The sequence below is a fragment of the Geotrypetes seraphini genome, chromosome 15 (genome assembly GCF_902459505.1).
Source record: "Geotrypetes seraphini chromosome 15, aGeoSer1.1, whole genome shotgun sequence".
Classification (NCBI taxonomy): domain Eukaryota; kingdom Metazoa; phylum Chordata; class Amphibia; order Gymnophiona; family Dermophiidae; genus Geotrypetes; species Geotrypetes seraphini.
In genome coordinates this window covers 32,535,795-32,662,007 of record NC_047098.1, presented here as the reverse complement: position 1 = coordinate 32,662,007, position 126,213 = coordinate 32,535,795, and the positions used below count along the sequence as shown (strand labels likewise).

Genomic DNA, 126,213 nt, shown 5'->3' with positions numbered 1-126,213 from the left:
GAATCTGGAACAGACTACCCCTATATTTTCATCAGGTCCCCTCCTATTACAGCTTTAGAAGAATATTAAATATATCTTCTCCTTATAATGACTAATTTCTATTCAATACACAGCATCAGGCTATATGCTGGAAATGAAGACAAAAAGCTGACAGGATTGACGGTCAGTCTAGAGGAAGTGTGTAAGCAGATTGATAGGCTTAAGAGCGATAAATCCCTAGGACCGGATGGCATTCATCTGAGGGTCATCAAGGAACTGAAAGGGACCATAGCTGAATTGCTTCAACTAATAGCCAATCTGTCGATCAAATCGGGAAAGATTTTGGAAGACTGGCAGGTGGCAAATGTTACGCCGATCTTCAAGAAAGGTTTGAGGGGAGATCCAGGAAATTACAGACCGGTGAGTCAGACCTCGGTACCGGGAAAGATGGTAGAGTTGCTGATAAAGGACCGCATCATTGATCACCTTGAAGAACACGGGCTGATGAGGACCAGTCAGCATGGTTTTAGCAAAGGCAAATTGTGTTTGACGAACTTGCTGCACTTCTTTGAGGGAGTACACAGACAGATAGACAAGGGCGACCCGGTCGACATTGTATGTCTGAATTTTCAGAAGGCGTTTGACAAGGTTCCACATGAACCACTACTTTTGAAAATTGTGAGCCATGGAATCGAGGGTGAAATACTCACGTGGATTAAAAACTGGCTGGATCATAGGAAACAGAGAGTGGGGTTAAATGGACTGAAAGAGCATCACCAGTGGGGTGCCGCAAGGCTCGGTGCTTGGACCCGTGCTCTTCAACATCTTTATAAATGATCTAGACATTGGTACGACAAGTGTGGTGATTAAATTTGCGGACGATACAAAGTTCTTCAGAGTAGTGAAGACACAGGGGGATTGCGAAGATCTGCAACGTGACATCATAAGGCTCGAGGAATGGGCATCAATATGGCAGATGAGGTTCAAAGTGGATAAGTGTAAAGTGATGCATGTAGGTAACAAAAATCTCATGCACGAATACAAGATGTCCGGGGCGGTACTTGGAGAGACCTCCCAGGAAAGAGACTTGGGGGTTATGATCGACAAGTCGATGAAGCTGTCCACGCAATGTGCGGCGGGGATGAAAAGGGCGAACAAAATGCTAGGAATGATAAAGAAGGGGATCACAAACAGATCGGATAGGGTTATCATGCCTCTGTACCGGGCCATGGTGCGCCCTCACCTGGAGTACTGCCTCCAGCACTGGTCGCCGTACATGAAGAAGGACATGGTACTACTCGAAAGGGTTCAGAGAAGATCGACTAAGATGGTTAAGGGGCTGGAGGTTGCCGTACAGTGAAAGATTAGAGAAACTGGGCCTTTTCTCCCTCAAACTAAACTAAAACTAAACTACACCTTAGGTTTATATATCGCACCATCTCCATAGAAGCAGAGCTCGGCACAGTTTACAGGATTTAGGATGAGAAAGGAACTCCAGTGGAGATTGAGAGGGGACATGATCGAAACATTCAAGGTACTGAAGGGAATAGACTTAGTAGTTAAGGACAGGTTGTTCACCCTCTCCAAGGCAGGAAGAACGAGAGGGCACTCTCTAAAATTGAAAGGGGATAGGTTCCATATGAATGTAAGGAAGTTCTTCACTCAGAGAGTGGTAGAAAACTTGAACTTTCTTCCAGAGTCTGTCGTAGGGGAAAACACCCTCCAGGGATTCAAGACAAAGTTAGACAAGTTCCTGCTGAACCAGAATGTACGCAGGTAGGGTTAGTCTCAGTAGGGTGCTGGTTTTTGACCAAGGGCCGCCGCGTGAGTGGACTGCTGGGCATGATGAACCACTGGTCTGACCCAACAGCGGCAATTCTTATGTTCTTATGTTCTCTCTAGAATCTAGCTGCTAAGTGTAATAATTGATCCCAATCTTCTCCTTACAATTGACTGATTTCTATCTAATATGCACAATAAAACCTAATTGCTAATGTAATAACTGATCCCAGTCTTATTGTAAAATGCAATGATTCCTTGCTGAAAATTGCAGGATATAAGAAAGCACAGGTGTCAGAATGGGGGGGGCACAGGGGCATTGGCCTCCCCAAAAATTGACCATTCTGTGGGTGATCCAGTGTGGGTGGGGGAACCACTTCTTGCGAAGCTGGGAGCTTGGTACTGGCTAGCGTGCCTGCTTGTTGGCACTCTCTAACGTGCCCCTTCGCCTGCATCTACTACTCCCACCCACCTGCTCAGCCACCCGCTTGCTCACCCACCCGCCGTGTTTAACTTATTAGAAAAGCGCTCCCTGCCACTAGCGTCTTCTCTCCATTGCGGCCCGCCCTAGCAGAAACAGGAAATTGTCAGAGAGGGTGGGCCACAGTGGAGAGAAGATGCCAGGTTAGTGGCAGGGAGCATTTTTCTAAGAAGTTAATCATGGCAGGCTGGAGAGGGGAGGAGTAGATGCAGGTGAACTGAGGTTGGCGCCTATGCAAAGTGTGGAAGAAGGAACGAAATGATGGGAAAGCGACAATAGCAACAACTGACCTGGAAAGTGAGGAAGAAGGGAAAACAGGAAGAAACTGTGGATTTCTTGTTGTTTATTAGAGAGGAAGCGATAAAAGAGCAGGTTTCAGCGGCATGGAAAGAGAAGCGGCCATTTACACACGGTAAAGATAGAATGCTGGAGATCTAAAAGCTTTTTCCTAGAAATAATTGTTTGAACTTACTAATTATCAGTAAAACAAGCTGGAAATTACTGCTTCTAGTGTTTGGGAATGTTAGTGATTAACAACTTCCTTTATCAAATTTCTGTTCTGAATTATTGAGATGGACATTTTAAAAACTTTATATTTGCTTTTTCCTTATTCGGTCAAGGAAATGTGGCTCAGATAAGGAAAGACTTATCTATCCCCTGTGAAAAAGTAACTACAAAGTTAAATTATCTTGGGATTTTTTAAATTGAGATAGTACCTGCCATAAATCAACGTTATTTGAAAAGTGACTAAAACTTACAATAGCACAGCCATTCTGCAGCTCATGACTGAACAAACAGCAGAGGCCCCACTGGCATAAATAAAAGCAATGCAAGAGTATCTCTCCCTCCCTCCATGAGTCCAACTTTTGACTCTTTGGCCTCTTCCCTTTCCCCAGTGTAACATTTCTCCTTCCCTCCTTTCTGCCCTCCTCATCCATCTCACCCTCTCCACATCCAACACTTTCTGCCTACTGTACACTTTCTCTCTCTGTCATTGCCTCCTCGCTCAGTGGAATCCCTTTTTGCCACCCCCCAACCCTGCATGTTTGTAAAGGCACACGGCTGGGACCAGCGGACCTCTTCCGCTATAGATGATATTCCGTTATAAGCAAGTCCGTTATAAAGCGATTATACTGTAGTATGGTAATAATTAAATTGTAATTGCATCACATCACCACTAGGGGATTTTACATCAGGCTTCCAAAGCCCCCATGGGTTTTTAACTCTAATTTTGATGAGCAGAAAATGGTGAGATGTTTCTGAAAACAACTTAATTATTTTTGGCAGCTATTTAGATTATTACAGAACTTGGTGGTAACACATAGGTGTTTTGGCCTACAAGATAATGGAAATTGTAAGTACCAAAGACAAGGTCTTAACAGGCACCACCAGTATAAGATCCAGATGCCAGGCTGGTCAGGGTGGACCCCTCAAACTTTTCTTCCGTTATTTTGCTTTCAGCTGATGCATTGGGACTCTCGAGGGAAAGCAAGTGCTGTTGTACAATGCTTAAATATGCTTCATATGGGCACTTAATTAATGGAGAAAAAGTTTGTTGTATGCCCAAAAGTAGATAAGAAGCGTAAAGGAAAACTGAACATACTGGAAGGGCCAATTGATCCTTATCTGCCTACTGTCATTTATTGGATCCTCAAAGAAAACTACTGAGAAAAATCTCAAAAAGAACAGATGAGCCAAAAGTAAAATAACCAAAGTATTCAAACAACAAAAGGCACCCCTGTGAAACATTGCAGGCAGACCTTAGGAAATTGGAAGACTGGGCGTCCAAGTTGCAGATGAAATTTAATGTGGACAAATGAAAAGTGATGCACATTGGAAAGAATAACCCAGATCACAATTACCGGATGCTAGGGTCAGTGGCGTACCTAACATATGTGACACATGGGATCCAGCATTTTTTTAAACATCCCCCCCATCTGTATGAAAAACATGGTTTTTAGTAACAATCCACATGTCACACAAGAGTGTACCTAGGAAAAGGCAGCATCTTACATACTGCAGTGAGCAGTACATCAATACACCCATTGTAAAACTAAACAAGCCAGACTAGTACAGATCAATCCTACACAGTCAATCCTAACAGAAAACCATGTCTTTTTGAACACACAGAACACACCTTCGCCTAGTATGAAATCACAAACTAACCCTTCCCCTTTTTACAAAACTGTAGTGTGGTTTTTAGCCACGGTGGTGACAGCTCAGATGCCAACGCTAAAAAAATGCTCTATAGTTTTGTAAATGGGGAGATAGAAAAAAATATGTAGACAAAGGTTAAACTGAAGCACCAAGAAGCTGGACTCTGCATACAATGCAACACCACAGAAACAGCGATGCATCTCCCCTAAAGCAAAAAAATAAATAAATAAATATAATTTTTTCTACCTTGTCTTCTCTGGTTTCTGCTTTCCTCATCTTCTTGTCACTCTCTTCCTTTCATCCACTGTCTACCCTCTCTCTGCCCCTTCTATATGGCATCTTCTCTCCTTCTATTCCCCTTCCAAAACTTTATGCCTCCCCCTTCCATCTCTCCCTTCACCCCCATTGGTCTGGCATCCATCTTTTCCCCTTCCCTCCTCCAATGGTCTGGCATCTCTCTCCTCTCCTTCCTTCTCCAACACCCCACGGTCTAGCATTTCACTCTCTCCTCTCCCTTCCCCTCACTTCCATCAGCATCTGCCCCCTTTATTTCCCTCCAACCCAATTACATGCAGTAACCTTCCCCCTTTCCCTGCACACCAATTCCATCAGCATCTGCCCCCTTTCTCTCCCTCCACCACGCTTCCATACCATCCTGACCCCCATTCTCTCCCCTCACCACTCTTCCATACCACCCTGGCCCCCTTTTTCTCCTTCCACCACCTTGCTATGCTCCTTTCTCTTTCCATCCAAATCAGCAAGGTCCCGCGATGACTACTTCTGCTGCCTCTGCTCTGGAAGAGGTAAGTGATGTCAGAGGGGGGGTGAGCCGGCAGTTACAGGGAGTTGCGGCAAGGTCCCGCGATGACTACGGCTTCCGGTCCACCTCCCTCTGACGTCATTTACCTCTTCTGGAGCAGAGGCAGTAGACGCAGTCATTGCGGGACCTTCCTGCACTTCAGTGTGGTTGCCTTACTTATTCCAGAGCAGAGTCGGCAGCCGCGCTGAGGTGCCCTTTGGAGCGTGCACCTGGGGTGGACCTCCCCCTTGGTACGCCACTGGCTAGGGTCCACCTTGGGGGTTAGCGCCCAAGAAAGGGATCTGGGTGTCATTGTAGACAATACGATAAAACCTTCCGCCCAATGTGCGGCAGCGGCCAAAAAAGCAAACAAGGTGTTAGGAATTATTAAAAAGGGAATTTAAGAAAGTTTATAGTTTTCAAAGAAACAAATTTATTGGCATGGTATTTGTAAAGACTGTTTGCTGTGCAATGATAGACTAAAGAAGTTGCATTTAGGGGCTTGATCCCGTTTGTGGTTTTTCTACCTGACAACGGTTCTGAGCACATCTCAGTCATCAAGCGATTAGTGAAAGTACAGGGGTGCCTTTTGTTTTGTTTGAATACTGTAATTTACTGTCATGTTTGATTGATTTTCTTATACTTGGTAGTTAATTTTGAAAATGGAAAATCACAGTCGAATCCTATTGGATTTCCTTTGGTTATCCCCATAAAAGGTCTCCCACATGCCTTCGAACTTCAGCATTTAATAAAGCCCCTCACGGTATGCTGGAAAAGGTTAATTTACGGACACACGCCTGCCGCTCTCTCCACCACGGAGGCGAGAGTAGGGTGCGCGTAATCGCGAGGGGTATTGTGGGTGGGGGCGCGCGCGTGCGTATGCGCGCGCGCGCTGCGATTTTACCGTGTTGACGGACGGAGGGAGACGCAGGTTGCGGGGATGGGGAATTGTCATACGGTGGGGCCCAACGAGGCGCTGGTCGTGTCCGGTGAGTGGGGCTGGGGAATGAAGGGGAACTTGTTCTGGGAGGCGGCCCTACGGGGCACGAGGAAGGGTAAGAAGAGCGTTCACCCCCGGGTGTGAACAGAGGAGGAAACTTGAGGCTGACCCGCCCAGCGATGATAACAGGGCGGCATGTTGGGGAGCCTTAGGGCACGGCGATTCCGCTGTGTGGGTGTGACGGGGGGAGGACGCTTCCGCGTGCCGAAGAAGACGGGGGGTCCCCCCTCTGTTCTTAGTAAAATGGGATGAGCCGGGTTTGGGTTTCCTTACTGTAGTCGGGACGGTTGGGAAGAGGATTGATTTTCCTTTCGGAAGATCCTAGTGTTTGGTGTCCAGGCCCTGAATCTGTTATCTGGGAAAGCTGCAGGTTGCTCTAGGGAGGTGCCATTCCGCTGGATTGGATTGTTTGTTATGTGGCTGTGCAGTGGGAGATAATTTTGGGTAACGTGTTAATCACGAAGGAGTATTGAATTAGTTATTTTGGGTTGCAGTGACGTGAAACTCGGTTGGCGAAGGGTTACTATCCATAGGCTTGTTGTGTTGCGTTTTTTTTCTTCCTGTTAGTAGGGCGTGTCTGTTTTTTGAGCACTCTTCCTCTCTCTTGACTGTGAGAAACGATAGAGGTTAGGGCAGTTCTTTAAAAGTGTCTATTCAGGTTACACATATTAGTAATTATTTTCCTGCTTGTATACAATGTTAAGATGCATTTTATATGAAGCAGATTAAAAAAAAAAATATATTCTGGGAATTGTTTAGTTTATTTTTAGTCTCCCTTTATCCAAAGCGGATCACAAAACAAACATCTGTCATTTTCAATGGGATAAATTAACTTTGTTACTGTAGCAGGATTTGGGACTTTTCTGTAGTGTAGATGAATTTTAAATATGCACCGCACCATAGTGTAGAGTACTATCCTGGAGAAAACTGAATTGTTTGCTGATTGATACGTTGGATGGATCAGTGTGTGAAATATTAAAAAAAAAACTGCATGAATTTTTGGGACCACATGATTTCCCGACAGGCAGTAGTCACAGTTGAACCAGAGATGAATGAATACAGTGCTATTACTGTAGAATGTACTTTCTGGATGTTTTTAGGAAGAGGCTGATTTATTTGTTTTCCAGCTTAGAATTGTTGCTGAGGGGAACCAGGGGGTATGGCATATCAGCTATTTCATAATCGATAATAACCTAACTTGACTAAGGATTGCAGTTAAATGTCTAGCTTAGATAGAAAGGAAGACGGGTTTGTGATTGAGGATGGAAGAGAAAAGCAAGCCTTTCTAAATGAAGGATTGCTGTGCTAACTTGGAGCTAGACACCCTAAGGAACTGGAGGTTTGTCCATCCTCTTTCTTTCAGGGGGGTCACATTTGTATTTTGCAACATTCAGAGGGCTAAAATATGTACCATCATATTTTGCCACATCTTTCATCAAATAGAGGCAAAATACAATAGTGCAGTGGTTGTTAAGTCGGTCCTGGGGGACCCTCAGCTTATTGGGTTTTCAAGGTATCCCTAATGAATATGCATGAGACAGATTGCATATAATAGGTAATAGGCATGCAAATCTGCCTCATGCATATTCATTAGGGCTACCTTGAAAACCCAACTGGCAAGCTTTCATCCAGTTTTGCCTTTTCTCATGTGCGGGCCCCCCTTTCACCTAGCTTCAGATGCAGAAGAAACAGCAAGATTCTCGCCTCCCCACCATAACACAGTTCTGTAAATTTGAGCTGCATAGGGCCGAAGGTCAGGGTTGGTCTTGTGGTTTCAAATCTCACAAGACTTGACAACCACAATACCAATCTGAACTTCCAGCCTTCATAACTCAAGCTTACAAAGAGCCTGAATTGTGGTGGGAAACTGGAATCCTGCTTTTAACACCATAAGAATTGTCAAGCTTCTGAGGGCCAGACAAAACACTTAGTGGGCAAGATTCTGGTCTGCGCGCTGTAGGTTGGCCAAGTCTGGACTAAGAACATAAGAACAGACTGGATGATAAAACCCCCCAAAAACTAGAGGATTGCTTATAAGGGTAGATTTAAGGTTTTTTTGTGACTGTTTATTGTAGGTTATATTGTAGGGTATATTTCAGAAGTGATATGTTTTCTTGGTATTCATATAATTCAAAAAGAACTTTCAGGTATGTTAAAAACTAGAAATGTATGAGAATGAATTGACAAACTCTTAGATGTAGAAAAATATCTAAGGAGAGTTTATTAAGAATTTATTTAAAAAAGGTATCCCACACTATGGGGTCCTTTTACTAAGGCACGCTAAATGCTAATGCGTTCATAGACTATAATGGATGCATTAGCATTTAGCGCGCGCTAAAACAAGCTAGCACGCCTTAGTAAAAAGACCCCTTGGTGGGTTACAATCTAAGGGCTCTTTTTAGAAAGGTGCGCTAGCGGTTTTAGCACGTGCTAGCCACCACCGCCTCCTTTTAAGCAGGCGGTAATTTTTTGGCTAGTGCGCGCTAATCGTGTGCGTGCCCTAAAAACGCTAGCGCACCTTAGTAAAAGGAGCCCTAAACGTACATAATCTAATCTATTTCTGCGTCGCTTATACCTAGGTAGGCTTAAGGCGACTTAAAGAAGGAGGCAGGGAAAGAGAAGAGGGAGGAGGGGTGGGAGAAGAGGAGGGGAGGAAGGGGTAGGGAGAGAGTTGGGGGGGAGAGAGGATACAGGTGATTAAATGTCAGATAGATGAGTTTTCAGTTTCTTCCGGAATATGGTGTAGTTAGGTTCCATCCTGGTCATTTCAGTAAGGTCATTCCAAGTTTGGAAAGGTGAGCATGGAGTGGAAAACACGTTTGTATTGCAGATTTTTTGTGGAAAGGAGATTTAGAAGTATTCAGTTGAGGGTTCTGCGGGAAGTAGACCATGCCTTGGAGAAGAGTTGGATGAGAGGAGCCGTGGAGTTTCCGTAAAGTATACGGTGAATGATGCATGCAGTTTTGAAGGTTATTCGTGATGGGATAGGTAGCCAGTGCAGTTGCCTGATAAAGTCTGTAATCGAGTCATATTTTCTCTGGTTGAAGATTAGTTTGACAGCGGTGTTTTGGATGAGTTGCATTTTGTGAATCAGTGGTGTTTATTTCCATGTAGATGGAGTTGTAGTAGTCCAATTGTGGTAGTATCATCAGTTGTACAACTAAGGCAAAGTGGTGTTGGTGAAAGTATGGTCTGATTAGCCTTAGTTGTCTCAAGGTATAGAGGAATTTCTTTCCGAGACATAAGTCTCAAATAACCAAATAAGTTGTATGTAAACCTACACAATATTAATGTTAAAACAAATTAAAAAATGTGTGCCTTCACATATCTCATTAGTTATACAGCAACAACAGCTTGTCTTAATTTAGCAGTAAAGCATAAACTCCATAAGAGGTCAGAAAACCACAACACAAAATTTTTCAAATGTTTCTTAAACTGAACAACAGACATGATTTGTCTAATTTCCACTGGAAGTGAATTCAATAATATTGCTTTTTTTATTTTCTATATAGCTAGTGCAATAAATATTCAAACTGATAGTTCTAAAAGAAAGAATATCTAGTAACAATTTAACAGCTGAGCACAAAGCACATCATGATAGTCATTAGATCCTTAAATAGGTTGCCATGTTGATAGGTGCTTCATTATTCAAAGCTTTATGAATTAGAGTAAGAAATTTAAATTTCACCCACCATGAGATTGGAAGACAGTGCAATTCCTTCAGTAGGAGAGAAATGTGTGACCATTTTGGCAACCCAACCAGCATGTGGGCTGCTGTGTTTAGAGTCATTTGAAGAGCATTGAGGCATAATAAAACCTGTATGACCAGTCTAAAATTAGTAAAAAAAAACAACCAAAAACAAACTTTCAGGCTTCTCCATCTAAGTTTGACGAAGATATGCTGAATCGCAACCTTAATCTGTGCTTTTAATTACAAAGTAGAATCAACAATGACTTCCAAGTATTTTAATTCAGAACGATAGGAATCATGATGTCACGTACAGTTCTGATGGACCAGCAGTATTAAAAGAGTTATCTGATAGCCACAAAATTTAGTTTTTTGTCTCATTTATCTTAAATCTGTTTGCATCTAAGCCTGAATTAATTTTAAACATATCGATAAATTTGATACACTACCTATCGTAGCTGTTTGAATTGCAGTAGAGAAGCCTAAAAACAATTATTATTAAATACCGTTAACATTTTTTAGGGTCTGCACCCATAAACAAATCTATTAGAAAATATCTTTGGGGATAGGCATGCCAGATAGACTACTCATACTGTATATACTGGAATATAAACCAAGATTTTGGGGAGTTTGTTTATATTTGATTCTTCCCCTTCTGCTGCCATCAGTGTACCCCCAAACCAAGACTTCAGCCCATACCCATGTCCGTGCCCCTACCCCCACCAGCTGGCAGCTAGCATTCCCTCCTTCCTAAGCAAGAGTAAATCCCCCCTCCCCAGGCCTACTGTGACTTCCTGGTGATCTTGCAGTGCATTGGGGCAGGAACGATTCCCACTTGCTCTTGCCCATTTTTCTCTGCAGCAAAAATGGCTGCTGAGACTGCCACAGGTCTTGGCAGCCATTTTTGCTGCAGAGAAAGAATAGGCAGGAGTGAGTGAGAATCGCTCCTGCCCCAATGTGCTGCTAGACCTCTAGGAAATCATGATAGGCCTGGGGAGTATACTTTTGCAAGGGAGGGAGGATGAGAATACTAGTTGCTGGCCAGTTGGGATAGGGGTGCGAATGCAGGAATATACTGAAGTCTTCTGGTTTTGGGAGGGTTGGCAGTGGTAGGGGGGAAGATTACCGGGAGAGAGAGTGGTAGGGCACCATAGGGAAGGCAATGGTAGAATATAAATCTAGTTTATATTTGAGTTTCCATTTTTCCTCTAAAAAGGAGGGCAAAAAATGTTATCTCGGTTTATATTTGGTATATGGCCAAATGTGGTTATGGATCAGTGCTTGACATTACTCATAGCAATAAGGGATGGGTGAAAGGGGTTGTTTAGGAATCTTAAGCTTTTGTTGTTTTGGTTTTTGTATTTTGTTTACAATCAAATATTAAATTTTTTAAAATAACTTTGGAGATAGTGGAAGCAAGCTGTGCATGTTAGCTTGCCAATTTGTGTGGTGCCTAGTTTTGCAATGTTGAAAGCCTTCTAGAATTTAATATTTTTTTATTCAAACCTTGTGCTTTGTGAATTTATTGGACAACCACACCTTCTTGAAGTCAGAAACTGGTGCTCTTTCTGTCATAGCAGAGAGCACATATATACATATTGATCGATCTGTGTATGTATGTTCCAGCATAACTCTGAAACGCATGGAGAGATTTCAACCAAACTTGGTATACATATGACTTACTATCTGGGCAAAAATATTGTGGGGGTGGGAAGGGTGTGACGTGTTTTATAGAGATGAAACTGCTTTGACCAGTTGTTTGAAGCTTCGGGAATGATGTCACACAGTCATTCAACAGTAGTATATAAGGAAGTGCAGCTGTGCTTTGGTGTGGTAAAAACTGAAAATTTATGTGATGTTAATCTTCAAGTGAATGTAAACCAAAACCCAAGGGAATTTGAAAGTAAACGTAATTGTCAAATACTTCCCATTTTACCAGGCGTAATCATTGAATACAAGTCTATTGATACTGGGATAAATAAATATCTGGGCAACACTGGGTGATCAGCTAGTAAGATATAATGGTATACTGTCTTCACAATTCCATATCTGTAAATGTGATGCTGCAAGCTTGAATATTTTGTACACATAGGACAAATCGGACACACAGGTGTTGTCATCCAATGGTGCTAATAAGGAATAGCTCAATGAATTCAGGAAACTTGCAAGATGGGAATTCCCATGCACTTCAAAAACATAAAAGGATTATAACCAGTTTTAGAGGTACTATGTTTTACTTTTCCTATGCACCTGCCACCCCTCTTAGTTCCATCATTCTATTTTTATTCATGCTGTCACCCAGCTGAGTGCATTCAGCACTCAGTTATTACTACTGTTCTCAGTTGCTATATATTTTCTTTCCCCATCCTAATCCCCGCCCCCCAAAAAAACATTTTCTCTTTCTTACGTTTTTAACAGTTGAGTTCAATTTAGTGAGCTAGGTCTTCATGTTAGTGAGCTTCTGTAGACAGAAGATGGCAGCTTTAGACACTCATATTTGTTAATGTTGCTACCCTCACTTTCCCAGGGCAAGATTTAAAATTAAGGGTTTATAGTCATACATCCCCATGGAAGTAAAGTTAAAAATCTAATTTGGAGGTCAGGGCAAGGGCATACTACTTAAATAATAGTTCTTTGTCAACATAAGGAAAAGGCTAATTGACTTCTTTACAGGATTTTTTTTTTTTCTTCCCCCTTGTTAAATTCCTGACTGGGTTTTCCAGGAATCCTTGTGCACACTCCCATGTGTATACAGCAGGGACATTCTTAGAAGGTTTAATAAAAAGCTTTTATTTATTCACAGACCTGAGCTTGTTGCTTCACTCAAACCAGTGCAGCAGCCTGTATTCCGTAGGCAATTAACCTTCTAGCACAATATGGATGGTATGCTGAACCTTTGGGTTGTTCTTGTGTGCTCGTGAGCATACTGCAAAAGATGTCAATCACAGGTTTTCAACTTCTCCTCTTCCACAGTCTCTGCTGCCCCTCCAGCTCTTTCTTTAGGAGGTGAGCATGAAGGTGTCATTCTAATCTGCTTTGTTTATTTCTTTATTATTTTGCGGTTGTTTGGTTTGCTCACGGTTTATATGCGGCTTGAGGAATTGCTGTGCCTGCTTGGAGAGGAGCAACTTTAGTTTGCAGCTGGCAGATATATTCTTTGGGGACCTATTCAGTCAGCCTGCTGAAGATTTGTAGAGCTCAGGGTTCTGGGCCCTCAGCACTTGCTCGCTCACTTCCTTGTCTTGGTCAGGCGCGTTTTTGCCTTTCTCCTCTTTTCTGCATCCATCTTGGCCTGGGGAGAGAACATAGAGAATCAGTCAAACTACAGTCTGACTGACAGCCCAAAGATCTTGGTGTGGCAGCTGACCGGTGTCTTGAGGCACAGAATCCCTCCAGATCCAGTTACACATTAAAGGAGCTAAAACACCATTTCCCCAGCACATGATCTATGAGTACAGGCTGTGATAGCCTATAGGGAAAATTGGGGGGAGGAGGGTCTTGAAAACTGTGTTTTGACTGTTTCTGCAGTCCCCCACATCTAAGATCCTATTTTTTTGAAGTTTTGGTCAGCCATTGAGCGTTTTTAAGCCTTTTTTTGTGCTAAAATGCTGCCGCCATCTTGGATTTCCCTATTTTTTCCTCAAGTTCTCAAACCTCTTCAAAACACCTCATTTTGCATCAAAACTGATTGGGATGGACCCTAATACCCAGCTATATCATGCTTTATTTGTGCTGGATGGGTGACTGAAGATTGCCCTTGTGCCACATGCCACGCGGCATAGGATGGAGGGGTGAGAGCTTCAGGATTATCCCCGCCACAGGCCTCCAGGGCTGGAGAAAGGCAAATGAACCCGTTGGGTGGAATGAAACGCCTTCTGGAGTCCTAGGGACGGCAGCCCTGCACACCGTAATGATGTAGATGTTTTGTAGCCCAATAAAAGGTATTTGCTCCACCCTAAGGGACAATAAGAGTTGCTCTCTCAGGCCTTTACCCCAGAGTTCATTAATCTCCTCTGGCAGGCTTATGCACAAAGCAGAAATCCGCTGGTTAGGTCCGTGGGCAAGCAGACCAACGCACAGGCCTCACTGGATACACAGAGCGTTTCTTCCCCGAGAGTGGAAGCTATTCTGGACTATGATGGTCCATTGGACTGGGACTCTGAATACGAGGGTTTGGATTTGATCTCTTTACTGTCCCAAAGTGAGGCAGCCTCCCTTCCAGAGGACATGGAGGCAGTATCGGCCATAGACCAGGGAGATGATCCCTTTGCTCGCCGAGTTTTTAAGTCCTCTGCTTTGTGGGAGATCATTAGGGATGTTCATGCGTGCTTGTGAGCATACTGTAGAAGATGTCAATCACAGGTTTTCAACTTCTCCTCCTCCTCCACGGTCTCTGCTGCTCCCTCTGGCTCTTCCTTTTGCAGGTGAGCATGAAGGTGCCATTCTGATCTGCTTCGTTTATTTCTTTATTATTTTGCGGGCGTTTGGTTTGTTCACCATTTATAGAGTTGAAGATAGACCCTCTGCAAACCCCTTCCTCCCAGTGTCCATCTGATTTTGTGCTTGTGTTGGTGCTCCATTGTGGGATGGGGAGCTCAGCTCTGGCTGATTTTGTTGTGCCACAACTCTATCGCTTGATGTGGAACATATCTGTCTGCTTGTGGTTGTGAGCCCATGCTTCATCTCTGGATGCATAGATCTTCATCTACTGGGTTGACATTGGGTCCCGGTCTTGGCTCTGCTTTATAGTGCAAGCAATAGAAGAATTTGGCTCTGCTTTATCTCTGGATATACAGAATAGCTTCGGCTGCCTGTTGGGCATGGCTCCATCTCTGAAACTGCTTCATTCCTGGAGGTACAAAGTGGCTTCGATGCTACTATGGCACTGCTCCATCTCTGGATGTACAGATTGGCTTTGGCTGCCGGTCTAGCACTGCTCCATCTCTGGATGTACAGATTGGCTTTGGCTGCCGGTCTAGCACTGCTCCATCTCTGGATGTACAGATTGGCTTTGGCTGCCGGTCTAGCACTGCTCCATCTCTGGATGTACAGATTGGCTTCAGTTGCCTGTCTGGCACTGCAGAGCGGCTTCAGCTGCCGGTCTGGCGCTGCTCCATCTTTGGACGTACAGAGCGGCTGCCTGTCTGGCGCTGTAGTATCTCTGGATGTTTAGCGTGGCTTTGTCTGCCTGTTTAGCGTGCCTTTATCTGTCTGCCATCTCTGGACGTACAGAGTGACTTCAGCTGCTTTACAGAGCAAGTTCAGCTGCCTGTTTCACATTGCTCCATCTCTGGATGTACAGAGCACAGCTTTGGTTGCCAGTCTAGTGCTGCTCCATCTTTGGCTGCACAGAGCACCTTCAGCTGCTCCCGTCTCTAAATCTAAAGAGCGGCTTTCAGCTGCCTGTCTGGAGAGTGACTTTGGCTTCCTGTTTGTCACTGTGGATTTGAGAGACTGCTGTGAGGGTCTCCTTCCAAGATTGTTGAGCAGCTTCACCTCCAGAGAAGTGTCCTCATTTTGTCGGGGCTTTTGGCTATGAGGTGTCTCCGCTTTCGATTGGGGCTTTTGGCTATGAGGCGTCTCTGCTTTCGATCGGGGCTTTTAGCTATGAGGTGTCCTCGTTTTCGAACGGGCCTTTCGGCTATGTTGCCCTTTGAAGCTGGGAGCCGCCACTTGCTTGACACCGTGGGTTTGATTGCTTGACACATCTTTGGGATACATTTCCTCCCTTGCAGGTAGCAAGTTTTGCTATTTATGGGCTTTTCTGAGTCAGCCATTATCCCTCATTCATCCTTTTCAGGCATGGGGCTCCACAGGACTTGGTATCCATCTTCTGGTTTCTGGCCTGCCTTACTTATTAGGACTGCTTTGCTACATCCCGTTCGTCTGGATTCATCTGCTGCTAATGACAAGGAAAGTAACATTATATTATCCCCAGGACAAGCAGGCAGCATATTCTCTACATGTGGGTTACGTCATCTACGGAGCCACAAGGGGACAGTCTCGCAAGCAAACTTGCTTGAAGATCTTCAAACTTGCGCGTGTGCTTTCCCACCAGGGCATGCGAATCCTCAACGTGGCCTCATTTCTTCATTTTCTGCAGAGCCAGAAGCCCTGTTCCTCTGCTCTGCGCAATTGGAGTGCCTCTTGCACCGCGGCTTGCTTTTTTGTTTCAAATCGAGTGAGTCGCTGTGCAGCGCGTTTCCTAAAAAATAAACCCCAAAAACCCCTTAGTTTCATTTGCCGTTGACCAGGGGGCCCAGGTCCGGCTAGGCCAACTGACCTCGCGCATCTGCGGCGGTGGGTTGGACTTATGTCCCGGCCTATTACTGGATTTAAAAAGTGCACTCATTGCGGTTGGGTTATCTCTATCACTGACCCCCACCGTTGGTGCATTGAGTGCCTCGGGGCCGATCATCGGGTTGAGTCCTGCCTGTACTGTGCTACCCTTCAACCGCGAGCACTTCGTAGGAGGCAGGCTAAGATCCTCGCAGTTTTTGGGGCCATGGATCCCTCAGGCAGTGCAGCCTCGGCTCCGACCTCGACTTTGGCCTCGGCCTCGTCGAAGTTGCTCTCCTCTGCTACGACAGGTCAGGATGTCAGAAGGAGGTGTTTGCAGAAATTGTTTTCCCATGAGGCTGGTTTCACTGTCCCTTTGAAGATCAAGGAGGTTAGGATGTTCACTGTTCCTTTGAGGCTGTTTGGGCAATTCCTAATTCCTAGGTCAAAAAGGTCAGGATCTATTGTCTCTTTGATGCTATCAAGAAGGTGTTACAGAGGCCATCTGTCTTTACTATTCTTTTGGTGTGGTCAAGGTAACACTAAGGTCAGGAGTTCAGGTAAGCAGACTTTAGGATACATATCATTAATATTCTGAACATGTCAGTAAGTAATATGCTGAACATGTCAGTAATATGCTGAGGTCACGTATTATACTGAGTCCATTTACCCCCTGGGCATAAGGGCATAACGCTCGGGTTTCTGTTTCCTACATGCAAGACTTTACATTTCTCTACATTAAGCTTCATCTGCCATCTAGTCACCCACTCCCCTAGTTTGTTCAAGTCCCTTTGTAGATCTTCGCACTGGTCCTCTTTAGTCTGAGCTCCACTAAATAGTTTGGTGTCATCTGAGAATTTTATTACTTCGCACTTCGTCCCTGTTTCTAGATCATTTATAAATACATTGAATAGCAGCGGTCCAAGCACCGACCCTCCTTCAGTCCGAGTAGTGGCCCTTCACTTCTACCCTCTGCTTCCTACCCGCCAATCAATTCCGGATCCATCTGTGTACGTCTCCTTTACCCCATGGTTCTTCAGTTTCTGAAGTAGGCGTTCATGGGGTACCTTGTCAAAGGCTTTTTGGAAGTCTAGTATACGATGTCTATTGGGTCCCCTTTGTCCAACCATTTGTTAATTCCTTCAAAGAAGTGCAATAAGTTTGTCAGGCACGATCTTCCCTTGCAAAAGCCATGTTGGCTTGTTATCATAAGTTTATTCCTTTCTAGATGCTCCTCGATGCTATCTTTTATCAGCGCTTCCGCCATTTTCCCCGGAACCGAGGTCAGACTTACCGGTCTGTAATTCATCGGGTCACCTCTTGATCTGTTTTTAAAGATGGGCGTAACATTGGCTATCTTCCAATCGTCCGGGATCACACCTGTTTTCAGGAATAGATTACAGACTTGCTGTAGTAGTTCCGCTATTTCCTCCTTAAGTTCTTTCAGTACCCTAGGGTGGATTCCGTCTGGGCCCGATGATTTGTCAGATTTTAATTTTTCTATCCGCCTCTGTACATCTTTGAGGCTTACTTCCATGGATGTTAATTTTTCTGCTTGGTCTCCTTTGAAGATTTGTTCAGGTTCTGGTATGTTGGATGTGTCCTCTTTTGTAAATACTGACGAAAAGAACATGTTTAGTCTTTCCGCCATTTTTTTCTCCTTCTTTACCGCTCCCTTCCTATCTCCGTCATCCAGCGGTCCCACCTCCTCCCTAGCCGGCTGCTTCCCTTTAACATATCTGAAGAACGGTTTGGAATTTCGTGCTTCCCTGGCTAGCCTCTCTTCATATTCTCTTTTTGCTTTTCTAACCATGAGGTGACAATTTTTTTGATACTTCCTGTGTTCTTTCCAGTTCTCCTCGGTTTTGCCCTTTATCCATTTTTTGAATGAATTCTTCTTATCACCTATCGCTTTCTTCACTTCTTTAGTTATCCATGCTGGGTCTTTTGTTCGGCTCATTTTTCACCCTTTTCTGAATCTGGGGATATACAGATTTTGTGCCTCGCTCACCGTGTCCTTGAATAAAGACCAGGCTTGCTCTACAGTCTGCCATTTCTTTGAGCTGTTCCTAAGTTTCTTCCTTACCATTACCCTCATCGCTTTGTAGTTTCCTTTTTTGAAGTTAAAAGTTGTCGCTGTGGTTCTCTTTCCCTTCGGTATTCCTACTTCAACTTTGAATTTGATCATATTGTGATCGCTGTTTCCCAACGGTCCCACTACTTCCACTTCCTTTGCAGGTTCTCTTAGCCCATTAAGGATTAGATCCAGAGTGGCATTCACTCTCGTTGGTTCTCTGACAAGCTGATCCATGAAGCAGTCCTGTTTAGCCTCCAAGAATCCGGTCTCCCTAGCGCATTTTGAATTTCTAAGACTCCAGTCTATCCCGGGATAGTTGAAGTCTCCCATAATAATCGTGTTACCGCTTTTGCATTCTCGTTTCATCTCGGCTTCCATTTCTTCATCGGTAGCTTCAGTTTGCCCAGGTGGGCGATAGTACAGGCCCATCTTTATCTCGGGCCCTTTCCTTCCCGGTATTTTAACCCATAGTGATTCCAATTTGTTGGTCATCGCTGCTGTGTCCACTCTGGTCGAGTGTATGCTTTCTTTTAAGTATAGGGCTATTCCTCTTCCTTTCTGACCTGACCTGTCCTTGCGATAGAGTTTGTACTCCGGCAGTGTAATGTAATGTAATGTAATGTAATTTATTTTATTTCTTATATACCGCTACATCCGTTAGGTTCTAAGCGGTTTACAGAAAATATACATTAAGATTAGAAATAAGAAAGGTACTTGAAAAATTCCCTTACTGTCCCGAAGGCTCACAATCTAACTAATGCTATGTCCCGGGGTACAAACTCTATTGCGAGGACAGATAAGCCACATCTGAGTTAGATTCTATTTCTAAGTGAAGATTAATATCACCCAGCAACAAGCAATTAGGGGCTAAAAGAGAATTATTAAAAATAAATTCATAGAAAGCCGTTTAACCTGGGCCCAAGATCCAGGAAGTCGGTAAAATAGTAGACAATTTAAGGAATCTAGTAAGTCTGATCGATTAAGGGTACAAGAAATTATCTCTAAACTGTTATTTATCAATGAATCCTGTACTACAAAATTTAAATTCTCATGTAATATGATAGCAATTCCACCCCCTCTCCTAATTTTATAGTGGGGAGGAAGCAAATCATTAATTATAGGATCTTCGTTAGAAAGAAGCCAGGTTTCAGACAAGAATACACATGTTAAATTCTGATCAATTATCCAGTCCTTAACGATTTGAACTTTATCTCTAATGGATCGAGCATTTACATAGGCACAGTTGATTTCAATTAATTCAGCAGGTGAGGAAGAATTTAAATTCTTAGTAGATATTAATTTCAGTAATCGTTTTCTATTGGGAAAGATTCTAGGAAGTCTATAAGAAGTGGTACGAATCCTAATAGGATAAGTGTTTAGGGGGGTGTCTGCCAAGTTGAAAGATTTTAAGGTCTTCTGTTGGTTAAAACCAATCTTATCTGTCTGTATCTCTTCTAATGGTGATGAATTAGTAGCTTTTAGTCTTCCCAGAAGTAGTGATAATAAAATAAGATTTAAAAAATGCATGTTAGTTTTAAAAGATCATGAAAATTATGAATTTAAAATTAAAATCTTGTTCTAAAGGAGATAAAAACTATAGTATCAATGCAGTGTTGTATAACATGAAACAATCACTACAGAACGCTAAACATACAAGGCCTAGATCATAGTTAAGGTCATATATAAACTAATACCAAGTGTTTGGGTTAGAAAAATCTCCTGAGTACTAATATTTAGGCTAAGAGTAAACTTCTTAGTTTTAAAAAGGAATAAACATTTAATCTACGTACATTTGCATGGATAGTTCTCATTAGGTTTGTCTAGAGTATGCAGTATATGCCCTGTAGTCTTATCTCATCATATGCCTTCTGCATATTTAACACTGTTTTGATTGGCTTTCTCTGGCTCCCCTCTAGCTTTATCTCTGTCATTCTGAAATGCAGTTCTCCGAGTGAGTTCTTGCCAAATACTTGTTTTTTCTTTGTTTTATACAGCCTTCTGATAAGTATCCATTGCCTTGTTGCACTGTTTTCGTACCTTCAGGTAATCAGTTAATGTCAAGCCAAGATTTCTCTCCTGGTTTGTACACAACAACCTTTTTTCCTGCTTGATCTCCTCAGTTATGTACTCAAAATACATAATTTCACTTTTTTAATTGAATTTTGACTGCCAAGCTTTCTGAAGGTCTTCTATGTTCTCTAAGTTGTCCTCTCTTTTATGTCATCTTAAAAAAAACAACAGGTTTCTCATTCTAACCCCTCCACAGTATCAATCAAAGGAGTGCTTTGAGATTTCTTGGTATTTTATGTATTCTCTTAGTATGTTTTGTTTTGTTAAGGGTTTCAAGAGAGCTTCCAGAATTCTTGATATCTACCGTATTTTCACTCATATAACGCGCGCGTTATACACGATTTTTACAAACCGTGCGCGTTATACGTGTGAGTGCGTTTTACAACTTTTTTTTTTCAATCCGATCCGGCATCCCCCCTGCGAACCGGCATCCTCCCCCCCCCGCTCACGTCACCCCCCCTCCCCCGCGATCCTACATCCCCCCCCAGCACCGCAAAACATCTCTTACCTGATTGGGCACCAGCACCAATGCACAGGATGTGCCAGTGCCAGTGCCCGAAGATCCTCCCTCGCTGGGCTGGGCAGTGCGGTGCGAGAGAGATCCTCCTTCTTCCTGCGCCGGGCTGGACTAGGCTTTGAGCATTTGCGAATGCTCAAAGCCTTCTGGTCTCGCTCTCTATCTCGGAAGGCTATCATGCGCTATCTCTATCATGCGCAAATGCTCAAAGCCTAGTCCAGCCCAGCGCAGGAAGAAGGAGGATCTCTCTCGCACCGCCCAGCCCAGCCCAACCCAACGAGGGAGGATCTTCGGGCACTGGCACATCCTATGCATTGGTGCTGGTGCCGGTGCCCAATCGGGTAAGAGATGTTTTGCGGTGCTGGGGGGGATGTAGGATCGCGGGGGAGGGGGAGGGGGGGTGACGCGAGTGGGGGGGGAGGATGCCGGTGCGCAGGAGGAATGCCGGATTCGAATGAAAAAAAAAATGCTCTCGGGTAAGCGAGCGGGGGGGAGGATGCCGGTTCGGAGTAGGCGGGAGGAGGTTTTAGCATGCAAGGTATACGCGTGTGCACGCTATATTAAATTTTTTTTACATAAATTTGTGTTCCCCGTGAGCTATACCCGTATGCGTGTTTTACACGGGTGCGCGGTATATGGGTGAAAATACGGTAAGTGCCTTGTTGATCAACATTTTAGTTCTTTTGTGTGCTGCTATGAGCATTTTGTGACCTCCTGCTTCAGTAGTTAGTTGATAACCTCATTTGACATATGATTTTCTTGAGATGCCCATTTGTGCTTTGGTGACCTTGGGTTCTATGTAATAATAAACCACATTTAAACCAGCATTTTAACATGGTACATTGAGCTTTGATAGAAGGCCCATTACTACATAGAATACCTTTTTTGAATGCTTATTACTGTAGCTCTGTGCTTTTGGGCTCAGCTGACTAGTGTATCCTAGTTACCTTTTTGCTCTCTTTGCTCTTCCACTTTGAGACCTTGTATATTTGAAGCAGGGCCATCCTGAAGGTGGTGCAGCTGCTCAGGGCACAAGGAAAACTGGGATGGGACGGGGGAAGGAAGGGGGCACAAGGGAGACTGAGGTAGGGTGGGGAAAGAAGGGGACACACATTGTTTTCCGTTCATTGTCTCCCCTGCAATGTGCATGGCTCGGTGAATGGAGTGGGTGCATTAGGGAGCATGTCGCATGTGCAATTATGAAGCAAATAATTGGTGGTCAATTTTGATGTAAGACCTTGTGAAACTTTGGGGCACCTTGTGTCCGTTAGTGTGAGTTTATGAAAAATGCTTTTAGAGAATTGCTGTAGGTAATAGCTTGTTCTTGTACTGATTCTTTAGAGGCAAAGAGGTTGAACTTTCTTCTGTTGTCTACGGTAAGCCTTATTGAGCCAAATGGAACCATTACTTTTGGTAAAAGCTCTGCTGACCTCTCAAAATAAATCTGGTTACCTATTCCAACTTACCATTCCATTGTGAGGGTGAGGATTGCAGATCACCTCTAAAATTCATCTTTATAAATTCAGAAGTCTTGTTTAAGTTCATGCTTTTATTAAAATAACATTGTTAAAATTGTTTTTGAAAACATAATTTATGCTTGTGCCCATGTGACATCTGATTTTGCCCATCTACTGCAGGTGGCTGCTGTGGATCGGATGAAAAACAGTATGTGTATGGAGGATGGGCCTGGGCCTGGTGGTGCATTTCTGACACGAAAAGGTAAGGAAACCTTGGAGCCTAATTTTTCGTTTATGCTGCAAATGTCTACCTATGTATTTCTTGGGGAATTCTATGCAGTTTTTAGAAATTCATACACAATATAATTATCACAAATGCCTAAATACAATTTTTAATTTTTTGGTTGGACTATCAGATAGCTCAGTTGCCTGTAGTTTCAAATGATACTGGCTCAGCTCCCAGTCATCATGGGTCCATTTTATTTTTTTGTTTATAATTTTTATTACTGATGATCCCAAAAGAATACAAATGTACAACAGCAACAGTATACCAAAAGTATACAAAGTTTACATTTGTAGGTATCAACATTGTTTTACAAGAAAACTCCTCCTATTCAGTCTAACCCTCCCCCTACCTATCTCCCTCACACCTCTCTCAGGAACCGTCCTAACCCGCAACCTCCCATTCCTTTTTATTTATTTTAAACTTGTTTAGTTTTCATTTATAAAACAAAGCACTTAGCTTTAGTTATCCCAGGACAAGCAGGCAGCATATTCTTGACTGATGGGTGACGGCACCGACGGAGCCCCGGTACGGACACTTTTAGAGTGATTGCACTCTAAGAACTTGGAAAGTTCTAGATGCCGCACCGCACATGCGCGAGTGCCTTCCTGCCCGACACAGGCGCGCGGTCCCCAGTTTCCGCGGAGCTAAGAAGACGCGTTTTTCAACGGCTGTTGAAATTTTTTTCTACTTGCCTTCCCGCTCGCGTAAACCTTTTTGACTTAATTTGCCTTTTTTCTTTGTTTCATTTTTGTAAAAAAAAAAAAAAAAACTTTCATTTTTTTCTTCAGTTTTGGTTTTTCCCCAGCGGGGCCTTCTGCCACCATCGAGGCCTCGGCCTTCGATTTGGCTGAAGCCGTTTTCACGTTCATGCCCCCTCAGCAAGGGTTTAAAAAGTGCCAGCGGTGTGTTCGGCCTATATCTCTCACGGACCCACACAACTGGTGCCTACAGTGTTTGGGTCCTGAGCATCAGGCTTCCACCTGCACCCGCTGTGCCACCTTAAAAAAACGAACTCTAAAAAATCGCCAGATACAACAGCGATTACTGTTCGGTGCCGAGATGTCCGACCCCGTTCCATCGACACCGGCCTCGGCACCTACTCAATCGGCACCTTCATCTTCGACGCCGCGTGACACCGCATCGGCATACCAGCACTCAGGTAAGCCGGCTAAGAAGCCTTCCCCGCTGGAGCGTCCTCCGGTCTCGAGTGCAGCGAGCCCAATCCTGCCGACCGTGAGGCGCCAGCGGAAGTGCTCCGCCCCTATAGAGGTGAGTCCCTCGACATCGGGCTCCTCATCTCCGGGGTGTAGAGCGGCACCGCAGGTACCGCAGAAGAAAAAGGCGGTACCGGTGCCCTCCCTTGATGATCGCATTGCGGCCATCTTACAGGTACAGCTGAAGGAGCAGCTCCAACAACTCCTTCCAGCTATCCTGACACCGATCCTTCCGGTGCCGGTCTCGTCTGAGCCGTCGGTACCGAGAGTGGAACGACCTATTCTGTCTACTTCCTCTCTTTCGGTACCGTTACACTCGACCTCATCGGTGTCGATGCCAATTCTTGCACCGGAGCTGACAACTCAACACCAGTCGGTACAGACTTCGGCTCCGATGCAACCGGTAACATCTCCCGGTACCGCTTCGATGAGGTCGGGTAAGTCGGTACGCAAGTCCCGACACCTGGAACCATCCACCCCTGAGTCTCGGGATCGTACTTCCCATATTCGAGACCCTGATCTGTGGGGTGATTCCGAAGAGCCCTTTCTTTCAGAAGGTGAGTGTTCTTCGGGGGAGGATGAGCCTGATATTCCTGATCCATCCTCCAAACATGATTCCACGTCTTTTTCAGCATTTTTAAAAGATATGTGTGAATCTCTCTCTATTCCTTTGGAGGCTGAGTCTAAAAAGTCTAAGGCATTTTTGGATGCTCTTGATTTTGACCAGCCTCCAAAGGAATTTCTGAAACTCCCTCTTCATGACATCTTGAGGGAGACATTTTACAAAAATTTAGAGACTCCTCTCACTGTCCCTGGAGCTCCCCGTAAATTGGATTCCCTATATAAAGTTATCCCCATTCCAGGTTTCGATAAACCCCAGCTTCCACATGAGTCTCTCCTCGTGGAATCCACATTGAAAAAGTCCTCAGGGGCTAGTGTGTATGCTTCTGTCCCTCCTGGTAGAGAAGGCAAAGCCATGGACAAATTTGGTAAGCGTCTCTATCAGAATGCGATGTTAGCCAATCGATCTGGCAACTATGCTTTTCATTTTTCTTTTTATTTAAAGCATCTCCTTACCACCATGGCTTCCTTTGAGCAGTACCTTCCTGAGAGGAAACGGTCGGCTTTTCACCAATGCTCTTCTTCTCTTTTTCAGCTCAGAAAATTTATGGTAAGATCTATATATGACACCTTTGAACTTACCTCTAGAGCAACGGCCATGTCTGTGGCCATGCGCCGCTTAGCCTGGTTAAGGGTGTCCAAACTGGATGTTAACCATCAAGACCGGTTAGCAAATGCACCTTGCTTAGGGGATGAGCTGTTTGGAGATTCCATGGACTCAATGACCCAAAAGCTCTCTGCTCATGAAACACGCTGGGATACCCTTCTTAAAACCAAGAAGAAGGCTCCGCCAGCACGTCCTTTCAGACAACAATCCACTTACCAATGCCGTTATGTGGCTCGTCCCTTACAGTCTGCTCCTCAACAACCTAGGAGGCAGCGTCAACAACAGAGGCAAACTCCTAGACAGCAACAACAGCAACCTGTCAAGCAGCCTCCACAACAAAAACCGACTCAGCCCTTTTGACTTCATTCTCCAGGGCATAGCCAGCATCCAACCTTCACATCTCCTGCCTCAACCTATAGGAGGGCGTCTATCTCTTTTTCTCAGCCGGTGGGAAGTAATCACTTCGGACCAATGGGTCCTCAACATCATCCACCACGGCTACTCTCTCAACTTTCAAACCCTCCCGGGCACAAGTCTACCAAAAGAGTCTGCTTTGCATACTCCCCAATCTTCCCTCCTCCTTCAGGAGGTTCAATCCCTCCTCCTTCTGAACGCCATAGAGGAAGTTCCTCCGGAGCAAAAGGGGCAGGGAGTCTACTCCCGTTATTTCCTAGTTCCCAAAAAAACAGGAGATCTCAGACCTATCCTAGATCTTCGCGATCTCAACAAATGCTTAGTCAAAGAGAAGTTCAAGATGCTCTCCTTAGCAACTCTTTACCCTCTTCTCAATCAAGACGACTGGCTATGTTCCCTCGATCTCAAAGAAGCATACACTCACATACCGATCAATCTGGCCTCCAGACAGTACCTACGTTTCATGATCAATCATTGTCATTACCAGTACAAGGTACTACCTTTCGGCCTAGCCTCCTCTCCAAGAGTGTTCACCAAATGTCTGATTGTGGTAGCAGCTTTTCTACGTTCCCACCACCTTCAGGTGTTTCCTTACCTAGACGATTGGTTGATAAAGGCAAATTCATCTCAGACAGTTCTTCAGGCCACCAACCAGACCATCTTATTTCTGCGTTTGCTGGGATTCGAGATCAATCTACCCAAATCTCATCTTATCCCCACGCAGAGACTTCAATTCATTGGAGCAGTCTTAGACACAATCCTCATGAGAGCGTTTCTGCCATCCAACCGTCTTCAAACGCTTCAATCTCTATGTCAGCAGGTGCTTCCACAACGTTCCATCTCTGCAAAGCAAATGATGATACTCTTGGGTCACATGGCCTCCACAGTTCATGTCACACCACTTGCCCGTCTGCATCTGCGCACTCCTCAATGGACCCTGGCTACTCAGTGGTCCCAAGTGATGGATCCTTGCTCACGTCACATATCTGTGACATCATCTCTTCGTCAGTCTCTACAATGGTGGTTGACATCCTCAAATCTATCCAGAGGTCTTCTGTTCCATCTACCTCCTCATCAACTTGTCATCACCACCGACGCTTCCCCTTATGCTTGGGGAGCTCACTTGAACGAGTTCCAAACTCAAGGTCTTTGGACAGCCCAGGAAAAGAAGCATCACATCAATTTACTGGAACTCAGAGCGATGTTTTATGCCCTCAAGGCCTTCCAACATCTTCTATTTCCTCAAGTTCTCCTATTGTGCACAGACAATCAAGTTGCGATGTACTACATCAACAAGCAGGGTGGGATGGGCTCTCGCCTCTTGTGCCAGGAAGCCCAGAAGATCTGGACTTGGGCCATGAATCACCATCTATTCCTGAAAGCTATCTACATTCAGGGAGCACAGAATTCCTTAGCGGACAAGCTCAGCAGAGTTCTCCAGCCTCACGAGTGGACACTCGGTCCTCTCACTCTGCAGTCCATCTTCACTCAGTGGGGCACTCCTCAGATAGACCTCTTTGCAGCTCCTCACAATCACCAGCTGCCCCTATTCTGCTCCAGACTCTACTCTCCTCACCGTCTGGCAGCGGATGCATTTCTCCTCGACTGGTCCAATCTGTTTCTGTATGCTTTCCCTCCTCTGCCTCTCATGTTGAGAACCTTGTTCAAGCTCAAGAGGGAACGAGCCACCATGATTCTGATTGCTCCGAGGTGGCCCAGGCAACATTGGTTCTCCCTTCTACTTCAACTCAGTTCCAGGGAACCTTTTCTTCTTCCATTGTTTCCTTCTCTGCTTACACAGCAGCAGGAGACCCTTCTACATCCCAACCTCCAGTCTCTGCACCTGACAGCTTGGTATCTCTCGGGCTGACTTCTCATGATACACTTTTGTCTCAGCCTGTTCGTTCAATTCTGGATGCCTCCAGGAAACCGGCCACTCTGCAATGTTACCATCAGAAGTGGACACGTTTTTCTTCCTGGTGTCTCCTCCATCATCATGATCCCACTTCCCTTGCAGTGGAGACCTTGTTGGATTATCTCCTTTCTTTGTCTGACTCTGGCCTCAAGTCTTCTTCAGTCAGAGTCCACTTAAGTGCTATTGCGGCGTTTCATGAGCCAGTCCATGGAAAGCTCCTCTCAGCTCATCCCTTGGTGTCCAGGTTCATGCGGGGTCTTTTTAATGTGAAACCACCTCTTAAAGCCCCTCCTGTTATCTGGGATCTTAATGTAGTTCTTTCCGCCTTAATGAAGCCTCCATTTGAACCTTTGGCTACCGCTTCTTTCAAGTTTCTCACTTGGAAGGTACTTTTCCTTATTGCTCTTACCTCTGCCAGGAGGGTCAGTGAGCTACATGCACTAGTTGCAGATCCACCTTTTACTGTCTTTCATCATGACAAGGTGGTTCTGCGTACACATCCAAAGTTTCTCCCTAAGGTTGTCTCTGAATTTCATCTCAACCAATCCATTGTTCTGCCTGTCTTCTTTCCGAAACCTCACTCACATTCTGGAGAACAGGCTCTGCATACTTTGGACTGTAAACGGGCTCTGGCTTACTATTTAGACCGTACTAAGCCCCACAGATCATCTCCCCAACACTTTTTGTCCTTTGATCCGAATAAATTGGGACGTCCTGTTTCTAAACATACGTTGTCTAATTGGCTGGCAGCGTGCATTTCATTCTGTTATGCTCAGACCGGACTGACACTGGAAGGTTCTGTCACGGCCCATAGAGTCCGAGCTATGGCAGCATCTGTAGCTTTCCTCCGGTCCACTCCTATTGAGGAAATCTGCAAAGCTGCCACTTGGTCCTCAGTTCATACTTTTGCATCTCATTATTGTCTGGATACATTCTCCAGACGGGATGGACACTTCGGCTAATCTGTTTTGCAAAATTTGTTTTCCTAATGGCCAACCTTCCCTCCATCCCTCTTTTTGTTAGCTTGGAGGTCACCCATCAGTCAAGAATATGCTGCCTGCTTGTCCTGGGATATAGCACAGTTACTTACCGTAACAGGTGTTATCCAGGGACAGCAGGCAGATATTCTTGCATCCCTCCCACCTCCCCGGGTTGGCTTCTTAGCTGGCTTATCATAACTGGGGACCGCGCGCCTGTGTCGGGCGGGAAGGCACTCGTGCATGCGCGGTGCGGCATCTAGAACTTTCCAAGTTCTTAGAGTGCAATCACTCTAAAAGTGTCCGTACCGGGGCTCCGTCGGTGCCGTCACCCATCAGTCAAGAATATCTGCCTGCTGTCCCTGGATAACACCTGTTACGGTAAGTAACTGTGCTTTATGGCAGGCAACCTACTTCAATACAACCATGTTTCATAAAAACTGCATCAGGATGGATGTTCCTATATTTGTACATCTAAGATTCTGCATGCTGCCCGCTTCTTCTCATAATCATAATTTAGAAATTCTGCTTACTTTGTGTCAAACTAACACAATATAATTCACTGTCTGAATAATTAAAGCTGCTGCAGATATCCCATCAGGCTGCCTCCCATTCTTTTTCTCAATCACCTGATCTGAAGCTCTCTTTCCCAAGCTTGAGCCCTCTGCATGTATTTATATTTTTTTCTTCCCTCTCCTCTCGATCTCATCTTCATTCACTCCTACACTATCATTTCTCTCTTTCAATACACTAAATGAGTAATTGCTCCTCCTGTCCAGCCTCCATTATAGCTCCATGGAGAGATATGCTAGCTGTTGCTGCCTCTATCCAGAAACAGATATGGCTGATCTTTCCCGCCAGTCCAATTGGACAGCAGCTGTTAATGTCTTGTGGTCTGGCCATGCCCAGTATTTTGGCTGCTGACCTCGCTATTATGAGGCGTGTTCAATAACTTATCTGAGTATGAAAGAAAGTAGCAAGCAAGTTGAAATAGGTCTGTACATGTTGTAACGTCTCATGGTTATTCTGCGAGTCTAACATTCAAGAGACAGGATGTTGGGAGAGTTCTCTTGCGAATCAAGTAAAGAAACCGCTAGATTTGGAGCACCGTTCAGTGATAAAATTTCTCACAAAAGGGAAAAAGTCAAAGGAGATCCGTGAACACATGACTTCAGTTTATGGTGAATCTGCCCCATCATTCTACAAAGTAAAATTTTTAAGCAAGTAGTTTAAGTGGGGTAGAGAGTCTATTGAAGATGACCCTCACACTGGATGGCCTGTTGAAACAATCTCCACAGAAATGTGCAAAAAAGTTGAAGATTTAATTTTGTCAGACAGACAAATTAAGGTTTCCTGAATAGCTGAAGAAATGAGCATCTCAGTAGGTACAATTTGGAAAATAATTCATGAAAAGTTGGGCATTTTCAAGGTTAGTGCAAGATGGGTGTCAAGAATTTTGACGCCATGTCAGAAGGCCACAAGGCTCCAGTGCTGTCAGGAGAACTTGGAGATGTTCCATGAAGACCAAGTGAACTTTTTTCATTATTTGGTGACTGGAGATGAGACTTGGGTCTATCATAGAGATCCTGAGTACAAAATGGAGCCAATATAGTGGACGCACAAGTCATCTCCACACCAGAAAAGGTTCAAGACCGAAAAATGTGCAGGCAAAGTCATAGCAACTTCTGAAGTTCATGCCACACAAGGCAACCATAACCGGAGAGAGTCACGTCAACACAATGATTGCTTTGTGGAAGCCAATTAAGGAGAAAAGATAAGGAAAACTCACAGCAGGTGCACATGTCATTAAATCATAGGCTGCCATCTGAGAATGTGTGTTTCAGCAGCTGAACCATCCACCCCACAGTCCTAACCTGACTCCCTTGGATTATTTCCTATTCCGAGTTTTGAAGAAATCTTTCCATGGATGGTGGTTTTCAAGTGATGATGATGTCAAGGAAGCTGTGACGTCCTGGTTTGTAGGTCAAACAGAATAATTATTTTCAAATGGGTTAAAGTCATTGCAGGAAAAGTGGATGAAATCTATGGAGCTATTAGGGGATTATACTGAAAAATAATTTTTGAAAACTCTTTTCCTTTCCTACTGAGGTGGTGGATAAATTATTGAATACCCCTTGTACCTGCTTGCCTATCTGTCCTGTTTGTCAAATTCTGTGCAGTTTTTCAAATACTGTGTGAGAAGGGATCTCTATACAAATTCTATGCTGTGCAGAATTTTCCCAGGAGTAACTATTTCACATATACTGCTAATAAACTTAACTGTTGCTGTTCAAAAACAGTATTTCTAGAACTGTGTGGCTTAGCAGTCATCTGTTGCTTGCTTAATTACCATTCTTTCACTTAGGTCAAGAATTCTTGACAGCCTCCCAAGCATATGTTTTATGTGATAGTTTTCTGGGGGGTTTTCAAAGGGAATAGTATTAGTTTTAGAAAATGAATAAAAGTTCTTTTTATATTATATTATATTTATTTATTTTTTTATTTTTTTTTTTGTAAGCTCTTGTTGTAATACATCTTGGATAATTCTTTTATAATCCGCCTTGAACTGCAAGGTAATGGCGGAATAGAAATCCCTAATGTAATGTAATGTAATATTTGTAATTAGTGCATCAAAATCTTTTCTAGTCACTGAAAGGCCCTTTTCCATTAAAAAGCATATGTAAATGAGATCTGTGTATATATATATATATATATATATATATATACACACGCACAATAGTTAATAAGAGCAATTTTGTAATGCTAGAACTAATGACCTTCCATGTTGCTTTTTTATTCAAAATGACCTTCAATCTTGCTTTTTTATTCATGCAGCCACTCTTAATATTTTTGCAGAATCTTTTTTTTTTTTTTTTTTTTGTAAGTCTTCCTTGTGCTGAAATAGCTTTTATTTCTGTCCTCAATTATTATCAGGATACATAAATACTGTAGAATTGAATGAGAGGATTAGAGTTGTAGCAGGGTAGATTTTTTTTTCAGCTTTTTACACATGCAGTAGGGATACTCCAAAAATATTCCTAATTTTATCTAGGTTATATTCCTAAGAGGTGTTAAAGTATCATTTTGAAGTTTTTGCATTCTACTTAAGAGGCCTTTAGGTGTTTGGTTTATAGTAAGCAGTGAGTTGTATCTATCCATCCTGCAGCATCCTACATGACAGCATAGTCTTTGTAGGTTGCAGAAATCTTTCTACCACAAGGCTAGCTAAAAGTACAAGAGAATATACTGTATAAAGTTCAGTGTCTACTGCTGCAGGGATGTCAAACTCAATCACATAAGGGGCCAAAATCTGAAAAAAGGCTAAGTAGCGGGCTGAATTTTTATATTAAGATACTTAGGGGTCCTTTTATTAAGGTATGCCAATTGATTTAGCGTGTGCTAAATGCGCATCTTAATAAAAGGACCCCTTAGTCTTAGTAGAAGTATAGGGTTACAACCTCTCCAACCCCACGCCGCCTGCTTGCCTGATGAGCGGAGATCACAGGGGGGAGGGGGAGCTTAAAGGGAGATAAGTGAGGAGATATATCAGGGGGCTTCAGAATGAATGCACTTGTAAGTCAGCAAGAGGAGTTTAAACTGTATTTGGAAATGGACGGGGAGCCAATGAAGTGACTTGAGGAGAGGGGTAATGAGAGAATAGCGGCTCTCACGGAATATGAGTCCTGCAGCAGAATTTTGAACGGATTGAAGAGGCAAGAGACGGGTACGAGGGAGGCCCGAGAGAAGTATGTTGCAGTAGTCTTAAGCGCGAGGTGATGAGAGCGTGGACAAGGGTTTTGGTAGTGTGTTCAGAGAGAAAAGGATGAATTTTGGTAATATTGTAGAGGAGGAAGCGACGGGATTTGGTGGTTTGTTGGATCTGAGCAGAGAATAAGAGAGAGGCGTCAATAAGGTGAAAATATAAAAAAATAGCAACCTTAAACAGAAATAAAGCCAATAATAGCACACTTAGGGCTCCAGTACAGGTAAAGAGGGTCTGAGCTTCCTAATTCAGTTTTTCACGAAAATGAAAAAACAGAGGCTGCATGTTCTGCAACGGTAAACTGTGCATTAGAAAATGGACTCCATAGTGAAGAGACTTGTCTTTAAAAGAGCAGAGTTCTGACAAGGGAAGGCAGAATTACCGTATATACTCGAATATAAACGGAGATTTTTGGACCAAAAAAATGGGGGTCTCAGTTTATATTCTTAACTCCCACTCACTGCTGTCAGATACCTATACCCACTGTATCATTTCCTCTACCATAATCTCCCCAACCCCGAAATGTCCTGTATAAATTAGATTGTAAGCTCTTCTGAGCAGGGACCATCTATTGTATGTTAAAATGTACAGTGCTGCGTACGCCTTTCAGCGCTTTAGAAATAATAAATAGTAGTCGTAGGGTTTTCTGATCCGCCCCCCCCCCCCCTCCCGAACCTATTGCAGGCCTCTGCCGAGCCAGCCATGAGACCTGGTGATCCAGTGGTGGCTGGGACAGGAGGGATCCTTTCTACCTCCTGTCCCGGCCGATTCTAAGAATTTTTACCTCCCTCCCGCCTCCCCTGTGTACCTGTAATATCTCTGGTAGACCAGCGATGAATCGTGGCAGGAGCAACCTTCCTTCGCTCCTGCCCATATAGAGCTGCTAGCTGGATGAATAGTGGTACTACATAGCTTTAGAAGCCCTGCTTTTAATATACAAAATATACAATAGAATGCTTCATTGGTGTTGCTTGACTTGTCTCCTAAGGTTTCTGGGGGGGGGGGGGGGGGAGGGTCCTTTATTCCACTACTTTGATTTCACATGTTGGTCCTTTTTTTCCTAGAAGCTGTATTGGGGACTGGTCAAATAGAGATGAATGTTTTATTTTTTTTTTGATTGAAAAGCTTTTATTGAAAAACACTCCAAACAATACAGAACAATTGCACATGAAATGCAAGAACAAAAATACATAAAGCTGAATACCACACTCCAAAATAGCACACAGAATTAAAATCAACAGCATAGACATGTGCAAGTCCTACAAACTAATAAAACAATCTAGAATACCCACCAAAGCACAGCCAATATCCCCCCTCCTACCCCCCAGGGACAAAACACAATTCTCAATATGGTTGAGAGATAGTCAATTCCAAACAGATACCCAAGATTGAAAAGGAATATGGTTACAAGATCCCCCCAAGCATCGCCCATCTATTCCAACCCCAAGACTAACTCAAAGCCCCTGACCGAGATGAATGTTTTAAACTGTGATTCAATCTTCCTTTCAGAGTAGGGGCCCTTTGTCTCTTTACATAATCTTTTTGGCAGTGCTATGCAGTAAAGTAGACTTTTGCCATCAAATTCCCCTGTCTGTGGGAATAGTTGGATTTGAATATCCCTCTAATAGAACTACAATCCTAACCTAACTTTAACCCTGTTTGTTTTTTGCTTAGCCCAATGATGAGAGGATTTAGGAATTTTGAGATCAATATTTGTGATGCTTACCCTCTGCTAGTGCTTTTGAGGTCTTCTGCTTTGCCCCTCTTTTGGTGCTATGAGGTCCCCTTAGCACTTTTGATACAATTGTATCTGTGCCAGTGTATGCTAGCAAGTTTTGATTATTAGTGATGTTTTCTACCAATTTTTAAAAGTGCAAAACTGTTTCTCCCATAATCTCAAATGAAAAACAAATGGAACACATTTTTTCTGTGCACACTGCAAACCTATTTCAAAGAAAATTTCTAATGAAACACTCATCTAAGACCATTGAACTACAAAGGCCAGTCTCAAATTCAATTAATTCATGTACTTTTATATACTATACGTAGTTTCAAATTAAAGAATAGCTGCACAGATTATTGTCTCAAGCTTCCTATTTGATTTTGCAGTAAGAAAATTTCATTTACTGTTAATATGAGTGGCAGCATCATGTGAAATTGTCTTTCTGTTACGTCCCTTCCGGATTCCATATGCTAGGTGTTCAGTCCCAACCTGCAGTCCTGGTATTGCAGAAATCCACAACTTTTATGAGCACACGCTCCACCCCCTTAGTGCTAGGAAACAAATCCAGTTTCAATTTCTGCAAGCAATCTGTGCAGATGTCTCTTGCAATAGCTCTGCTTCTTGTTTTAATTTTTACTATTAAAGTTCATTTCTTGGTGGCATCAGTGGCTTGAGACCCCCTCCCCAGTGGTCTTCTTTCGGAGAAAAGGATGTAGTCCAGCAGTGCTGGACTGCAGCTTTATAGAGAAACTCTTGTGGATCTATGGAGCCAGCCTGCTGTGTGCCACCCTCTTGAAGTACCTGGGATCCCTTCTTGTGGAGTCTACTGGCCGTTGACCCTGTCAGAGGTTTCTAGCGCAGGCTGTGTGCATCTGGACAGAAACCCACCCGGGTTTCAAGGTGCAGGCTGCCTTTCCCGCCCCCAGCCGTGTGGCAGAGGATCCATGGGGGTGGAGGTTGTAGTCGATATCAGGACAGTTAGCGGTCCAAAGATCTTCCATTCTGGGCATTTGGTACTGTTTCTAAGGCAGAAAGTCCTTTATCTCCATTCAGCTGCTGTTAAAAACGCTGACAGGCAAAGGCACTACGGAACTGTGAGTACCTCCATTATTTCCTATGGGAACTTTGGGGGTGGGGGGGGAGCGGCTTATGGAACATTTTAAAAGTCATTTTTCACAGTTTCTATGAGTAGAGTTCAGGTCTCCCATCTCCCCAGTCCCCAAATTGCTATTTTTTATTTTCGTTTTTTATTTATTTTTGCCATTTTTATTGTGAATTCATGATGGCGGCCATCTTGGATTTTAAAATTGATCTTTTTTCTAACTTTTTTTTATTTCTGCATCAAAAACCCCTCAATTTGACTCAAAATAAATTGGGATAGGCTCCCCAGCGCAGACTGAATGTGGATATTGATGGCGCCGGATTAGTGATTTTGCATTGTGTGCCTTAGCGTGCCAGGGGAGGGGGCGGGAGCTGCGCACTTCACCTCCTCCAGCCTGGGTCCATGCCCTCTGAAGAAAATCTCACCCAGAGGCCATTCTGGAGTCTGGCGTAGTATGCCTGCATTCTGAATCTGAGGACTCTTTTTGACACAACGCGTGCACCTCAACAGAGCTCTGCCATGGTTGCGGAATGGCCTTTTCATCTGATTTTATTCGGCTCCTCTGAATGGCGTATCATCAAACCCTGCTTGTTTGACACAGCCAGTGGGTACGTTGGGGCTTTTGCAGTCTATGGCATCTGTGACGAAGACTCCTATTCGGAAGCTTTCTTGTGTGGCCGTGCTAAACCTCGATTGCAGTAGTTGCCATGCAGGATTTGATTCTTCTGTCTCCTGCCACTGTATTTAATTTGGATCTGACTGATGCCTTTGCTGAGACTGGTCTCATTGGCTGCCCTAAGCATCCAGATTTGGAGGTGCTACTCCTTCGTCACATTTTCTGTGGTTTCTGTCCACCTCTTTACGGCTGATGTTCTGAAAGAGCTCCATTTGGATGTTCCACTTTCTTGTTCTCTGGTTTCAGTCCTGGACCATTCTCCTGTGCTTTTTTCCATTCAATCCACAGCTACTGGGTCTGGTTTCAGAACAATGTGATCCCCGGAAAGCTCTTTTCGATCTGCGCTTTTATTACCTGAGCCTGAGGTAGATTCTGCCTTGGTGCAAGTTTTCCAGCACGCAACCCTCCTTAGTGATGGGATTGTGAGGTTTCTGGACTCTCAGGATCAGTGATGGAGGAGTGAGGTTTCAGGACTCTGAGGATCACAGGAGGCTGTTATGTTACAAAATATTATTTTCTAGCATCTTCAGTAGCCGATTGGCGGTGGCCATTTCCTTTATGGCACATGCCTGCCATTCCAGCCTGCACAATAATTATTTGTGGAGGTGCATGCCTGTCCTCCGCTGGTGCTGGTTTGAGTGGCTGCAGTGCCTGGCGCCCTTTATGTTCTCATTCAAGTTCTTAGTACATTTTCTGCAGGTGCAGTGTCTGAGCACTGAACTCTTTGGATCCGTCTTTGGATGAAAACGCTGCCTCAAGGATCACCTTCAGCGGCCATCTATTCAAGGGCCAGATTCTTGTTTGTATAGGTCTGGATGACTTCTACTCAGGTGTTGCAAATACCGCCCTACGTTGCTCTCTGTGAACCAGTTTCGCTGGATGTTGGGAGAGGTTTGTAGTTCTCTTCATTCCTCCTGCAGGTGTTCTCAGGGATACTCAGGTTTTTCTTAAGAACAGCCTTACTGATCCTTAATTGAGGACTTGAGCATAATTAGCTAAATTTATTCTTTATTGATAAATTGTTTTGCTATGATGGAAATGTATATGTATAATAGTTGCTTTATGTACAAGTTATGCTTGGCAATAAGTTTGAAAAATTAATAAATATCTAATATAAAAGGCTAAGCCGCGCATGCGCACTCCCATCGCGTGTTCCGTTTTCCGTGCGCTGTAGGGCACCGCAGATAGGAGTGCGCATGCGCGCGAAACACTCTCTCTCCTCCCCCAAGGCTTAGAAAATCTAAAATAATAACAGCGGCACCTCACCATGGGCGAGGAGTGGTCCCAGGATGTGCACAGCAGCGGCAGCGTGGAGCTGAACTACTCCTATTGCTTTGTCTGCGACGAGCACTACTACAGCGAGGGCTGCTTGGTTTTCTGTCGCCCCAGAGACGACGCCTTTGGCCACTTCACATGTGGTGAACATGGGGAGAAGGCGTGAAACCCCACCTCCCCAGTCCCTTTATGCATGTAAACTCTCTCACAGCACTCCCTGTCAGCAATTTCCTGGCATGAGCAGCTCCCCACTTGCCAACTATGTTTGGGGACTTTTTAAGTTGCGTGTATAGCACAAAGTGTTGAGTTTCCTTGGAAGCTTTTCCCATCCCTAGATTCTTTCAGATTGGTGTATCCAGGCAGATTGCTCTCAAGTAGAGCAGTCAGAGAGGCATGAAATAGCACTTTTCCCCACCAGCCACAATTACTGCATCTTAGATGGTTTAAAATAATTATAACGCTTGGTTAAAGTGAAGGAGGATAGCGTTCCGGTGCAGTTTGTCTCCCAACTCCTCGGGGATCTTGAGAGGAGCCGCCGACGCCGCGTCTTTCAACTGAAAAATATACTTGGCCGCCCGAAGCTCTCTCTCTCCCTCCCCCCCCAGGCGGATGTCAGCCGCGGCGGCCGAACCCGGACGGCATTTTAAAATAAAACGGCTAAGTTTTAAAAAGATGGTTCCCCCCCCCCACCAATGCCGGCGCAATACCTTTTAAAACCCTACCTCCCCCAGCTTTATGGTTAAGGCCTGGCTTCTTCGGGCAGCAGCAGCGTTTAAAATTCGCTGCTGTTGCCGGCTTCAGGCCTTCCTCTCTGGCGGGTCCTGGCTACTTCATGTTTTCATGAAGTAGACAGGACCTGCCAGAGAGGAAGACCTGAAGCCGGCAACATCAATTAATTATAAATGCTGCTGCTGCCCTATGAAATTGAAAGAGGAAAGGGAGCAGAAGGGGAGAGAATGGTAGGGCATGGAATTAAGGAGGAAGGTATGGGGGGGAGGAAAATACTGCACAGGAGGCCTACTGCTAGACAGGGGGAGCAGGAAGGAGGTGATGATGGACAGGAGGGAGGTAAAACAAAGGGAGAAGGGTTGCTGCTGGATAAGGTGAGCAGTGATGGGGTGGTGGAGGACACGGGGGAGGTATAAAGAAGGGAGAATGGACAGGGAGCAGGCAAGGGGTGGTTGTGGACAGCCAAGGAAAAAAAAGCAAACCAAAAGTTAGAAATACAGAAAGCGGCTAAGGAGAGAGAAAAAAAAATAAAGACAGACACACACACATATATTCTAGCACCCGTTAATGTAACGGGCTATAAGACTAGTATAATATTAATAAAAAAAAGAGCAGCCTTACTGGATCAGACCAATGGTCCATAAAGCACAGTAGCCTGTTCTTACCATGGCCAATCCAGGTCCCTAGTACCAGACCAAAACCCAAGGAGTTGCAACATTCAGTGCTACCGATCCATGGCAAGCAGTGGCTTCCTCATGTCTTTCTCAATAACAGACTATGGACTTTTCCTCCTGGAAATTTTCCAAACTTTTCTTAAAACCAGTTACGCTGTCCACTCTTACCATAACCTCTGACAATGCGTTCCAGGGCTTAACTATTCCCTGTAACTTCAAGTATCCCCTAGTTTTTGTCATTTTTGATGGAGTGAAAAATCGATCCACTTGTACCCGTTCTACTCCACTCAGGATTTTGTAGACTTCAGTCATATCTCCCCTCCTCCCCTCAGCTGTCTCTTTTCCAAGCTGAAGAGCCCTGACCTTTTTAGTCTTTCCTCATATGAGAGGAGTTCCATCCCCTTTATCATCTTGGTTGCTCTTCTTTGAACATTTTCTAATGCCGCTACCTCTTTCTTGAGATAAGGAGACCAGAATTGAGACGTATTGGTTAATGAAGATGTATCAACTGGCATCTTTATTTGAAAACTTCTTGGAACAATATTACTGACTCAACATGGCCACTGTTTCAGCACCTAAGTACCTTCTTCAGGAGTCTAAGGATGAACAAATAATAAACCGTTTTTACAACACACATAAAACATTGAGATAAAATGAATTGCATACAGAAAACCATGATACTGCAGATCTAAAACTTGTATGATCATGGTGACTTTAAAAAAAGCAACCTAGAATAGCTGTTCAGCAGGGGTGCCAGCAGCAAACCTCTGAAGAAGGTGAAGGAGAGTTAAATGGAAGGGGAAGGGGCAAAACTGGCTTTGTAGAGATGCAGATGAAGACGGGGTAAGGTATTGAGGTTGACTGGAATTGTAATGAGAGCGTGGGACAAGACATGGTAGAAGGGAAGAGAGGGAGTGTAGCAGAGGCAGGATGTATGTAGGAGCAGATAGTTATGTGAGTTGCTCCGAGTGCTCCTAAATAGCTAGACTACCTGCTTTATCCGAGGGGGTCTGTCTGTTAAGCTGGCTGGAGTGAGGACTCCCTCTAGCCTATGCATCAGCTACTTTGTTCTACAGTGATCCTGGTGCTTACCATACTTTGGAAGTTTATTTGCCCTTGTGAAAAATAGTAAAAAGCACTACCTAGAGACTTCACTATACTAAGACCATCTGGGTTTAGTTCTTGTCAGAGGCTCAATACATTTGGTCAAATGGTTTACATTCATTTTCCCTGGGAATTGAAAGAGACTAGTATATGGCCCAGTCTCCCTATACACCAAATAAAAAAAAAAAAGGCAAAAGTTGTAACTTTCTCAAACTGCTCTGTCCCAGGCAAAACCAGTTTTTTTTCATTGCCTTAATTTGTTGCATTCAGATCACATGATGAAAAAAGTAAAAGTTAAAACAGCCTAAATTTAACCTGAAAATCTTCCTCTCCTAGCAGAAACTTTTTTTTTTTTTTTTTAAACAGAAAGGTCAAATTATATTTGCAGATAGAAACCCAGTTCATGCTCATAACTTTTACTTTGTTACCAAAAGTGTGCCCCATCTTTCCTTATGGTGGCATGAGTGTTCTCTCTGGTAACTGCTTTGTGTGTTTGCTGTCCTCCTACCCTTATTTACTGCTGCTCAGACTGTCATTGGAGGTTATGACCATCCTTTGTCGCTGCGAGAATATTGAGACATCGGAGGGGGTCCCGCTATACGTAACAGGGGTTGCACAGGTAATACAGCACAAGCTTCCTAACTGTGTGTCTAATTCTCTCCTCCTTTATCTTTATCTATTTTGTGCAGCAACAGCAGCAGTGGAATTTCAAAAACAAAAAAACACTAACCTTTTTATTTTTCCTAGTGATAAATGAAACTTTGCAATCTTTAGTCTCCTCCATGCTCTGGTACTTGGCAGTATAATGCTTCTGCAGTTGTTATAGAGGTAATGTAGAGTGAGGGCTTCTAAAAAAGCTGTCATGATCATGGCAGCAGAATTGCTATCTTTGGTGGGGGGGGGGGGGGGTGGAACCTAGTAGTTTAAATAATGGTTTGCCCCATTTGTGAATATATTTCCCTTTTTTCTAGTGTCCATCTCAGAAAAGGCCTTACAGACATATTTACTGTACTATAAGTAATCCTGACCACTGAGTAGTAGAAGTTCATACATTCTTGTGAGCCCCATTATATACAATTTGTGTACATGTTATGCATCCCTAGCACCTTTCAGCAGAATGGGTTATGAAGTTCTGCAAAAATACTTGCAATTTGTGCTTAGAAGGCTTTTTAATGATAGTTTGGCATCATTTTATAACAGTCAATTTGACTATCTAAAATCTAGAAAAAGGAAAAGAATTTGGTTTTATAAAATTATGGACATGTAGCATTATCCCTTATCACTGTGGATGCAGAACTGTGGCTGATAGTTACAAACAAGATAATTAGAGTTGCATAGATCTGAAGCATTTCATCTACATGTTCAAAACCAGAACTCATTTGTGGACCCGTAATCTTGGTCAAAATTTCCTCAACTGAGCTGAATATGGAAATCAAATTTTAAAAACTGGAAGTGGGAACTTGGTCAAGACATTAAAATTTACTATTAAATTTGCAATTAAAGGAAATTTGCTTTGTGGTCTTAAACTTGGATATTTGACTGCATTAGGTGCTCACACTGAACATTACCTGTATACGCTCTGCAGCTAGCAAGGGTAGAAGGTGAGGGAAAGTGATGAGCTCACGTGTGTTACCTGGAAACGTGCAAATGTTTTACATTTTTTGGCAGGATTTCCCTAGAGATAATGACGTTACAGCCAAGGTGTGAGGACGTAGAGACGGCCGAGGGGGTAGCTTTAACTGTCACAGGTGTGGCACAGGTACAGTAATTCACAAAACCTCATCTTGGGGATGCATGTGTCTTAACTTATTTCCTCATTATTCTTCTGTCTTCTAAAAGTGACTCTTAACACTGGGGAAAACTCACTGTATTTTACATTAGTGCAGTGTTCTGTTAACCATTATCCAAATGTAACAAAAACAGTTTCTTTATTTGATGTTTACCTGTGGCCTTTCAGTTTCATGTTTTCACTGCTTTGCCAAAATTTTTAAAAAATCTTTTCATAAAGAATTGCACTGCCTGGTCTTCCCAAAGCCACCAGACTTTGCTCTAGGTATATATAGTATTTGATCCTAATTAGAGATGTAAAATTGCTGGAAATTTTGAAGTGATTGAAAATTTTTCCATTAATGTTTTTGGAAAAATGGACATTTTTGGTAAAATGTGCAAAATATTGTAAATGCTATTTAAATTTTGCTGCTTCAAAATACAAAATCAACTGTGTACAGCTCAATTAACATTCATATAAAGCCAATGCCAAATAGTTATTTAAATATACAGTGGTGCCTCACACAACGAACTTAATTCGTTCCAGGAGCAAGTTTGTTATGCGAAAAGTTCGTTATGTGAAACGCGTTTTCCCATAACAATACATGTTAAAAAAAATAATTCGTTCTGCAGCATAAAATATGCTAAGATGACATAAAAAAAGATAAATTTGTCAAAATGGTGAAAATGGTGGTCTTGCTGAGGCCAAACTCTTTGACGAGGTCACACTGTTTTACCCCACATTCACTCCTAATTATTTCCCGTTTCATTTCAACAGAAATCACCTTCCTGCTTTTTTTAGAAGCCATGATATATAAAAAATATTGAGTTTATCTTAAAAGGACGACTGCCGTGATACGTGCGTGCGTGATTTAATTCGTAATGAAGAACGATTGCCGCGATACGTGCTTAAGTTAAGCGCAGTAACTAACGACTGCCTGCAGTGCCTGCGCGGAAGGATGCAATACATCGGCAGCGATCGTGGAAGCTCGGGCGACTTCGTTGTGTGAAACGAAGTTCGTTGTATGAATCATGAAATGAAGTTCGTTGTGTGCAGCGTTCGCTGTGCGAGGCGTTCTTTATGCGAGGCACCACTGTATATCCCTTACTAGAGATCAAATCAGCCTATGAGTTGCTGCAGCCCAGACATCTGAACATACAGTATCTAAAGTTTTGCCACTTGAAAATTAGTGAGTAGTGTTTAAAAAAAAAAGGGGGGGAAAGAACCATTGATAACATAGTAAATTGTTTCTGACTTCAAATTAAAAAAAAAAAATTCTTTCTGCAGTCAGTGTTAACTAGAAAGAAATTCATTATTTTTTTGCACCTCTTTCCCTTAAATATCACAGTATGAATCCCTCAGTTCACTGGAAAACAATCTGCAATTTCAGCTTTATGTTGTAAGGGCACATATGGATGAGCCATGCTTTAACTGATGACTAATTTTAAATCTGTTCAGAGTTCAGACCACAGCAGTCACTGGGCGCTGGCTTTGAATATCCAGATCAGTCACTGACATAACACGCATGTGAATTTAGTTTTCAAGAGCTGTGCTCCCTTCATCAGATTAGTGAAGAAACAGCATATATACTCTAGGATTGATATTCATTGGGATTTAAGGGGACAGGAACGATTCCTTATTGCTTAAACCCTGCTCAGCAGACCATCCCTGGATATTTAGTGACAGCTGTACAATGCTATTGAATTTTCTCCCCTACTGCTGTGGCACTATGCAGTTTAGGCTGGGGTGGCCCATGAGTGATGTCAGGGAGAAACCAGCAGTCATGTGGGCACTGGCTATATTTGGTGCAAGTGCCTGCATAGCTAAGCAAGCAGATAGGACTGTCTTTTGTGCATTCCTGTTTAGATATGTCGGTGTTAGAAGAATATTGGCCAATGCCTGCATAACTGCTGGCTTCTTCCCGACACTATCCACGGACCACAGTGATGAGAAGGTGGGATATTCAGCATCACTGAGTGGGGTGTAAATGAGCTGGAGTCTCCTGCCTGCATAAGAACATAGAATTGCTATACTGGGACATACCCAGTATCCTGTTTCCAACAGTGGCTAACCCAGGTCACAAGTATCTAGCTAGATCCCAAATAGTAAAACAGATTTTATGCAGTGGGGTTTTCCCAAGCCATCTCAATATTGGCTTATGGACTTCTCTCTAAGGAAATTAGCCAAACCTGATTTCACCACATTCTCTAGCAACAAATTCCAGAGTTTAATTACACGTTGTGTGAAGAAATATTTTCTCTGGTTTGTTTTGAAGCCAAGTTTCAAGTTTATTAGCTTTTTAATATACCGACCATCAACAAATATCTGGCCGGTTAACAATAAAATTTAAAAGGGTAAGAGAGAAGAAAAATAAAATAATAGGTATTTAAAAATAAATAGAGTGAACATTAATGACATTAACTAGACAAACTTGAGAGTGAGGGTGAAAGGGAAAGGAGGGGAAAAGTTACATATTTGAAAAGAAAAGGAGAAAGTGGGAATGGGATAAAACGTATAGGGTAGGGTCGCTTTGTTAAAGCGGTTGGTTGCTTAAAAGAGAAAAAGAAATAATAAAAATTTAAGAAAAGGAAAACAGAAGGTAAGTCTAAACACAGCCGAATGCGTCACGAAACAAAAAAGTCTTTAGGCTTATCTTGAATTTGTCTAGATGTTGTTCATTGCGGAGTTGCTGTGGCAGAGAATTCTATAACGTTGGGGCAGCTACTGCAAAATTTATTTTCCGGGTGTAATAGAAGTCTTTTATGGAGGGAATAAACAGAAGCTTTTGATCACGTGCCCCCTAGTCCTAGTATTTGTGGAAAGAGTAACAAACGATTCACATCTACCCTTTCTACTCCACTCCACTCATTATTTTATAGATCTCTATCATATCGCTCCTTAGCCATCTCTTCTCCAAGCTGAAGAGCCCTAGCCGCTTTAGCTTTTCCTCTTAGGGAAGTTATCCCATTCTTATCATTTTTTGTCGCTCTTCTCTGTACCTTTTTTAATTCCGCTATATCTTTTTTGAGATACAGCAACCAGAATTGCATACATTATCCCAGGACAAGCAGGCAGGTATTCTCACTAGTGGGTGATGTCATCCGACAGAGCCCCGATACGGACATCTTGAAAGCATGTCTTGCTTGAAGAAACTTAGAAGTTTCGAGATGCCCGCACCGCGCATGCGCCAGTGCCTTCCCGCCCGATGTACCGGGCGTGTCTCCTCAGTTCTTTTCTTTCCGCGGAGCTGAGAAGTTCTCTTCAATCTGCGCTGACTGACTTTCAGTTTTTCTTTGCCTTCTTTAACCCGCGTTTTGGTTTATTTCTTTGAATTCACTTTACTTTACTTTAAAAAAAAAAAAAAGAGTTCAAAATTATTTCTTCCGGCGGTTCGGCCGGCCCGGCCTCGTGGCTGCGGCCTACCTCTTTCGACATTGCTGCGTCGATTTTCCGGCCTATGTCACGGCCAATCACCGGTTTTAAAAAGTGCAGCAAGTGCCAGCGTGCGATTTCGTTGACGGACCCGCATCGACGCTGCCTTCAGTGTCTTGGTCCGGACCACGTTCCGAAATCGTGCAGGCCTTGTTCCACGCTCACTGCGCGCTCGTTCAAGCGGCGTTGCTTACTTTGGGAATCGATGTTCAAGATGGAGCCTGCCAAGGATCTGTCTGCTTCTACATCTGCTGAGGTTTCCCCGGTTCGCTCGAAACCTGCATCGACGGCTTCCGCATCGGGCATCGTGAAGCCAGCATCGTTTACACCGGCTGCGGCTTCCAGTTCCGCTGCGGTGCCGGCCTCTGTCTCTTCGGTTCAGGTACCGCCTTCCACTGTCCCTCCCGTGGTCATCAAGGTGCCTAAAGCTACTAAGCAGAAGCACTTGGCCGCGAAGGAGCGCGATGACCGTGCAGGAGGACCCCCTTTCGGTGCGGATCCCTCCATATCGGCTTCGCTTCGATCCCTGCTGGAAGCTCAGTTTGTCGAGCTTATGCAAACTATGGGACCCCGGCTTATCGCCAACATTCAGGGTGAAGTCCGAGCACCGGTCCCTGAGGGCGGTCCGCCCCCTCCCCCTCCCCCTCGCCGTTCGATCTCGCTGCTCGACGAGGGGGATCGGCGGAGGGCGGCGGATACCTCCAGGAGGGCTTCCCTTCCTGATATGCCACCTTTAGAGCCCATTACTCCTCCGAGGCAACAGGGCGCTGGGACGGTCCCTGATATTCGGAGTCCTGGGCATACTGCATCGCAGGAAGAGTTCTTCCGCACTCCATACCAGACTTGGTGGCGCTGCGTGAGTCCGCGTCCTTGCCACCTCTGCGATCCACCGCTTCGAGCCCCATCCATTCCTTAGAGGCTTCGGGGGATCGTGCGATGCACAGAAGTTCTCGCTCCCCATCCCGGCACCGGGAGGGGCATCGTTCTCGTCATTCGTCTCGACACTCCTCACGTCATTCGGAAGTGTCCCCACAGAAAAAGATGCAACGTTTGGGATACTCATCGTCCGATGTTTCCCAACCGGAGGGACCAGAGTATGAGGAACCATCTACCTCTTATTCTCCATGCCGGTCTCAGCTCTCCCTAGACCCGGAGGCTTCCACTTCGTCTAGTCCGTCTCGGCGGCCGGCCTTAGCGGACCAATTGTCTTTCTCATCTTTTCTCCGACAGATGGCGGATGACTTAGATGTGACTTTGGATACTGGATCTAAATATTCTAAAGAGTATTTGGATACGATGCATTTGCCTCACCCTCCGGCGGAGACTCTTCGGCTTCCTTTGCATAAATTGCTGGACCAGACTTTCATGCGCTGTTTTGAGACACCGTATTCTATCCCTGCGGTTCCCAGCAAGCTGGATGCTCAATACCGCATCGTTCACCACAAGGGGTTTGAGGGAGCTCAACTTTCTCATCAGTCTCTCCTGGTCGAGTCTTCTCTCAAGCGTTCTCACCCTTCCCAGGTCTACGCTTCTGTGCCTCCGGGCAGGGAGGGGAGAACGATGGACAAGTTTGGTAGACGAGTTTACCAAAATTCGATGATGGCGACTCGAGTGCTCAATTACAATTTTTTCTTCTCTTCTTATTTGGATTTCTTCTTGCCGGTCCTCCGCAAGTTCGTCCCTTTCATCGATGCTGAAGCTCGTTTCCAGTTTGAGGAGGTGGTGGCAACATTGTCCCAGTTGCGGCTGCAGCTGATGCAATCCTCCTACGATGCCTTCGAGCTCTCGGCACGGGCTGCGGCCTGCTCAGTCGCCATGCGTCGCCTGGCCTGGCTTCGCACTATTGATATGGATCCGAACCTCCAAGACAGATTGGCTAATGTGCCTTGTGCGGGAGCGGATCTATTCGATGAGTCTATCGAGACTGTCACTAAAAAGCTTTCGGACCACGAGAAGTCTTTTCAATCCATTCTGCGTCCTAAACCTAAGCCTCAACAGTCTCGTCCATCTAGACCGCCTCAAATCTACCAGAGGCGTTATCAACCCAGACAGGCTCCCCTAGCGAGACAGCCTGCGAAGAGGCAGCCTCCACAGAAGTCTCAGCAGAAGCCTCAGATGCCGGCTGCACCCAAGGCCACTCAGCCCTTTTGACTCTCTTCCAGGGAGCATAACCAACGTTCTGTCTTCCCTTGTTTTTCCCATCGGGGGTCGACTCCACCATTTTTATCATCAATGGGAGTCGATCACCTCGGACCTCTGGGTCCTTACCATCGTAAGAGAGGGATACTCTCTCCATTTCCAACGGGTCCCCCCGGACCACCCTCCAAGAGAGTATCCTTCCAACTCGATGCAGAACGCTCTTCTTCTACAGGAGGCGCAGGCTCTGCTTCGGCTTCGAGCCGTCGAGCCGGTGCCAGTAGATCAGCAAAACCGGGGGTTCTACTCCCGGTATTTCTTGGTTCCGAAGAAGACGGGCGATCTGCGTCCCATTTTGGACCTTCGAGTCCTCAACAAGTTTTTGGTCAAGGAGCGGTTCCGCATGCTGACCCTTGCCTCTCTCTACCCCCTACTCGAGCAGAACGATTGGTTATGCTCTCTGGACCTCAAGGAGGCCTACACTCACATCCCGATTCATCCGGCCTCCCGCAAGTTTCTCAGATTTCGGGTGGGACATCTCCATCTGCAGTATCGAGTGCTTCCATTTGGCCTTTCCTCTTCGCCCAGAGTCTTCACGAAGTGTCTGGTGGTGGTGGCCGCTGCACTCCGGAACATGGGTCTTCAGGTGTTTCCATACCTCGACGACTGGCTCATCAAGGCCCCGTCGGCCCCAGAGGTCATTTCGGCGACCTTGACCACGATTTGTTTTCTGCAGAGCTTGGGCTTCGAGATCAACTTTCCCAAGTCACATCTTCAGCCCACCCAGACTCTCCCCTTCATCGGGGCGGTCCTGGATACCATCCAACTTCGAGCGTTCCTCCCTCCTCAGCGCATGGAGGCTCTTCTTCTACTCTGCCAGTTGGTGTCTTCTCGCCCGTCCATCTCAGCGAGACACATGATGGTCCTCTTGGGTCACATGGCATCCACAGTTCATGTGACGCCTTTTGCCAGACTACATCTCAGAATTCCTCAATGGACCTTGGCATCTCAGTGGACTCAGGTCTCCGACCCATTGTCCCGCCACATTGTAGTCACTCCTGCTCTACGGCAGTCTCTTCTTTGGTGGATGACCTCTTCGAATCTATCCAGAGGTTTGCTGTTTCACTCTCCTCCCCATCAGAAGGTTCTCACGACCGATTCATCGAACTATGCATGGGGAGCTCATCTGGATGGTCTTCGCACTCAGGGGTTCTGGACCAGTGCGGAACGACTCCATCAAATCAATCTTCTGGAGCTCAGAGCCATCTTCAATGCTCTTCAGGCTTTTCAACATCTGCTTCACGACATGGTGGTCCTAATTCGCACCGACAATCAGGTTGCCATGTATTATGTAAACAAGCAAGGGGGCACGGGCTCGGCCTCCCTTTGCCAGGAAGCTCTTCGAGTCTGGGATTGGGCGGTCCGCCACAACACCTTCCTCAGGGCTGTCTACATTCAGGGGAAAGACAATGTCTTGGCAGACAAATTGAGCCGTCTTCTTCAACCTCACGAATGGACACTCAATTCCAAACCCCTTCATCAGATATTTGCACAATGGGGGACACCTCAGATAGACCTCTTTGCAGCCCCCCACAACTTCAAACTGCCTCAGTTTTGCTCCAGGATCTACACTCCTCTCCGCCTCGAGGCAGACGCCTTTCTACTGGAGTGGGGGAATCGCTTCCTTTATGTGTTTCCTCCCTTTCCTCTCATTCAGAAGACTCTGGTCAAGTTAAGATCAGACCGTGCCACCATGATCCTGATTGCGCCTCGGTGGCCCAGACAACCTTGGTTCTCCCTTCTACTTCAACTCAGCAGCAGGGAGCCAATTCTTCTTCCAGTGTTTCCTTCGCTGCTTACTCAACATCAAGGTTCACTGCTTCATCCCAACCTGCAGTCTCTCCACCTGACAGCTTGGTTCCTTTCAACATAACCCCTCACCAGTTCTCTCAAGCTGTGAGGGAGGTCTTGGAGGCTTCCAGGAAGCCTGCTACTCGACAATGCTATTCCCAAAAATGGACGAGATTCTCGACCTGGTGTATTTCCAATGCTACAGAACCTCAAAAAGCTTCTCTATCGTCTGTATTGGACTATCTTCTACACCTGTCCCAGTCTGGTCTCAAGTCTACCTCTATACGAGTCCACCTGAGTGCTATTGCGGCTTTCCATCAGCCTCTACAGGGGAAACCTTTGTCTGCTCATCCTGTGGTTTCCAAATTTATGAAAGGACTTTTTCATGTCAATCCTCCTATCAAACCTCCTCCTGTGGTTTGGGATCTCAATGTTGTCCTGTCTCATCTTATGAAACCTCCGTTTGAACCTCTCAAAACGGCTCCTCTTAAGTATCTCACCTGGAAGGTGGTTTTCCTGGTGGCCCTCACGTCAGCTCGCCGAGTCAGTGAGCTTCAGGCCCTAGTGGCAGATCCACCCTTCACTGTATTCCATCATGACAAGGTGGTTCTCCGTGCTCATCCAAAATTCTTACCTAAAGTGGTCTCTGAATTTCACATCAATCAATCCATCGTGCTTCCAGTGTTTTTTCCAAAGCCTCATTCTCATCCTGGGGAATCTGCTTTGCACACTCTGGACTGTAAACGTGCTCTGGCTTTCTACTTGGATCGCACAAAGCCACACAGAACTGCACCTCAACTTTTCGTCTCCTTTGATCCAAACAAGTTGGGACGACCTGTATCGAAGCGCACCATCTCTAACTGGATGGCGGCTTGTATCTCTTCCTGCTATGCCCAGGCTGGATTATCCCTTCCCTGTAAGGTCACAGCCCACAAGGTCAGAGCAATGGCAGCCTCTGTAGCCTTCCTCAGATCGACACCGATTGAGGAGATTTGTAAGGCTGCCACTTGGTCCTCGGTTCATACCTTCACCTCTCATTATTGTCTGGATACTTTCTCCAGACGGGATGGACAGTTTGGCCAAACTGTATTACAAAATTTGTTTTCTTAAGTTGCCAACTCTCCCACCATCCCATTGGGGTTAGCTTGGAGGTCACCCACTAGTGAGAATACCTGCCTGCTTGTCCTGGGATAAAGCAATGTTACTTACCGTAACAGTTGTTATCCAGGGACAGCAGGCAGCTATTCTCACGTCCCACCCACCTCCCCTGGGTTGGCTTCTCAGGCTAGCTACCTGAACTGAGGAGACACGCCCGGTACATCGGGCGGGAAGGCACTGGCGCATGCGCGGTGCGGGCATCTCGAAACTTCTAAGTTTCTTCAAGCAAGACATGCTTTCAAGATGTCCGTATCGGGGCTCTGTCGGATGACATCACCCACTAGTGAGAATAGCTGCCTGCTGTCCCTGGATAACAACTGTTACGGTAAGTAACATTGCTGTATTCAAATACAAGGGCATTATAACATTTTCATCTTTGTTTTCCATTCCTTTCCTGATAATTCCTAATATTTATTTGATTTCTTAGCTGCCGCCACACACAAAGCAGAGGGTTTCAATGTATCCTCAACAATGACATTTAGTTCCTTATCCTGGGAGGTAACACCTGAATCATGTAACTATAATTTGTGTTCCTTTTTTCCACTTGCATCACTTTGCACTTGCTCATGTTAAATGAAATCTGTCATTTTGACGCCCAATATCACAAGGTCATCTTGCAATTTTTCACAGTCCTCTTATAATTTGAACAACTTTGTGTCATCAAATTTAATTCTCACTAGTTATTCCCATCTCTAAATCATTGATAAATATGTTAAAAACGAAGAACACTGTGGGGTGGTCTATGCCACAAGGGCAGTCCTGCCTCCCACAGAAGTGGACCTTGATGCGACGACAGTCAAGTGTTGTGGAAGAAAAAAGTGGAACCAGATCTTGGACTTTCAGGAGTTTAAAATGTCTTCGGGTCACGGAGATCCTGTGGGGTTGGAGGTAGCTTGAGCCAAGACACTAGTCTTCTTTTCCTGCCTGCAGCACGCCACACGATCCAGAAGTCTTCCCCCGATGTCAGAGCCGACATTGAAGGGAAGGCTTTGTGTCAGAAGCACAGAAGAAAAAAAAAAGAAGATTCACACCCCTAACATATCCACAGAGAACAGATGATGCCTAAAGGCTGTTAAAAAGCAATCCTCTTCCAGGGCCTCACTCAAGGCTGGCGTGTAGCGTTACTCTGCTTTGGGCACCTCTGCAGAGTCGAGGGTTCCACTAGTGTTCCCTACACTGCTTGTTTGACTAGATTTGCATGCAGTGACTGGAGACGGATTGATGAATGTGTGCTTGGAGTGCCAGCCTCTTCTCTCCCTGCAGGCTTTATGATAATGTCCATTCACCAGGAGGATATTCGGTACTCTCGTTTTGGAGGGGAGAAGAGATGGTAAGAAAGGTAGTTTTTACGTCCAAAAAAAATTCTTCTGTTCCATTCTCTGTTTAGGGATACATTGCCAAGCCAAAATAATAATTAAAATGCTGAGACAAAAAAAAAGAAAAGAAAATATCTTCCCAACTAAACAATCATGGTACAGCATAGCTGTAAATTTAAGTCTCAGATTCCATAAAAGCATTAGGCAGCTTCTAAGTGCATTTGGCAGCATAACTGGACATCGCAGTAAATTTTGCAGCATAACTGGACATTGCAGTTTTATTCCAGTTTCCAGTGTAGCCTCCTTGATAGAAAAATAAGTCTCCAGACAACAAAGATAAAAAACGGAATTTATTGACTAAAATATGTTAGCTTTGGGAAATGTATGTAGCAGATGTCTTTGTATTGTGTTCAAAAGAAAAGGAGATGCATTTCTGTTTTTATTTCTACAATGTTGAAGTATTTGCTGACCCTTGCTGTGGCTGTTGGGGATCCCCAAGCACCGCCAGCAGAGGACCTCCTCTAGAGACGACCAGAACTCCCCTCCACCAAGCACAGCAGTCGCTGGCAGCATCCATGAGCCACTGAGGTGCCAGCATCTGTGACTCAGGGACTCTACTGCTGCCTGCCAAACTTGACAGAAGGGAACCCCGGCCAATACTCAGCTGATGAGGACCCCCAAGCTGTCAGCTGAGGACTTCCTCTGCAGGAAGTCCTCAGCTGACAGCTCAGGGGTCCTCATCAGCTGAGTATTTATATTTTATATTTACGTTAGAGGCTCTGGTAGAAACCCGTTTACAAACTGTGTATTCTTCCCAATTAATATTTCCAAATTAATAAAGTGCCTTTGCTTATTTGTAAATGGGTCTCTACCAGAGCCTTTAATTCAGTAGCATAATTAAATGAAATAACTACTTCTGAAGTTTATAGGGACGGACGGGAACGGATTTGATTCCAGCAGGGATGGGCGGAGACAGGTTTGACTCCTAGCGGGGATGAATGGGTTTGATTCTACTGGGGACGGGTTTGATTTCTGTCCCCGCTCATCTCTCTACACTGTGTCCTGCAGGTGTGAGTGCTTTTTCCTCCTGACTGCAGGCCTAGAGTGTAAGTGTGCAGGTGCATCCCACTCTAGGACTGTAAAACTAAGGTGTGTGTTATTCCAAAAATAAGCCCTTGCATAATTTTTGGGGTAGGTCTTAATATAAGCTTTACCCCAAAAATAAGCCCTGGTCCCTGGATTTGCTGGCAGCAGCACTTCCCCCTGCCTCAACCCCCGCCACGCAGCCGAACCCCTAATGACCCTCCCATCTTTTCATCTCTCCCATCCAAGCCTCGCCGACTGCAAGACCTACAAAAAGCAGCGTTAGCACTCTAAATAGGCTGCTTCACGGCCTTCTCCTGCCGGGGCATCGCCTCTGCTGCATCACAGATGATGTCATCAGCAACACAACACATGGAAGGATCCTGTGGGAGAAGGCTGCAAAGCAGCCTGTTTAGAGTGCTGCCGATGCTGCTCTTTGCAGGGAGGTATGTAGGTTTCGCGGTCAACAGGGTTTGGATGGGAGGGAGAGATAGAAGAATGGGAGGGTCAGCGGGGATTTGGCTGCGTGGCGGGGGCAGGCTGCTCAAGGGTTCTGCACGGAAGGGAGGGATAGAAGCTGGGCAAGGGTTCTGCTGCACGAGGGATGGGAGGGAGGTTCTAGAAAGATTCTGTGCACAGTGCAAGGGTTCTGCTGCACAGGAGGATGGGAGGGAGGGATAGAAAAATGCTGCAGAGCAAAGGCACAAGGGGATGGGTGAGAGGGGAGGAAAGATGCTGCAAATGTGGGGGAGAGAAAGGAAAGAGGAAGAATTGGGGTAGAGGAGAGGAAGGGAGAGATGATCATTGTACATGAAGAAAATAAGATCTAGTGTGTTTTTTGGGCTCAAAATTAATGATACTCTTATTTTCGGGGAAACACGATAGTAATTCAGTATGACCACATGTGTGCTAGTGCACTCTGCTGTGAGACTGGGGGAATAAAATGGATATGAGAGGAAGAGAAGGGATGAAGGAGTATTAAGAAGAGATGGGAAGGGAAAAGGGTAAAATAAGAGGTAAGGGGAGCAAGGATAAATGGAAGGGAATTTGCCATATGCACACCCCTATCTCATTTTCTCTGCGAGACGGTGTCAAAATGGCAGATAACTTTTAATGTGAACAAGTGCAAAGTGATGCATGTGGGAAAGAGGAGCCTGAATAGCTATGTGATGCTGGGTTCTGTGTTAGGAGTCACTGCCCAGGAAAAGGGTGTAGATGTCATTGTTGAGAATAAGTTGAAACTCTCAGCTCAATGTGTGGCGGCAGCTAAGAAAGCAAATAGAATGCTAGGAATTATCAGGAAAGGAATAGAAAACAAAGATAATGCCCTTGTATTGCTCTATGGTACAGCCACATCTCAAATACTATGTGCAGTTCTGGTTGCCATATCTCAAAAAAAGATATAGCAGAATTAGAAAAGGTACAGAGAAGGATGACTGAAATGATAAAAGGGATGAGGCGACTTCCCTATGAGGAAAGGCTAAAGCAGTTACATCTCTTCAGCTCAGAGAGGAGATGGCTCAGGGGTGATATGCTAGAGGTCCATAAAATAATAAGTGGAGTGAAAATCGCTTGTTCTCTGTTTCCAAAAATACTAGGACTAGGAAGCATTCAATGAAGCTACTAAAACAAATCAAAGCATTCAATGAAGCTACTAAAACAAATCAAAGAAAATATTTCTTCACACAACTTTCATTAAACTCTAGAATTCATTGCCAGAGAAAGTGGTGAAATCAGTTAGCTTAGCAGGGTTTAAAAAAGGTTTGGATAATTTCCTAAAAGAGAAGTCCATAGGCAATTATTGAGATGACTTGGGGAAATCCACTGCTTATTTCTAGGATAGGCAGCATAAAATCTGTTTACTACTTTGGATCTACCGTATTTTCACGCATATAACGCGCGCGTTATACGCGTTTTTACCTACCGCGCATACCCCTCGCGCGTTATATGTGTGAGCGCGGTATACGAAAGTTTTCAAACATAGTTCCCACCCCGCCCGACGCCCGATTCACCCCCCCAGCAGGACCACTCGCACCCCCACCCCGAACGACCACTCGCACGCGCTCCCACCCGCACCCGCATCCACGATCGGAGCAAGAGGGAGCCCAAGCCCTCTTGCCCGGCCGACTCCCCGACGTCCGATACATCCCCCCCCCCCCGGCAGGACCACTCGCACCCCCACCCCGAAGGACCGCCGACTTCCCGACAATATCGGGCCAGAAGGGAGCCCAAACCCTCCTGGCCACGGCGACCCCCTAACCCCACCCCGCACTACATTACGGGCAGGAGGGATCCCAGGCCCTCCTGCCCTCGACGCAAACCCCCCTCCCCCCCAACGACCGTCCCCCCCCAAGAACCTCCGACCGCCCCCCCAGCCGACCCGCGACCCCCTGGCCGACCCCCACGACCCCCCCCCCCCCCTTCCCCGTACCTTTGGAAGTTGGCCGGACAGACGGGAGCCAAACCCGCCTGTCCGGCAGGCAGCCAACGAAGGAATGAGGCCGGATTGGCCCATCCGTCCTAAAGCTCCGCCTACAGGTGGGGCCTAAGGCGCGTGGGCCAATCAGAATAGGCCCTGGAGCCTTAGGTCCCACCTGGGGGCGCGGCCTGAGGCACATGGTCGGGTTGGGCCCATGTGCCTCAGGCCGCGCCCCCAGGTGGGACCTAAGGCTCCAGGGCCTATTCTGATTGGCCCACGCGCCTTAGGCCCCACCAGTAGGCGGAGCTTTAGGACGGATGGGCCAATCCGGCCTCATTCCTTCGTTGGCTGCCTGCCGGACAGGCGGGTTTGGCTCCCGTCTGTCCGGCCAACTACCAAAGGTACGGGAAAGGGGGGTGGGGGGGTCGTGGGGGTCGCCAGGGGGGTCGCGGGTCGGCTGGGGGAGCGGTCGGAGGTTCTTGGGGGGGGCGGTCGTTGGGGAGGAGGGGGGTTTGCGTCGAGGGCAGGAGGGCCTGGGATCCCTCCTGCCCGTAATGTAGTGCGGGGTGGGGTTAGGGGGTCGCCGTGGCCAGGAGGGTTTGGGCTCCCTTCTGGCCCAACTACCAAAGGTACGGGGAAGGGGGGTGGGGGGGTCGTGGGGGTCGCCAGGGGGGGTCGCGGGTCGGCTGGGGGAGCGGTCGGAGGTTCTTGGGGGGGGCGGTCGTTGGGGGGGAGGGGGGTTTGCGTCGAGGGCAGGAGGGCCTGGGATCCCTCCTGCCCGTAATGTAGTGCGGGGTGGGGGTAGGGGGTCGCCGTGGCCAGGAGGGTTTGGGCTCCCTCCTGGCCCGATATTGTCGGGGAGTCGGCGGTCCTTCGGGGTGGGGGTGCGAATGGTCCTGCCGGGGGGGGGGTGAACGGAGAGTCGGGACAGCGCACGGAGAGGCGGGGCAGTGCACGGAAGTCAGGGGGGTGAACGGAGAGTCGGGACAGCGCACGGAAAGTCAGGGCAGTGCACGGAAGTCAGAGGGGGTGAACGGAGAGTCGGGACAGCGCACGGAAAGTCAGGGCAGTGCATGGAAGTCAGGGGGGGGTGAACGGAGAGTCGGGACAGCGCACGGAGAGGCGGGGCAGTGCACGGAAGTCAGGGGGGGTGAACGGAGAGTCGGGACAGCGCACGGAGAGGCGGGGCAGTGCACGGAAGTCAGGGGGGTGAACGGAGAGTCGGGCAGCATGCGCGGTATAATCGTGAGCGCGTTATACCAAAGTTTTTGTGCTTATCATCGTGATTTCTGCGCGCTATACACGTGTGCGCGTTTTATACGGGTGCGTGTTATTTGCGTGAAAATACGGTAGTTAGGTACTTGTGACCTGGGTTAACCACTGTTGGAAACAGGATATTGGGCTTGATGGACTTTCGGTCTGTCCCAGAATAGCATTTCTTATGTTCTTATGACTGGAGGAAGGTATGTATGGGATAATATGTTTTACCCATGGGAATCATGTTTGCTGCCACATTTTTCCTGGTATGCCCTTTCCCTAAACTCCACCCCCCACCCCCACCCCAACACAGTACTGAACAAATCTCTCCTAAGGAAGTCCCTCACAGTGATCTAAAATACCTTATGTGACCCTTCACATTCCTTTGGATCAGGGATCCAAAACTTTAATTTACATAGACAGCTTTGCTTTATTGCACATAGAAAAAAAAGTAGAGAGATTTGGACCTGCTTTTTCTGCAGACCAGCATAAGTTAATCTTACAAGTGGGTATATATCTCATCATGACCAGCAGGTGGAGACTGAGACAAAACTTTTGGAACTATACATATCATGTGACCCCTCCCTAATTACTTCAGTCTTCTCTCAGTCTCCAGCAGGTGTGGTGAACTGAACCCATCTCTCTTGGTAGGGCTGTTAGAATTTGTTTAGGAATTTTCGTCTCTTTTTGTTGCCGGTCTGAGCTTGGGTGAACCCTGTTTGGGGGTCTGTCCGACCTCAAGGGTGTCAAACCCGGCGGGTCGCGAGCTGGGTCCCTCCCTCCCTCCCCAACATTTTTCTAGAGGCGCCTCAACAGTAAGCCTTACCCCCTGGTGGTAAGGCATATTGTTTAGAAAGCCAGTGGAGTCTGTTCTGTGGGGGAAAAAAAAATCCTGAGGTAGTGCCGGTCTGAAGGGTTGCTTTCCTTTTAAATTTGCTGTAAATTACAGTATTTTTCAACTAACCGGCACTTTTCTTCTAGCTAGGTTGCGTATGGACCAATTGAGCACTTCTCAGGGGAAGAGGTGCACAATTTGGTCTAGAAGCGAGGCACTTGCAGTCGGCCTGAAAACAGCTGTTCGGGCCAATGCAGTGGAGGAGCCTCGTCAGCAGCGGGTGCCAGCATCCAGGGCTCCCCACTGCTAGTGTCTCGCGAACTGGCAGCGGTGTGCAGGGAAGCCTTGGCTTCCCCTGCTGCCCATGGAGGGATTTCTTCAGCTGCCGTCGGTGCAGCTGGGGATTTCTTATCAGCTGTTTTTTGACTCAGCTGATGTCGACTTTGCCTGCTTTAGCTTCTCAGCTTCCCAGCCGCTACAGGCCCTGGAGGGTTTATTTTTGGCGAAAACTTTGCCATTTTTGCACAGTAAACCCTCCATTTGCTCTGCCACCTCAGGTGACCTTCCCCCTGTCTTGGAAAACAGGGGCAGGTTTCTGCTGGGACTCCTGCTTGGGCAGGTGGTCCCGGGGGGCTTTTCCCCTGATTTATTTTTTAATTTATGAAGAGCTTATTTTCAGGCCCAGGGGGTTTCAGGGGAAGTTGTGCCCCCCTCACCCTCTGAGGCCCCCCACTACTATTTTCACGTCCCCTCCTCCTGGGATGGGTTGTCAACCTTGCCAAGAGCTGGTTGGCCCCCTTGCAGCGCCTGGAATATCTTGGGGTTGTGTTCAACACCTCCTTGGGGAAGGTCTTCCTCCCAGAGGCCCGGGTAAGCACATTACCATCTCAGATTTGCTTGCTTATGGCATTCTAGTGTCCTCAGGTGCAGGATTTCCTCCAAGTCTTGGGGTCAATGGCGGCTTCTCTTGACGTGGTGAGGTGGTCATGTGTCCTCTTCAGTATGCTCTGCCTCAGAGGTGGTTGCCCCAGAGCCTCAGTCTAGATGACCCTGTTCCTCTGCGGGGCTTGGCTCGCTGCAGTTTTCATTGGTGGCTCCAGGCCTTTCATCTTGTTCAAGGGATGAGCCTGGATCAGCCACACTGGACGGTGCTTCTCACGGATGCCAGTTTTCTCGGTTGGGGAGCACAGTGTCTAGGTCACTCAGCTCAGGGAACCTGGTCCACAGAGGAGGCATCCTGGTCGATCAATGTTCTGGAGACCAGAGCCATCCGTCTGGCACTGCTAGCCTTGCACTCTTTCTTGACGGGCAAGTTGGTCCGGGTTTTGTCAGACAATGCCACGGCGGTGGCCTACGTCAATCGTCGGGGCACCAAAAGCACTCAGGTGGCATAGGAGGCGGCTCTGCTCATGCTCTGGACAGAGTCGCATCTTCAGGACATCTCGGCCTCCCACATAGCCGGAGTGGACAATGTTCAAGCGGACTTCCTAAGTCATCACGTGTTAGATCCCGGAGGGTGGTGTCTAAGCCACGTGGCCTTTCAGTTGATCGTGCAGACTTGGGGTTCAGCCCTTCATGGGCCTGATGGCCACAGGGGTCAATGCCAAAACACCCCGTTTCCTTCAGTCATCGCAGAGTAGGTCAGGCCAAGGGTCAACAATGGCCAATGGAGGGGCTGTTGTATGTGTTCCCTCCGTGGCCATTAGTGGGCAGAGTTCTTCTCTGCATTGTTTATCATCCGGCCCTGGTGGTTCTGGTGGCTCCGGTTTGGCCCAGATGCCCGTAGTATGCGGATCTGGTGCGGCATCTAGTATCGGATCCTCTTCTGCTATTTAATATATTCATAAATGATCTAGAAACAGGGACGAAGTGTGAGATAATAAAATTTGCGGATGACACCAAACTATTCAGTGGAGCTTAGACTAAAGAGGACTGCGAAGAATTGCAAAGGGACTTGAACAAACTAGGGGAATGGGCGACGAGATTGCAGATGAAGTTTAACGTTGAGAAATGTAAAGTATTACATGTGGGAAGCAGAAACCCAAGGTACAACTATACGATGGGAGGGATGTTATTGAATGAGAGTACCCAAGAAAGGGACTTGGGGTAATGGTGGACATGACAATGAAGCCGACGGCACAGTGTGCAGCGGCCGCTAAGAGAGCGAATAGAATACTAGGTATAATCAAGAAGGGTATTACTACCAGAACGAAAGAAGTTATCCTGCCATTGTATCGGGCGATGGTGCGTCCGCATCTGGAGTACTACGTCCAATATTGGACGCTGTACCTTAAGAAGGATATGGCGTTACTCGAGAGGGCTCAGAGGAGAGCAACACGTCTGATAAAAGGTATGGAAAACCTTTCATACGCTGAAAGATTGGAGAAACTGGGACTCTTTTCCCTGGAGAAGAGGAGACTTAGAGGGGATATGATAGAGACTTACAAGATCATGAAGGACATAGAGAGAGTAGAGAGGGACAGATTCTTCAAACTTTCGAAAAATAAAAGGACAAGAGGGCATTCGGAAAATTTGAAAGGTGACAGATTCAAAACGAATGCTAGGAAGTTCTTCTTTACCCAATGTGTGGTGGACACCTGGAATGCGCTTCCAGAGGATGTAATAGGGCAGAGTACGGTACTGGGGTTCAAGAAAGGATTGGACAGTTTCCTGCTGGAAAAGGGGATCGAGGGGTATAGATAGAGGATTACTGGACTGCTGGGCACAATGGACCTCAGGTCTGACCCAGCGGAGGCATTGCTTATGTTCTTATGTTCCTCTGCCCCTTTTGCTCGATCTTCTATCTCAGGGCCCCATTCCCATTTTCGATCCGGGTCCCTTTTATCTTACGGCTTGGCTCTTGAAAGGGAACGCCTATGTAAGAAGGGGTATTCAGATAAAATGATCTCCACTTTCTTGGGATCCTGCAGACTTTCCACCTCTCGGGCTTATGTGCGAGTTTGGTTTATGTTTGAGGAGTGGTGTACGGCGCGAGGTCACATTTCACGCTTCTCTGTCTAACATCTTAGAGTTCTTTCAGGATGGCCTGGACCGGGGTCTGGCTTGGTCTTCTCTCCGGGTTCAGCTTGCGGCCCTTTTCAGCCTTTCATGGGTTATTACGGGGTCAGCGTCTGACTGCCATTCTTGCTGTCGTTCGCTTCTTGCAGGTGGCCAAGTTGCTCAAGCCTCCCATGCTACCGTCCGTTCCCACTTGGAATTTGAATCTGGTCCTGTCCGGGCTTGTGCACCCCCCATTTGAACCTTTGGGTGCCTGCTCGTTGAAGGACCTTACTCTTAAGGTGGTCTTCTTGGTGGTTATTACTTCTGCTAGGCATGTTTTAGAGCTGCAGGCTCTCTCTTGTAGGTCTCCCTTTCTCGAGTTTTCTAAGGAGAAGGTCGTGTTGAGGCCTGTTCCTTCCTTTCTGCCAAAGGTACCGTATTTTCGCGGATATAACGCGCACCCGTGTAAAATGCGCACACGGGTATAGCGCGCAGAAACCACACTTGTATGTACGGAAACTTTTGTATACAGCGCTCATGGGTATACCGCGCATGCTGCCCGACTCTCCTCTGGCCACCCCGACTCTCCTTTCGCTCTCCCCGACTCTCCTCTGGCCACCCCGACTCTCCTTTCGCCCTCCCCGACTCTCCTCTGGTTGCCCCGACTCACCGTTCACCCGCCCTGACTTTCCGTGCACTGCCCCGCCTCTCCATGCGCTGTCCCGACTCTCCGTTCACCTGCCATGACTTTCCGTGCACTGCCCCGCTTCTCCGTGCGCTGTCCCGACCCGGAGTTTTCTCAGCAGAATTTCCCAGACCACCTCTTCCTCTCAACACATTGACACGCTAGTGGGTTTATTTTATAGCTTTTTCACTCCCTTCGGTCTGCCTGTCCCCCTTGAAGTCCTGTCCCCCCTTGAAGTCCTGTCCCCCCTTGAAGGTCTGCCTGTCCCCCTTGAAGGTCTGCCTGTCCCCCTTGAAGGTCTGCCTGTCCCCCTTGAAGGTCTGCCTGTCCCCCCTTGAAGTCCTGTCCCCATCCTGAAAGCCTGATGCCCCCCCTCGACGTCCGATTCTTCTCCCCTCGGCAGGACCACTCGCACCCCCACCCCGAAGGACCGCCGACTCCCCGACAATATCGGGCCAGGAGGGAGCCCAAATCCTCCTGGCCACGGCGACCCCCTAACCCCACCCCGCACAGCCGACCTCGGGCCGCGTGGGAGCCCTGCTCCGCCCCCGAAAAACACAGCGACACCTCTTTAACTTAAAAGCAGCTCCTCTGCCACCGGGAGCTGCTTCAGCAACACAGCCGACCTCGGGCCGCGTGGGAGCCCTGCTCCGCCCCCGAAAAACACAGCGACACCTCTTTAACTTAAAAGCAGCTCCTCTGCCACCGGGAGCTGCTTCAGCAACACAGCCGACCTCGGGCCGCGTGGGAGCCCTGCTCCGCCCCCGAAAAACACAGCGACACCTCTTTAACTTAAAAGCAGCTCCTCTGCCACCGGGAGCTGCTTCAGCAACACAGCCGACCTCGGGCCGCGTGGGAGCCCTGCTCCGCCCCCGAAAAACACAGCGACACCTCTTTAACTTAAAAGCAGCTCCTCTGCCACCGGGAGCTGCTTCAGCAACACAGCCGACCTCGGGCCGCGTGGGAGCCCTGCTCCGCCCCCGAAAAACACAGCGACACCTCTTTAACTTAAAAGCAGCTCCTCTGCCACCGGGAGCTGCTTCAGCAACACAGCCGACCTCGGGCCGCGTGGGAGCCCTGCTCCGCCCCCGAAAAACACAGCGACACCTCTTTAACTTAAAAGCAGCTCCTCTGCCACCGGGAGCTGCTTCAGCAACACAGCCGACCTCGGGCCGCGTGGGAGCCCTGCTCCGCCCCCGAAAAACACAGCGACACCTCTTTAACTTAAAAGCAGCTCCTCTGCCACCGGGAGCTGCCTCAGCAACACAGCCGACCTCGGGCCGCGTGGGAGCCCTGCTCCGCCCCCGAAAAACACAGCGACACCTCTTTAACTTAAAAGCAGCTCCTCTGCCACCGGGAGCTGCTTCAGCAACACAGCCGACCTCGGGCCGCGTGGGAGCCCTGCTCCGCCCCCGAAAAACACAGCGACACCTCTTTAACTTAAAAGCAGCTCCTCTGCCACCGGGAGCTGCTTCAGCAACACAGCCGACCTCGGGCCGCGTGGGAGCCCTGCTCCGCCCCCGAAAAACACAGCGACACCTCTTTAACTTAAAAGCAGCTCCTCTGCCACCGGGAGCTGCCTCAGCAACACAGCCGACCTCGGGCCGCGTGGGAGCCCTGCTCCGCCCCCGAAAAACACAGCGACACCTCTTTAACTTAAAAGCAGCTCCTCTGCCACCGGGAGCTGCTTCAGCAACACAGCCGACCTCGGGCCGCGTGGGAGCCCTGCTCCGCCCCCGAAAAACACAGCGACACCTCTTTAACTTAAAAGCAGCTCCTCTGCCACCGGGAGCTGCTTCAGCAACACAGCCGACCTCGGGCCGCGTAGGAGCCCTGCTCCGCCCCCGAAAAACACAGCGACACCTCTTTAACTTAAAAGCAGCTCCTCTGCCACCGGGAGCTGCTTCAGCAACACAGCCGACCTCGGGCCGCGTGGGAGCCCTACTCCGCCCCCGAAAAACACAGCGACACCTCTTTAACTTAAAAGCAGCTCCTCTGCCACCGGGAGCTGCTTCAGCAACACAGCCGACCTCGGGCCGCGTGGGAGCCCTGCTCCGCCCCCCGAAACCACAGCGACACCTCTTCTAATTCAAAAGCAGCCCCACTGCTTCAGCAACACAGGCGACCTCGGGCCGCGTGGGAACCCTGCTCCGCCCCCCGTAACCACAGCGACACCTCCACTAATTCAAACACTCCGAACCAGACATCAAAAATGAAGCTCTCCCTGCATACACACACACTAGCCACCCTTTTGATAATCCTCCTCATTTCTAGTTGGAAAGCAGCAGCAAACAACTTACCCACCACAACCGCATCCTCCAGTACAACCAACTTCCAACTTCCCAACAGAAGAATAATCACATCAAGAAACTCGAACCACCACACCAGCACTCAACAATCCATTACTGTTACCTGGAGAAGAAGATCAACACTCCCGAAAACAAAATCACATCCAACTCCCTCAACACTCATATACCCGGAAACAACCTACATTCCCCAGACCGACACAACCTCCCTTACATGTGCCTATGTTAACATCAGAGCACTAGGACCCAAAACAGAAAACATAAAAAATTGGATAAAAACAGAAAAACTTGACTGCCTATTCCTCACTGAAACCTGGTTAACCTCAGACACAGACCCTAGAATAAAAGAAGTATGTCCGCCAGGATACAAAATAACAGTAACCTGCAGAGAAAAAAAAAGAGGAGGAGGACTAGCAATAATAATCAAGAACTCCCTAACTCTAAACGTACTTGAAAAAACATCCACTCCGCAAATGGATTTCCTAGCGTGTCAACTCACAAACCCAACACTACAAAACTCACTAAACTGCTTACTCTGCTACATAACACCAGGAAACTGGACCACAGTGAGACCTGAATTTGAAAACTTCATCTACCAAAACTCATTAACAGCAGAATATAACCTCATCCTAGGAGACCTAAACCTACACCTAGAAGACACAACTTCCACACCAGCAAATAACTGCCTATCCTTCCTCAAAGCCTTATCCTTCCAGATCCTAAACCCACAAACCACCCATGAAAAAGGTCATCAACTAGACATTGCTGCATTCATGTCTCTCCAACCATCTAATCCAGCAATCCAAACTACTAACGGAACATGGTCCCCATCCATATGGTCAGACCACTACACATACAACTTCAACATCAGTTGGTCTAAGACCGAACACACACCACAATCAAAAAAAACCACATATACCACACGCAAACATATCGATCCAACCATTTTTTGGTCAAATGTAGATGAAACCATCCAAAACTGCGACCCAAAAAACTTCATCTCCCACTGGAAAAAGATATCCACTAACATCCTTGATGATCTGGCCCCCCTACAAACCAAAACCAGAACCAGCAGGAAATCAGACCAATGGTTCGATAATGAACTACTCCAACTCAAAAGACAATGTAGAAGATTAGAAAGAAAATGGAGGAAAAAGAACCAAGATCAAACAAAAACCGACTGGAAAAAAATCAACAAACAATACAAAAATCTACTAAGGGAAAAGAGGAAAAACCACTACACTAATCTCATAGGCACGGAAATCCAAGACTCCAAAAAAATATTCCAAATCCTGAAAGAATTAACAGACACCAAACCATATACTACCACCACGAACACCCCTCCACCATCACCCACCCTCTTAGCAGAACACTTCAAGAACAAAATTACCAACACCAGAGCCACTCTCATCCTCAACCCACCCCATCAAAACGCAATCACAATCCACTCTACAGGAAAAGAGGCAACCGCAGCAGACAGAATTTGGACTCAATTCCCCAACATACAATGGTCAGAATTCAACAAATTCTACAAAAAATACAGCCATGCCTCCTGTGACCTCAACCATTGCCCCTCATATCTCCTTACCACCTCTAGTGTAAAATTCCGCACCATAATTCTACAATGGATTCAATTCACGCTCACAGAAGGCACATTCCCTGCTGACCTCAGCGAAATCATCATCACCCCAATCCAAAAAGACCCAAAAGCACCACAAAACCAACCATCCAACTTTAGACCTATAGCCTCAATTCCGCTATATGTCAAAATTATAGAAGGCCTAGTAGCCAAACTCCTCTCCAATTACATAGATGACCACAACCTACTCCACCCCACGCAATCTGGCTTCAGAACAAACTTCAGTACAGAGACACTACTAAGCTCCCTTATGGATACCGTCAGACAACACCTTAGTACAGGGAAAAAAATGCTTCTCATACAACTGGACCTTACTGCAGCATTCGACTTAGTGGATCACAACATCCTTCTACAGATCTTAGACGCAATAGGCATCTCAGATAAAGTATACTCATGGTTTGAAGGATTCCTAAAACTCAGAACTTACAGTGTAAAATCAAACAAAGAAAAGTCAGAATCCTGGTCAAACCCCTGCGGCGTACCACAAGGATCTCCACTATCCCCTACCCTCTTCAATCTCTACACCGCTTCCCTAGGAACGCATCTGGACAATTTGGGCATAACCACCTATAGTTATGCTGATGACATCACCATCCTCATCCCATTTGACCACTCTAAACCGACCATGACAGTCAAACTTCACCAAACACTTGAAACAGTCACAACCTGGATGGAAAAACACAAACTTAAACTCAACCAAGACAAAACCAAATTCATCCTTCTCGAAAATGACAAGGTCCAAACCACAACCAATTTAGAAATAAACGCAATCAAATACCCAGTCCAAACCACCATTAAACTACTTGGCATGACCATAGACAGATGCTGCACTATGCAACCGCAAATAAACAAAACAATTCAGAAATCATTCGCTGTCATGAGAAATCTGAGACAAGTCCGAAAATTCTTTGAAAGAACACAATTCCAACTTATAGTACAATCACTAATACTAGGTATATTGGACTACTGCAACATCCTCTTCCTTCCCTGCCCTGTAACCACGATTAAACAACTCCAAACAATCCAAAATACAGCTTTGAGACTCATCTATTCATTGAGAAAACACGACCACATCACTGAAGCCTTCATCAACTCACATTGGCTTCCAATCCAAGAAAGAATCCAATTCAAATTCTACTGCATACTATTTAAAACCCTACACGGAGACAGCCCATCATACCTGAACAATCGCCTCATCCAAGCACCCACTACCAGACACAGAAAAACACACTCCCCATTCATACCCCCCCCAATCAAAGAAGTAAAAAGAAAAAAACTACACGACGGCCTCCTAGCCACCCAAGCCGCAAGGCTGGATAACCAGATCTCCAACCTTCTGATGACCACTCCAGACTATAGGACGTTCAGAAAAGAAATAAAAACCACACTTTTCAAGAAATTCCTGAAACAGCAATAACATCACGACCTCGTAGTAACTCTAAAACCGACATCTGATCTACCCATTACTGCTCTAACAACAACAAAAGAACCTCCACTATGACCAACTATTAATTCTCTTACAAACCACCTCACCCTCAACAACCCGTTTATGTTTATAAAATCTACAATCAATGTAACTCTGTACTTCTAAATTAACCTTTTGTAATCCGCCTTGAACCGCAAGGTAATGGCGGAATAGAAATCCCTAATGTAATGTAATGTAATGTAATGTAATTACGGGCAGGAGGGATCCCAGGCCCTCCTGCCCTCGACGCAAACCCCCCTCCCCCCCAACGACCGCCCCCCCCAAGAACCTCCGACCGCCCCCCCAGCCGACCCGCGATCCCCCTGGCGACCCCCACGACCCCCCCACCCCCCTTCCCCGTACCTTTGGTAGTTGGCCGGACAGACGGGAGCCAAACCCACCTGTCCGGCAGGCAGCCAACGAAGGAATGAGGCCGGATTGGCCCATCCATCCTAAAGCTCCGCCTACTGGTGGGGCCTAAGGTGCGTGGGCCAATCAGAATAGGCCCTGGAGCCTTAGGTCCCACCTGGGGGCGTGGCCTGAGGCACATGGTCGGGTTGGGCCCATGTGCCTCAGGCCGCGCCCCCAGGTGGGACCTAAGGCTCCAGGGCCTATTCTGATTGGCCCACGCGCCTTAGGCCCCACCAGTAGGCGGAGCTTTAGGATGGATGGGCCAATCCGGCCTCATTCCTTCGTTGGCTGCCTGCCGGACAGGCGGGTTTGGCTCCCGTCTGTCCGGCCAACTACCAAAGGTACGGGGAAGGGGGGTGGGGGGGTCGTGGGGGTCGCTAGGGGGATCGCGGGTCGGCTGGGGGGGCGGTCGTTGGGGGGAGGGGGGTTTGCGTCGAGGGCAGGAGGGCCTAGGATCCCTCCTGCCCGTAATGTAGTGCGAGGTGGGGGTAGGGGGTCGCCGTGGCCAGGAGGGTTTGGGCTCCCTCCTGGCCCGATATTGTCGGGGAGTCGGTGGTCCTTCGGGGTGGGGGTGCGAGCGGTGGGGGTGCGAGCGTCCTTCCGGATGATGAATCGGGCGTCGGGCGGGGTGTGAAATATGTAAAAAAAATTTTGTATACCGCGCTCAGGCATATAACGCGCGAAGGGTATGCGCGGTACGTAAAAACGCGTATAGCGCGCGCGTTATATCCGCGAAAATACGGTAGTTTCTCCTTTTCATGTCAATCAGTCTGTGGTCCTCCCGGTCCTGGGTAGTCGGATGGGTTTTGAGCAGAAACAGTTGCACAAATTGGATGTTGGTCGGGTCCTTCACGTCTACTTGCGGAGGACCCAGTAGATCAGGAAATCAGATCATCTTTTTTTTCTTCTATTGGGTCCTTATAGGGGGGATGGCGCTTCCAAGGCTACCATTGCACGCTGGATTAAGGAGACTATTGCTTCCGCTTATCTTCTTCAGAAAAAGACTGTTCCGGAATTTCTCAAGGCTCATTCCAACTCGGTATCAGGCAACTTCTTGGGCTGTCTTTGCTGGTGCCTCTAGTGGATATTTGTAAGGCAGAGCGGTCTGGTCTTCTCTACATTCCTTTGCCAGACACTATTGTGTGGACGTTCAGGCGTGTCAGGACGCGGTGTTCGGTGAGCATGTTCTGGTGTCAGTCCTTCAGGGTCTTACCCATGATGGGGTCTGCTTTGGTATGTCCCGCTGGTCTGGAGAGTTGCTAAAGAAGGATAAATTAGGTTCTTACCTACTAATTTACTTTCCTTTAGTAATAATAATAATACTTTCCTTTAGTAATAATAATAATAATCAATTTATATACCGCAAGGCCGTAAAATTCTATGCGGTTTACAGTAATTAAAAAAAGCAAACAATAAGAGAAGTTGAATAGAACTAAAAAAGTTAAAAGCAAATAATTAGAGACACTAAAATGATCTCCATAATAAAATTTTTACGATTTAAGCTGCCTAAATACTTTGAAAATAGATATATTTTTAGATGTCTCCTAAATTCCCCATAAGTGTCGGTAAGCAAAAGCAGTTGTTCTAAATCAGGGTGTCCAACCTGCGGCCCGAGGGCCGCAAGTGGCCCCATGAAGTATTTTGTGCGGCCCTAGTCGAGGGTGATGCAATGTTTTCCTCTGCTGCCCTTCGATGTTTACCATCTTGCCGGCTCCCTCCTCTGTCTTGCTGCAGCGTTTGCACGTTTGTGCAGCCCCAGAGACATTTTTTTTTGGCCCAAGCGGCCCAGTGAAGCCAAAAGGTTGGACACCCCTGTTCTAAATCATTACCCCATAATGCTGCTTGATATGAAAACTTTTGATGATGTTTTTTTAAGTTTACATCCTCTAACAGGCAGATAAACAAAATTCAGATGTGAGTTTCTCTTATGTCTGTTGGTTGCAAAAGAGAAAAGCTCAATTATATATTTGGGAGCTAAACCAAACAAAGCCTTAAAACAGAAGCACCCAAACTTAAACTTCACCCGCGCCTCCATTGGCAGCCAGTGCAGTACTCGATAGGAGGGTGTTACGTGATCGTATTTCTTCAACCTAAAAATCTGCCTGACCACCGCATTTTGTACTATTAGCCTCTTCAGACCAGCATAGGACCCCACCCTGTCTATTGTCGTGTTCTTGCGTGCAGATTTTCAATTTTTGGTCGGTTTGTAGTATTTTTCTAGGGCCGGGGAGATTAAGAACAGTGGCTGTGGCTTGGCTGGCGTAGCTGGTGAGCTGTGGGGACCTTTGCTATTTGCAATTGTTCCTTTGCATTTTCCAACAGCATTTCTGTTTTTATTTGTTGGTACTCCTGTTCAGATTCCTGTTTGTTTTCTGTATATAGTTTATAGTTCTGCTTGGCTATTCAGCAGACTGAAGTAATTAGGGAGGGGTCACATGATATGTACAGTTCCAAAGTTTTGTCTCAGTCTCCACCTGCTGGTCATGATGAGATATATACCTGCTTGTAAAATTAACCTATGTTGGTCTGTAGAGACTAAAAGAAAGTAAATTAGCGTTAAGAACGTAATTTCTCCTTTTCCCTCAGATATAATGTGCACAGTTTTTTTGAAAATGCAAACTATGCATGTCATTGCCCCCCCCCCCAACCATGCCCCTCCAGGAATGTTCTCTGCCCTCTGGGGGTAAAAGTGTGTTATTCTGTGACCCATGTAATCTCACTACATGGAGATAAGTAGGTTTCCCCCCCCTAGTCTGTTTCCATGGGTAACGTGTTGGCTTGAAAATCAATGCTTATGTTTAAACATACAACACTACTGTACACTAGGTGAGTTACTTGCCAGTTTGAATATGGTATACAATGAAAAGGTTCCACTAATAGGATTACCAGATATCCCCAATTTCAGACCTCTGTCTCTGATTCTCACTTGTTTGGCAACTATCTGTCCCTGATTTTACTAATGGGGGACAGACGTGCTGTAGTTCAATTTTGCCTTACTCTGCCTGTCTCTTATCAAGTGATCCTGCAATTCCCTCTCTTGCCACCACATGCCACTGACTTCAGTCCCTCCCCTCAAACCCCTTTTGCCCTCCCAGCTTCTTCCTTCCAGTGTCAGTGATGAAGAGACTGTCCTCAACCACACTATTTCTCTCTGCTGAGTCCTGCCCCAATACAACAGAAGTGGTTGAGGAGAGTCTCTGCATCACAGCACTGCACTTGCAAATGCTGCACTCATGGGAAGAAGCTGGGAGCTGCAAAGGGAGATTAGAGGATTTCGGAGGAAGGTAGAAGGGAAGGAAATTAGATGCAAGGCCAGAAGTGTGTGTGTGTGGAGGGGAGGGGGTTAGAGAGGTACAAGTGCTGTACTGGGTCTGGAAGTGAAGATAGCTGAGCTGGAAGATGGAGATGACTTAACTAGAAAGTCAGAGGAGAGACAGATGTGCAGAAAGCTGGACTGGAAGGGGGAGAAAGAAAGATAAATGGCTGAATTGAAAGGGAAAAGAAAGGAAAGACAGATGGCTGAAATAGCAGGGAGAAGGGGAAAGAGGTGAAGATTATAATTTTTGGGTGGAAAATTGCCTTGGGAGGTTCTTCCCTGCCCCACCAAAACCCACCCATGTGTCCCAGATCTGGTAACCTTAATTTTTTTATTCAGTTCAGCTGTTACCTGATATTCCTCTAAGCTTTCTACTCAGTTTAGGTTGCAACCCTGAACCTTTTGCCAGCAGTAACCCAGGTCCTAAGATCAAAAACCAGTTGGTGCTACCACTTGGGTATTGTTCTCATTTCTTTTACAATAATATTTTTACCATTTCCCATTCCATATGACTGATAACATTCTCTTTAAATATAGGAAGTTTTACAGGCAAATAACTGTGAAAGATGACTGTACTTTAGCACTGTATTCATCTTTAGCAAATGTTGAAAATCATGTGATAAATACAGAGACTCACCTTTAATGCCAGCAGCCATGAATAGAACCTGCCAGGACTGAAATGTACTTGACAAATCACCAAATTGACTCAGGTTGAGCTGTTACTTTCTCCTTCAAAAAGGCAATTTGATAAATTCAGATTTTTAAAAAAATATTAGTGTTTAATGCACAGAAAAACATGTATTTGAATTTGCTTTCTGTGATCCTTGGCTGTTTGAAAGAAAGGATGATGAACTGCTACATGTCCAGAGGCCAGACTGCTATTCTGTTCTGGGGGTCATGGCAAACACTTGGATTAGGAGGTCTGGAACTGAGATATAAGTGCTTTTGTAGCACACACTGGACAACAAATTAGAGCTCTGTTTCTCTTTACCACATCTTTTGTATGTCTCTCAATATCCTTATTAATTTGTTTGTCTTATCTGTCATCTATGCCCAAAAAAAGTGCTCCAGGTGACATACAATAATCAAAACTAGTAAATATATAAATATCTGCTATATAAATTTTTAAAATTTACAATACAACTAATATGAAAAAAATGAATTACCGTAATTGAAATAATTCTCTCTTTTCTTTGAAAATGTTTGTCTCTTGTCTTCCTTTCTCCCTCACATCAGTTTCTAGGATAATGCCCTTCCACTTGCAGGGCAGTATAGGGCAAATGACAACACTTCCCTGCCCCCTCTTCCCTTATAACATTTTAGTTCTGCTTTAAACAGCAGCCACTTGCAAGGGGTTCTTACATGCACAAGAGGGTCACATTTCACTTTTACTGTGAGCAGAACTTTGCCATTTGTTATAGGTTCACTTACATCCCACCTAAGCCCTCAAAAAGGTTCAATGCGGGTAACAAGGGATAAAAACCAAAACACAAATTCAGGAATGACAGTTAAGAACATAAGAATAGCCTTACTGGGTCAGACCAATGGTCTATCAAGCCAGTAGCCCGTTCTTACGGTGGTCAATCCAGGTCACTAGTACCTGGCCAAAACCCAAGGAGTAGCAATATTCCATGCTACTGGTCCAGGGCAAGTAGTTGCTTCCCCCAAGCCTTTCTCAATAGCAGACTATAGACTTTTCCTCTAGGAAATTGTCCAAACTTTTCTTAAAACCAACTATGCTTCCCGCTCTCACCACAACCTCTGGCAATGTGTTCCAGAGCTTAACTATTCTCTGAGTGAGCCGTCTCTTTTCCAAGCTGAAGAGCCCCAACCTTTTTAGTCTTTCCTCATACAAAAGGAGTTCATCCCCTTTATCATCTTGGTTGCTCTTCTTTGAACCTTTTCTAGCGCCACTATATCTTTCTTAAAATAACAATAAGGTTAAAAGATATAGTGAAAAAATAATGTCAACAGTCTTGGAATCTGTGAAACAGACAGTCACGTGTCAGACCAATGGGCAACACATTCCAGAGCTTAACTATTCTCTGAGTGAAAAAAAATATTTATTCTATTTGAGTGTCCCCTAGTCTTTGTAAATCTTGATGCAGTAAAAAAATTGATCCACTTGTACCCATTCTACAACACTCAGGATTTTGTAGACTTAAATCATATTTCCCCTCAGCTTTCTCTTTTTCAAGCTGAAGAGCCCTAACCTCTTTAGTCTTTCCTCATATGAGAGGAGTTCCATCTCCTTTAATCATATTGGTCGACCTTTTCTAGTGCCGCTATATGTTTTTTGAGATAAGGAGACCAGAACTGAATGCAATACTCAAGGTGAGTTTGCACTATTGAGCAATACAGAGGCATTAAAACATTCTTAGTCTTGTTTACCATCCCTTTTCTAATAATTCCTAGCATCTTGTTTGCTTTTCTTGGCTGCTGCTGCCACACATTTGGTGGAAGGTTTCAGCACATTGTCAACGATGACACCCAAATCTTTTTCTTGAGCGCTAACCCCCAAGGTGGACCCTAGCATCCGGTAACCATGATTTGGATTATTGTTCCCAATGTGCATTACTTTGCATTTGTCCACATTAAATTTAATCTGCCATTTGGACACCCAGTCTTCCTGCATTTTTCACAGTCCACATTCATTTTAACAACTTTATACAATTAAATATCATCTTCAGATTTAATCACCTCACTCATAGTTCCAATTTCCAGATCATTTATAAATAAGTTAAATAGCACCGGTCCCAGTACAGATCCCTGTGGCACACCACTGTTTACCCTCCTTCATTGAGAAAAATGTCCATTTAACCAATACTTAATCCACAATTGAACATTGCCTCCTGTCCCATGACTCTTTAATTTTCTCAGGAGCCTCTCATGAGGAACTTTGTCAAAAGCTTTCTGGAAATGTAGATATAATACATCATCCGTTTCACCTTTATCCCCATATTTATTCATACCTTCGAAGAAATCAAGCAAGTGGTGAGGTAAGACCTCCCTTGGCCTCACCACAGTCAATTCATATGTTTTAAATCTCAAAAATCTTATGTTCGCTGTAAAAAAAAAAAATAAATCATATACTTAGAAAAGCACAGCATATGATTTATATGAAAATCGTTGACTTTTTTACAGCGAACATAAGATTTTTGACATTTAAAATATATGAATTGACTGGGTGGTGAGGCGATATTCTTGGGGTTCACCCCTTGTTTTTGCCTTCAAGTCTCTGATTCATATTACCCTTTGAAATATTTGCTATAAGGTATATGAAATTCATTTATTATTCAGCTTATGAAGATTTAATAGAGGAGTGACCCTTCTTGACATTTAAGTGTTTTGTTCTACCCTCAACTATACATTTTACCAGTGAATTGGTTGCCTCATTTATATATTGACTGGTTGACTAATAAGAACATAACAATTGATTTGACTGCCAATGTTTTTAGTTGGGGTCAGGTGACGATAAGATGTGTGAAGTTTAATTCAATAACAGTTCCAGCATGGATTTTAATGCACTTGGGTGAATGTCATTTTAGATTGTGTTAGGAATTTCTTTCTTTGCAGTTTGGACATGGGTCAGGTAACTGAAGAGGACTATGCCTTTTGCTTGCTTTTACTCTGATTTGCTGCTGCTGCTGCTGCTGCTGCTGCTGCTGCCCACTGTTGGTTGACAGATTTTCCATTGCTGAAATCTTGTTTGTTCTACCTACAGGTGAAAATAATGACAGAGAAGGAGCTTTTAGCTATTGCCTGTGAACAGTTCTTGGGGAAAAACGTTCAGGAAATAAGAAATGTCGTGCTTCAGACCCTGGAAGGGCATCTGCGATCCATCTTGGGTAAAAAGAGCACAGACTATAAAAGCATTTAAGCCACTTCTTTTAACCTTTTCATTCAAAGTTCTTCAATTTTTACCTTTCAATGGCATCACACCAAGCAATGTTAAATCACAGGCTTTACACTGCCATTGTACTTAATAACCTGCCTATTGTATCTCCTGCTGTTTCATTGTTCAAACTTTTTTACTCTATTTTCTCCATCCCTACACATACAGCTTTGACTGTGCACCTCTATTTTGATCTGCAGTCTTCTCTGTGGGTGCTGACTACCCCCAGTATTGAACAAGCTCCTTCATAGTATCCAGGGAAGAGTGTAATTTACCTTATGTTTAACCTCAGTCAGGCCCGGATGCTCTAAAGCAGTGGTTCTTAACCTTGTTGGAGGTACTGAACCCCACCAGTTTCATATGCGTGTTCACCGAACCCTTCTTTATTCCCTTAGTTTTGCCGGAGCTAGACTAGAATTACTCAACTTGGCATTGCAAATCATGCAATTAGGACGCTGACTCCCATCACGTTCCGTTATACATGTGAATCCATATTGTACCACTTTCGTATTTTGCTCGACGTAGTTAGTAAGGGATTAAAATATTAAGATAGGTATCACACGACGTACCATCACAAAAGTTACAATTCGACTACTGTGCGCATCAAATCCCCTGCAGCACAGATAGGCCAAGCGATGTTGCGTGATCACCTGCAGCCAATTATGGACAAGCGGGGTGTATCATCACGAATCATAAGCGCTTCGGTCACGTTCAATCATCTATCAGTTAAATCACAAATTTTGATCAGGAATTGATTGATGTATATAAGGCGTTAGTTACAGATTGATAGATCAAAAAACCGAGTACACGATCAGTCTTGATCAAAAACACTGAATAACTGATAGATGATTGAACGTGACCAAAGCGCTATATGAGTCGGAGGTTTTGACCTCCGCCGAACCCGCGAGACTGACTCACCAAACCCCGGTTAAGAACCACTGCTCTAAAGTCATCATTAAAATCCTGTGAGCCATTGTAGTCACAGTAAATTTTCTGATTTCTAAATGACAAGCTTTGCTCAGAGAACTTCACGTGCAAATGAGGTTCAGGGAAATTCACACAAAATCCTTCAGACCAGTCACTTGAGAAAGTAACATAGTAGATGACGGCAGATAAAGACCTGAATGGTCCATCCAGTCTGCCCAACGTGATTCAATTTAAATTTTTTCTTCTTAGCTATTTCTGGGCAAGAATCCAAAGCTCTACCCGGTACTATACTTGGGTTCCTACTGCCGAAATCTCCGTTAAAACCTACTCCATCCCATCTAAACCCTCCCGGCCATTGAAGCCCTCCCCAGGCACATTGTGCAGAATAGTTCACAGAAAAGAGGCATAAATGTGCACATGCTTTAGCATCAATCATAGTTATGCCCTATTGTAGCGCATTATAAGCACAAGTCATAAGTGTGTGTCACATGCGTCATTAACTGTAAGGGGCAGAGAATGCCCAACAAATCATGCAAATATGAAAAAACAAAATATACAGTAAAACCTTGGATTGCAAGTAACTTGGTTTGCAAATGTTTTGCAAGACAAGCAAAACATTTTATTAAATTTTAACTTGATATACAAGCAATGTCTTGCAATACAAGTACATACAAGTATACATGCATCACATCATCACAACTGAGCCGATGGTTCTTCTTTCTCTGAAGCTGCAGGAGTGTAGTGACTGTTCTAAACGAGCAAAGTCTTGCAATACGAGTACATATAGTATTTTGTATTAAAGTTTTTGGATTGTGGAACGAATCGTCTGAGTTTCCATTATTTCCTATGGGGAAATTTGCTTTGCTATATGAGTTCTTTGGATTGCAAGCATGTTTCTGGAACAAATTATGCTCGCAAACCAAGGTTTGACTGTATATGCTTTTTTTCTACATTCTTTGGCAGGGCATATGCAGTCGGCAGCCCCAAACCTGCCGGTATAGGCTTTTAACGGACGTGCATGAGACATGCTCTTAACACACATGTATATTGTGTTCAACGCTACTGGCTCCTCCAGACCTACCAGTAATTTTGGCACTTCATTTCATGCATCACCTGTCAATGTCTGGGCAACGAGGATGATAAAGGGTATGGAGAACCTTTCATATGCCGAACGGTTGGACAGGCTGGGGCTCTTTACCCTGGAGAAGCGGAGACTGAGAGGAGACATGATAGAAACTTATAAAATCATGAAAGGCATAGAGAAGGTGGAGAGGGACAGATTCTTTAGACTAGCAGGGACAACTAAAACAAGAGGTCATTCAGAAAAACTGAGAGGAGACAGATTCATAACGAATGCAAGGAGGTTCTTCTTCACTCAGAGGGTGGTGGACACCTGGAACGCGCTTCCCGGAGAGGTGATAGGACAGAGTACAATTCTGGGGTTCAAAAAGGGACTGGATGATTTCCTGGAAGCAAAGGGAATAACAGGGTACAGATAGAGGTTTACCTTACAGGACATTGAGCAATAGGGTATGGATATTTTAGGTTAGGTAGGGAACACTTTCAGGTCATGGACCTGGGGGGCCGCCGCGGGAGCGGACTGCCGGGCACGATGGACCCCTGGTCTGACCCGGCAGAGGCAACGCTTATGTTCTTATGTTAATATTAATGAGCTTGTTGTAATATAACTCTCAGAGGCTGCAATGACGTAAGAAAAAGACCACACAGCCATTTCGCGCATCGGAAGCTAAAATTCTTGTACACTAAACTGGTTGGAACTGGTTTAATTTTGAACATTAAATGCACATTAAGATTAGAGCATCGGGCCCTCACTGTGAAAAGTTGGCATCTGTGCTGCAGCTGCCTACTTTGTCAGCATTGGAGTCTCATCTGTTGATTCTTTTTTTTTTTAATCTTTTTATTAGAGAACAGAGCAACAAGGAGACAAGTCACGGGCTCCAAGCCCCAAAACCAAATACATACTAAAATCAGGACGATCAGTAGAAGTCAGAGCCAGTAATCTCTCTCCAGCACTGCACATTTTTCATTAGTACCCTGCCCCCCAACCACTACCTCCCCCCTTCCCATCCCCCTCTGGAATCTCCCTCTACACCACTAGAACAAGGACCAGCAATCCAAATAAGCCTGCTGCCATCACATGCTGGTGCCCATCACAGACGCTACCAGGAGGCCATTTGGGCCATAAGATTCTGTCAGTGTTGGGCTGTGGGCTGGGTAGGGCTAATCCAGTGCTGCTGAATAGTCGTCTTTGCCAGACCAAAAGCAACAAGCGCCTGTGACTTTTCCACACCCATATCCAACATTGGGCTCTCCACCCCCAGTAATACTGTGCTATAGGACCACTCAGGGGACTGACCGATAACACCCTCCACTGTACTAAACACCTGCTGCCATAGAGGACCTACAACTACAATTGGTATGATTGACGCTAAAGCATGTGCACATTTATGCCTCTTTTCTGTGAGAAAATGATGACCAATAGTTCCTCACTGTGCCCTGCAGCATGGACTAGTGTCATCCTCCCAAAGCTTCATTTGTCTCCCTCTACAACCCCACCTAAAATACTGGGGGTGACGATAGACAGAGGCTGTGCCATACAACTACATATCAACAAAACAGTCCAGAAAGCCTTTGCAGCCATGCATAACCCAAGACAAATCTGAAAATTCTTTGATAGAACACAATTCAGACTCCTGGTTCAGGCACTAATACTAGGCCTACTAGACTATTGCAACATCATATACCTACCCTGCCCCGCCACCATGCTAAAACGACTACAAACAGTGCAAAACACAGCCCTCAGACTGATCTACTCACTGAAGAAGTTCAACCACATCACTGCCACATACCAAGACACACACTGGCTACCAAAACAACCAAGAATACTTTTTAAATTCTACTGCATGCTCTTCAAAACCATACATGGCAATTGACCATCCTACCTGAACACTCGCTTAACTCGGAACAACTCTTCCAGACCAAGAAGAACTTTGAACACCCTTCACCCACCCCCCAATCAAAGGCATTCAGCGTAAAAAAATAAATGACAGACTACTTGCCACACAAGCAGTGAAACTAGACAGCCACATCTCCAATTTACTAAGTTCAGCACAAAACTACAGAACCTTCGTGAGGGAAATAAAAACCAGGTTGTTCAAGAAATATGTCAAGACAAATACCTGATACAACCAATATCCTCACTCCATCACCAGAGTCCAAATGTTCCAATCAATAGCTTCCCTGTAATCTTCTGGAAATGACCGGAATCTCTTCCTTTTATAATCGACCTTTTGGTGCTCGGCATGGTTGGTAATTCTGTCTGCTTGGCTGCGGACCCTCCACAGTTCTAAGAAAAGCAAAATTCAGTCCTCTCAGGGTGGCTCTTAGCCCCAGGAGCCGGATGTTGTTCAGACTTTATGAAATTTTTGTGGACTGAGTTTCAGAACCTGTGTTCTCCCCCTTTGCAGTCCCACTCCGCTTCCGCGGCATCTCTTGGTGGCGTTGCTCCTTTGGACCCATCGTTGACTCAGCCTGCTGCTGTTTTTGCGCTCCCTGACACTAATCTGGAGGATCCTGATGCAGATGCTTCGCTTGCTGACCCCTTATTTGTAAGTGCAGTGCTTTCTGGGGTGGGAGATCAGGGACTGTGTGCTGGATCTATGGATCTTTCTGGGGTTTTAGATCTGGGGATGAGTCCTTGGTCCTGCACTCTGTGGCTTTGCCGGACCTTATTTCTGAATCTTTGCAGGAGTTGCATTTGGTCACTTAGTCAGCTACGTCTACTTTTTCCTCCTAGCTTTGTGGTATACGCTCACAGTCTTCTATCTTTCCACTGCACACTGATATGAACTTTCTGGTCTCGGAACAGTTTGGCTCTTCAGAGGGTGCTCTTAACATTGCTAGAGCTTTGTCAAGTTTGTATCCTCTGGCACAGGAGTGTCAACAGCTTTTGGGTCAGCCAGGGTTGATTCCTTGTTGTGTAGGTGTCTAAACATACCTCTCTCCCCATTGAAGGTGGTATGGTGCTAAGGCTATGCAGGACTGCCTTGTGGCTGTGGTCCTCCGGAAACTCTGCACATCTGCTTTAGGCATCGAGCTGCTTTGGCGACGTCCTGTGTCGCACATGCCTGTCTCTCGATTGTGCACACTGGTGATTGAGGCTGTGGATCCTCCTCCCCAACTTCTTTTGGTTGGGACAGATATTTTGCGAGTTTTGGCAAAAGTGTCAGCGTATTCCATCTCTGCTCACAGGATGCTCTGGATCAGAGAATGGGCTAGAGATTCCACTTTCAAGGCTACTTTGGCTAGACTGCCCTTTAAGGAGCAGTTATTGTTTGGCAAAGGCCTGGATGACCTCATGGATTTTGTGATGGACTGTCACCCTCAGACTCTGCCGGATAGCAGACCCAGGCCCTCTACAGGTTCTGGTCACTAATTTTCATGGCTGGCAATCCCGACAGCAAGTGCCACATCTCAAAGATTCTCACAGGGCTCCTGACGACAGTATGCTGGCTACAGGTGTCCCCAGTCTTCCACCTCCCATTCTGTGCCCTCTGCCAAAAAGGCATAATTATGCTAGGCCGAAGAATGCCCCTCTATAGATAGGGGGTAGGCTCTCAGCATTTCTTCCTGCCTGGGTTCGTATTACATCCAATCAGTGGGTCTTGGACATATTCAGTTCGGCTACAAACTGGAATTTGCCCGGCCTCTCATGGATTGGTTTATGGACCCTCCTACAAGTCGCCAGGTCAAAATGATCAAGGTACAAGCCACCGTTCAGTAGTGCTGCCCGATTCGCATCAATTCTCCGATTCACTTTGGGTGAATCGATTCGAATCGGTTTGTTTTTTAAGAAAATCGGACTTACTGATTCGTCGGCCCCCTTGTTAGAGACCCGTTCAGGCTTTCCGTCTGCCTCCGGATTCCTTGCTTCTGGTGTAACTTCCGGTTTTGCAAAACCCGAACAGGTTTCTGGTGCAGATCGGCAGCAGCAAGACTCTTTCCCTCCTGGCTGCAAGTATTTCTCTTCTCCACCCTGGCCAGGGAAAAGTGGCGGTAGCGAATGCAATTCACTACCCTGCCGCTACTCTGGCTGTCTTCTCTCTATTCAGCCGCCCAAGCGGAAACAGGAAGTTTTCACTGAGGGCGGGCTGCAGTGGAGAGAAGACGCAAAGAGTAGAGGCAGGAGTGGATCACTACCGCCACTAGCAGCACATTGTACAATAACGTCAAAATAAAGGTAGTTAAAGCTTTCCGAACTTTGCAAGAAGCTATCAAATGCAACTATGAGCACTGGCAGATTTGGGGAAACTACATTCTTACCAGTACTGATATAGGATAGTTTTCAGAAGCTATTAAAGCTTATCACCGATTTATGGATTTACAAGACAAATAGAAAGATATTCAGGTGCTGAACATTCATATTTTTCAGGCCCAAATGCAAATTTTTGTGATTTAATGTTCTGGAACAGTATTATCAATTCTTGGCTCTGCCTTTTGGGCTTGTGACAACACCCCAGACCTTAACCAAAGTGATGGTAGTTGTTGTGGCTTACCTGTGGAAAATAGGTCTCCAGGTTCACCCTTACTTAGATGATTAGTTGATTGGATCTCCCTCATTGTCCGAGGGACGGCGCATAGTGGAGCAGGTACTCCAGGTGCTTGAGAACCTGGGATGGATTGTCAGCTTCTGAAAGAGCAATCTAATGCCCATGCAGTCGCTGGGAGTTCTCTTCAATATAGTGCGGCCTTATCTATCTAGAAGCCTGCAGGCAGAAACTGTGTGCCCAAATTTCTTCCCTTCTAGAACAGCTGGCTCCTTTGGCATGGGGCTATCTTCAAGTTCTACTACACATTGTGTCCTAGATCATAGTGATGATAGATTCCAGCCTTCGGGGCTGGGAGCCCACTGCAATCGTCCTGTTCAGGGGTGTTGGATACCCTCTCAGCAGAAATGGTCAATCAATTGGTTGGAATTCAGAGCCATTCGGCTAGCACTGATGCGATTGCAGAAAACTGGAGGGCAAAGCTGTCAAGGTCTTCTCCAACAATGTGACAGTAGTAGTCTACGTCAATCACCAGGGAGGAACCAAAAGCATTCCTCTGGCTCAGGAAGCCCGCCTTCTTTTTCTTTGGGTGGAACATCACCACCTAGCGCTGATGGCAGCGCCTGTAGTGGAAGTTGACTGTTCAGACAGGTTTCCTCAGCCGATAGAGACTGGATCTGTGCGAATGGACTCTGTTCACAGCGGTGTTCAGAGCCATAGTGCAGCGATGGGGTTGGTCACACTTCGACCTCATGGTCACATCGAGTAAAAAGAAAATGGATTGTTTCTTCAGTCAAAGATCTGAGCCCGAATGCTATGGTTCGATGCTCTGGTGCAGCAGTGGCCTCAGGAGATTCTCCTGTATGTCTTTCCTTCTTGGTCTATGATAGGCCAGGTCATTTGGTGAATTGTGGTCCATTCGAGCCGTTACATTCTGGTGGCTCCAGATTGAGCTCACAGACCATGGTATGCAGATCTGATGCATCTGTGCAGGGGTTGCAGCCTTCAGCTGAGTTCACATCCAGACCTCCTCACGCAGGATCCAGTCTCCATGGAGGGTTTGGGTCACTTTGCTGTTACGGCATGGCTCTTCAGCGTGCAGCCTTAGAACACAAGGGTTATTCTGCTCTGGTTATTGATACTCTTCTCAAGTCTAAGTCATCAATGGATTCTGCTTATGCTAAGACATGGAAGGCATACCAACAGGAGCAGGTGAATCCTTTTTCAGCTCTGATCTCTCTGATTCTCGCTTTTCTTCAGGCTGGCCTAGATAAAGGCCTACCTGTGGCAACTCTTTGGGATCAGGTGGCCGGGCTCTCTTTAGATCCCGGGAGCGTCGGTCCTAGTTGGCGTCTCATCCTGATATCGCTAGATTTCTAAAAGGGGCTCTTCGTGCTAGAGCACCAGTTAAGCACCCTTTCCCTTCAGGGGACCTTTAACCTGGTGCTGTCTAGCCTTACCAAGGCCTGGCTACTGTCTCAATCTGTTTATGCTTCGCCCTTGGGGGCTGGGAGGAATATTGTATATAGCTTTCCATTTTATATGGAATAGTTCTGCGCTCCTTTGAAGCCTTTGTTGGTGGTTGACATTGCTGTCAGATTTCCTTCTTGAGCATAACAGTTTGTTACTAAGCCCGTTGATACAGGGGCCTCTACTTCATGTGTATTGGGTGGCTCTCAATACTTGGGTACTAACTGTAGGTGGAGCTAAGGACCCCAGTGAAGTACATCAGAGGCAATGTTATAAATCCGGAATGGTTTCCTTCTACAGATGCACGTGGCTATAAGGATATTACCCATCTGTCTAGAACAGGGATCTCAAAGTCCCTCCTTGAGGGCCGCAATCCAATCGGGTTTTCAGGATTTCCCCAATGAATATGCATTGAAAGCAGTGCATGCACATAGATCTCATGCATATTCATTGGGGAAATCCTGAAAACCCGACTGGATTGCGGCCCTCAAGGAGGGACTTTGAGACCCCTGGTCTAGAATGTCTCGCCTATCTACTGGAAAAGTGCTTTATCCCAGGACAAGCAGGCAGCATATTCTTAACGTATGGGTGACGTCACCGACGGAGCCCCGGTACGGACCTTTTTAACTAGAAAGTTCTAGTTGGCCGCACCGCGCATGCGCGAGTGCCTTCCCGCCCGACGGAGGAGTGCGTGGTCCCCAGTTTCTTCGTTTCCGCGGAGCGAAGAAGACGCATGTGCTTTCAACGGCGGTTGAAAACTCTCTTTTTGCCTTCCCGCTCGCGCTTTTTTTGATCCTTGTTCTAATTTTTTTCCTTTCGAATTCATCGGTGAGTGCCTCGTCATCGGCCTCCTCATCGCCGGAGCGTCGAGCAGCACCTGTGGTACCGAAGAAAACTAAAACGGTACCGGTGCCCCCATTGGAGGACCGCATCTCGGCCATCCTCCATGACAAATTACAGGAGCAGCTACAGCAGCAACTCCAACACCTCCTTCCGACCCTGCTGGCACCGCTCCTTCCAGTGCCAGACCGGCCCGAGCCTCGCACCATCCCACCGGTGTCCACCCCCTCGGTACCGATGAACACCTCCATGCCGGTCTTATCTGCCCAGCCTGAGCTTCAGACTTGCACTGCGGAGAACCCCTCCCGGGCCTGGGATCGACTCCGGTCTTCCCGGGACCGTGATCGGCAACATTCCTCCCGGGACTGGGATCGACACCGGTCTTCATCTCCTGGTACCGTATCCATGCGCTCTGGCAAGTCCCTTTCTAAAACCCGCCATACTGAGCCTGCCATCAGGGACCCGGACTTATGGGAGCAATCCCAACTCGGTACCGAGGAGGATGCCTCTTCTACAGATGAGGAACCCTCCATGGCTGATACCACTTCCAAGCCTGAGCAATCCTCCTTTACGAAATTCCTTCGGGAGATGTCAGCAGCTCTGTCAATCCCACTAGAGTCTGACTCTAAAAAGTCCCAGGCTTTTTTAGATGCCTTGGACTTCGACCAACCTCCCAAGGAATTTCTTAAACTGCCCGTACATTTGGAAAATCCCCTTACTGTTCCGGGTGCCCCCAGAAAACTGGACAGTTTATACCGAGTCATCCCTATTCCGGGATTTGATAAACCTCAATTGCCTCATGAGAGCCTCCTCGTAGAGTCCACGTTAAAAAAATCCCAGGGCTCCAGTGTTTATGCCTCCACCCCTCCTGGCAGAGAGGGTAAGACAATGGACAAATTTGGAAAGCGCCTGTATCAAAATGCCATGCTGGCTAACAGGGCAAACAACTATACCTTCCACTTCTCCTTTTATATGAAGCACCTGGTCCAGCAACTTTCCGCCCTGCAAAAATACGTTCCTGAGCGTAAGGTCCCGCTTTTCCAACAACAGATTTCCAGCCTCCTTCAGCTCAGAAAATTCATGGTGCGCTCGATTTATGATTCCTTCGAACTCTCTTCCCGAGCCTCCGCACTGGCTGTGGCCATGCGACGCCTGGCCTGGCTGAGGGTGTCTGACCTTGATATAAACCACCAAGACCGCCTCGCCAACGCGCCCTGCCTTGGTGATGAACTTTTTGGAGAGTCTCTAGATTCCACAACACAAAAACTTTCGGCTCATGATACCAGATGGGACACGCTGATTAAGCCTAAAAAGAAGACTCCACCTGCACGACCTTACAGGCCTCAGGCCTCTTATCAACGCAGGTTCTCTGCCAGACCGCTTAATCCTCCTCAGCAGCAATCTCGCCGTCCTCGCCAGCAACAGCACGCTCAGGCACGCCCTCAATCTCACCAGACGACCAAGCCTCTGCCTCAATCTAAACCTCCTCAGCCCTTTTGACTCCTTTCTCCAGGGCATAGCCAGTCTCCAACCCTCGGCGCCTCTTCCTCAACCAATCGGAGGCCGCCTCACCATTTTTCTCCATCGCTGGGAGGTCATCACATCAGACCAGTGGGTACTCAACATCATTCGCCACGGATACTCACTTCATTTCCAGACTCTTCCATCCTCCTACAGGAGGTACAATCCCTCCTCCTTCTCAATGCCATCGAAGAAGTTCCCCCAGACCAACGGGGTCAGAGATTCTACTCCCGCTACTTCCTGGTACCCAAGAAAACAGGAGACCTTCGTCCCATCCTCGATCTCAGTGTTTGGTCAGGGAAAAGTTCAGAATGCTCTCCCTTGCCACACTTTACCCTCTTCTCTCTCAACACGACTGGCTATGTTCCCTAGACCTCAAGGAGGCCTACACACACATTCCAATCCATCAGACTTCACGTCGCTACCTCCGATTCCAGATACAGCATCACCACTATCAGTACAAAGTGCTGCCCTTTGGTCTCGCATCATCGCCCAGGGTGTTCACCAAGTGCCTTATTGTGGTAGCGGCCTTTCTCAGGTCTCACAACCTACAGGTGTTCCCCTACTTGGACGATTGGCTGGTGAAAGCAACTACATCTCCACTTGTGCTGCAAGCCACTCATCAAACCATCTCTTTCCTCCATCTCTTGGGGTTCGAGATCAATTACCCCAAGTCGCATTTGCTTCCCACGCAGCGCCTTCAGTTCATCGGAGCAGTTCTCGACACCAATCTAATGAGGGCGTTCTTTCCCTCCGACCGCCACCGGACCCTGCTCCACCTCTGTCGGCAGGTGCTCCTTCATCAATTTATTCCTGCTCGACAGATGATGGTCCTCCTAGGCCACATGGCATCGACGGTCCACGTTCTTCCCCTGGCACGACTCCACCTCAGAACTCCCCAGTGGACTCTAGCCAACCAATGGTCACAAACCACAGATCCTCCTTCACATCCCATCTCTGTGACATCGTCTCTTCAGCTCTCTCTTCAATGGTGGTTGAACTCCTCCAATCTTTCCAGGGGTCTCCTTTTTCATCCACCCCCTCACTCCATGATCATTACCACGGATGCTTCCCCTTATGCGTGGGGAGCTCACCTGGAAGATCTTCGCACCCAGGGACTCTGGACCCCTCAGGAGCGTCGACATCACATCAATTTTCTGGAACTCCGAGCCATGTTCAATGCGCTCAAGGCCTTCCAGCACCTTCTCTACCCTCAGGTTCTTCTCCTGTGCACAGACAATCAAGTCGCCATGTACTACATAAACAAGCAAGGCGGCACCGGATCTCGCCTCCTTTGTCAGGAGGCTCTCCGCATCTGGACCTGGGCCACGGCCCGCAATCTCTACGGCCCGCAATCTCTTCCTCAAGGCTGTCTATATCCAGGGCGAACAGAACTCCCTGGCCGACAATCTCAGCCGCATTCTTCAACCTCACGAGTGGACTTTGGACCCGTCAACACTCCACTCCATCTTTGCTCGCTGGGGCACTCCGCAGGTGGACCTCTTTGCAGCGCCTCACAACCATCAGCTGCCCCAGTTCTGTTCCAGACTCTTCTCTCCTCATCGTCTGACCCCAGATGCATTCCTGCTCGACTGGACGGATCGGTTCCTCTATGCCTTTCCTCCACTACCTCTGATGTTGCGGACGTTAGCCAAACTCCGCAGGGACAGGGCCACCATGATTCTCATCGCTCCTCGGTGGCCTCGTCAACACTGGTTCTCCCTCCTGCTTCAGCTCAGCTCCAGGGAGCCCATTCCTCTTCCTGTGTTTCCTACTCTACTTACGCAACAATGTCAGTCTCTACTGCATCCCAATCTGTCTTCGCTCCACCTGACAGCTTGGTTTCTCTCGGGCTGACCTCTCCAGAGAATCTGTCTCAGCCTGTCCGTCGCATTCTGGATGCCTCCAGGAAACCGGCTACCCTCCAATGTTACCATCAGAAGTGGACCAGGTTCTCCTCTTGGTGTCTACTACATCATCACGATCCCACCTCATTAGCGGTGGAACCTGTACTGGACTATTTGCTCTCTCTGTCAGACGCTGGCCTCAAGTCTACCTCAATCAGAGTCCACCTCAGTGCCATCACTGCGTTTCATGAGCCTATCCTCGGAAAACCTCTCACGGCTCATCCACTGGTTTCCCGGTTCATGAGAGGCCTCTTCAATGTCAAACCACCTCTGCAGCCTCCTCCGGTGGTCTGGGACCTGAATGTGGTTTTATCAGCCCTCATGAAACCTCCATTTGAGCCCCTTGCAACAACTTCACTCAAATTCCTTACATGGAAGGTGCTTTTCCTCATTGCCATCACCTCTGCCAGGAGGGTTAGTGAGCTGCATGCACTGGTTGCAGACCCACCTTTCACTGTTTTTCACCATGACAAGGTGGTTCTGCGTACCCACCCTAAATTCATTCCCAAGGTGGTCTCGGCTTTTCACCTCAACCAGTCCATTGTGTTGCCTGTCTTTTTCCCTAAACCCCATTCTCATCCTGGGGAACAGGCGTTGCACACGCTGGACTGTAAGCGTGCCCTGGCTTACTACCTTGACCGTACCAGGGCTCACCGCTCGTCTCCTCAGCTCTTTCTGACCTTTGATCCTAACCATCTTGGTCGTCCCGTCTCTAAACGGACGCTTTCCAATTGGCTTGCTGCCTGCATTGCGTTCTGTTATGCTCGGGCCGGTCTCTCACTGGAAGGTGCTGTCACGGCCCACAGGGTCAGAGCTATGGCTGCTTCTGTGGCTTTCCTCCGTTCCACACCCATCGAGGAAATCTGCAGGGCTGCCACTTGGTCCTCAGTTCACACGTTCACTACTCACTACTGTCTGGATGCCTTCTCCAGACGGGATGGACACTTCGGCCAATCTGTATTGCAAAATTTATTTTCCTAATGGCCAACCATCCCTCCTCCCTCTCTGTTAGCTTGGAGGTCACCCATACGTTAAGAATATGCTGCCTGCTTGTCCTGGGATAAAGCACAGTTACTTACCGTAACAGGTGTTATCCAGGGACAGCAGGCAGATATTCTAACGACCCACCCACCTCCCCGGGTTGGCTTCTTAGCTGGCTTACCTTAACTGGGGACCACGCACTCCTCCGTCGGGCGGGAAGGCACTCGCGCATGCGCGGTGCGGCCAACTAGAACTTTCTAGTTAAAAAGGTCCGTACCGGGGCTCCGTCGGTGACGTCACCCATACGTTAAGAATATCTGCCTGCTCCCTGGATAACACCTGTTACGGTAAGTAACTGTGCTTTATTTCAAACTAGACATTTCACATTATTTCAAACTAGACATCTCACATTATTTCAGATTCATTTGTAACCTTTATTCTAGTACAATAGGGGTGTCATTCTGGACAAGCGGGTAATTTCTCCATAGCTGCAATCCTTGCAGAATGAATTCATTCCTGGATTTTTTCTGTATTTCTCCTACTTCACAGAGGGCTATGCTGCCACCTATATTTTTTCCTTCTGCACATGAGCCTGAAAGGGTATTTCTGTTCTGCTCTGCCTTTTTTCTTTAGTTGTTTTTTTCAGCTCCTTTCTTCATTTTTTTCGGTGCTAAGAGCTTCCTAGTTCAAAGTTTCAGCTCCGCCTGTAAGCATGTTGAGTTATCCTAGCCACAAGAGCTCAATGGGAAGATACAAACACAAAAATGTATGTTGTTCCTGTAAAGAGACTGAGCAAGCTAAATATTTATTTAAGATTTTTCATCAAAATGTGAAAATCAGCCCCTTGTAATCTACTCTCTAGATGCTAATTCTCTATTCCAAATAGCAGCTAAAGCATCAAAATCCCATTTGGTGCCAAAACAGCCCAAACTGACTTGATAGATAAGCTGCCTTAGTCTGCCTTGCAAGCACAAATGTTTCTTGAGCAGTAAGCCATATCTTTATTCAAAGTACATGAATCCAGTGATTGAATACAGGATGGGCCAAAAGTAGTATTTATTCATTATTTCTTTTTATATTACAGGTGTCATGAATAATTTTTGTGTGAAATATTTTTGTATCAGTAACATGGTTTTGCTTTTGCTTATTCAATATCTATAAAATAAAAAGAATAAACACTGTATACTCTGCTATTCAAAAAATTTATACAGCCTTCTTACCCCCCCCTCACATCCTCCCTCGCATCCTCCTTCCAAATTTCCAGCTGACCTCCTACCCCTCTACTAATATCTCCTCAATGACTCTATCAATTAACCAACCCCAAACTGCATCTTCCCTACAAGTAAACCTCAATTCTCCACCCTTCCTTCTATCTCTCACCAATGCCTCTACTATGTAACCGACCCTAAATTGTAACTTCCTGGAAATGTCCAGCTATCTTCTACTGTAATCCGCTTAGAACTGCTAGATACAGGTGGAATAGAAGTCACTAATGTAATGTAATACCTACTTTTTGCCCACTCTGTTTAATAGCTTATTTGTTTATAGACCTACCAGTCACTAGTTTGTAGAATCCCATGCACCTGCAACTCTGCAAAAGATTTCATTATTCCTCGTTTTGTGACCAACTCTTTCAAATAAATTAACCTTATTTACTCCAGTACTGTAAGAATAGTACCAGGTCTTTACATTTGAAATACTTTCATGTGACTTGCCTTTCTAAGGGTGTGATTTTAAACTTTTACTTCAGGTACACTGACTGTGGAACAGATTTATCGGGACAGGGATCAGTTTGCTAAGCTGGTGCGCGAAGTGGCTGCCCCCGATGTTGGACGTATGGGCATTGAGATTCTGAGCTTCACTATCAAGGTATGGCAAAACTGTAATGAGGTCAAACTCGGTACAATATATTAATGCAGTTATTTTAGTGAGGTTCCTAACTTGCTGCTTAAGAGTTACTGTCTTGTTTTTCAGTGGCCACAGTGAATAATTGGCTGATTGTATATGCATAGGTTTGGCCTAAGAACGCGGTTATTTTTTTCATATTTCAAGGTTACTTGTCTATGCACTGGGCATCCATCTTGGAATTGTTTCCCCAAGGTTTAGAAATGGAGACGTGTGTTAATCAAGCTCTGACATAACCTCAAGCCTTTTTTTTTTTTCTAAATGCCAGAGATATAAACAAAAACCCTACTCTTCAAAAAATTCATAAAACCAATATAACACAACCAAAAATATTCCGAACACCTCCAGCAATTACCAACTACTCCTTAGCAACATAGAAAATGTTCTAAATATTCCTTAAGTACTTCTTAATATCTTAACAATATGTACTTCTTATTATCATAACAATTCTTATGTAATCCACCTTGAACCGCAAGATAACGGCGGAATAGAAATCACTAATGTAATGTAATATATATTAAGCAAAGATGTGCATATATAAGAATTTCAAGTGCTATTGCAATACATCTGAATTTAATATATACAGTGCTGTTTGGTGAATGTAATTTTATTTTAGCTTAGCAATTTCATTCTGCTCTTTTGAGCTTCCAGCTCAGTTAAGAATAGTCTCTACTTGGGTTGTGGTTATGAACCTTCATTTTTCTGCAAACAGCATATGATTCCTTATGGATGGGTCAAACACCTCAACTCGCAAGTTGCTTGCAGAAAACATCAATCATTTTCTTCTCTCTGCCCCCTTGTCTCTCTGGGCAGCGCCCCCTCTCCTTAGTCTTAACTTCTACAAGCAAGTTGAGATGTCTTTTCATCTGCTCTGCACTAGATTTTTATTTTTGGGATTTAATCTGATGTTTTTTCGAGGCTTCCCTGTGCTAAAAGGTTTCCAGTAGTACTGGGACAGCTCTGCCTGGGAGATGGGCCAGATGGGGTCTATAGCCAGGTCACACTTTAAAAAGAAAAAAGGGCATCTGTCTGTCCAGCCTACGTTAACACTTGGGAGCTCAAGGCTAGGTCCCTGGGAGTGGTGCTCACCCCTGCAGAATCAGGTGCTTGAGCGCAGACTGATTTGACCCCATGACTGGCCAAGAGGCTTGCAGAAGTCATGTGAGAGCATGAGGGGTAAAGAGGGTTTCAGATTTTTGGAACTTGAATAAAAGGCAAGCTGCTGGAGCTACCCTTGCTTGTCTAAGTCAATAATCCCTTTTCCATTTCCAGCTGCAGTGAAAAGCTGATGCATGCGCAAAGCACATGGCAGATTTGTGAGTACAGCTCATTACAGTCTATGGGAAAATCAGGGTGATTTTCAGTAATTCAGAACTTTTGGTTTTGCTCCCATGGGCCATTTTTTTTAGTGCTAAAACGCTGTTGTGGCAGCCATCTTGGATTTTCCGATTTATTTATTTATTTATTTATTTTTTTTTTTTATTTCAAAAGCCTCCTGCCTCAAAGTGCCTCAATTTTGGTAAAAAGTTATTTATCATGGATTTCCCAGCAGTTTAGATCCCATATCATGCCAAATTTGAGCTGGATGGTCAGATGAGGAGCGTCCTTGTACCGTATGCCGCGAGGCATGGGCTTAGTCCCGTGTGGTCACTTCAGGAGTTGCAAAAAGCTCAAGATCCAGGCTGTAAAGCCTTGTTAGAGTCTCTTAAACACAACTCCAGTGAAGCATATTTACACTGAGTTTCCTCAGAGATCCCAAGTCAGGTCTTTGATCCTGATTTTGTGACTTTGATGTATGTAGCTTACCAGAAGCATAAAGGGTTGTCTGTGTGTCAGCTGATTAGCTCTCATCAGGATTTACCTCCACAAAGCAAGGTCTCATTGCAACCAGTAGAGCTGCAGAAACCGGAGGCCAGTCAGAAAATGACTGGGCCGATCTGGGGTCAGGTGTAATTTATCTGCTCTCCCGCCATACTTCCTCCTTTTATGATTCTAGTTCTCAGTTTGGGGCAAGCGTCCAGGGGTCGGTGAAAGCCCTAGATTGAAGGAGAGGATCCAACGCTGTGCAGGTTACTTAAGCCAATAGATTTAACTGATGTTGTTACAGTTTCTCTGCAGGAGTTAGATTTAGAGACCTGCAGGTTTCTGCTGCCCAGCTTTCGATGTTAAGCAGTACCAAGTCACAATCCACGTGCTTCCCTTCACACCCAGAGATTACCAGGATTATAATGGAGCATTGGGAGACGCTACAGGGGTGGGGTGTCACCGCTGCTGCAGGGAAGGGGTGTTGTGATTCAGCGGGAGAAAATGGGCATCCCTCCCGCTGCACCACAACATAGGGGCTTTCTAGCAGTCTGACACTGACCGTCACCCCTGGACCAGTCACTTATTTTTGTCACCAAAAGCCGATGCCACTTTTTGAAAATGGCTTGGCATTTTTTAAGAATCCACCAGAGGGCTTATTTCAATGTTAAAGAGTCCATTTGCATATCAGTGTCTGAGACTGCTAGAAACCTCGCTAAAGACAGAGATAATCCGTTTTGATAATCCCCCACTAAAATGCTTGCAGGCTAAACCATTGGAAAACAGTTTAGCAACGGCGTTAAACTTTTGAGAATCTGGGCCTCAGACAGCAGAGTCATGAGAAGTTGCTTTGTGTGTGCATTATCAGCAGAATCCATAAATTGCATACAGATTAGACTTGGAACAGCATTACATACACATACATTTTAATGCACATTCGATGTGTTTATCTAGAATGCCAAATGTATATTCAACACATACATATTATTGGTATTGTATCATATAAACTGCTGTAATCAAGTATATTGCTCATCATTTCATAGCTCTACCATCTACCCATTTACCCTGCGTTTGGTAGTATGGTGATCTTATTTTTAAATTTTATTCCCCACTAAAACCTAAGCAGTTTACATATAAAAACATGTATATAATCAGAATAACCGCTGATGACTCAGTTTAAACAATCATCATCAACTTCCTCATCCACCTATTTTATTTCTTCATTTTTTTATTGTATTTATATTTACCTCATACCCTGATTGTCCACTCATCTCTTTCCATAAAACAAGAAAAAATGGAGACGTCTAAGATGGCAGTTTAGTGTTGTTTGTAGGGCTGTGCAGCATTCCTGACTGAGTTGCCTTCCATGGAATAGGCACTTGGGATCTTTTTAGGGAGAGGAGGAGATAGTGGTTGTGACGGCGTTAAAGTTTTGAGAATCTGGGCCCTAGAGAAAATCATATGAAATGACAGACAGCTGCTCAGCAGGGGGATCTTGACTGGCTATAGAACAACTTTTGGCAAATAAATAGGTTTTACTTCAAAAATTGAAGATGTGCCTCATATTGTGGTATAATCCAGGTATTTCTTCCAGGAATGGAAAATTTGTTGTGTAACTTGAACCAGGACACTCCTATCCCAGTCCTCCCCGGGCCCTACCTTAGGTATCTTTGGGTAAAGGAATGAAACCAACTCATTCCTGGCCTGCTGCTTCATTTGCAATGGCTGCCAAGACTTCTTGTGGCAGCCTCACAAGACTGCTGCAGGAGGTTCTAGCAGCCATTTTGTGATTAGAACCAGCATGGGTACAGGGATCTGATGTAGTTGCAGATTGTGACTCTTCAGCCTCCTCAGTCAAACAATGTACTGCTCTAGGGATCTGTTCAAATACCAGATGTGGCTCGGTTCTCTCTTACAGCTAAGCTATTGAGCAGGTAAGGATGAAGAATAAAAAATACTCCGCGAGAGTTGTCTCCACCTTAGTGTGTTCCAGGAAGCGTTCTATTTCCTTGGTCTATGTGCATGAGAGACACTTCAATCTATGCCCTTTATATAAGCAGTCTGTTAGAACATACCCCTGTTAGGTCTAGTACATCCTTAATGTTGATTTGGAAGTGTTTTCTTTTCAGGATGTATATGATAAGGTGGAGTATTTGAGCTCTTTGGGTAAGACTCAGACAGCAGCTGTTCAAAGGGATGCAGATATTGGTGTGGCTGAAGCTGAGCGAGATGCTGGGATTAGGGTAAGTTCTTTACTATTTGTAGATATGAGCACAGTAGTTATGAATCGAGGGCCAGATTTTGAAAGCAGCACTCTAGTGCATAGACAGCCATGAATCGGAGCATCCTGAGATTTTTTTGTGTTATGTGTGTATTCTTCTTCTTTTTTTTTTTTTTTTTTAGAAAAACATAAAAAAGATTTTGGTAGGAGAAAACCTCCTTGGTTCACCCAAACTACCTTTCTACCACAGATCCTTCTTGGTGGTCTCCTCTCCTTTATCCCCACCCTCGACTTTGCTACTAAGGTCCTTTTTGTGTCTGGCCCCACACACAGTTGAATTCTCCTATCATTTTGGGTTACAGTTACTTATGCTGGAAGTCTGTTGGGTCAAAGTAAAGATCTATTTTGCCTACATCCTCTTTTCCAACAGTGGCCAATCCAGGTCATAAATACCTGGAAGAATCCATAAAGTAGCAAGATTCCATGCTACTTACCCCAGGGGATAATCGTTGGCATTAATAAATCCCAATAAATAAATAAATCTGTTTTATTCCACATAGATTTTATAGACCTCTATCTTTTCTTCCCAAGCTGAAGAGCCTGTAGCCTTTCCTCTTATCAGTTGTTCCATCTCCATTATCATTTTAGTCGTCCTTCTCTGTACCTTTTCTAATCCTACTATACCTTTTTTTTAAATGAGGCAACCAGAATTGCATACAATACTCAAGGAGTAGACACAACATGAAGTGCTATAAGGCATTATGAATTTTCTTTTATTTTTTGCTAAGTCTCTATTTCTCTCCTAATAAGTCCTAACATTCTACAGTAGGCTCTGTTAATTGGCACCCATAGGGATTGCCATATGCTGGATAGATGTAGTTTCTGGTTGCTTGCGAGTTACTATTAAAAATAGGCCTAACTGATACTGTACCCCATACTAAGCCATACCAGACATTTGGTAGGCAAAGCATGGATGTACTCAAGTGTGGCACACCAAATTTACACTTAAATTTCCACAAGGAATTGATTTTATTTTCATTTTTATTTAAAGTATTACAGTATTTCTTGGATTTTAAAAAAAATTTTTGCTGTTTGCTTGAGAGTTCTGTTTGCTTGAGTTCCGGTTAACAGAGAGTTTACTGTATTTGGGGTTTTTTTTGGGGGGAGGTTGGCTGCTGCCATAAAGAGAGAAGAAGATTTCAATGTATTGTTTTCAATGTATTGTTCACAATGACACTTAGGGGTCCTTTTACTAAACTGTGGTAAGCACTTGCACACTCTTATTGCATGTTAAAAGGACTTACCGTGAGACATGTGCTGCCATCCCATGGCAAACTTCCCCTATCTGTGCATGTACACCATGTGCTAACATAATTTTTCATAATTTTCTCTAAGGGGGCTTGTTTGGAGGTGGAGAGTGGGCATGACAGAGCTAATCATTACCTGAGGCATTGCTTCATGCTAATTGATCAGTGTGCAGCATTAGCATGTGGCTCCTTACTACTTATAAGGTAACTTTTGTTTAATGACTGCGCACCAATAGTGAAATTAGTGTATGGCCATTTTCTGGCCATGGCACAAGTGGCCTTAGCGCGCACTAAGTGACACGCTAAAGTCACTTTTGTCATGGCTTTATTAAAAGGACCTCTTAGTAGTCACCACCCAGGAAGAGGATGTAATGCATCTAACATTGTACAGCTATAATTTAGGTTATTCTTCCTTGTGTGCATCATTTTGCATTTGTCCACATGAAACTTATTTGCAGTTTAGATACCTAGTCTTCCAATCTTGCAAGATCTTCTTGAGTTTCTCAGACTGCTTCTAATATATCTGAAAATTATTATAATTTTTTTCCATCTACAGCAAGCTTCTTTTCAAGTTCTTTTTTGCCTTCCTTATCCTTAACTTGCCAGTGCTTATGTTTCCTGCTTCTGTAATTTGTATCCTATTTCCATTTTTTTTAAATGTTATTTTGGCTTGAATAAGCTTCCTTCATCTTTACCTTTTAACCATGCCAGCTATTTGGCCTTCCTTCCACCCTTTTTTTTTTTTTTTTAACATGGAATGCAAACGTTCTTTGCTTCCAAAATGTTTTTTGTTTGTTTTTTTTTTAATAAGTTTAATACATTCATAATATCAGAAGATATCAAAGAAAAAAAGGGGTACAGTACAAAATTTTGACCAGACAATACAAAAAGAATCAATCCTTTACAAGCCCACAAGATGGGCAGACATATTTGTATTCTAACTAACTTAATTTTAAAGAAAACAAAGAAATGGGTTGAATTCTAAATGAACCCAAATCATTCCCTACTAAAATTAGGACTCTAACATCCTACCAAATTTCTCATCAAATGAATAAAGCAAAAAAGAATAGAATAAGAAATAAAGTAATATCTCACTTCTGTTCACGAGCTAATAAAAATTGCTGCAATTGAATGGGATCCCAGAAAACAAATTTGGTGTCTTGTAACTTTACCAAACATTTACAAGGAAACTTTAAATAAAAAGAAGCTTCAAGTGCTAATACCCTGGCTCTCAATTTCAGAAATTCTTTTCTCCTAAACTGCGTAGCTCTTGAGACATCGGGAAAAATACTAACCAAGTCTCCACAAAACCTGGTTAGTCTATTTTTTAAAATAAAGTTTCATTAACAACATTTTGTCTGTCTCACTCATGCATATTAGTATCATTGTGGACCGAGTCTGGATAACATCTTGAGAATCTTCCATAAACTCTGTCAGATTAACCTCATCTGTTACCAGATTGTCCACTTCCTGAACAGTTTTCTTTTTCTTCTGGGGAATATGATAACAATTATTTATTGGAAAGCTATCCGCATTGGGTAATCCCAGTATTTCTTTAAAGTATTTTATCAACAATATTTCTGGTGACAACAAATGAGTCACTGGGAAATTAACCAAGCGGAGATTCTTTCCCCGATGCATGTTTTCTAACATTTCCATTTTTAAATGTAGTGACGTAGAATCTTTAACAGTAGATAGTGAAACAGCGTGTAATGTATTAGTTTGAGTTTCAATCCCACCTAATCTTTTTTCCAAGCAACTTAAGTTGGAGTCCACATTCTCAAACTTTTGAACCACAGAATGTGAGAAATCCGATGTTTGTTTCATTGATTCTCTGAGAAACCCTTCAACTCTAGAAATACCTAGCCATAAATCTTTAAGAGTAATATCTTGTTTTTCCATTGATTGTGATTGTTCATCTACTACACTTGTAAACTCAAGTGATTTAGGTAAATCAGTAAAAAACAATTTATTTATTTGAGTAAATGATACAACAGGATCAGTAGAAATAGTGGGGGTTATATTCCCACTAGCACCAGATATTGGATGAAAAGGGGGTGTCCTTTCGAGGGGACTCAACGATGCTCTTGATATGGGAGAGTTCAAATCGAGTAAATTTTGTGCTGGAGTCTCTAAAGAAAATGTCAGGTGTCTATCCATAGGACCTGAGACAGCAGGTGTTGAGCTTTTAAGTTTAACTTTCCTTTTGCCCATAATCAATTAACTTATACGACCTGATTTCAGCTCCACAGCTCCATGTTGCTCCAAGGGGCTCCCAAGGGGCCATGCCCTGTGGCCGCAGGCAACAATTTATGGGAAAAACAAAGGCATGGAGGACGGACCCAGTGACGTTGGGGTCTGTCTTCCAAGATGCCTGTCCGATTTTTCAAGGTGCACTGCCAGTAACAGGGGCTATTCGGGGCAGCGAGAGTATTCCTCCGGCATCCAAACAGCAGCACAAATTGCTCCCGGTCTCTCCGCGACAGCAGGCAACAATTTATGGGAAATACAAAGGCAAGGAGGACGGACCCAGTGACGTCGGGGTCTGTCTTCCAAGATGCCTGTCTGATTTTTCAAGGTGCACTGCCAGCAACAGGGGCTATTCAGGGCAGCGAGAGTAGTCCTCCGGCATCCAAACAGCAGCACAAATCGCTCCCGGTCCCTCCGCGGCAGCAGGCAACAATTTATGGGAAAAACAAAGGCACGGAGGACATTCTTTGCTTCCAAAATGGTATTTTTAAACAATGTTCATACCTGATTTAAACTCTTAACTCTTGCAGCTAATCCTTTTAACTTTTTTTTAACCATTTACCTTATTTTATCTGTTGCCATTTTGAAAAATAGATACTATTACAGTTGATTTCCTTAGTGTCTTCACTAATTATTGACTCAAATTTGATCAGGTTATGCCAACTGAACCCAACACTGTTACATCTTGCATAAAGTCCTGCATTCCACTGAGGACTAGACCTAAAATAGAAAATAACTTAAGAACATCCCTACTGGGTCAGACCAATGGTCCATCAAGCCCCAGTAGCACGTTCTCACAGTGGCCAATCCAGGTCACTAGTACCTGGCCAAAACCCAGGGTGTAGCAATATTCCATGCTACCAATACAGGGCAAGCAGCTTCCCTTTTTGTCTCTTTCTGAACCAGTTGCTCCATGAAACAGTCATTTATTTCATCTAGGAACTCCCTAGCATTTACTGCCATGCCATTTGTCCAGTCATTATTGGTATAGCTGAAATTATAATTGTAGCGTTACTACATTTGTTAGCTTCCCTATTTTCTGTTAACATTTCATTGTTTTGTCTGTTCATTCTAGTGGATGATAATATAGTCCCACCACTATTATATATATAAGGATTCCATATAGCACTTTGCTTCCTACAGATTTTTTTATTCTGGTTGACTCAGTTCCTTCTTTTAGGTGGTGCCACACCCACCTCAGATTTGATTCACCCTTTCATTGTATTATACTTTATACTCAGATATCGGTGTCCCATTGTTAATCCTATTCCTAGTCTCTTGAGATGCCTATTAAATCTACTCATTAGTTAATGCTATAGTCTGCCTTTTCCATTTTATTTTTTAGGATTCTAGCATTTATATGCAGGCTTTTCAAGTGTGTTTTGTTTGTATCTATAACTTGTTCAAAAATTTGACAGGGATAACTTACAATATTAATTCTATCTGCTTAAAGGTACCTTAAAGGTACCTACGTATGCCTTTGTTGCAATCTTTTATTGGGATTCCCTAACTTCTACAGTATATTTAAATAGTATCCTTCCATGTTATGTATTCCAAGAAACAACATTCTTGTACAATAACCTCTGGAATCTACACAATAGGGTAATTAACTTCTTCCAGCCTGGAAACTGTAGGGAACTCGAAACCAATTTCTGGCCCTTCCCTCTGTGGTCATCTCCTGTTACTCACCCCTGGATATTCAGTTACATTTCCTACAACCTGAGCTGTAGGGTCTATCTTTTCTGCTCGTGATTTTTTATTTTCTAAAGTTCTCATTATTTGATCTATTCTTGGCGCGGGTCTTACCCTGGTGCTACAGATTCACCCTGCGGGGAAATCCTTCAGCGGGAGATCGCAGATTTTCTGGAAAAGTCTGCTTCTGGGGGATAACCTGTTAGTAAAACTGCAGTAAGCCCCCTGGACAGCCTGCAGGACAGATCAGGCTCCAGGATCAGGAGCCATCTCACCCCGGGTTCGTCCACTAAGGAGTTAGAGCACAGGCTGCGTGGTCCCATGGAGGCGCAATCAGGACCAAACTGCGTACCTTCCCTGAATTATTCTGGAGGTCTGGGTAGTTACTGACGGGGGTGACCAAGCAGGTGAGGCAGTCAGAAGGCTTGAAATCCAGTTTTCCCCAGTTTCCTGAGGTACCGTATTTTCCCATGTATAGGCCGCGGCCTATACATGGGTTTTACAATTCCCTGAAGTGGGTCTATCTAAAATATCGTAGATCAGCCGCCCCATTAGTAGATCAGTTGTGGAGTCCCCGTACCTGTAGCTCCCTCCTGGATGGCTGACGGCTGCCTCCTGCAACGTCATGGCCAGCGGTGCAGGGCAGGAACAATTTTTTCAGCATCCAGCTGGCCCCGCACTGCTTCTTCAATGCTTGCCTTAGTCGAGTCCCACGAGAATTGACACAGGCATTGAGGAAGCAGTGCAGTGCCAGGCTGGATGCTGAAAAGATCGCTCCTGCCCTGCACCACTGGCCGTGACAGTGTAGGAGGCAGCCGGCGGAGGTATCTACTGGGGGATGGGGGATGTATAGGCCGCCCCATTGAATAGGCCGATTTAGGTTTTAAAACTCTTAGATAAGCCGTGGCTAGTAACATGGGGCTGCTTATGTAAGCATTTTAAAACCTAAATCGGCATTTTCTGCGGCCATTTACATGAGGAAATATGGTAATTGATCTTCATGGTTGCTTGTCAGCTTGCCTGCCAGTTCTATATATTGCAGCACAGCCACATTGAGTACAGTCGACTCCACCTAAGTGCACGTCGGTTATCCGCAGCCTAACTCCACGGTAAGTCAATGGACGTAAACTCTGGATAAATGCAGTTCTGATAAGCACACAATCCGCTTATGTGCACTGATGTTATAGGTCCCACCTCTATGGTTCATGTTATGTTCACTCCAGTTAAAAGCGATCACGTACTCGCGTTGATGAGCCATGTGTTTTGGATCAGCAGTCTAGGCCTGGCCAGGTGTTTGAACTTTTGAAACTGCACCATGGCGTCTTTGTCTTTGGCTGGTCAAAAGTCATCGTCTCTGGCTGAACATGTTCACCATGCTGGACAAAAGTCATTATCTTTGGCTGAACGTGTCAATGTCTTAAGGTGACTTGACCAAAAGGAGAATCAGGTCTTTATTGCAAAACATTACAGCGTTCATCCTAGCCAGATTTCTCAGATTCACAAAAAAAAGCAAGTCATATTGAAGGACTGGCAAAACAACAGCAATCCTACCAGGAAACAAAAAAGAATTGGGAAGGCTAGAGACATTGAACAGGCATTGCTGCGATGGTTTGCGGAAGCTAGAAGTCATCAACTGACAATCAGTGGGCCTCTGCTGTTGGAGAAAGCAGCACAGTTATTCAAAGAACTGGGCGTAGAAGACTTCAGAGCAACAAACGGATGGCTAGAGAGGTGGAAAGTTCGTAACGGCATAAAATTTAAGAAGCAGCATGGCGAAAAACAAGACGCTAATGAGTTTGGTGCAGAAAGATGGGTCATGGAAGTGTTGCCATCAGTCATTGGTGGATATGAACCATGCAACGTTTTCAACGCCGATGAGACGGGCCTTTGCTGGACAGTTGTAAAAAGCTCGAGCCACTGGTGATTGGGAAGAATCGAAATCCTCAGTGCTTCAAAAACATTAGATGCCTGCCTTTTGAATATGAAAGCAACAAAAACACATGGATGACGGCGACACTGTGGATTGAATGGTTGCAGAAGCTTGACAATCTGATGAGAAGGCGTAGGAGACACATTGTAATGCTGTGTGATAACTGTGTAGCACACAGCAATGATGTACGACTTTTCTGCCACCAAACATGATCTCTTTGATCCAACCGATGGACCTGGGGATAATCGCCAACTTCAAACGTCATTACAGATCACTCGTCTTAAGATATGTGATGGCAGTGATTGATGCAAGCACGGAATCCAGCCCCCAAGCTACTGAGCTCGCAAGAAAAATGATGGTGCTCGACTCTCTTCACATGGTATGTGAGGCGTGGAGTTGTCTCATCATTAACTATTTCAAATTGATATCGACAGGCAAGCTTCATTCACGCATCTGATGAGACAACTGAAGCTGACACTTCGTCCATTGAACTCCCAGTTGGACTCTCACCACAAGAGTTAGAGCTGTATGTCGCCGCTGACAACAATGTGCCCACATCATCTAACAGCACTAATTCCGATATCTGTACAGTCTTTTTTTTTTTTTTTTTTTAATATATGTTTATTAGCAGTGAAGCAGCACATACATTCAGGCGGCAACAATACCATAATCTGCATGCAAATAACATAAGAGATATAAAAACAGCTGGTAAAAGCAAACCAAACCAGAGACATCGGGGTGTCAAGAGGGATCCGTGAACAAAAATACAAGGAAATTCCCCGCCATAAGGCAGTGCCAACTTCACCTATTGTTACTTACCCCCCAAAATATCCAAATAGACATTCCTCAAGCCCGACTCAAAGCCCATGCACACCAAGCACACACATGACAACAACAGGCACATCTCCCTTTCTCACTAACCCCCCCCCACACACACACACAAACAAGCAAACCGCCCCCCTCCCCCCCAGTCCTAGATAGAAGAGCTGTCAGTGAGTATAGAAAAAGAAATAGGCCTACAGACGGAAAATAGAAGGAAAAATAGGGAAAAGATCACCCAGGTAAGCAGAGGACTCCCGAGAACCCCCAAAAGGGGGTCTTCACCTCGGGACCAGAAGCTCAAAATTAGTTGTCACCGGGTACTGGCTCCGGAGCAGAGATCGAGCGCAACAAGCTGTCCCACAATGCCACATAATATCTTTTATCACAGTTGGAAGATCCCGCATACCATTGGCGTTCAAAAGTGGCCATGTCCTGCAATTTGGCATGCCATAGTGCAATGGGAGGGGGGGCCTCAGAAATCCAACTAGAAAGAATTGCTTTCTTAATCACTAGGAATACATTATAAAGGAAGCGCCGCTGGGGGACAGACAAACCCTGTTCAATAAGCGGCTCCTGCAACCCTAGAAGTAAAACCCCGTAGTCCCATTCCACCGACCGTTGAAGGATAGCCTCCAACACAGCCAGCATCTCCCTCCAGAGGGTAAGTTTAGAGCATTCCAGAAAAGAGTGGAGGTACGTACCTGACTGGCATTTGCATTTAATACAAGAGGCATCTTCCCAGAGTCCCAAGCTGGCTCCCCGCTGTCGAGTTAAGTAAGGATCTTAAATTAAGTGTCCTGGTACTCGACAGATTTAGTGAATGCAAAAAGGGTGGCAAAACACTCCTGAAACTGATGCTCCTCAATAGATACACCCAGATCACCCTGCCAAACCTCTCTTACTCTGGATATAGCTTCAGTGGGACTCGATATCTTCAATATTTTATACCAATGTGAAAGCTTATTCATAGAGGCCGGGGTGGAGAGAAATTGAGTGTCTAGCCTCCCAAGCGATCATGCTCCGGGACATCGGTTCCTTTCTGCCTCCCAATAATGGCGGACCTGAAAGTAGGAAAACAGAAAGTGATTGGGGAGGTCCCATGTTCGCTGAACCTGTGAGAAAGAGGGAAAAGTCCGGGAATCCAACTCAAGCAGCTGCGCCATGACCGTACAACCCCGAAATGCAGAATTTCCCCAGCCCGGTTGAAAGTTGGAATTTCCCAAGAAACGAAGAAAGGGAGACACCGCGGGGCTAAGCCCCTGTCGGCGCCTCCACCATCACCAGGCCTGCCGTAAAGGCCACATGAATTGCATCTGAACTCTGTACCGGTGAGAGGGATCGGATTGGGAGTGGAGCATGTTCATGAATTGAAAAGGATGAGTCCAACCCTCCACCCATCCCTGCGGAGAATATCGTTCGCATCCCGAGTATCCCTCATGTATCCAGCGCAGAAGCGCGGCCACTTTGTAGAGACGAATGTCATGGACATTCAGCCCACCATCAGACTTATCCAACATCAATTTTGCCATACTAATTCGCGGAGCCTTGGAGCGCCAGATAAACTTAGAGATAATCGATTTGAACTTAAGTTCCTCCTTGCGACGCAACCAGATCGGGATGGTCTGTAAAGGGTATAACAGTTTCGGAAGCATGACCATTTTGACTAGCGCTATCCAGCCCATCAGGCCCAATGGGAGAGTGTGGTGCAGTGGTTAAAGCTACAGCCTCAGCACCCTGGGGTTGTGGGTTCAAACCCACGCTGCTCCTTGTGACCCTGGGCAAGTCACTTAATCCCCCATTGCCCCAGGTACATTAGATAGATTGTGAGCCTACCAGGACAGACAGGGAAAAATGCTTGAGTACCTGGATGATCTCATGTAAACCGTTCTGAGCTCTCCTGGGAGAACGGTATAGAAAATTGAATAAATAAAATAACGGCAAATCCTTCCAACGCTGACATAGCTTGTTAATCTCCTCCAGCGGACGCAGAACATTTTCCGCATAGAGGACGGAAGGCTGTGTGCTCAAGAAGACGCCCAGATACCTCATAGGCACCGTCGTGGGCGGAATAGCCAAGAGCGCGTGCCATGGCTCCGGCGGGCCCCCAGACAGCAGTAAAAGTTCCGACTTAGAGCAGTTCACCTGAAGGCCAGAAAGCAACCCAAAGGCTCTCACCACCGCAAGAGCTGGATCCAAATGAATGGAAGCCTGATCTAAATACAAAAGTATATCATCCGCAAACAAGCTGATTTTGCACTCGTGGCCCCCTACTCTCACCCCCCGGAAATGATTACACCCTCTAATTTTGATGGCTAATGGTTCCATGGCCAACAAAAATAGTAAAGGGGACAGGGGGCAGCCCTGCCGAGTGCCTCGTTGAAGGCCAAAACGGGCCGTCAAATTGCCATTGTGCCTGCGGGTCCACATACAACGCCTTCACCCAAGCCAGAAAGGAGCCTCGAAATCCGTATCGCTCCAAAGTCCAGAAAAGATATTCTCAGGAGATGCTGTCAAACGCCTTTTCCATGTCCAATCCCGTGATAGCTGAATGGCCCCCGCATCCCGCATGGATCCGAAAGGCTCCCAGCACTTTCATCAAATTCATGGAAGCATATCGGCCGGGAACAAAACCCACCTGATCATTGTGAATAAGGTCTGGTAAAACAGAATTCAGCCTACGTGCTAGGGTAGCCGCCAACAGCTTTATGTCCTGGTCTAAGAGAGAGATGGGCCGATACGAACTCACCAATGCATGGTCCTTGCCCGGTTTCGGCAATAAAACCACATGGGCAAGGTTATCGGGAAACTCGGCCTCGCCCGCTGACACTCCATTATACAGGGCGCACAAAGGCTCAGCCACCAAATCCTGAAGAATCCTATAATATTCCGGGCCTAAACCGTCAGGGCCCGGCGCCTTCGCCAAGGTAAGGGAGCGGATACCCTGCAAAATTTCCTCCCTTGTAAGCGGAGCGTTTAAGGCCTGGAGCTGCGAGTCCTCAAGCCCCAGAATCTGAAGATCAGAGAAAAAGGACAGCAAGGCCTCTCGGTCCAAAGGACGAGCTTCGTACAGCTTCGAGTAGAAAGAGACAAATTGTTCTTCTATCTGCTGAGCTGTAGTGTATTCAGTACCTCGGGCATCCTTAATGGATGTAATAACTTGCTTTTTTTTTGGTGGTCGCACCAAATTAGCTAAAAGTTTCCCCGCTTTGCTCCCCCAGCGATACAGTTGATATCTGTGAAAGTACAAAGAAGTCCGCATACGATCATTAAGCAGCCCCTCTATCTGTTCCTTCAGAGACTGAAGTTCTCGTTTGTCAGAGTCAGACATCGACTGAATATGGCGCTGCCTGAGAATACGCATGTCACTCGTAAGTTGCAATATCTTCCCATCCCGCTCTTTCCTCTTATGAGCTGTGTATGCTATAACATGCCCTCTCATCACCGCTTTAGAGGCATACCAGTACGTACTGGGGCTCACATCATCATTCTGATTAGTCAGTTGATAATCCACCCACCGCGCTCTAAGATATTCCCAGAATGCCTTATCCGTATACAATTGAGGAGACAGCTTCCAGGACTTTCCCCGAACCCCAGATGAAAAAGAGAGGGTCATCACCACTGGAGCGTGATTAGAAACGGTGCTCTCCAAGATGTCTGCTCGAATTGCCGCTGGAAACAGCCGGCGATCTATAAGAAGATAATCTAGGCGAGCGTATGTGGTATGAGCGTGCGAAAAGAAAGTGAAGTCCCTATCAGAAGGATGTAAGGTGCGCCATATATCCACGATGTCTAAGTGGCTAAGTAGGAAGTTAACCCCTCTTGCGGCATGATCACGGGGCGACACTCGGGGTGGCTTACAGTCGAAGCTCGGATCAGCAGTGATATTAAAGTCCCCGCCCAAGATAAGATGATATTCGGTATATTCTGACAGTTTAGAGAGGAGAGGAGAGAAAAAGCTGTGAGTGTATACATTCGGAGCATAGATATTGCAGAGCATCAGTTTCTTACCCCAAAGCTCCCCCAATACCATAACAAATCTCCCCTCGCGGTCTTGAACCAGCTTGTGAAACTGAAAAGGTAACTGTTTGCTGAGAAGGATCGCTACCCCTCGCCGCCTACCCCCAAAGGAGGAGGAGTATACCTCACCCACCCAGCTTCTACGTAATTTAGAATGTTCCAATTGTGACATGTGAGTCTCCTGGAGATATGCTACATCGGCACTCATTTTTCGTAAGGAGGCCAGTACTCTCGATCTCTTTATAGGTGACCGAAGGCCAGCAACGTTAAGAGTAACCACCTTTAAATCAGCCAGTGTCAAAAGGCCAACACTCAGAGAATTGACCATTATAGAAGTTCAACCACCCCAGCGGGACCTCCCAGCTAAGTCCCTGGGTAGAGAAAAGATAAGTGCCATTCCCCCATCTAGGACCAGTCATACCATACATCCACATCCATACAAACAACCACCCTATCCATGTACACCCAACCATACAACCCCAAAAGCCCCACACACACTCCCCCCCCCAACCCAAGACCTTCTTCAGCGGTAGCTCCCTTCCCCAGCCCCGCACCACCCAAAGATACACCTCCCACCCTGCTCGCCAGGGAGCCCCCCCCACCTCCCCTCCACATCCAAAAAGAGAAAAAAAGAACTCAGCAACGATAACACTGTGCCCCACCAAACGGGTGGACATAGAAAGACAAAACAGAGCCACAAGAGTCCTGCAGAATCAGAAAGGTCCTTACTGGGCCCTGGAAGAGAGCACAAAGACTCCAGTCCGGGAATCCTAGTGTCCTATCAGGAGTACACTCTGGAGTCTTCCCTGCGCAAGATTTGTCAGTAGGGAATGCCACAGGTTCTGCAATAGTCAGCCCGGTCCACGTGACCATTTATGCCTGGAGAAAACCAGCAGCCTCAAAGTTTGTCCACAAAGCGGCGGGCCTCATCTGCGTCTTGCAAGGTGAATGATTTGCCATCCCTCCAAACTCGCAGCTTAGCAGGAAAAGTGAGGGCGAACTGGATGCCTTTGGAATGCAGCACCGAGCAGAAAGGTGACATCAACTTGCGCTGCGCCGCCACTCTGACAGAGTAATCATTGAAGAGAAGAATCTTCACTCCTTTGTATTCCAGAGGTCCTGCCCTGCGATATGCCCGTAGAATGGACTCCTCACGCCAGTTGACATAGCGGGCAATGGCAGTGCGTGGTCTCCTATTCTCTGCTTGCTGCATGGACCCAATCTGGTGGGCACGCTCACAAGCGAAGGCCATACCAGACTCTTGCAGCTGCAGCTGTTCTGGCAGCCAGTTGGAGAAAATGTGATACAACTCCGCATCCGCGACCGCCTCTGGAAGCCCCACCAGCCTAAGATTGTTCCGACGGCTCCTGTTCTCCTGCTCGTCCAGCTGTGCTTTCAGGGTCTCTGTTTCCTGTTGCAGCGTGATCACTCTGGCATCCAGGCCACTACAGACATCTTCCTGCCCAGAAATCCGCTGCTCCATGTCGGCAATCCGGCGCGCATGAGAATCAAATTTTTCATGCATCTCCTCCATTCCCGATTGTAGCTTATTAAGACGGACCGCCAGCGCAGCCGACACTGACCGCGTGATCTCCTGCACCCAGTCCCCTGCGGGGACCGTGAAAGTGGCGGTCTCCGTCGCCATCTTGGTCGGGGTCAGAGCCGGCCTTTCTTTAGCTGCCCGAGCCTGTTTCACAGGCATTCCAAGCAGTGGGACCCGATTAAGACACCGCAGCTGCAGCGGAACGCAAGACTCACTTTTACTCGGCAGGGCAGCCACTCGGTGGGGAGGAAAGCAGGATATAATCGCCGATTTAGCGGGGGATCTGAGGGAGCTCCGCCAGCACGCGTCCTATCAGGTAGGCTGCATCACGTGACCCCAGCTATCTGTACAGTCATAAAGGACATTGCAGACAACCAAGATGATGATGATGATGGGGATACTGCTGCGGTCATCACGACTAATAAAACACCTGCAGAGATTGTTTCTTTCTCGGATGTGCTGAAGTTCCTACACACGTTGCATTGTTATCTGGAGATAAATGGATGTCACGACTATGGACAGTTTTACAGCATCAGTAGTCAAATACACAGCCTGAATTGTACAATCTGCAGAAAACAATGACTGATTATTTCAGTAAAATGGTGGTTTAAAAAAAAGGTTTAGAGTGTACTGTATGCATTAGACAGAACAGTGCTGATTCTAAAACTGAACCGTGTAGAATTGTTTTACGTGTGTTTTTTTTGCTGAATAAAAGTTTTATTGCATTTGACTACAGCATACTGTGATTTTTTTTTTTTTTTTAATGACTAAAAAGTGGTACTCCGATTAAGAGCACACTCCATTTAAGCATACGTAGCGGTCCGGTCTGAAGGCCTTGCACTTAAGTAGAGTCAACTGTATTCTGTATGCTTGTGGGCTTTGGAAATTTTGGGGGTGGAGGGGTCTTCAAAAGTGGTTTTTGGGTGGTGGTTTCTGTATATGACCTGCCCCCCCCCCCCCCCTATAAAAATGCAAAATTTCCGTTTTGCCAGGTTCCCTGCATTTTTCCCAGGCCGTTTTAGGGCAAAATTGGCACCTGTGGTGGCCATCTTGGATTTTCTTTAAACTTTTTTAAAGTATATTTTTTGGACTTAGGAGCTTCGTTTTCACTCCAAACTTGATATATAGCCTCCTCAGGACAGGATGGCATGGATTCATGCCTTAAATGCGAAGAATGGCTGACGGTTTCACAGCTGTGCATCAGCATTGACGCCAGGATAGCAGCCATTCCCCTGAGGGTGGAGGGCAGGCTGGCAGAGTACTAGTAGGCTTGGACACAGATTTCTTCAAAACAGTAGGTGCTGGAGGTCATTCGAGATGGGTTTAAGCTAGAATTCTACCAGCCCCTCCTGGACCTCTTTCTTGCTTCTCCGACAGGGAAGCCAGAAAAGGCGGCCCGGGTGTGGGTGATGGTTCAGAGATTCATAGCTCTAGGAGCCATAGAGCCTGTACCGCAAAGAGAATAGGGCTTGGGCAGATACTCTATATATTTCGTCATGCACAAAAGAGACTCAGCAGACTAGAGACTGATTCTGGATCTAAAGTGAGTTAATGCAGCCTTCAAGATTCCCTGCTTTTGCATGGAAATGGTGCAGACATTCGGGGCCTGATTCTCTAAAAGTGCGTCCCGATTTTAGGCAGCTGTAGGCGTCCTACAGCTGTCTAATCAGCCAATCGGGATGCACGTTTTTAAAAAAAAATGCTCCCCAGGCAGGCCACCTATATTGAAGGTGAGGCCCGCAAGACACCTAGGCCCTGATTCTGAATAGGACGCCCGGGAGAGCCGTCCTATTCAGAATCGGCCTAAACTAAACCCCGATTCTGTAACCGGCGTCCATGTTACAGACGCGGGTTAGAGAAACGGGTTAGATTAGACACGGCCCGCTACACTTATCGCAAGGGATCTCTCTGCCGCTATAAGTATAGCGGGCCGCGGGCCCCTGACCAGGAGGGTGCCCAAACCCTCTGCCCGAAGACGCACCCCCCCCCCGACACTACCGACCGCCCCCCCGACACTACCGACCGCCCCCTCCGACATTACCGATCCCCCCCCGACAATATCGATAGCTGGCAGGAGGGTGCCCAATCCCTCCTGCCCGAAGACGCACCCCCCCCCCCCGACACTACCGATCCCCCCCCCGACAATATCGATAGCTGGCAGGAGGGTGCCCAATCCCTCCTGCCCGAAGACGCGCTAACCCCCACTCCACCAAACCTGTTCTTAGAAGGGTCTTGCACGTCTTGAGCCGGCAGGCACGCCTCGTCGAAATGAAGCGGGCCCGCCCCTTCCCGGCCCATCCCGCCGAAGCCTAAGGCCTGATTGGCCCAGGCTCTAGAAGCCTGGACCAATCAGGCCTTAGGCATAGCGGGTCCGCCCATCCCCACTTAATCTAAGGCCTGATTGGTGCGTCTTCGGGCAGGAGGGATTGGGCACCCTCCTGCCAGCTATCGATATTGTCGGGGGGGGAGATCGGTAATGTCGGGGGGGGGGGCGGTCGATAGTGTCGGGGGGGCGGGCGATAGTGGGGGGGTGCGTCTTCGGGCAGGAGGGATTGGGCACCCTCCTGCCAACTATCGATATTGTCGGGGGGGATCGGTAATGTCGGGGGGGTGGTCGGTAGTGTCGGGGGGTGGGGGGGTGTCTTCGGGCAGAGGGTTTGGGCACCCTCCTGGTCAGGGGGCCGCGGCCCGCTATACTTATAGCGGCAGAGAGATCCCTTGCTGCGATACGTATAGCGGCCGCGTCTACTTACAATGTAGGCCAGCATTTTGCTGGCCTACATTTTAAGCTTCTCTACTAGGAAGACGCGTAGGGCTGCCTAGGTTCAGCCTAAGGCCCGCCTAAGGCCCTTAGACGAGCTTAGGCATCTTGCGGGTCTCCCTAGGCTCCCGGAGGCGCCTTCAGGCTTGCCTGGGGAGCATTTTTTTTTTTTTAAAACGTGCATCCCGATTGGCTGATTAGACAGCTGTAGGACGCCTAAAATCGGGATGCACTTTGGAGAATTAGGGCCTCATTGTCTTGGTCGCACTAGGGGAATACCTTGCTTCTTTGGATCTAACAGAGGCATACTTGTATATTCCCATCTTTCTGGCTCACAGAAAGGTCTTAAGGTTCCATATTCTGAACAAGCATTTCCAATTCTCCTCTCTTCCCTTTGGCCTAGCAACAGCACCACAAACCTTTACCAACATGATGGTTGTTGTGGCAGCACACCTCCACAAGGTAGGAATTCAGGTGCATCCTTACCTGGATGATTGGCTTATAAGATCACCCTCAAGGGATGAGGGAGCGACAGAGATAGATCAAGTGGTCCAGCTCCTCCAGACATTGCTGGGTAGTCAACTTCAGGAAGAATCAATTGATCCCAACTCAGTCCCTGGAATACCTATATATATATATATATATATATATATATATATATATATATATATATATAAATGTTATATTAGTGGAAAGGGGGAGTCAAATCAGGTGCTGGGAGGAAGGGGAAGACAGGATGCTAGACGCCTATTTCAACCAACTCCATTTCGTTAAGGAATCCATTTTGAGACGGCACTGAACAGGTCTTCTTCCTAGAAGCACGCATAATGAAGCTCGTGAGGCAAATTCGGGAGATTCGTGACCTGCCAGCCCCCACAATTTGGCAGTATCTTCAATTGCTGGGATCCATGTAGCCACAATAGATGTGGTTTCCTGAGCAAGAGTTCATTTGTGCTCGCTTCAAGAGTTGCTCCTCTCAAGGTGGTATCATCTGGACCTCCCGCTGCCATGGTCAGGCAAGGCTTGGAGCAGCCTGGACTGGTAGCTGGAGCCACAGTCCTTGAATGGAGGAATACCACTACACATCTCCAGTGCACAGTCCTGATGAGGGATGCCAGCCTATTTAGCTCTATGAGCCCTGGGCAGCACCCCAGAAGGAAGGGCAGTCTGAGTCTTCTCAGACAGCATGACCACAGTAACCTATGTAAACAGGCAAGGAGGCACCAGGTAGTGCACCGTTGAACTTGCCTGTTCTTTCGGTGGGTGGAAGACTATCTCTTGGCCATCTTGGAAGACCTTGGATCCTGGGGAGTGGTCTCTCGGAGGGTCTTCGACTGCATAGTCAGGTGCTAGGGGCGTCTTGATGTTTGACCTCAAGTCCTCAGCATTCAATAAAAAGGTGGCTCATTTCTTCAGCTGAAGGTATGAGCCCGGAAGTGCCAAGCTGGATACCAAAATTTGGCTTACTGAGCATGTGCAGAATACCCTATACCTGGAGCCCTTCCCCTTATCCTGTCAGTTTTTTCTTCAACCGCTCCTGTACAGTTGCAGCTCTCGATTCCTATCTTCTCAGAAAAAAAGAAAAAGAAAGCCAAAAGGCTTTCTAGCCATTAGGACATTAGTTCTTTCCATTAAAAAAAAAAAAAGGAGAGTGAAGAAAGTCTCCCACAGAAAATAAAAATCGACGTACAATATATACGGTTTTGAAAACCGCCTAAATACTGCAGGCTTTGAGACTGCAGAAACATCTTTTTTCCTTTGAGGCTGGTGCCATGGACAGCGGCTCTCTCTCCCTTCACACCGGAACTATAATGAAGGCGTCGAGGCTGCCAACTTTGCCGCTTGTTCCCTGCACCCAGAGCCCTGTCTCAGTACTGTTGGGGGAGAAACTCAGCACCACTGATGCCGACAGAAAAGAAAAAAATGGCAGTAGTGGTAGGACATAAATAGAAGCCTGTCCAGAGGGGTGATACTCCCTCTCCACCAGCGGCAACTTTAGTGGCACGTCCCTCACAGAAAGACACGGGGACGCAGCTTTTAACTGAATGTTTCTGGGAAGGCTCCCAGGGCTCAGTTTCAGCCTTACGGTCCTCTCCCAGCTCCATGCTGAAAGATTTGTCAAAATTGGCAAAAACCCATGCTAAGACTAAACAGGTTGTCTCTCCAGATCTTTTGGACCACAACCAGGTACCTAAACATCTTACTCTGCCTGTTTTAGCTCTAGAACCTCCTTTTCAGGGTTCTGAGTCTATTCAGTCACTTTTTAATTTTTTCAATCTTTTACAGAAGTTTATGCAGGATAGTGCTGTTTTACTTCAGCCTTCTTCTCCTGCGTCTGCTATTCCTCTCCTCGAAGCATAGCAGTGCCCTGCTTGTGTGGAACAACTTTTCTTCAGACAATCCTGTTTTATCAAACTCTGTTGTTATTCCTCAGAGCATGGATTGGGGTCCCTGCACCCCCATCTGTTCTTCTCCAGTGCAGGCAGATTCTCCTAAAGATTGGTCAGATCATGATGATGTCCTTGTATCAAACCTTGAAAAGCCTTCTTTACCTCTTTTGCAGCCAGTACCAACAGAGGAGTTTCTTATCCTAAGTTCTTACAAAATGTTTCTACTTTTCTGAATTTTCATCAGGCCACTGTGCCCACAGGCAGTAAGGATTTTCAAGCTATCCTTCAGTCCTGTAAAGCTCCATCAAAGGAAATAATTTCATTGCCAGTATATCAGATATTATAAGACCTGCAACTGGCTAACTGACAAAAACTCTATCAATCTCCACAGTTTCTAAGAGACTTGAATTAAAATACAAGGTGAAAGAGGCACCTGGTCATGACCTACTTCAACTCCCTCACCAATCTATGGTCTCGGAGTCAGCTATTAAGAAATCAAAAACATCAAAATTTCCTGCTATTGCTCCCCCAATACTAATGCTTAGCTGGCCCAGACCTTTTCTCCAACGTCAGAATTGACGTCGGGGGGGGGGGGGGGAAGGCTTGTGGGCCGGCGGCATGCAATTGCTGCACACGCCTGGCCCTTCCCTTCCTATAGTTGCAGCACCAGCGGGGCTGTAATTAAATGTAGCGGGGGGTGGGCGGTGGTCAGCCCGCATACTCCCAACAAGTGGTCGGCGTACCCCCGGAGTACGCGAACCGTGCGTTGAGAAACCCTGGTTTAACCCAAAGCTTAGCACAAGATGTTCATTTTGGACAATCAGTCTTGGGTAACTTATTTGCATTGCAATTTATATCCACTGCCCGTTCTTTTTCAGCTTGGGACTCACCAACAAGTGTGCCTGCATATCCCCTGCTTGTCTCTGAAGAAAGCAAAATTGCTTACCTTTAACAGGTGTTTTCTGTAGACAGCAGGGCAATGCAGCCACACTTGCCCACCCACCGTCCCCTCATCTCGACTTGTTATATTGCTAGAGACAAAACTGACAGTATGAGGGAAGGGGCTCCAGATGTAGGGCATTCTGCACATGCTCAGTAAGCCTAAAGCTTACTATAGCTGGGGGGGGGGCATAGACACATAGGCTTAGTCAGAGGACTTCACCAACAAGTGTAGCTGTATTCCCATGCTGTCTATGGAGAATACCTGTTACAGATAAGCAAATTTGCTCTTCCTCACTAGCATCCCAAGACTTCTGCATGGCAATGTATAGTGTTACAACTGAGGCACCAGACCAGCCCATCCTCTACTTTTGTAATTACAGAAGATTTTAATTAAGCTGACATGCTGCTGTGCCATGTTGATCTGGTCAATCTGTCTGGGTTCTATGGATTTGTTTTCTTTTTTAAAAAAAATAAAATAAAATTCTTTATTCATTTTAAAACTGACAAACATTACATTACTAATAAAATATACAGCACTTGACATTCTTATACATATAATCCATTAAAGTAGAAATTATAACCCTTTCCCCCCACCACCCAAAAATTCTTCAATGAAATTTTCATAATACAACAGAAATCCAATCATTAAATTAAAATATTAATCATCCAATTTCCCCCCTCCCCCCAATAAAATACATGTATCCATTTGTTTTCTAATCTTATTTCAAAGCTTCACATGATTCAGTTACTGGAGAGTAATTTTCTGTAACGTTAATAGTGGAATCACCACTTATTTCTATGCTATTAACCTCCTTATTCCAGGAAGCAGAATGTAAGCGTGAAATGCTGGATGTGAAATATGTATCAGACACTAAAATGGCTGATTCCAAACGAGCCTTTGAAATGCAGAAAGCAGCTTTCTCTCAAGAAGTAAACACCAAGGTAAGATGATTCTCATCAGCAGGCAAAGAAGAAACTTCAGCTCCTTTATTTCACACATCATTGTTCCTAGTATGGTTCTGAAAAGGTTTCACTTTACTTATTTTCACAATGCTATATAAAACCTGCAAGTCAGAAATCTACTTAGTAGCAGATATGTAAAATCAGTGTAAATGTATCTCTGCTCTTTTGTATCTTCCCATTCTTCCATGGTTATTTGGCTCATATTGAACAATTTTAATGGTTTGTTTGAGAGGCTGAAACAAAAAAAGTCAAGAAAAGTGTGTAATAACTTGTAAGCGTCATGGCTCCACGTCATTCTCTTCTTGGTTGGGCTGAGAACTTTTCAGCGGCCCCTCGTAAAAACAAACCAGTTGGGATCATAGGCTATATAAACAAGATGGATGTATGGTTGTGTGACACCTGCAGCATCCTGGAGCTAGGTTTTGCTAAGAGAGTCCATTTGAATGTTTTGGAGTTACCTTTTCCATGTATTGGTTTGTATTTAAAAAAAAAACAAAAACAACAAAATGAGCCAAGAACAACCTAAGAGTTGACTGGGCTTCTGTCTTGACTAGCATTTTTATTATAAATTGTTGTTCTTCCCTTTTACCCTTTTGTTTTGTATGATGTTTTTATAAATATTTTATTTTTTTATTTTTAATTGGTTTTTATTTTGTAGCCACGCCAATTTTATTGTAAGCCCCTTAGTTGTATTACGATTTGTGGGATATCAAGAATTAATAAACTTGAAACTTTCTAAGGCAGGACTTGGAAGAGTAGCAGGCTTGTTTCAAAGCTACTTTTGGGGGGTTATACTTGTAGCTGTGTGTAAGAAACCAGCATGTTCTTGCAGAAGCAGTTTGGCAGCTGCTGAGTTGCTTTGTAACCTCAGAGAGGGCATGAGAAAGAAGGTCCTGCTATAGCAGGGATCTCAAAGTCCCTCCTTGAGGGCCGCAATCCATTTGGGCTTTCAGGATTTCCCCAATGAATATGCATTGAAAGCAGTGCATGCACATAGATCTCATGCATATTCATTGGGGAAATCCTGAAAACCCGACTGGATTGCGGCCCTCAAGGAGGGACTTTGAGACCCCTGTACTATAGCCACTGATGTGAGGTACAATTTGTAGTTTAGCTTTCCTTTTTTCCTGTAAATTTAGCAGCAGGTAGTGGGAAGGATTTTCTTCCTCAATCCATTCAGCTATACACCTTATGGAAGCTTTTTGGAAATACATGCGTCTTGGAATGTGCTTTCAGGCTTTCTACCCCAAAAATGGTAGTAAGAGATATAAGGATGGAGTCATATCATCCTTCTATACCTTTCTATGTGCAGAAAGCAGAGTCTCAGCTGGCCTATGAGCTCCAGGCTGCTAAGGAGCAGCAGAAGATTCGACAGGAGGAGATTGAAATTGAGGTGGTGCAGCGCAAGAAGCAGATTGACATTGAGGAGAAGGAGATCTTGAGAATGGATAAAGAACTGATAGCTACCGTTAAAAGGCCAGCAGAGGCTGAAGCTCACAAGATGCTGCAGATTGCTGAGGGAGAAAAGTGAGTCTTTCGATGCAAGAGACTGTTCAGAAAAACTTATTTGTGAAGAGTCCTTGGAGGTCTTAGGGTGGTACATACATGGGATAGAGATATGGAGCAATTTACTACAATTTCTTCTTAGTTTTGCTAATGTGACAACTCCTGCAAGTCCAAGGGAGCCAAATTCTTCAGTAGTAAATTCTTAGCTCTCCTAATCTGTAAAACTACTAATAAAATGCATAACTTAAGATGATTGTTTTATTCGTTTCTAGAGTACAGCAAGTTCTCATAGCACAGGCTGAAGCAGAAAAGATCCGTAAAATTGGAGAGGCAGAAGCTGCCGTCATTGAAGCAATCGGCAAGGCAGAAGCAGAGAAAATGAAACTGAAAGCTGAAGCATACCAACAATATGGAGATGCAGCAAAGATGGCCCTTGTGCTGGACTGTCTGCCAGAGGCAAGTTTTCTGACTTAAAATGTATCCTGGTGGCATTTAAACAGCTGATTGGGAGCAGTGGAAAGAAGGGAGGCCTGAGAATATGCCAAAACCTGCATGCTTATTCTCATGAAAAATAATTTTGCATGTATTTATCTTGTACCTTTTTCACTAGTAACTGAAGATGCATTCATATATACTGGATATTTCCCTGGAGGGCTTACAAGTTTAAGTTTGTACCCAAACCTAAAGGCACTAGAGGGTTAAGTAAGTGTGTTTGCCCAAGATCATAGTGAGCAGCAGCAGGATTTATCAGCTCAGTGCTCTAACCACTAGGCTATGCCTCCACTTTTTCTCTGTCATGAGAAGATTAATACCTGATTCTATTTTGAAGACTGATAGCATAACTTTTGGACCTGCAAAGAATATGGTCTACATGTACATTAGTGGATTTGGAGGCAGTCATGAAGCTTTTGATGAAGGTGCTCTTATGCTCTTCTTAAATAGTCATTTTTTCCCCTCAGATTGCTGCCAAGGTTGCTGCTCCTCTAGCTAAAGTGGATGAGATTGTTATTCTCAGTGGGAACAACAACAAAGTGACTAGTGAAGTGACCCGTCTTCTGGCGGAGCTCCCTGCCTCTGTCCAGGCACTGACTGGTGTGGATTTGTCCAAGGTAGGCTTGCATATTCAACTTTAAATTAGGTATAAACTAAATCAATACTATCAGATCATCTCCTTTTATTATGGTTAGTGATTTTATTGTGTATTCTGCTGGAATTAGGGAGAGGGAACTCTTCTGCTTTGGGTGTAAGCAGCAGAGGTTAGCAGATGGAGAGGGTGATCAGCTGAAGGTTTTGTAGTGCTTAAGCAATTATCAACAGTTCTGTTACGTCCCTTCCGGATTCCATACACTAGATGTTCAATCACAACTTCCAATCCGGGATTGCAGAAATCCCCTCTGAGCACATGCTCCATCTTCTCAGCCTGAGAACTAGCAAACATTTGCAGTTACAATTTCTGCAAGCAATCCGTGCAGAAGTCTCTGGCAGTTGCTCTGCTTCTTTTTCTTACTTTTTCACTTAGTTTGTTTCGCGGTAACTTCAGTGCCTTGAGACCCCTTCCTAATGGTCCCCTGTCTGAGAAAAGGATGCAGTCCTGCGGTGCTAGATTCAGCTTCACAGAAAAACTCTGGTGGTTCTGTGGAACCAGCCTGCTGTGTGCCACCCTTCTTAGAAGATTCAGGGTCCCTTCCCTTGAAAGTCTGCTTTCCAGTAACTTTGTCACAGGTTTCAAGCGCAGGCTGTATGCATCTGGAGTGAAACCCTCCCGGGTTACAAGGCACAGGCTGCCTTTCCTGCCCCTGACCGCATGACAGAGGATCCGTGAGGGCGGAGGTTATAGTCGGTGTCTGGCCAGATGGCAGTCCAAGGATCTTTAACTCTGAGCATTTGGTGCGGTTTCTGAGACAGAAAGTCCTTTTTCTCCACTCAACTGCTTTAAAATCGCTGACAGGCAAAGGTACTACAGAACTGTGAGTACACCTCCATTATATCCTATGGTAACTTTGAGGGTGGCTTGTGAAGTTTTAAATCATGTTTTTCATAGTTTCTGAGGGTAGGGTTTAGGTCCCTCACCTCCCCAGACCCAAATTACTATTTTTTATTTTCAGATTTCGGGGGGGGGGGGGGGGGCGGTTTTTGGCATAAATTCGCTGGCGGTGGCCATCTTGGATTTTAAATGATCTTTTTTTTCTAAGTTTTATTTCTGCCTCAAAATCCCTCAATTTGATTAAAAATAATTTGGGATGGTATATACTAATACTCGAAATATGGTAAACAAGATTTTGGATCTAGAAGCTGTGATGGAAGAAGAGGAGTTGGATATAATGGTGATCACAGAGAACCATGACTGGGATGTAGTTATACCGGGCTATAATCTGTTCAGGAAAGACAGTGTAGGAAGAAAAGGAGGAGTAGCGTTATATGTTAAAGAACATATTAAAGCCACTTAATTGCAGGATCTGCAGGGCAAGGAAGAGGCACTGTGGATCAATTTGGAAAGACGGAATGGTGAATATATTTAAATTGATGTGATATACAGGCCTTCTTCACAAACGGAAGAAGTAGATAGAGATTTAATAGTAGACATTCAGAATATATCTAAAAAAGGGGAAGTCTTGCTAATAGGTGATTTTAACATGCCAGATGCCTTTTTTCCATTCAGTTCACTTCTCCTTGGTCTGGTTTCAGAACAATTTGATACCCCAGAAAGTTTCAAGTTTCAAGTTTATCAGGATTTTATATACCGCCTATCAAGGTTATCTAAGCGGTTTTTACAATCAGGTACTCAAGCATTTTCCGACGTTCTGGCTCCCTCTTCCTCGTTATCTTATCAGTCAGGGACTGCTGCCCATGGAGAACCCACAGTGGTTTGGTCTTACGACATGTCTCATGAGTGCTCAGCTTTGATGAAGTGCAGTTTTTCGGAGGTAGGTATCTCAACTTTTTGCGCTCGATGAAACCCTCTACTATGGTGTCATATGCCAAAGCCTAGAAGGCTTTCCAACAGTGATGTGCTAAGAATCATGTGGTAGTGGAGCCTGAAAGGGCTCCCTTTTTGGTTGTCCTGGTTTTTCTTCAGGCAGGTCTAGAAACAGATTTAGCAGTGGCCTCCCTTAAAGTTCAGGTTGCAGGCCTTTCATGTTTTAGAGCATGCAGAGGCGCTAATTTGTTTACTGCTCATCCAGCTGTGTCCAGGTTTCTGGGAGAATCGTTTGCAATCTCCCTAGTGTTTTCTTTTCCCTTCGTGGAATCTTAAATCGTCCTGCAGGGCCATGGAGAGGGCCCATTAAAGACATTTCTCTTTTGGATCTGACTGTCTTTCTGGTCATCATTGTCTTGCCATTGCCTCAGAGTGAAAAGATCAGATCTTGCGTAAGTTGGCTGTCAGGAGAGTCTTGCTCCACTGTTTGGAGAGGACTAATGATTTCCGGCTCTCTGACCACCTGTTTGTCCTGAGTGCTGTGCCTTGCCTTGGGTGGCCAAGGCTTTGATTGCTCGATGGATTCGACTGGCCATTTCCGTGACTTACATCACCTGCAGCAAGCAGCCACAGATTTCGCTTGATGCCCACTTGACTGGAAGTGTGGGTGGAGTCATGCGCGATTCATCCTGATGAATTTTGTAGGGTGGCTGCTTGGTCCTCTCTTCATACTGTTACCTGGCTTTACCGAGTGGATGTGGCGGCTCGTTCTGATGCTGCTTTTTGAGACCTCAGTGTTGAGGGCGGGCTCTTCTGTCCTTTCCTAGATGTTACCATTGCTTTGGTACGTCACCTAGCGTATGGAATCCGGAAGGGACATAACAGAATGGAAGATTAGGTTTATAACTTTGATAATCTTCTTTCTGTTAGTCCCTGTATGATTCCATACGACCTGCCCTCTCTGTGTACACTCATTTGTTTGGAATAACCTGCTTCTTTCTGCCTTGATGATTCTTCTTACAGACTTGAATGCTTTCCAGCCAGGTGACAGATCCTGTAACATAGAAACATAGAAGATGACGGCAGAAAAGGGCTACAGCCCATCAAGTCTGCCCACTCTGCTTACCCACCCCTTGTCTATGCCCTAATGACCCAATTTCCTTATCTTGACCATCGTAGGGATCCCACATGGGTATCCCATTTATTCTTAAAGTCTGGCACGCTGTCTGCACTGGAAGCTTGTTCCAATGATCAATACTTTCTGGTGTCGCCATGAAATTTTCCGCCCCTGAGTTTGAGCGGGTGCCCTCTTGTGGCCGAGGGTCCTTTGAGAAAGAAAATATCATTTTCCACTTCGACACGTCCCGTGAGGTACTTAAATGTTTCGATCATGTCTCCCCTCTCCCTACGTTCCTCGAGAGTGTAGAGCTGAAATTTGTTCAGTCTCTCTTCGTACGAGAGACCCTTGAGCCCCGAGATCATCCTGGTGGCCGTCCGCTGAACCGATTCAATTCTGCGCACATCTTTACTGTAATGTGGCCTCCAGAATTGCACACAGTACTCCAGATGAGGTCTCACCAAGGCCCTGTACAATGGCATTATGACTTCAGGCTTTCGGCATTTTCTGTGAGTATTGCGCATTACCAAAGGCTTTTCTTGAGGTGCTCATTGGCACACAGCAGGTTAGTTCTACATTGTTTCTCAATGTTTTTCTGAGTTGCCTTTGTGCCTGTTTATCGCTTGTTAATATTTTGCAGAGCAAATCAGTTCAAGAATTACTTTTTTACCGGGGATCCTTCCCTGTACCCGCTTGTTATGGATTTCTTCAGGTATGTTGCTTGGCTTTGGGACTTAACTGGATATGTTTGCTAGCTCTCAGGCTAAGGGGGTGGAGCATGTGCTCAGAGGAGTATGTGGATTTCTGCAACTCCCAGATTGCAGGTTGGGATTGAACACCTAGCATTTGAAATCTACAGAAGATTATCGAAGGTATAAACCAATGTTTCTCAACTCGATCCTGGAGTACTCCCTTGCCAGTTAGGTTTTCAAGATATCAATAATGAATATGCATGGAAGAAATTTGCATATAATGGAGGCAGTGTATGCAAATCAAGTTTATGCAAATTCAATGTGGATATCTTGAAAACCTGACTGGCAAGGGGGTACTACAGGACCGAGTTGCGAAATACTGGTATAAACCTAATCTTCCAATATTTCTTCTGCATTAGGGTTTGGAACAAACCACTTGCCTCTCAAGCCAGCAATAAATAGTGGAATATATGATGGAGAAGGCCATATTATCCTATGTTCTGATGCAGGATTTATTTGTGACTTGCAGTTTGTAGAATATATGCAATATGCACCTTGGGGGAGGGGTGGTTGGGAAGGGAGGCAGCTTTAGTGGTTCTGCACTTTTCTAACTATATCTCTCTTATCCTGCAGATTCCCCTGATCCAAAAAGCAACGGGTGTTCAAGCTTGAACAGAACAGTCCAGCAAAGATTACATCCCCTTATGCACTCTATCAAACTGCCTTTAAACACTTGGGAACAGACAATTTTAATTTTGTGTTTTTTAATCTCTGGTGCCTTATTTTATAGGACCAGAAACCAGGCATGTTTATATGGACTTAGTTTAACCCTATATCAAGTTATGACTTTTAAGGTTTTTTTATTATTGTAAATGATATTGATCCCTTGTAATCTCCAGCTTGTGCCTTCAGGTCCCCTTTGCCCTCTAGTGGTAATGATTGAAGTTCTTAAAATCCAGCTGCAAGGATGTGAAAGACAGGATCAGGACCATAACTGGGGGTGGGTGAGAAGAGCAGCTTCCAGGACATAAAGCCCTTTAAGGGTTGTGTAAAATGATTATAATGCAAGAATGGGGAAATAGCAGATGAAGAGCCAGGCAGAGCATACCATCAAGGCTGGAAAATAGCAAAGAGAGCAGGAAAGAGGACCAGGGACAAGCATGGAGGAAAAGAGGATAAGGGTGTGGATGATGGGAGTGCAAATATGTTTGCCCTCTCTGGGTGCTACAATTTTACAGCTGTGGGCACGACTAGCCCCTGCATAAAATAACTTGTCATTTGTTGTTTTATGATCCAATGGCTTTTATCCTGAAGGCAATTGGAGCAGTGTGATATAAGTGAATTCACTTCAGATGCCATATCTTTCAGAAAGAAAAAATTTGCTTTTGAAATTTTTACCTTTCCAAGATCTATACCACAGATAGGGGAATTGATCATTTTTCTCATGCTATTACGTTTCTAACAAAAACTAACCTGTTAACAGAGTGAATTTCTTGTGTGCTGAACAAAGCCTAACTCCTGCTTCCTCCAGACTCTGTGAAGAGTATCCTAAAGCCATGTGGTGCTGTTGTGTGAGGAATATATAGACATATCCAGATGCTCTGACCCTTGTGAGCAAATGTAGCATAAAGTGCATTGACTGACTTCACACTGAAAATGTGACTCACACAGTGTAGATGCGCTCCTCTTGAATCTGTATTTATGAGTATTTAGTTCAAGGTAAGTTACATTTGGATACAATAAATATTAGCCTGAGGCAGCGGAGGATTAAGTGACTGACTTGCCCAAGGTCACAAGCAGCAATAATGGGATTTGAACCCTGGCTTTCCCTCTGTTCTAGCAACTAGGCTGCTCTTGCTTTATAAATTTTATACAGATTCCCTGAGGTTGACATTTAGGTTTACTTTATGTACATTGCAGAGCTGCTTGCCTTTCCCAGTCTCTATGAACTTGCTGAGATTGGTTTGGGTATGGCTCAGGCATTGCTGCTTTTCTGTGATACAAACTGAAAGGTGTACACAAAACAGCACCATAAACTCATTTTCATAAACTTCATTTCAGATATGAAAGGTTCAATTTAAAAAAAAAAAGTTTGTCACTTCACAGCTCTTCCCTGTCACTGCTTTCGTATAGCAGACTATGCTATAGCGTGTCTGTGAAATATTAAAACCAGTAAGAAACTTCAGCATAGTAACCTTCCCCAGAGCTGATGCTGAGCCCTGTAATAGCTTCTTTTGTCTATGTCAGCACACTTAACGTTCATCTTACCTCCTTCAGGAACGCAGAGACGCTTTCTGAATGGCTCTGTACCTCGAGAGCTAGAATTCAATCGGGTTTTCAGGATTTCCCCAATGAATATGCGTGATATCTATTTGCATGCACTGCTTTCAATGCATATTCATTGGGAAAATCCTGAAAACCCGATTGGATTACTGCCCTCGAGGACCGGAGTTGCCCGTGTCTGCTCTAGCCTCTAGGGCAAGTCTGAGTTCTGGCTTGTCTTCTAGTGCTTGTACATTGGAGGCATCTCCTGCTTTCACACTTGACACTGGATGGACAGAGAGGTAACTAACTATCTGTCCTACCACTCAGATTTTTAACATGTTGGTTAGAAGACCTACAACTTAGCAGTGTGGAGAACAGTTTCAGTCCGCTTTTTGATATGCTGTGAACTGCCCTCTGGACTGTAAAGGGCTGCCTCTTGTTGGTTTCTTTTCTTGACAAGCTAGAATTTTGTGGAGCAAACCCTTGCTTCTGTTAAAAATGTTACCCATCTGCTTAGTTCAAACTGATCTGAGGGAAGTGAGTGCTGAAGATCAGAATCCCAAGAACATCATTAGAAGGAAATATTTAAAATGGCTGTCACTTAGTACATGTGTTTTCTTACTTGAGTGACTGTTAATTACATTTATTGACACAAATTGTTAAGGTAAAACATCCAAAATAGCCATAAAAGCCAGGAGCTGCAGCTGTGCTTAAATCCTTTGACTAAACTACTCTACATATCAGTTTTGTGTGACTTCATCACACAATTCTGTGAAATATAGACATTTATTTTATTTTTTTTTTTGTTTAGGTCTTTCTTTGAAGATGCCTAACGTTTTTGAAGTGGCTGCACTAAGTGTTGTCTTGTTTTACTTGGTTTGTGCCAGACACAATAATCTGATCTCTGTAATATCCCAGCCTTCAGCATGCAAAGGGTTTTACTGATATCTTTCTCTGAGATTAGGCATGGTTACAAATAACTGTCTCCTTGTACTGATAGCACATCAGCAGAGATTCATGGCTTTATTATGAGTCAGAAACTGCAGACATTTCTGAAGGTTACATCTACTTACCGGCCTTTTCAATGTTTTTTCACACTTATTATCTATTATTTGCCTGATTTCTGGAAACTGTGACATTTTCCTTATTGTATAATGATCCCTAGAACTCTGCTTGGAATGCAAAGCCCATGTACAGGGCGCTGTGAATACTTGGTGCCAGAATATCGTCACATCTCATCTTTTGATTTTTGTTCAGTTTGTCTTATTTCTAGTCTGTTGTTGTTTGATGTTTCCTGTTCATTTTGAAAGATTATTTTTATTTTACCGGACCTACTTCCTTATAAATGTTCTCTTCTACCCAAGCACCTGTGTCCCTGTTTATTCTGTGTCTTATATGGATGTTGTATAGCTAGATATGAAGATTAACATTGTTAGAGAAACTATATTACTGTGACTCTGGCTGCCTATTACTTCTGTTGTCTCCATTCAGAACAACCACATCAGTGAGATAAAGGCTTTAAACTCAATGTCATTATTTTAAATTTAGACTAAAAGACTGGAAAGTTTGTTGTTTTTTTAGTCTGTCTCATAACCACTTTAATATTATCTTTAGAAGAGTGACAAATATTAGAGCAGATGTATCAGATTTCAAGAACAATGGACTATCTATGCTTATCATATCCCAAAAATAATGCATTAACCTAGAAATGGCAGAAGACCATAACTCTGGAGGCACAAAAGGAATACCAATGCTACTGTATGTTGTATATTTTGACCACTGTAGCTGGCAGTGACTCCCTCTTCTAACGTGAAGCTTAACTTCTACCTCTCGAATGCTCTTCTGGACCTAGATTTATTCTCAGGTGATTCTTCTCAAACTGCATGCCATAGTTGCTTCTCAATTGCTGCTGTTGTCTTCACAGCTACATAACAGAGGAGCCCTCGCTGGAGGCCTGACCTACAGCTGTGTTGTGACTTGTTTTCTGACACATAGCATGCCCTGATTTGAGAAGCAGGTCTAGAAAGATTTTTTTTTTAAAGTCATTTAAGGTTTTTTTGTTGTTTTTGTCTAATTTCTTTTTAAGTTAGTTTTTTCATATAGACTTATAAACAGCTCTGAAGCCATTGTAATAAGGCCAATATATCAAGTGCTTAACTAAACTAGATAAAAAAATAACAAGCCACACTACAGTATTTAGCGATGTGAATGCTGTGAACATTTATCTGAGGACAAGCAGACAAGTATATTCTCACACGTGTGTAACATCCATGGAGCCCCGGTACGGACCGTCAATAAGTGCACTGTCACTAAAAACTTGAAGACTGCCTGCACCGTGCATGCATCTATGCCTTCCTGCCCAAAGCTGGCTCATGGGACCATCAGTTCTCAGTTTTCTGCAGAGCTGAGAAGCAGTTCCTTTGACTTTCAATAAGTCAAACTTGTCTATTTTTAGCATCTTTTTTCTGTTTCTCTTGTGTGTTTTTTTTTTTGTTTTTTTATTTGGTTTAGAAATTTTTCATTTTTCACCATCTTTTGGTTTGACCTTAGAGGTCTCTTCAACCTGTCTTCAGGCCGGATACATCAAACCTTTTTGGTCTGCAATCTACTTGACCTCCCCAGACCATTGAGTCGTTTGACTTTGCATCAGCGGTTTTTCCCTCAATGTCCAAGGCTACTAGCAACCATAAGTAGTGCACTCGGTATAATAGGACCATTTCAACTGTTGTTTCCAGTGAACACCATGATATTTCCTGCCTACTCTGCTCTAAATGCAGAAAAGGTCACTAAAAGTGAGAAAATCACAGTATGAAAAACTTTTGGGGGTCATCTACATCGAGAATGGCTGGAGACTCTGATGCTTGTTGCTCAATATTCAGCAACTCCAGCTTCGAAACCAATACCAATCTACTTTATTGGTGCTACCTGCCTCAGGGGAACCTTGTTAAAAGGCTATGAAGCATAAGTATGCTTCGGCATCTTGTCTGGCATCTTCACCTACGATGCGCTATAAGCGTTGATGCGCCAATACTGTCCTTACAGTTGGTGTCACCCTAAAGCCTGCCTCAACATCAAGGTTCCCAATGGTTCAACGCACAATGTCTATGCTCGTATTAACAACGATATTGGTGCAACTCTGCAAGAACAGCTTCGCATCCTATTGCAGAAGGAACTAGCTGGATTATTGCAGACACACTTGGTGCCAAATCGTGTTTCTATACTCCCAGCCTCAACTCAGTCCGAGTAGCACCCAGAGACTCCATCGAGGCATCGGACTTGGACGCCAAAATATTGAGTGCTTACATCAAGTCATGCACCTTCATCGAGAAAATGAAGTTCATCCTCTCATTCTCAACGTTCACCAAGACATTCACATTGATGCTGTCTTCATTGTTCACTTTGTCGCTCTCAATCGGCTGTCGAGGGCTATAACTGGCTTATCTCTGCATACTTCCAGTGATTATTCAGAGCTGACAGCAGATGAGTCATATGGAATACCTTTAGACCTCGTAGAAGGTCACCAATAGAAAGTCTGTCTTTTGCCAAGTACATCAGACAGATGGGGGCAAGCACGCCCAATAAATATGGAGTCTGAAACAGCCTTGAGCAGAAATTATGGATGGACTTTTTTTTTTTTTTTTAAATAAAGAGTGGCCTAAAGATGCATAAGGAAACCTTGTCTAAAGACTGAGAATCTCCACTTCATGTCCCAGTAGCTTCATGAAAATTGGACACTCTTTATCAGATTCAGTTTTGTCCTGGCTTTGACAGACCACAGTTACAACACCAGTCTCTGGTCCTGGAGTCCGCCTTGAAAAAGGATCATAGTTTCAGGACTTATGCCAGCACTCTTGGAAAAGAAGGCAGAGTACTGGATAAGTTTGGCTGGAGATTGTTTCAGGGTTCTATGCTAGCAAACAGAATCCTGATAATTTTTATATGACATTCTGTCTAAAGTCTCTCATACTAAAAATGTCTCTATGACTAGTATATTCCATTGGAGCATCTCTCTTATTTTCGCATGATTTCCTGCATGATCTCCTGGAGACCAGGAAGTACATTGTATGATCTACATTTGATACTTTTGATATTATTTCTCACATCTCTGCGGTCTCAAGCCATGCGAAGACAAGCGTGCCTGAGAATCTCGAATCTTGACACTAATGTTCAAAGCCGTCTCTCCAATGTACCTTGTTTAAGGGATGATTTATTTGGACATCATATAGAGGAGACCACATAGGTATTACCAGCCTTATGCACCTACTTAGTCAATGACTCAGAGGCATCCTAGACAACAGAAGCAGCAGAAGATTTCTGTGGCACCTCAATCCAAGCAACAGTAGTCCTTTTGACTTATTCTAGAGAGCACAATCAGTATTTCTCAACCTTTGCCCAATAGGAGGTCAGCTCATCCATTACTGTCAACTCTGCTCCTTAATAACATTGCATCATTGGGTTCTTCAAGTGATCAGTCAGGGCTATGCCCTTCGTTGACAGAAGAAACCTCCGAATCATCCTTCAAGAGAGTTTCTTTTCAAATCCCAGCAGAAGCCCCCTTTTGCCAGGAACTCTCAGCCCTCCTCCAGCTCAATGCCATAGAACAAGTTCCCCTGCATGGGGGG

The 126,213-nt window shown here is 45.4% G+C and overlaps 1 protein-coding gene across 3 annotated transcripts; it reads left to right on the top strand.

The window, feature by feature from the left end:
- The first annotated feature begins 6,069 nt into the window (after positions 1-6,069).
- Positions 6,070-123,158, top strand: FLOT2 (flotillin 2). 3 transcript variants are annotated; one of them, XM_033921658.1, is made up of 12 exons: positions 7,214-7,534; positions 22,168-22,202; positions 22,464-22,545; positions 41,032-41,122; positions 73,165-73,288; positions 88,299-88,417; positions 92,386-92,499; positions 112,954-113,073; positions 114,407-114,621; positions 114,873-115,056; positions 115,560-115,709; positions 119,960-123,158. In XM_033921658.1, the coding sequence occupies exons 1-12, from the start codon at positions 7,485-7,487 to the stop codon at positions 119,996-119,998; spliced, it is 1,323 nt and encodes a 440-aa protein (XP_033777549.1). In that variant the 5' UTR covers positions 7,214-7,484; the 3' UTR covers positions 119,999-123,158. The 3 variants fall into 3 exon arrangements, with proteins under 3 accessions (XP_033777550.1, XP_033777549.1, XP_033777551.1); XM_033921659.1 differs by lacking the exons at positions 7,214-7,534; positions 22,168-22,202 and adding an exon at positions 6,070-6,184; XM_033921660.1 differs by lacking the exon at positions 22,168-22,202 and having other exon boundaries at positions 7,385-7,534.
- The last annotated feature ends 3,055 nt before the right edge of the window (positions 123,159-126,213 follow it).

Bases quoted from the DNA above. Each gene is read 5' to 3' on its own strand.
- FLOT2 (XM_033921658.1), top strand. From the start codon at position 7,485: ATGAAGGATTGCTGTGCTAACTTGGAGCTAGACACCCTAAGGAACTGG. The intron at 73,289-88,298 runs GTAAAAAGAGCA...CTTTTACTTCAG, and splicing joins GCATCTGCGATCCATCTTGG to GTACACTGACTGTGGAACAG. The intron at 92,500-112,953 runs GTAAGTTCTTTA...TCCTTATTCCAG, and splicing joins AGCGAGATGCTGGGATTAGG to GAAGCAGAATGTAAGCGTGA.